This window comes from Acomys minous (genome assembly GCF_964271855.1).
Source record: "Acomys minous genome assembly, chromosome: 18".
NCBI lineage: Eukaryota > Metazoa > Chordata > Mammalia > Rodentia > Muridae > Acomys > Acomys minous.
In genome coordinates, this window is record NC_140501.1 from 56,579,081 (window position 1) to 56,723,259 (window position 144,179).

General features: G+C 46.6%; 2 protein-coding genes across 2 annotated transcripts; one reads left to right on the forward strand and one right to left on the reverse strand.

The window, feature by feature from the left end:
• Nucleotides 1-4,031: 4,031 nt before the first annotated feature.
• Nucleotides 4,032-60,719, reverse strand: FAM124A (family with sequence similarity 124 member A). The gene is given in 6 exon segments (XM_084768147.1): nucleotides 4,032-6,101; nucleotides 6,104-6,135; nucleotides 6,137-6,330; nucleotides 27,423-28,156; nucleotides 52,089-52,120; nucleotides 60,233-60,719. Coding segments are annotated over 6 exon segments (1,575 nt in total). The 5' UTR covers nucleotides 60,295-60,719; the 3' UTR covers nucleotides 4,032-5,580.
• Nucleotides 60,720-120,983: 60,264 nt separating this feature from the next.
• LOC311589199 (uncharacterized protein C13orf42) lies at nucleotides 120,984-140,902 on the forward strand (the record flags this gene model as incomplete). Its single annotated transcript, XM_084767505.1, has 4 exons — nucleotides 120,984-121,382; nucleotides 137,637-137,784; nucleotides 139,612-139,846; nucleotides 140,728-140,902. The coding sequence occupies 4 exons, from the start codon at nucleotides 120,984-120,986 to the stop codon at nucleotides 140,900-140,902; spliced, it is 957 nt and encodes a 318-aa protein (XP_084623631.1).
• Nucleotides 140,903-144,179: the final 3,277 nt, after the last annotated feature.

Below are 144,179 nucleotides of genomic sequence, written 5' to 3' on the forward strand. Positions count from 1 at the left end.
GCTTTATGACCACAGAGACCTCCAGGGCCCTTGGCAGGAGTGAGCAGGCTGGCACTGGGGACAGGAGGTTCATATCGCAGGATGTGGAATGTAACTTTTGGAGAAGAAAAGACAAGGAATCATCTGTACTTTTCAGTTTTCCTAACGACACAAGAGCTTCAAAAACCTGGAGGAAACCAGCCCCTAGGAAACCCCTTGATCTCACAGTGCCCCTGGAGGATGTCCGGACAGGCAGGAGAGGCACATCAATGGGGTTCCCTCTCTGCCAGCTCTTATCAGCTTTACCCCCCAAGAAACTAAACCGGACTACAGTAGTAACTCAGGTGAGAAGGTGATTTTAAGATTCTGTTCTAAAAATTTCTTGGTTTTCTCTGAGAGCCTGCACCGAGATATCACACACACACACACACACACACACACACACACACACACACACACGTATATGCATATGCATGCATATATGTATGTGCACATGTTATTTGTATGTGTATGCATATATTTATGTGTATCTGTTTATGTGTGTGTGTAATCATATCAGTGTGTCGGCATGCATATGTGTGTACATTTATCTGTGTATATACATATATTTATGTGTATCTGTGTATTGTATGTGAGTGTATATGTGTATACATATCTGTATGTGTGTTTATACACATATGTATGTTTATATTTATTGTTCTATAAAGCTGCTTACTTTCTCTTTCGCTGGCTTTCAGGATATTCAATTAGAGCAGTTATATTTTCCTTTGTATTGCCAGATATATTTGTAGATTCCTTCTTTTGGCCCTAACTTTCTACTTCTATTTACATAATTTAAATTGTCTCAGCATTTTGTGAGAAAACCAAAATAGAAAGTGAATCTCAGAATAAGGGACGGAAGAGAAATACCCCCTTTCTGTTCTGACAGGACAGAAGAGTCTTCTTTGAGAGGCGCTCTGGTCTGCTGTGCTTTGTACCAGTGGCCACCAGGCGGGGCCAGAGCTCTCATTTGTCTTCTCCAGGGAGGCCTTTGGCCTGGAAGTGTTTCCCTGCAGGCCACACATACATGTGATGACTCCAGCCCAGAAGCTCTGGAATCAGGCCTGGAGACAGGCACAGCTGACACGGGGGCTTCAGGTTTCTTCAGGGCACTAAGCTTGTATGGTCATTGGCACAGACATTCCTAAAGGAATGAAGTGGTGAGTGGAGGCTAGTCCAGGGCCCTGGAGGTGGGGCTTGGTCCCCGTGCTGGTTACCTGCTTGTCAACTTCACACAGATGATGCCTCCATCAGATTGCCTGTAGGCAAGTCTGAGGAGCATTTTCTTGATTAATGGTTAATGTGGGCAGGCTCGGCTCACAGTGGTGGTATAAGCAAGCAGGCTGGGTAGGCTGTGGAAAGCAAGCCAGTAAGCAGCACCCCTCCCTGGCCTTGGCAGCAGCTCCTGCCTCCAGATTCCTGCCTCCAGTTCCTGCCCTGACTTTCCTTCATGATGGACTGTCATTGGGATGTGTAAGCCAAATAAATCCTTTCCTCCCCAATTTGCTTTTGGTCATGGTGGCTATCACAGCAATAGAAAGCTAACCAAGTTAGTCCTAAATGGGACATTCGGGGAGGGTGCCACGGGGCACAGAAGGAGCATTTTCATCATCACCAAGCATTCTCTGAACATCTATCTGAAAGGAATGCATTAAGTAGTGACATTCTATCTCTCCAAAAGAAAACAACAGGCTGGGGCACTCACTAAAGAGACCCAAGGGACCAAAGCTACTGTTCATCCTTGGTCAAGCTATTTATTAGGAGGGATTATGGCACCTAAATCCATTTAGTAACTAGCCCGCTATGTCCCCAAATTAGAAGAAGCCTTTTATAAAACTTGGAAAAGTGTACTTATGTATAATTTTTATAGTCAGGTTCCTGACCCTTCATAAATTCATTTGTTGCAATAATTAATGGTGACAAAGTATATTTCCCTAGAATCTTTTATTTCCAACACTGACTTCACCTGTCATTCTCTTAAGCCTTTCCAGGGGAATCCAGGAAAGAGCAGCCACATGGAGCAATGGGACCTGCTGTGGGGAAGGAGGCCACTGTCCACTTACACCCAGAGCTCTGGCTCCCCTGACATCCAGGCCTGGAGTTCACCTGCAGGAACTGGTGTTGGCGCTGTTGTCAGGTATGCAGTGGAGGAGGGCTCCACAGTTTGTTTAAATTTTTATTATTTTTCAATTTATCTATTTTATGTGTATGAGTATTTTGCCTGTGTGTATGTATGGATCCCACATGTATGGCTGGTCCCTATGAAGGCCAGGAGAGGGATTCTGAAAGAGGGACAAGCAGTCTTAACTAATGAGCCATCTCTCCAGCCCCACCCCCTTTTAATGCTGGGGTTGAGCCCGGGGCGCCATGCTAGGTGAGTGCTCTATGACTGAACTATGCCCACAGTCCTCCATGGTTAGTTTGATTTACCCTTATTTTTTCCCCTCTGTTTCTCTGAGTCTGCTCAGGTACCTGATAGCTGACAGACTAGAGAATTCATTCATTGCAGAGAGAAGGGGCTAGAAAGACACAGACATTTCTCCTGGTTTTCCGGGGATGAAGACATCAGGCACAGACTTAAACCATTCTTGGCTGAAAGTAGACATCTGGTCTCCCCTGGGGCACCCTAGGTGAAGGAATGCAATCCTCTGCTGTGACGTTCCTGCTCTTTGGGCCTTGACACTCAAGGAACACCAGCCAATTTGTTTAAACAAATACCACCCTTCCTTTGTCACAAAAGGGTCATCCCTGCCCCCATGAGACCCTGTGATACACATTTAACCAACTGATACAGCTCAAGGTGATTTTTGTAGTTTGTCAGCTCAGTTGAGGACACACTGAGAAATATCTGATGTCTAAAGCAGTCACTAGGCTGTGATTAGTGTAGGACAAAGTGACACTTTGAGCACTAATTAAGAATTGAGCCAAATAAGGGACCTAATATAACCTTGACCCAGGCATTCATTAGTCAGCCTTCCAGGCACAGCTTAGGGGGGTGTGGTCTAAGGTTAAGGAGACACTGGCTCTCACTGGCGGACATAAGGCAAGAGATAAAATGGACACTCCCTACGTCACTGAGCACAATTTAGGAGGGGAACTGCTTCTGGGATCATCTCAGGTATTTTTTTCAGTTGGACAAATTTATTTGTCCCCTATTGGGTTCCAGTGTCTATCATAAGGTACAGAATCCGGACCCACTGTGCGCACCAGGAGGAAAGCACTAGTTAGCACAGCGAGGGATGTCACTGTGCCTGTGATGCCTCTTGCTCCACCTCAGTGCCAGCCCAGGGGAGCCTGGGAGTGGTGTGCAGCAGTAGGAGGGCCTTCACAAGCCTTTCTTCTAGGTGGCATCTTTGACATCTTTTTTTGGGGGTCACTCAGTTTGGCAGACAGGACTGTGGGGGCCAGAGTTCATAGAGAGAGGGTGGAAATGCTGAGATGGAGTTGGGTTCCAAAGTAATCCTCATGGGGCAAGTGTGCTAAAGCAGGGGTACCCTGGAGAGCAAAGACAGAAGCCATCACAGGGATGCAGGGCACTCAGTTTTGCCTCCCTGACTGCAGGGGATTATTGGGAATCAACTTTGTAGAAAGCATCCCCTTGCATTCTAAGCCTGTGGTTCTGTAGTGACTGGCTTGGCCTGAGAAGCCAAGTTTCTTGCTGTCACACCACCACCACCACCACCACCATCACCACCAGCACTAGCACCAGCACCACCACCACCATCACTACCAGCATCAGCACCACCACCACCACCATCACTACCAGCAGCACCACCAGCATCAGCATCAGCGGCAGTGGCTTTGGCATCGACATAGGCATCATCACCACCACTACCATCATTGGAGGTAGCAGCAGCAGCAGCAACAACAACATCATAGGCTTGGACAGCCTAAGCTGGAATCTCGAGTCCACCTTCCTCAGAAGTCTATTTTAAGGGCTCCCCAGCCACTACTTGAGCCAATGCAGGCTTCAACCTATTCTTAGAAATAAAGTTTGACTGCGACTCGGCCACTCCCATTCACATATATTTTATTTTTCATGCCGCAATAGAAGCCATAGCAACATATTTGGATAAAGTTTCAAACATGGTCGACAAAGTCTAAACCATTTATTATCTAGCCCTTTTCAGAAGTTGGCTTACTCCTGGTCCAGAATTAGACGAGACCATGCTTCTGTTTATTTACATTGGAGCAGAGCTCCGAGTCCTGGAAAGCCCAAAGTGTTTGAGACAAGGCAGAGTCTCAGGCTCCCCTTCCGAGGCTGGTGAACCTGAGGCTGACTGATAGCAATGGTTAAGAGAGGCTGAAAGGCCCTGCTGGAAAGGGTCTGAGGCTGTGTCTGAGTGGACGTGGGACCTCCCAGAGGGAGAAAACTCAGCCGTGAGTAGTTTAAACAAGCACCACCACACAGGGCAGGGGACAGCACACACTCACACTTTTCTTTCCCACGGATAAACAGAATTTAGGGAGAGTTTGGCACTGCCCCCAAGTGCCAGCACTTGGCGTTGGTGAGGCTGGGGCTGTAAACTTAGCCTCCCAGGAGGTCTAACCACCATTCACACAGTGGCAACAGCAGACAACAGATGCAGAAAGCCAATATGGCTGCAGTGTCTGCTCTCCCCAAGGCTCCTGTGCACTCACTGGGGCCTGGCCTTGTGGGGCAGCACTGCAAGTAGCTTCCTACTTTGGGGAGTGGGGCATTTTCTCACATGGACAATGGAAAGGACAGCCCAAAATGTTCCAAACATTTTAACTGTTTACTGGAGACAGTGCTACAGAAGATGGCTCTGGTCATTTTTGGAGAGATGTAGGCAGCCCTTTAAGAGTGTGCTTTTTAAAGCCAGAGAACTTCACCCTTGTTTCCTGATTACACCTCATAACCCCGTTACTCATAACTGCAGGCAATGCGTTCTCTTACACAAAACAGTCCATAGGGACCGGTCTGCACACTTGCTTACTACCATGAGTCAGCTGTGGAAGAGTGTGCAAAACCAGGATTCACAGCTCAGCTTATTTTCTAAGTGTGCAAGGCATTGGTTACTCATGGTAATTTTTAAGTGTGGCCTGAAAGCAAGGCATTCTGCTGTCTGCTGTGGGTTGACAGCTGGCCTATGAAGCAACCACTGCAAGCAGGCTTTCCTGAGTCTAGGGTCCTGGGTCCCCATGCGGCTGTGAGGAGCCAGGAAGGTGTGCATTCTGTACCGCATGCTAAGCTCTGACACAGTCACTCAGTCTCCTTTTCCCAGTCAACATTTTAGCTTTTTGTTCTTTTGCTTTCACAGTATGAATAACTGTCAAGTCAGCTCCAGCTATGTTTTCTTTTTCATTTCAAATAATTATATGAAGCGCTAAATTGTATTAACTGAGCATTCAAAAATAGATTTTTATGATTTAAGTGCATTGAAAGTTTATTTCCATAAAAAAATGTCAGGTGCTTTTTTTTTCCCCTCTTTTTTTCTGAGCCTCTAGAAATATGCCACCCATCAGTTAAGGATGGCACAAAGAGTAGGGCAGTCGTACCCAAGTTCGCGTGACTGCGTCTGTCTGAAAACTGAGACATGTTCAGATGTAGAACTCCTCCGTGTCGTTATCCTCGGGACCAGACGTTGTTGGAGGCAGTAGCACGTCTTGGCCCTCCTGCATGGCTTTGGGATCATGACTGGGGAGCTGTGTGGATGACTCTGTGAGCAAGGAGGCACCAGAAGCAGAGAGAGCAGCGGTAGCTATCCCTGCAGTGTCTGGGCTCACCTCACGGGCAGCAGGCAGTGGTCCTTCCTTGGGACTCTTGAGTGCTGGCCAGTGGCTGCTGCATCTCTTGGAGGGGAGGGATGCCTCCACTGTGCTGCAAAACCTACTGGGTGCAGAGTATGCAGAGACCACAGACAGGTCTGAGGAGGAGAGCTGCAGGCCCGTGTCCACATCTGTCTCCTGGGCCCCCTCTAAGTCATCAATGGACGTGAGGTGGCTGGGCTTCCACTCTGATGCACTGTGTCTCAGGGACCCAGTGGGTAGGGGCTGTGGTTCAGCTGGGGAGGGGCCTCCGCTGGGCAAACAGAACAAAGACTTGCTTCTCTGGAAAGAGCAGGCAGGGCTGGAGGTACCTGGCTGTGGGGTACACTCCTGCTTGTTCTTGGGGAGCAGGGCCACCTGGCTGGATCCCAGGAATGGGCTGTCGTGCACGCCTGTCTGGCTGCTGCCCTGGGCTGGGCTCGGTGTGTCGATGGTGGCGGGAGGGGTGCGAGGAGGCTTCTTCTCAGAGGAGTGGTGGGGTGCTCTTCTGCACTTGGGGACCTTTTTGTGTGCCTTCTGTGCCTGTGGAGAGAAGGCTCCATTAGTCCCATGATGCACTGGGCCTCGCTGTTAAATTCAGCACATAAAACACTGCCATTCATCGCAAACTTCCAACTCTGTCTAGGAAGCTACCTCCAAGACAGACACAGCCGGCTCCTGGTTGTGACAGGGGATCATATTGTGTAAAGCCCACATGTAAATGTACTGAGGATTGAGGGCCGGGGAGATGAGGGTCCCTTAGACAGTTCCCTGCTCTCAGCGGGGTGTGGTGGCACATGCCTTTAGTCCCAGCGCTCGGGAGGCAGAGGCAGGCGGATCGTTGTGAGTTCAAGGCCAACCTGGTCTACAAAGTGAGTCCAGGGCAGTCAAGGCTACACAGAGAGACCTTGTCTCAAAAAACCAGAAAAAAAAAAGTCTCCCTGCTATCCTCAAAGCTCTGTCGCCTCTGTGTTTGGTCTCCAGTTTGAAGCACACAGCTTTAGGGGAGGGAAGAATAAATGCCGCCCACACTCTTCCACATTTCTAAGGGGTTTTCATTCTTTGTACTCCTCCGCTGGGCACATTAAGTGTTGCCTTTAAGCAATATGATTTCCTGTCACCGGGAGCGACCAGTTGTATCTCCCCAGCCCCCACCCCAGATTAAGATATTCTCAAACAATTTGAGATCATGTCAGCCTGGGACCAGATGACAGCAACTATGGCTTCCCAGGTGTCTTGTGACTCTTCCTGGTGAGACATGAACAAACAGCTAATTAATCCGGATATGGCACCTATGAGAGATTAAGGAAAGGATCCCATCCAAGTCCAGCTTGGTGAGCCAGTGGATTCACTGGGGTTATGTACAGCAGCCAGAGTCACTCGATGGCAGCTGTATCACCAACAAGCCCAGCCCAGCGTGGGTGACAAGTCAGGAAAGCTGCATCTTTTGCAGCCCCCATTCAACTTTGCGGGCAGCTCCACTGAGGAGAGTCTCTCTCCAGCAATGGCTTACACTTTCATAACCTTGGAAATGGCCGAGTCAGTCTTTAACTTTCTCTGGGTGTCCTGAGCCTTTTAACTTTGGTCAACTGGCTGAGGCTCCTTCCCGGCACATTGTTTCTTCAGAGAAAATAGTTTCTCAAAACCAAGATACCATCTGAGAGGGGCCCTACCCTCTCCTGCAGGCAGAATGTCTTCCATGAAAGAAGGGTTGTTGGGGTGTATGTGTCAGCATTTATTTATTTTTTTAAAATATGTATATTTATTCACTTTTATGTATATGAGTGCTTTATCTGTATTATGTACACCTGCATGCCAGAAGATGGCTTCAGATCCCACTATAGATGGTTGTGAGCTACCATGTGGTTGCTGGGCATTGAACTCAGGACCTTTGGAAGAGCAAGCAGTGCTCTTAACCACTGAGCCATCTCTCCAGCCCCCGGGGATCAGTATTTATTCACAGGCTTTCTCTATTTTGCCTTTCAGGAATCAGGTACTAGAAAAGGAATTGTTGATTCCTGATGAATCATGAGGGTGCTTGGTAGGGAAGACAGCCTCACCCTCCAGTGCCTCACTCTGCTCCTGTTGAACATACTAGCCCAGGCTGATGTAGCAGTTCCTTACGACCTGGTGTCCTCTGCATGGAACTGGCCACTCTGCTCATGCACATTTCACCCTCTCTCCTTCTCTCCAATTGTTCCTTTTGGCCCAGATCCAAGGTGACAATTCAAATTTCAGTTAAACAATAGATTTGAGGGCAACGAGTCTGGATTTATTTAGGATTGCTGAAACTGATTTACAAGTCCCTAAAATAAAAAGGGGTTGCCAGAGCCTTATTCATGATAGCCGGAATCTGGAAACAACCTAGATGTCCCTCAGTTGAAGAAATGGAGGTACATTTACACGATGGACTACCACTCAGCTATTAAAAATAAGGAAATCTTAAATTTGCAGGCAAATGGATGGAACTAGAAACGATCATCCTGAGTGAGGTAACCCAGACCCAGAAAGACACACATGGTGTGTACTCAGTTATAATTGAACACTAGCCCAACATGGCTGTCCTCTGAGAGTCTTCACTCAGCAGGGGATTAGGACAGATGCTGGAACTTGCTATTTGGACTCTAGGTGAGAGAGGTATGGGAGAATGGGGAAATAGAAGGACTCAGAGGGTCCTACAAGAAGACCATCAAGGCTGGTGGATCTGGACACAGGGGGGCCTGCACAAACTGCTGTACCAACTAAGGACAATGCATGCAGTAAACCTGGGATCTAGCCAATGGACAGCGCATTCTCCACTACTGTGTGGAGAGCAGGGACTGCCTCTGATATGAACTCTGGTGCCCCCTATTTGACCACTTCCCCTTGGTGGGGAGGCTCAGCAGCACACAGAGGAAGGGGAAGCAGGCTACCTAGATGAGACCTGATAGGCTGTGACCATATGGTGGGGGAGGAGGTCCCCTTCTGTCACAGACCTAGGGGAGGGGAATAGGGTGAAAGAGGGCGGGGGGGGGGATTGGGAAGATACATGTGAGGGGACAACAATCGAGATATAATCTGAATAAATTATTTAAATAAAAAAATTTTAAAAGGGGGGTTTCCAAGGTTTTTCTAGAAGGGGCATTTCCTTAGTCTTCATAACAGACGCTCCCACCTTGTGAGATTTCCACAAGCCACCTAGGAGCTTTTGTTCAGTGTTAATATGTATTCATTGAGTACTTAGGCAAAGGAGGGAGAGCTACAATGGAAAAGATTCTGGCTTGACCACGTGAATTTAAAAACAAACAAAAACAAACAACAAACAAACAAAAACAAAAAACATTGACAGGCTAGAAGGCAAAGTAAGTAGGAGAGACTAGGGAATTCCACGGTTGGCACTTGATGGTACTCAGAGAGAACTCACCTTCACAGTGAGGCAGAGTGGACTTCAGGGGAGCTGGGCCCTAAATCACACACAGTACAGAACATGGGTATGTTAAAACTAGGTGGCCTTCTGGTAGGATGGGGCACGCAGCAGGGCAGATGTGTGGGTAGAGAGCCTGTTTAGAAAACCCTGTAGTAATATTCCAGTTCCTGAGTTTGGGGTGGGGGTGGGGGGACACGTCAGCTCCATCTGCAGGACGCACGCAGCCCCAGCCTTGGAGTCAGAGGCACAGACTCTCCTGGGGTTATCAGCCTGGCACCCCTCTCTGTATTTCTCAGTCTGCATCCTGTTTGGCTTTTGTCCCCATGACCTGCCAATCCTATCCCACCTCTGCATGTCATATTGGCATGCCACGGCTGGTTTTATTACGTGTAGCTTAAAGTCAACCAGCTGCAACAAGACCTGTGTGGGGCTGCAGAGATGGCTCCGGTGCTGAAGTGCTTGCTGCACAAATGAGGGACTCCCCCCCCCCTTGCATCCCTAGCAGCCCTGTAAAAAGACAAGCCTACGAACATGTGCCTACCATCCCAGAGCTGGGGAGGGAGATGGGCAGATCCTTGGCGCTCACTGCCTAGTCAGCCTGGTTGACTGGTGAGCTCACAGGTCAGCGGGAGACTCTTATTTTAAAGAGTAAAAGTGGAGAGAGCTTGAGAAAGGCAACCAATGTTGACCTATGGCCTCCATATGTATGTGCACATGTGCACAGGCGCCCAAATGCACATGTGATTACACACAAAACCACATAACTAACACACACACAGACACACACACACACACACACACACACACACACACACACACACACACACACACACACTATTTTTCTTAGAGCCTTAGTTACCGTTTCAGTGCCCCCAGGATGCCTGCAATCTGGACTGGCTTGAAAAGGGAAGCCAGAGGACACAGCTTCATGAGAAGCTGAAGATATAGGGTCCCGGTCAAGTGACTGCTAAGGGACATACAAACCCATTGCTGTGGTTAGCTGCAAGCATCCTGGGATGAGAGCTGTGGGAAGGAGGCTGCGGAGCCCTATCCTACTGCACCATCCAAAGCCAGGGCTGAGGAACAGGAGGCATCTACCTGGACCAGGCTGGTGGTGCTTGCCTAGTTTCACTCAATGGGGTCTCATCTGACCTAAAGACAGCTCACCTGTGCCAAGGATGGAGCCTGGAGGCGCTGATGTGTTTCCCTGGGGCTGGCTCAATTTCCCGCCTCTCTTGTCTGTTTGATTGAGAACAACAGGGGCTGAGAGTGAATCTAGAAACTCTGCCCTAGCAGGCCTCGCCAGATTAAAACAGGAGCATGTGCCTTCCGGGCTTGGCTGCTGGCTCTCAGGGGGCGGGGGCCCTGCTGAGCCCCAGCAGTGATAGCTGAGAGGGTGTGAAGTCCTCCCTCACTTCTGCAGCAGTGTGGGCCGGATGCCCCACTGGAATTCACAAGCTCCGGTTCCTCACTATTTAAGGAACTCTCTTGAAGAGCAGGACAGTGTGCATAAATTAATCCTCCAAGGGAAACCAGCCAGGGAGGCCTGGTTATGCTCCTCGGGTCACTAGGAAATTTGAATCCAGCTATGAGCTGGTCCTGAGACTGTAGCACAGGCGGTTTTCTGGCGAAGTGAACCACCTTTCTCAAGGGTCTAAAGAGGCCCATCGGGCAGAACCACCGGTTCGGTAATGCTAACGGAGGTGACCAGGTCTCCCTTCCAGAGACCTGGAGTGTCTCCCTGTGTGTTCAAGGTCAGGAGGTCCTGCCTGGTCTCCTTTTTTTGAATAAGGGCACCATCTCTTGTTCTGACCTTGGCAAAACCACCGGGCAGCATAGCACTGTCTGCTGTCTACTAAATCAAAGATGGACCTTTAAACTCGGGGATTAATAACAACGGGGGGTGGGGGGTGGGTGGGGGGGTGGGGGGGGAGGGGCACTCAAGGAAACTGGGTAACTGAGTCATGAGAATCTGGCCCTTTCCTGGAGAGAAGAGCATTGCATCTTGCCTCTTTCTTTGCTTTTCTCTAGGAGATTTCATATTCTTTCTGAGGATCCCAACCATGACCGAAGCCTATGTCCCTTTGTGAATGGCCAGGAGGGGGTCAGAGGGAAGGGACACGTTTACACTTAGGTGGACAGAGCCAGGTACGATTTGTAACCCATAACACTTTGAGGCAGAAGGTTGGAAGATTGTCCAGGGGACTGTTGGCTGTATAAATACTTGGTACTTGGAGGGGGCTGGAGACATAGCTGAGCAGTCAAGAGCACAGGCTGCTCCTGCAGAGGACCCGCCATTGATTCTCAGCACATTCATGGCTGCTCACAACTGTTTGTGAGTCCTGATCCAGAGGATCTGATGCCCTCTTCTGGTCTCTGTGGGGACCAGGCACTCCTGTGGTGCACTGACTTATAAGCAGGCAAAACCACCCATACACATAAAATAAATATGAAAGCAAAAACTTTAGTAGCTTGAGCCAATTTATCAGGCGTGCCATTTCCTACGCTCTTCCCCTTCCACTATTCTGGAACGTGAGGCTTCCTGTACAGCCATCAGTTAGAGCAATGTGCTGGTTCTATGCCTCGGAATTGCTGGTGGCATGGCTCAGGTTGAGAAAGGCATTTACCTTTCCCCCAGCTTTGGTCAAATATCAAAGTGATGATTACTCACCCCTGCTGACCTCCTGACAGGTTATGTCTTCCCTCTGGCTTCACCCCACAGCTGAGTGGTCCTTAACTGAGACCCCTGAGTATGGCCCTAGGCCAACCCCCTCCTTAGCAAGCTCCGTAAGGCCCTGCCTTCTCCTTCCACCGTGCTTTCTGAAGTCCCAGCCTGTGCCCTCTGACCTTTGGGAACCTTCGTCTTCACTCAGATGCTCAGGTGCTTTAGTCAGATCTTTATGAACGTTCCTATGCACGTCTGCTTAGACACCTGGCATCCTCTGAGGCGAAGTACAAGGGGATGTTTATCTCTTCCGCAGAGTTATAAGCGCTCCTTCTCTTGGGCACATTAATAGGAGCAGCACTGCTGGACACTGGGTGAGCACATTTTTAGTTTTAATAGATACTTTCAAACACTCCAGAATTGATGAGATAAATGTACAATTCTGACAGGGTTTAAATGTATTTCAATTACTTCAGACTCTCACCAAGATCTGGTGTTATCATTGTATTTAATTTTAGTCCTTCTGGTGGGCCACAGTATTTCATCAGTGTATTAACTTGTATTTCTCATAACCACCTCACCCCATCTCTAGAGTCTCTCTTTGTCGTCTAGGTCGGCCTCAAGCTCCTGCTGCTGCCCTGGGGGAATTACGGGCCCTTATCACCATGCCTGACAGTGGGGCATCTTCCCTTGCTCATTTCCCGAGACTCTCTGTGTGTGAAGTGCCTGCCTTTTGTCCATAGTCCGGCATTAACACTTTTTTTTTTATGTGCATCAATGTTTTGTCTGTATGTATAGCCATGTGAGGGTGTCAGAAGTCCTGGACCTGGAGATGCAGACAGTCATTAGCTGCCATGTGGATGTTGAGAATTGATCCTGGGTCCTCTGGAAGAGCAGCCAGTGCTCTCAACTATTGAGCCGTCTCTCCAGCCCCTTGAAGCAATGCTGGAGTTAATACTTTTAAGAAGATATAAGTGGGGCTGGGGAGATGGCTCAGAGGTTAAGAGCACAGACTGCTCTTCCGGAGGTCCTGAGTTTGATTCCCAGCAACCACATGGGATTCCTCACAACCATCTATAATGTGATCTGATGCCCTCTTCTGGCCTGCAGGTGTACATGCAGGCAAGAGCACTGTATGCATAATAATAAATAAAAAAATCTTTAAAAAAAAAAAAAAGAAGATGTAAGCAGCACAGATGTTACCAAACCACCTGGAGCTTGTGGTTTTAATTCTCTGCTTGTTTTTATGATTAGACATTTTTATTTTTAATAAAGATATTTACATGTTTTTTTGATACTGCTGCTGGCTATACTATTTTAAGAATGAGTTGCAGGTGCAGGTGAGGTGACTCTGGGTGTTTGATATGCAAGCACGGTGCCTACTATAGTGAAAAGAGACAACTGAGTCTTGAAAGCTGTCCTCTGACCCTCACCCCTACTGTCTGGTATCTGCACACACACACACACACACTCACACACATACACACACACACACTCACACACACATACACACACATACACACTCACACACACACATACACACACACACATACTCACACACATACATACATACACATACATATATACAGACACATACACAAACACATACACACATACATACACATACACACATACATACACACATACACACACACATACTCACACGCACATATACACACATACACATACATACACACACATACATACATACACACATACACACACACACACACACACACACACACACACACACTACAAATGTCTAGTATGTGCATATAGAGAGCCACCAGCCTTTTAATTGCCCCTGGGGAACCTTTTCATTCTCCTTCTGCCATAACCAGTCTAAGGAACCCTACCAGCCGTGGGTTTGAAGCTTGTCAGGGGAGGCAGGAATTCTGGGATCACAAAGATTCCAGAAGTGGCGTGTAAAACAGCACCTTGCCCTTCCAGGCTCAGTGTGGCATTTCCACCCTTACCCCTGTGCTTGTGTTGTCTGCTCTAGTGTGGCTCATCCACCTTTCTAATGAGCTTCTGCCTGCCCCAGACTCTCTGTCTCTGTCTCTCTGTCTGTCTCTCTATGTCTCTCTGTCTCTGTCTCTCTCTGTCTCTCTGTCTGTCTGTCTCTCTGTATTTGAATAAATATTTACAAAAATAGGCACAAGTTTGGTTAGTACAACTGCCTTGTACATGCAACAATAAAACTTTATTATTAAATAAATGACAATATAGAGGTTCCATTGTTTTGTGTGTGTGTGTGTGTGTGTGTGTGTGTGTGTGTGTGTGTGTATTCTAAATAAAAATTTACTTACAAGATTAGATAGTGGGCCATATTTGGCCTATGGTCTTTAACTTGTTGGCTTTGGTCAATTGTTTTTTCTATGAACTTTAAGCCTTTTTTGTTGATCTACTTGAAGTAAGTGCTTGCAACTTGATGGTTCCAAAAGTTGGCCCCTGGGACATGGAGACCCAGAGAGCAGTGGGGAGAGGAGACCTTGGCTTTCCTCTTTGTCTAATCCCCCACCATGGCAGTTCATTTAGTTCTCGAGTCTCTGTTTTTACACAGGTATTTAGGCGAAGGTAGAGTGAACTGTCTTTTTAATTCATCTGTCTGGAAAGCACTACAGCATGGCAAATTCGTTGCCACAATCCTTTGCCATAACTTTTTACCTTGTTCATATCTACAAATCTGTTTTTAGAACAAGAACCATTTCTACAGCTTTAGGAGTTTGCTCTTGTGGTATCATTTGTTCATTCACTTAAAACGGGGAGCTACTGAGTACGTTTGTAATGTGAACGCCAGGAACATCAAGTCTGCTTACAGCAGCCGACTCTTACAGAACTAAAGTCCAGGCTAGACAAAAGCTCCACCCGCCTTCCTCAGAGCACAGAGCTAGTTATGGCCATGGGACACACTGAAGAGTAAAGACAGGTCTAATTTCCCCCATAAACCTGACTGACTGGGAGATAGTGTTGACCTCTGAGTTTGGCCTAACAACAGTGTCCTTACTCCACAGAACTGGGGTCAGCACCCCAAAATTTCTTGTGTTAATGTGAGGCGCCCCTGGAGTGTGTCAGGAACTCCCATCACTGCACTGTAAGGTGCTCTCCTAGCCAGAATGCTGTGTGGGCTTTCCTGTGTGGTAAACTGTAAATAAAAACAGGAAATAATGACTTGAAATCCTCGTCTCTGCAGTGATTAACGTTTAAGATGGAGACACAGAAACAGAAGGCTCTAGAGATGGAAGAACTCCGTTCACAAAGGATGGTAGTTCTCACCAGAGACAAGGTAAGATGCAAGCAGTTCTGTATGGGGTAAATGGCGAAGGCATTTTCAGTGGGGCAAAGATCTGACCAGCGCTAAGTCGGCATTTGTCTGAAAAGACAGCAGCCATTTTTACTCCTGGGAACATGAGCGCTGGAGGACAAATCTGGGCCCTGCTGGGCCTCTGAGTGAAACTGGGCCGATCCTGGAGTTGCAAATGACTTCAAAGGGGTCAGAGGCGGGGAATCCCTGCTCTTGCACTCTTATTTCAGGAGCATGGTGAGTTAGAACCACACCCCAGGACGGTCAATGATTCATATTTCTCCTTGGTTAGTAATTGGGCCCTTAAAACTTCTACAGGGCAGCGAGCAACCTTCGCTCTCCCTGGACCAGTCCTAACTGGAATTAAATCGATCTTTCTTTTTTTTTTTTTTTTTCAGGATGAGGATTGATTTCAGGTCATCAATGCAAGTGCTCTTGAGATCTGTTGTCAGGCATAGAAAAAAACTAACAACATCCAAAGCTCATTTTAATTACGTTTAGTTTATAACGTGTGTGTGTGTGTGTGTGTGTGTGTGTGTGTGTGTGTGTGTGTACACGCATGTACATATTGCCACAGCGCATGTATGGAGGAGAGTGGACAACTTCTCTCTCTCTCCAATGTGGGTCCCCAGCTCATCATACATGGTAGCATGCCTTTATCAGCTGAGCCATCTTGCTAGCCCCACAAGCTATGCTTAAAGCTGAATATCCAGGCCCAGGAGTGCAGCTCAGTGGAAGGACATCTGCCTGACTGGTGTGAAACCCTGGACTTCACTCTCTAGCACCTCAGAATAATGACGATAATGACACCGAGTTAACTAGAATTGTTAGTTTTTGTTGTGTGTGAGGTCTATGTGCCTGTCTGTGCATGTGGTGATCAGAGCGGGGCTTTGCATGTCTTTATCTTCCTCTGTATTGCTGCCTTGAGACAGGGCCCCTCAGTAACCAGAAGCTTGCCCTTTGTGCTAGGTTGACTGGCCAGCAAGCTCCAGGAACACACCCATCTCTATCCGCCAGTACTGGGGTTACAGGTGGATGCAGCCATGCGTGGCCTTTTATGTGCCTCCTGGGGATTCAAACTCCGGTCTTCATGTTTGCACAGCAAGTACTCTAAGCCCCAAGCCGTCTCTCCAGCCCCTGAAGCTATCAATTTCTCTTGTAGTCGATTTCAGTTCAATTTGCAAATCTCATTACATTAGTAACAAACCTGCAAATGTAAGCGATAATTGCTTTAAAGGGGCCTTTTGTGGCTGAAATAATTTCCTTTAACATCTTATAAGTGCATTGGTTGCATTTATGTATTTAGTAGATTGGCTTGTTTTCTCCCGCCGGAGACATTAGGGATGGAACCCAGGGACTCACACATGCTAGGTGGTTCATCCCTTCACAGCAATACAAACCCTAACTAAGATACGCTAACACTCACCAAATTCTTAAAATACCAAAGCAAAAATAATTTTCAACTTACTATGAAAATGCTAATATTAGGGGATTAATTTATCATAGTATTTTCAGTCTTTTTTTTTTAAAAAAAAAAAGATGTATTAATTATGTATACTGTGTTTTGCCTGGATGTGTGCCTGCAGGCCAGAAGAGGGTACCAGATCTCATTATAGACGGTTGAGAGCCACAAGGTAGTTGCTGGGAGTTGAGCTCAGGACCTCTGGAAGAGCAGCCAGTGCTCTTAAGCTCTGAGCCACCTCTCCTCCAGCTTTGTATTTTCAGTCTTAATTCTAAGGTTTTCTGTGATTAGGTAAGTGTTCACCAGGAGTGTTATTGCTTTATTCCAACAGTCTGGGGATGCTTTTCTAGATGACTGAGGCTGGGAGGTGTCCTAACAAGAAGGAACGCAGGTCCCCTTTACGGATGCCGTAACTGGGATTTCCCCAATTTAAAGGGGTTGGCTACATGCCACCTCCTTGCACTTATAATCAGCATCCAATTCCTCAGACTCCGCAACCCCTGCTCAGACCATGGCTGATTCCCGCCTCTTCTTATCAATTCTGTTGGGTCTGTGTTTCTCTTCTGATATGTACACGTGCAACCGAATACTCTCAAAGCTCTATTGCCTCTGCAGCCCTCTGGTAGCTGGGTGTCTGGGGTTCATGGGAGAGAAGCACTGAGCCTAGATGATCCAGCTATTTGAGATGTCCCAGTCAAGTGCAGAATTAAAGACGACAGCAAAGTAGCTCGGCAACTGAAGGGGGGAGTGCCAGAAGTCAGCAGTGGGGATTGTAAGTGGTTGCACGAATGGACCTTTGTGGTGGTTTGACTAAGGAAGGCCCCCATAAGCTAACATACTGGGAATGGTTCCTCTGCAGGGAATAGGACTCTCTGATGAAATCAGAAGGATTAGGAGGCGTGGCCTCGTTAGAGGAAGTGTGTCTCTGGTGGTAGGCTTTGAGGTTTCAAAAGCCCACACCCGGCCCAGCATTTTTCCCTCTGTCTGTCTGTCTGTCTTTGACTCCGTTTCTCCGTTTTTTCACTCTCTCATCCTGTGGATCAGGATGTAGCTCTCAGCTACTGTTCTGGGACCATGTCTGCCTGCAGGCTGCCATGATGATAATGGGCCAAACCTCTGAAACTGTAAGCCAGCACCCAACTAAATGCTCTTTATAGAAATAATAAGACTTGCCTTGGTCATGGTATCTCACAGAACACTGACTAAGACCTCAAAACGCCTTGTAAGGTGTGTAGGTTCCGTCTCTGGCTACCACGGACCTACAGCATCATTCATGGCCCGTAAACCTCCAGTCTCCACATCCACCCAACGTCCTGGTTCTGTGTGTTCATGCCATATAATCCCGTTTCTGCCACCTATGTGACTGTGCCAAGGGTAGACATCTGGTCTAAGGGAATGTGATGACAAGGTTAGCTCCTTGGATTCTCCCACTCCAGCAGACACAGGGGCAGCCCTGTCACACCACAACTTCAGGACGAGTCTGAGACTGTGTCTAAAGAACAGACTGTTAGTTCTGGCTAGACTCCATCTTCTCATGTGATTCAGTAACATTAGGAGGCTATCACATTGTCTCTAATGATGATCACACTCTGGAACCTTCCTTTTTGTCCTTTTTATTAATGTTTCTTCAACTGTCTGCATCCCTCCTCTTTCTGTATGTGTAGGGAGGAGGGTTTGTTTTAGCTTACAGATTATAGCAAACCATGAAGGGAAATCAGGGTAGGAATGTGGAGGCAAACACTGAAACAGGCGCCATGAAAGAGAGCTGCTTACTGGATTTCTCTGTTTTCTTATACACCTCAGGGTCACCTGCTCAGTGACAGCACAGTCTGCAGTGGGCTGAGCTCCTCCACATCAATCATCAATGAAGAAAATGGCCCCCAGGCTTGCCTGCAGGCTACTTTGATGGGAGGACATCTCCTTAATTGAGCTTCCCTTATTTAGAGAACTCTAGTTTCTGTCAAGTTGACAAAAAGATAACGAGTGCATCAGGGAATGAAGACAAACCAGAACACAGGCTATGTCTAAATCCATGTCCATTAGACTCTTGTGATGGGCTCACAAGAGCATCCGTCTACTTGGAATCCTCATTTTCTTTGGTCTCCAAGGCTTCACTCAATGATGGCCAACCCAGAATCTGTTTTTTAGTCACTCTGATGGCTGTTAGATAGCTAGAATCACTTGTGGTGTCCCTCCTGGAAGCTTCTAGAGAGAAAGGGAAGACATCTCATCATGTCATCATGGCTTTTTTTTTTTTTAAAGATTGAAACGGTAGTGGGCTTATCTCTCCTGACTGAAGGTAGTTACTAAAGTACTGAATTGAGCTCAGGTCTGAAGTATTTTGTCTAGGCAACATTTTTTTTCAAATTCTATTCATTATCTATGAGTACTTTATCATCAGATCACATTATGGATGGCTGTGAGCCACCACATGGTTGCTGGGAATTGAACTCAGGACCTCTGGAAGAGTCGACAGCACTTTTAACCACTGAACCATCTCTCCAGCCCCCATTTATTGTTTTTATCAAGAAGAAAACTCATTGGGAAGACAGAGTTGTGTAGAGGATATCTTATATAGACCAATGTATAATATTTGCAGAGTGTAATTCATTGGGCACCAATCATTTTAGTCTTTGATTATAATTTCCTGCCGGATGTTTAAGACTGTGTAGGTGGTCATTAACTAACTATGTTCTGTTTGATTTATGAGACAAAGTCTATGTCCCCTGGCTGTCCTGGAATTTTCTATAGATCAGGGTGACCTTGAATTCGACAAGATCTACCTGCCTCTGCCTTCTGAGTGTTGGGATTAAAGGCGTGTGCCACCACTCCTAGCTAGCCACCTTTTTACTACTGAGGACAGTAGAGAATCTGGTCCTCAGGGGTCACTTGGGTTTGTTAGGGACCTTTGGCTCCTCTGGATTTCCTTTTGCTAATTGTTCCCTTTATTTAAGGATGAGTTAAAGGCCTTGCTTGACCATGGCTTCACTTGGAAGCACTCAGGAAATTTTCCTCTGTGTTGACCCTCTTCTCTGGAGACTTGAATGGATAGAAATCACCAAGTGGGGGTCTCCATGGCCTTCTTGAACAAGAGACGTGGTGCCTTGCCACAGATACACGACACTTGAGATGTCCTACAGTTTCCTGGGACCTCACTGAGCTCCTCCTTTTTGAATTCCTCAGACACAACAGCATAGCCTCCAGACATGGGTTTGGACCATACAGAAGATTATTTATTCCTATCAGGTACTGTAACTTCTGTGCAAATATTTAGATGAAGCTTGGGCAAAAAAGCCATTTCCAACTAAACTTGATTAACTATGCATTTTTATTTAAATCGAGCCAATCAACAGCTCCACTGGTCTAAGCAGAGGTTTGACATCAGTGAGTTAGACTTTGGCTTCAGACATTTTAATATCGTACACATCGTCTGCAAGTCTCATTCTTTACACACTTTAAATAATGCTCTCGCACTTTCGTAACTTGCCTGCCTTTTCTATATATACAAACCCATCTTTGCTAAAATCATTTACTTCCTCGCCCCCCCTTAATACCATGAGGCACAGACATCAACAAATAAATTTACTCTCTGATGTGAATTTTTCCCTCCTTGGGAGTGGAAGAAACTAAGCATTGCCTATACTCTCTCCTCATGAAGTCCCAGTGACAAGCCAGAGCTTGATTTCACCCCAGGAAGCCAACAAGTTTAATGGGCTTTCTTCCAGAACATGGGTAAGGGATTATTACAGAAGTATGAGGGAACTCCCAGCACAGCTGCATTAGAAAGCCTTTGCCCAGTGTGAATGTTGGCTTCTCACAGACACGGAGTCCTCTCTCCCTTGCCTACACTCTCTCACTGGTCCTCCAAACCTTGAGGCCATGTGTAATTAGGATGGAATTACATACAACTGCCTAGGAGGAGTGGCTAGTTCTGAGGTGGTGGTCTAGTGACCCTGCCCAACCTATTGTTTTATGAAGGAGCATCAGTAGACAAACAGCCCAGCTGTGGCGATGGTCTGCAAGTAGACACAGCTGAAGCCAGAAGATGGTGGCTGGCTTAGAGGATAGTGCTTTGTAACATCACCTCAATAAGAAAAAGCCGAGCCAAACTAAACACATAGGATAGTGTAATAAATTAACATTATCTATGTATGTGCCATTAGACTATGAGGCTGTGTAAATTCCCAGCTAAACATTACGGTCTTCATAACTTTATATAATACGTAGAGTCATTTACCATAACTGTGGTTTGGGTTTTGAAGTGAGTCTAAGAGGCAGCTAGAGAGAAGCAGCAGACACATAACAAAAATTATTAAATTGAGGTTTATAACACCCAGAAGAACCCAACCAAGGGAGCACTATGATACCTGTGGCGTGCAGTTACTACTAATGGCTTTAGGAAGAGGAGCCGCTCTCCCCTCCCCATGAGCGAGCATCCCATTAGTTGCTTTTACAATGAGATGAATGGCTTCTGTTGGAAACACTCTCTTCCTTAGGTGTTCTCAAGGGCACACTGTCTTCATTTGTGGGCTGTTTATGGAGGACACTTTGAGGCAAACATGCTGAGGTCTGAGGTGCGAGGGCCAAATCTCATCTCTGCTGACAGCCTCTAAGTAAGTTCGAACAACACATGGCAATTTGCCAGTATAACACACACACACACACACACACACACACACACACACACACACACACACACACATTGTTGCTCTCTGAAACAACCCAGTCCTCACACTGAACAGGAGAATTGTTGAGTTCGATGACAACTGGCTGGACTCAAAGCGCCTGTACTTTATCCAGATGAGTTTTACCATCTATTGAGTACCGCATTGGGAATGGGTATTGACAAGAGACAGAGGCCATTTTTCTTTTAGAATCCTATTAAGTGCCAGAACACTAGGGTGGAGAGATAGCTCAACAGTTAAGACCACTGTCTGCTCTTCCAGAGGCCCTGAATTTAATTTTCAACAACCAGCTGGTAGCTCCCAAGCATTTATAATGGGATTTGATGCCTTCAACTGTCCAGTGCCCTCTTCTGTCATATAGGCATACAGGCAAATATAGCACTCATATACAAAAATAAATAAATCTTTTAAAAAAGAAGCAGAACACTTCATGGGGCTGGAATTATGGCTCAGTGGTTAAGAGCTCTGGGTGCTTCTCCAGGACCCAGGTTCGAGTCCCAGCACCCCCATGGCAGCTCACAACTGTCTGTAACTCTAGACCCAGGAGAGCTGATGCTCTTCCCTGGCATTCCTGGGCACTCACACATGGGGTGTGCAGGCATACATACAGGTGAGGCAGCCAAACACACACAATAAAAGTAAATAAAAAATTTAAAGAACACTTGATTTTGAAGGGTTGTCCTCTGGTATCCTTAGACTTTATAAGGTCACAGGTAAGTGGCAGTCAGCACACATGGCTGAAGAGGGCCAGGCCAACCAAAGTATTTGATTTTCCTGATATCTAACCTGAGACCCTCCCTGCTAGACTGGGTGACCAACTGTTTGGGAGCCTATATGCATAATCACTTTTTAATGTGTCTGCAGTGGAGGAAAACACTTTGTAAAACTTAATGAGAAGTTCATTTCCTCATAAAGAGACCACATTGAATAATTGTGGGTCAATATAATACATTGTTATTTTTCCATAGAGGCCGCCTTTTAACTGCAGTTTATGTCCAGGCCAGGCCTCTTTGTATTTTTTAGTCCCAGGCATCCCTCCTTTCTTATAAATAGTTCTCTAGAAGGATGGAGGTCAGCACTGAGTTTTGTTTACAAAAACTAAATGCATTCCTCCTCTGGTTATCAACAACAAAACCCACCCCGCACTGTGAAGAAGGGAGCACTCATGTATCTGAGGTCGAACCACAGCTGCACTGAGCACCGTGTTTTGAATGTGAAATGTCCCCCGTGGGCTCGGGTGTTTGAACACTTGGTGCCCCGCCCCACCAGCCTGCTGACGACAGTGTTTGTAAAGGTTACAAACACGTCTAGGAGGTGAAGCTTCTTTGGACGAAGGGGGTCACTGGGGGTCAGTTTGGAGGTTACGATAACCCCACTCTCTTTTCTGGTCTATCTCTCCTCCCTGACTTCCGAGGCAATGTCACCAGCTGCTTCTTGCTTTTGCGACCCCACCATGGTGGACTGCAGCCCCTTGAACTATAAGAATAAACCCTTCCTCCCTGACAAGTTGCTTCTTGTCAGGTGTTTTTGTCACAGCCATGACAAAAGTAGCTAATACACTGAGGAGCTACCTGTAGCTGCGAGACTGCACACAAGTTCCAGACTACGTGGAGCTACAGCGCTATGTGAGACCTTTGTCTTACAATTCTCTGGTCTCCTCTCTGCAGGTGAGAACCGTTCCTTCCACCCAAAGTGGGGCAGTTTTCCATCCCTGGTGGAAAATACAAGCTGCTGTCTGATCCCAAGTTTTGCATGTGCAGCTTTCAGTCACCAGAAGGGAGAGTAATTTTTCTTTCCAAATTCTAGTTCCTAGTGTCTATGTGATGCCAGGTGCGCAGACAATCTGAACATACCAGCTACAGCCAGGGAAGGCATCCTGGGCCAGCCCAGCACGGTACACCAGGTACAGCCAAGGAAGATGGGCTGGGTCACTCCAACACAGCACATCAGCTATAGTTAAGGAGGCTGGACTGGGTCACTCCAACACGGTACATCAGCTATAGTTAAGGAGGCTGGACTCCAACACGGTACATCGCTATAGCTGTGAATGTGGTAGAGGGGCTGTCAGCCAAGGTCCGTTGGGGAGGGGAGGTCTTGAGAAAATATGGCACTGACTGGCACCTGCCACAGAAGGGGCAACTTCACCCTGATCCTCAAGCCCCACTTAAGTGCTTCAATAGAAGCAGCTTCTCATAAACAGCTAAGTTATATTTCCATTCCACGAATGCCACCCACTCAGGAAAGGAGAACACTTGCTATTTACGTGGACCTTATGTAACAAGAAGCCGGAGCAACCTAGCGCTTTAGAAAGCTATACGGAATAAGCAGCAACAGGCAATGACTAAGGCGCAGCCTGGCTCTGCAGCCCCAGGCTTTTCCTCTGCTTTTCAGGAGGTCATCCTCCTCTAAGCGGTTACAGACCTACTTGTAATTCTCACCGCAAAGGTTTCAGCTAAGCAATACACTAGGTTCAGACACTAAGAACCTACATTTTGGAATTTTTCAAAAGACTGTTTTTTTTTTTTTGGTATAATATACACTATGCAAAGGAAGAAAACTAAATTAGAAAACAATGGCTTATGGCCATTTTGTCCCAAAGGAGGTTTATACATGTTTCCAAAGTTTTTGGGTTTGTTAACAGGAAATCTTAGCATACACAAGGACAAGACTTGCTTGACTAAAGTGCTGAAAACTCTTAGATGTGATGGATCAATAATCCCCCCATTCTGTACCTCCTAACATGGCATAAGTTTTATTATATTTCTTTGTCTGTTTTCTGTCCCCCTCCGCCCCAGAAATTAATCTTACTAACGCAGGGACTTCTGTCTGGCTGCATTCACAGACTGCAGTGCCTAGCATGGAGAAGGCAGCCTGAATGACCAACTGGTTAAAGTTAGGCACGATGTAATTTCCTTATGACCTAACGATCCCAGCTGTGTATGACGTAAGCCATGCTATGGAAGTTAGTTACAGCTGTGGGTACCGTGGCTGGATTAGTATCCAGGACTGAGTGTCTAGTCATCGTCCAGGCTGAAAGAAAATGACTAAAGCAGCTACTGTGCAGGTGACCGTATCTCACAAGGAAGACATTCTCAGGCCTCTGCCTCGAAGCTCACGTTGACAGGTAGCAACTCTTTGTGGCAGGACGCTTTGCTTTTTATGCCTCAGAAAGATTTCTTTTTATTTATTGTGTGTGTGTGTGTGTGTGTGTGTGTGTGTGTGTGTGTGTGTCAGTGCACAAGTGCGAGGAGGCCCTAAGAGATTTGTTGTTGGACTCACAGGAGCTGAGTGTACAAGTGCTTGTGAACCAGGTGACGTGGATGCTCTGAACCAACTTGGGTCCTTCGGGAAGAACAGCAGAGGCTCATAACCACATCAACATTACTCTTTACTTCAAATTCTTCTGTATCTAGTTGCTATTATTCTTTTTGCTTAGTATGTATATTTGTCAGTCATCTTAAGTCTCTTTAAAAATGTGGTATCTACTTATGAGTACTCAAAAAAGAAGACACCATAGCCATTCCAAACCTTGATTTGACTAGGTACCATCCGTCCTGAGCTCAGGAAGGGGACGAGTTGTTTATAGAAAAAACAAAAGTCAAGTAATCCCTTTCTTTGACAAGAGTTACAGAGGAGGAAGAGGCGCCAATACAGGGTTTGGACAGAGTGGAGTTGGGGAGAAGGTAAGTGTGATCTCAATTTGAGCAAGGCAACAGGAAAACTATCCAAGCAAGATTTTCTACAGGGTATATATAAACACACCCACTGATCAAAAAAATCTTATCTTAAAAAAAAAAAAGAGTTTCAGGGAACTGGAATGGCTAATTTGGACTCTCAAGTTGATTGGTCTGCTCATGCCTGCAGAGGTGTCTGTGAAAGTGTTTCCACACTCTGACTGGGGTCTCACTGGGGAGGGAAGACCCTGTCTGAATGTGGATGGCGCCATTCATTGTCTCGACTGGGGTCCCACGCCAAATGAAACCAAGAACAAGGAGAAAGCCACCTGGGCACACTCACGTCTCTGTGCTCCCTCCTCTGCTGAGATGTGGGTGGGCAGCCTCAACCTTCTCAGGCCACAGCTTCAAGCTTCCTGCGGCCACGCCCTCCCCGACACATGGGCTCTATGCACTCTCACACCGTGAGCCAAAATAAGCCCTTCCTCCCTTAAGTTGCTATCTCAGAAATGAGAAAAGTAACTAATGTAGAAACACTTGGTGCCAGGGCTGGAGAGATGGCTCAGTGGTTAAGAGCACTGACTGCTCTTCCAGAGGTCCTGAGTTCAATTCCCAGCAACCACATGGTGGCTCAAAACCATCTATAATGAGATCTGCTGCCCTCTTTCTGGCATGCAGGCACACATGCTGGCAGAACAGTGTATACATAATGAATAAATAAATCTTTCAAAAAAGAAAGAAATAAAATAAAAGAAAAAAGAAATACTTGCTGCAAAAAAAAAAAAAGCACCTAGTTTTACTGCAACTTGACAGGCCAAGGTAGGCTGATATCCTTGGCAGGGCTCCTCTTCTCTGAGGAAAAAGAGAGGAGGGGGTTGAGGAAAGGGAGGGAAGAAGGAGAGACTGGGAAGAGAGGATGGGGGGAATCTTCAATTGGAATGCAATTAAACTAAATTAATGAATTAATTAAAATTATATAATGCAAGAAATAAAGAAACTTAAACAAAAGGTACACTGTGCATAAAACTACTTTCTTCAGTGCCCTTCCCCTTGTGACTCAACTATCTTAATTTTGTTAAAGACTGAAATATAAATTTTTACTTTGGAAACTAATTAAAAGACATAGGTGTTTGCTTCGGGCTAGAGTGGGAGGCTGGTTTCTATAGGTGAACAGAGACCACTCTAAAAACCTGGGAGGTGCTATTTGCTGCCCTTGCCTGTGGCATTTACCATACTGCTGCTAAACTGGCTGATTTAGTCCCAAAGTAAGAATACTTTTTCTTTCTGTTTCAAATATTTCTTATCTTCAAAAGCCTGCACCTGTATAGACTTTAGAGTCACTGAAATGTGTAGATCACCTTTGACATCTTTCAGTGTTTCATTTGAGTCACAGGCCAGGCCAAGCCTTCTACACTGTTCTTTCATTTCTGTTACTAGAAGGATCTACAGACCATTCATGACTGTGGAAAGAGAGTGCTAACTTCAGCGGCCATCACATCCCTTTGCACACACAGTCCTCAGCAGCCATCACATCCCTTTGCACACACACAGTCCTCAGCAGCCATCACGTCCCTTTGCACACACAGTCCTCAGCAGCCATTACGTCCCTTTGCACACACAGTCCTCAGCAGCCATCACATCCCTTTGCACACACACAGTCCTCAGCAGCCATCACATCCCTTTGCACACACAGTCCTCAGCAGCCATCACATCCATTGGGCCCTTTAGTACAAACACGATCCCTTTAACTTGTACTGGTGTAACGGTCACACTTTGCATAAAACACTGCCAGTATTCAAGTGCAGAATTGTTTTTCTCACATTTGAAAGAGGATCAGAGAGCAAAGGCTAGGGTTCAGTGTATTCAGTGACAAAGCCACACTCTCTGGTTTCTAAAAATCAAAGCGTTCCTATAAACAGCAGTCATCCGAAGGTGACCTTCTTGGGCCACTTTCCAACAGATCACTGATCTTAACAACCCGTGGCAGCAAGTGTGGACAGTGGGTTGGGGGGAGGAGCGTAGAGAAGAAGCAAAAATCTTCCCTTTAGACAAATTTCAAAACCTGGGCTTGTCTTGTAGATCCGGAGAATACAGTTGGGAAAACCTCCCCGGGTGTGAAAGATTGGATTAAGGGCAAGCTACTGGCAAGTTCTCCAGGTGAGAAGCCCTCCAGCGCCCACCTTCAGAGAGCTGCTCAACTTGGGGTGACACCTGGAGTAACTGCTCCCCTGTCTGTGGAGGCCCGAGATCTTCCCACCTCAGCTCTTGCTTGCAGGGTGTGGGACACACTACTGGTCTAGGATGGGCAAAGCCATTGAACTCTCTTTGCCCTAACTTACGGCTCTGTAACTTCTCCGTGGCTTTCCGGTACAACAGACCACAGACAAACAGACGGACGGACAGACAGACAGACAGACAGGCGTCAGATGACCTCTGTACCTGCAGAAGGATTTTGTTGCCGTCATGGTCCTCGGTCTGCCAGCGCCCCTCGCTGATGGGGCTGCAGGGGTTGGGAAGGAGGGGCACCAGGTGCCCGATGTCCTTCACGCGGAACTCCAGCACGGAGGAGTCGGTGGGCACCGGGTTCTGGTCGCAGGGCAGTCTTTTCAGGGAGAACTGGATGTCCACATCCAGGTTGGAGAAGATGGGGAAGATGCAGAAGTCTGCTTTCCGTTGGCTGGGACTCCGGCGCAGGATCAGCTCATAGAAGCGGAGGCTGTCTGCGTAGGTGTCATGGCGACAGTAGATGGTGAAGCGCACGATCTCTTTGCCGTAGTGCACTGGCCGGATGGCCCACAGCGGGGTTCCGGGAGCCAGAGTGAAGAAGTCTTGGCTGCAGGGCAGGTAGGGTAGGAATCGGCCTTGCACACGCTCTGTGTGGTGGTGGCGCCAAGGAGGCCTCTGCAGCACCCGGTGCACCTGTAGGATCTGCTCCTCTCCGTACGCCTCCTGCAGGAACAGCACCACGGCCAGCGCCGGCTGCGCACCCTTGGGGGACTTCCGCCTTCGCCGGCCTGTGCGCCTCTCAGACACTCGGAAGAGTGGGAGGTCAGGGTGAACCCACGCCAAAACCTTGTCGATGGCCTCCTGCAGCGGCTGGGACTGCCCTGGGTCTGCGATGATGTGGATGCTCACCAGGAAAGGGTCCTGTGCTTCCTCCACAGAAAGCTCACCTGGGAGCACACAGGAATGAATGAATGGATGAACGGGTGGTTGAGTAGACCGATGGATGGATGGGTGGATGGATGGATGGATGGGTAGATGGATGGATGGATGGATGGGTAGATGGATGGGTAGATAGGTGGGCCAGTGGTTGAGTGGATAGATGGATGTGTGGGAAAATGGGTATGTGGGTGAGTGAGTGGATGGATGGGTGAGTGTATGACATCATAAGTATTCTGCTAAGGGAAAACAGTAACAATATATATTGCTTTGGCAGGAAGAGCAGCTAAATTCTAACTGAATGGAATCCATGCTCTTAGATTTTTGTGAACCCAAAGTCTAGAGAGGAAAAAAAGGGTTGTTGCTTTGTACGTTGGGCAGTGTTAGGAAAAACCTTGGTTCTGCCCACCAGGCTGTGTAGCTTCTTCTAGATAAGAGAAGCCCTTTCTCTTGACTCCAAAAGACTCCCGGTGTGCTCACGAGCCCCTTTACACATGTGCTTCTTGCCATAGGGATTTAATAATGTTAGATCAAAACTAGCCTGAACTTGTCATCTCAGCTCTGTTATCCGACCTGACAACAGCTGAGTTTATGGCTGCCACACTGTTTGAGCAGCTGACATGTACAAGTCTGTTTAGGAAGACTCCGAATGAAGAGTGCTGTCTTGGACTTACATGTTACACAACCCATGTCGCCACGGGCTGCAGCTTTTCACATGACCACAGCCACGAGTGAGACTTTCATGACTTAGGTGGGGAACACAGACAGATGTAAAAATGCAAATTCAGTGTGACGTGTGTCTATAGTGAATGAAACAGAGCTGCATCTTGGGATGGGGGCCAACAGGAAGTTAGGGCTCCGTAGAAGAAATCTTATCACGGGAACGTTCCTGAACTTCTTTTCAGAGTTTATTGAATTATTTGTGTGGGAGGTGAAGTCTAGAGGACATGTTGGGGTCCCCACTTTCCTCCTACCATATGGGTCCCCGGGTTCAAACTCAGCTGGTCAGGCTTGGCAGCTATCACCTTTACCCACTTAGCCATCTTGTTTATCCTTCTCAAACTTCTAACAAAGAGCAGATGGCGCGGACCTTCACCGGGACCATTCAACTGGATACACACATATGTCTTTGGTTGGACGCCATGCATAACAGACTTGCTTCATTTCTTTAGACACCAGACCCCTACTTGGAGAACCAAGCTTCCTTCTCAACAAGGCTGCAAGAGAAGACGCGGCAGCTTATAGCTAGGTGGTTGTGGGTTTCCTAAAATGACCACAATGCCTGACCCACCAGTGCCTCCTGAAACCCCGCCCCCCCATCTTTCGTTTTGCAAATTTCTTCGGTCTGTTTTGTTTATACATTTAATGGACTTTTAAGGTCTCTGTCCTATGTGCTTGGCACTGAGTAGGGCGAGGAGCACCCAGGCAGAAAGGGGAGTCCACACTAGTCTGCAGCTGAGGCATCCAGCACAAAGCTCACTCTCACTGGAAGAATCTGTTGCAGACATAGGAGGGAACACCCAGAGGATGGGTACAACACACTGGGGCTGCGCTTAGGAGCGAGGTAAAGTGGTGAGGCAGGTACGCTCAGGTAAAGCTACTTGGTACCACCCAGAATTTCACAAATATTGAGTGGAGCAGTCACCTTTCCTGTGTTCCCAGGCAGACAGCCCCGTGGTGGTTTGAATGAGAAGGGCACGTAGGCTTGGTTCCTAGTTGGTGGAACCGTTTGGGAAGGATTAGGTGTGGCCTTGGGAGGAGGTATGAAACTGGGGGTGGGTTTGTTTCAAAAGCTGAAGCCATTCCCAGTTGTCTCTCTCTCTCTCTCTCTCTCTCTCTCTCTCTCTCCCCCCTCTTTCCTCATTTCCCCCCTCCCTCCTTCCCTCCCTTCCTTGCTCCCTCACTCCATGTGTTTGTAATCAGGTGTAAGCTCTCAGCTATTGCTCCAGGGCCATGCCTGCCTGCCTGCCTGCTGGCTGCCATGCTCCCAGCTTTGATGATCACAAACCCTTTAGAACTGTGAGCCCCCATTTTAAATGCTTTCCTTTATAAGCTGCCTCGGCTATGGTGTTTTGTCCTGGCAATGGAAGTAAGTAAGTAAGTAAGACAACCTCCAACTACAGGGCCGAGTGTTTAACCATGAGGATGCTCTCAGCTGGGGTGAGGTGGACTGGTGGCCACAGAGGTGTGTGTGGCCAGTTCAGAAACCATACCTGAGAAAGAGCTTTGGCCATCTAAATGTGTTCCATGTGCTGTAACCTCGACCTGATGGATCCTAGGCGAATGTGCTCTGTGCGCCGTTACCTAAATGTGATGGAGCCCAGGTGAACGTGTTCTGTGCGCTGTAACCTGAACATGACTGATCTTAGGTGGAGCCAGACATTTTTTGGCCAAGTATGAGAGGGATGGGATGGGTGAGTCATATTTACCTGGGATACAGACCAGCCCTCACAATGTTACTGGGGTGAGGCACAGAGCAAGCAACGGCCCATGAGTCCAAGCAGTACAGAGGGCTTTTAGCAACTTTAATCCAAATCAGCCCCAAGATGTCAGGATGTTTTCTGGGAGAAAATACTCCACTGAGTCTGGGCGGGGAATGGGGCAGGAGCACCCTAGCTGAGCCCAGGCTAGATCAGACAAAGACAGATGGTTGGAAACATTTGGCTCACTCAGGTTAGATTGTTGACCCCAAGACTCATGGGAAATAACACATGAGTGAAGGGGCAGGAGATGACGGTTGTTCGGTAGTACTGAAGATGCAGATGGAACTGGGAGGCATAGAAGTGTGTTGTCACAGGCTGCTTTGGAGACATGGCGGATACCCTTGGGGCCCACAGGCCCGGGGCAGTGCACACAAAGTAGGAGTGTGGAGTGCTCTGATGTCTCCGTGACGTGCTGTTTAACTGAGGGGTGAACAGAAGAGAAAGGCAGGTTCTAGGGAGAAGACCAAGAGCTCTGCCAGGCTACCTGGCCTGGCCTGTTAGTTATTTCCTGGAGGCTGCCCCTGGGTTTTGGACTTTGATGCCACTGAGGTGGTGGCTGAATCTAAGGGTGCATCTGCTGCTTTTAGAAGGTGTTTTTGTACTTGTGTGGCTACACCTGATGTGTGTGTTTCCATCCAGATCTGAATTATGAAAACCCACCGCGATTGGTTTAGAGAGCAGTCACAGGGTTGCTCTGGTCATCCCCCCCCCCCCCCCCCCCGACTCTTTCAGTCTACCTGGCTTCTTCCATTTCATCACACACTGACACCAGCTAAAGCGGAAGCAGTGAGGGCGCAGCAGGCCCCTCCCCCAGCTGCAGGCTCCAAAGCTGCCAAACTGTAGCTGGGCCGCCTGGAACTCCCAGCTCCAGATGTATACGACTTTGCAAAACACCAGTCCATTTTCAACCCAAATGGGGGAAAGGACAGAAAGGTTCTGAACAAGACAACGATAAAGAAGTTTGTTCAAGGGATTACAGATGGCTTCTGTCAGGGGAACAAGAGTAGATGGAGCAGAAGGAATGTTGGGAAAACAAGTTGTCAGAGAAGTGAGGTGGCCCCTTTAAGACCCAGACCCCTCACAGGGTGTACACATAGCCAGAGGCCCAGAGTGAAGCAACAGGAGCTCTTTGGTAAAGCTCTGAGAACAGGCGCTCATTTAGTGCCTTGCAATGGCTGAGATCACTGCCCGCCTGCACTTTAGAAAAGCAGAAAACCAAGGCAAGAAACCAGTTACCCGCCAAGAGCACCAAAAGCAGAAACAGAGCCGTCTCTATGGCACAGAAGCCTATGAGCCCCTGTATCCCTCCTCTCTGCTGTACCCACATCCTAGCAGGATGCTCAACTGCCTTTCTCACCCACGTCTGGCCATGCACCCCCACCTTCCTCTCTCCCTCTCAGTGGCCCTTCCCAGCCACCAGCTTCCTGTCTTAGACACTCATTTGCATTTCTTTCCTCTAGCCTTGACGTCTCCTGAGGACAAGCATGCCAGAGGCCACCTCCCTCTTGGCTCACATCTAAGTCTTTACCTCTCAGCAATGGCCTGGAGGGTAATGCAGGCCAGAGCCACAGGTGGTGGTACCCAGGAAATAAAAATCAGACCCGATTTCAAGAAATCCCCCACAGGTGGGTAGGAGAGGCTGGGCATGAAGACACCAGGGGAGTAGGAGCTAAATTTCCCTAAAACTCCTAGAGTTGTTGGCCATCAGCCTTAAGCCACCTCCTGCAGCCACAGAAAGGTTTCCCAGAGAGCAGGAACAAAGGCTAAAGCCTGCAAGGACCATAGAGGGTTTACAGCTTTGCAAAGGGCAGGCTGCCCAGCCTGGGAGAGTGAGCTGGGCTGAAAAGCATTGTACTCCACCGCTGAGGGCTAGAAGTTAGAATGCAGCCTGCACCAAGCAGGAGGAAGCCATGTCCAGAGACTGCAGTGCCTTTGGGCTGCAGGAATCCAGAGCCAGGAGAGGCTGATGTCCTGGTCCTGCCCCGCTCTGGGGAACTGGCAGTGATATGTGTAAGCTTGCTGCTGCTCTCTGCATGTGACCCTGAGACAGCTCTAAACTGCCATCGGGGAACTAGGGTTACATGTACGCGTCTCTATGGCACTGAGCAGGAAACCAAGTATTTGAGGGGAAGGAGAGAAAATGTGAATAATTAATTGCCATGGAAAGCCTCTAGATCTCCCTGGAGAAGCAGAGATGCTGTGCCAGCGTGTGCTCTGCCTTCATCATATCTATTACCGGTCTTTCCCAAGGACCCCACAGAGCACCTGTTCCATCAGGGCAAAACACAGAATTAGTAACACCGCGATGACTGTGGGAGCTGCTGCAGGGACAGGACTGCCTTCCAATTAGTCCAAGTCTCCAAAAAGGAGAAGGAGGTCTCCTCCTGTGACTCTGGGATCAGTGTTTCTCGTGATAGCGTGGAGCAGCTCAAATGATAAAGAAGGGAGAAGTGAGGCCAGCTCTCCCAGGAAAAAGGATGTGCAGCCAGCCCGGCTTCCTACATCCTCCCCAATGCTCTTCTGTCCTCTAGACACTCACCCCCCTCTTTTTTTGTCACCTAAACTCAAGAGAAAAAAAAATAGACAATGGTAAACATTTCTTAAGTGCTTACTATTTGTCAGCCACCGTCCGGAAGCCTTTACCCATGAGATCTCATTTAATCTTTGAACCAGAGTGCTAGAGGCCTATGGGTCCCACTCTGTGGCTAAAATGCTGAGTTGGTTAAGGCCCTTTAGCTAAAGAAGAACAAGGGCTATTGAATGAACCCCAAGCCTGCCCAGTCACTCTGTTGTCACCTCATAAACCTATCCTTGTCCCGAACATGAGTGTCCTCTGCTGGGGCTCCAGACTTGCTCTCCAGCTTCCTTAGCTCATCTGAGTGCGTTATCCTCCTATGATCCAGACGACAGGTTGGGCGGTACTTTTCTGCTACGAAGGAGAAGGCAGGGGACCAGGATCTTTCTGCTTGTTGACAGACCTGGGATGCTAGACCAACGCTTGGCTGTCTCAACGCTACCTGCATAGAGTCTCTCACACCTCTCTCTCCAAACGAGGGCCACACACAAGCCTTACCTGCACTGGTCCGCACCATCTGCTTCTTGATGCATTAACCCACCTTTCAGAATTGACAAACTGGAAGTCCCCAGAGCACCTACTTCCTGGCAGTGGCCATGTCTGGATGAATGTTAGGATCTAGCCTTCCAACGTGACTGTCTGAACTAGTCTTAGCATATGACAAACTCAGATCTGCTTTCCTGGCTTTTTGAACAACTGATGTTCTCACTGTGGTTGCACCCTCAGTTTGTCCCTGGCAAGTGGCAAGTCATTTGCAATCTTTTATTAACTAAGGGATGCCTACTGAGCATCTACTATGTGCTGGGTGCTACATAATGGAGAGTGAGAGAGACTTAGCCTTCAGAGACCTCATGCTCTAGTGGGAGGAAACACGGTGAATAGCGACATAAGCAGCAACAGCTACTGTACTTAGCAAACACGAATTCTATGTGTACACGGGAAGAGGTTGCTACCCACGGGAGCAGCCCGAACCAAGCACTGTCAACTAAACAAATCACTCAGCACCCTTCCAGTGCCAAAATGTCCACCAATAAACACCCCATGCACCCTGGCCACTCAGGAGCCTCACGCTGCCAGCTCTGTGGGCTGTTCGTTTTAGGAAAGGTACAAGAGGGTAAGTGAATCTCTGCTTGCCTCTCTAAAGCCTCCCTCTGTGGCAGTGAACTGTGCCATGTGTGGATGTCACTGCCAACTAGATGCACATGCGCAGGTGAGACATGCAACAGACTCGCCCAGGGCACGGGCTGACCCTGAACCCAGAACAGGCCATACGGTAGGAGGGAAAGGTCCTAGTGATAAGAAACACAAAACCCACAGAGGGCCACGCTCTCCCGTTAGGCAGCATCAGGAAGCAAGCCCCTTCCTGGGAGAGCCACTCCTCCGGAATGTAATGAATAACTCGCCTTCTTTGCTTTTAATGTGTTTTTAAAAGACAATTATTTGCATCTCTAAACTAATGAGAAAATCATGAGCAATCCCCTTAAGCTACCGAGAGTTAAGATAAAAACCTCAGCTTTCCTCAATTGTGGGTAATCTTATCGTTTCAATAATAAAAGTGGCAGGGAAGCAACCATGGGCAATTCCTAGGTGTGCTCAGTCAGAGTGCAGCAGTGTGGCTCCGCCCTTTGTCTCAGCTCCTACAACTTTCTGTAGTTCAGAACTGAACACTGGCTGGAGCGGTTCAGCTGAAACCTCCATTTTCCCTTGGCAGAGAACACTCAGGAATCTTTGTGCTCTCTGGGCCTTTTCAAGCCTTTGTAAGATAGATGCCCTAGCTACAGCTTGGCCCCTTCTCAGTTTTCAGTGTTGGTACAGAGACAATGTCACAGGCCAGGACAATGAGCCCTTCTGAGACCAGGAGATTATTCAGAGCCGGTGAGGCAGACGGACGACAGTACAACACTCCTCCACTTGGAGGAAGGGCTTCCGTTTTACCTTAAATGTGTTTGCAAGCCTTGTTCAAGCCGAGTTCTGAAACATCCCTTGGGAAGGGGAGAAGAGAAAAAAAGGCAGCCACAAAATGCTGAGAAAAGAGACCTGGGATGGGTATAGCCTGACACAGATTCTGAGAGGGCCATTAATTAGTCTGAGGAAATATGAAGACAGCTAGCAACAAACATACAGAGATTTTTTTAAGTCCACACACTGCCATGATTTTGAAAGCTTTTGAGCAGGCACACAGGTCTGTGGCATAGCATGGTACTCTGCCTGGTGACATGCTAAGAGACCCTCTGTATAAAACTTCTGGTTTGAGGCCCTGTGAGACTGTGGCATTGTGCCATCTCTTAGTTAGGGTACATGTTGTAAAAAGACACCATGACCACAGCAACTCTTACAAAGGAAAGCATTTAATTGGAGCTTGCTTATGGCTTCAGTGGTTTAGCCCACTGACATCATGGGGAGGCATGGCTGTATGCAGTCAGACATGGTGCTGGAGAAGGAGCTGAGGGTGCTACATTCATATCAGGAGGCAGCAGGAAAAGAGAGAGTGACATCGGGCCTGGCTTGAGCATTTGAAACCCCAAAGCCCACCCCTGAGTGACACACTTCCTCCAGCAAGACCTAATAGTGCCACTCCCTATGAGTCTAAGTATGGGGCCATTTTCATCCAAACCACCTCATACCCCAGACCTTTCCTTCTGCTCAGAGATTTCAGTTCTTTCTAAAGCACACACGTTCCCCTGTAGCACAGGCATCCTGAGAAAGTTGTGTTCTTAATACAACATTACAGATTTGAGAATGTGGCAGCTGGGTGTCAGAGCAACAAGTCCAGAATTAAAATCCACCCCGTTTCAGGAAATCAAATAAATCTATGTGCAACAAAACAGACAAAGGGAGAGGTAGCCATCACCAAGCTCACAGGCTTGTTAACTTCAGAACTCCAGGCCCCCTAGTATCACAGGGAGCCAGGAATGGGATCTTCACAATTACATTAATAAAGATTTATCTCAAAGGGGATTTTTTTTGGGACAGGCGTTAAACAATAGGTGAGCTTGTTATTTGTTCAAAAACAACTTGCTATTTTATTTGTTCAAAAACAAGACACCATGTGCATGCTAGTACATTGCATCTTGACTGCTCGTGCAGGAAACCAGAGCTGTCACATCGTGTTGGCCTTGCTCCTGGTCAAATTAGAAACATGGGAACGGAACTTGGGGACTTATTTTGGCCTAAAAAGTCAGTGGAGGAGTCAAGCATTTGGTAGCTTTAGGACAGCACCAACAAGTTCTCTGTTCTTGTCCCAAGTGTCCCTGCACATTTAAGAGTCACCTGAAGAGAAAGCTGCCTGGACAAAAATACAAACTACAGGCAGCTGGGGACATTTCATCTGGGCTTGTTGTTAACAGACGAGGTTGGGCTGTTTCCCCAGGTGGACCAGTCAGTGCTGGGTCTAAAGGCCGAGCGAGTGAGTATCTCTCAGCCTGCACTTCTGGGCTGTAACCTTTGCCTCAGTGTCCCTTAGCTCTGCCTGTTAAGGCCCTAAAGATCCAAAGGAAGAGACAAAGCTGCATACTCACTTATCACCATTGTGACAGAATGCCTGACAGAGACAACGTAAGGTAGAAAGGACTTATTTCGGCTCACGAGTTGTTAGGGCAGATTCTCTCATGGCGGGGTTGTTGGTGAGGGCTAGTCTCTCTGTGGTGTGGAAGCTTGAATGGAGTTGCTCACATCTTAGTGGATCATCAGAGAGCTCAGGCTGGATTCGGGCTGGGAATAACCCATAACCAAGGTCCCACAACCGTAGAAAACATTGCCACTAGGTGAGGATCAAGCGTTCAACACTATAACAACAGCTCATCCTTGTCCTTGGAACTCAATACCATGTAATCCAAAAAGACAGACTGACATGCCCACAGGAGATGATTACTTCCTAACTGCGGGGAGGATTAGTGCAAGGATGTAGATTTCCCTTTTCCACAATTTGTCTATTACTACCTGGAGGCCCCAAATCTGCAGATCCCTGGCTCATTGGTTTAAAGACAGAAAAATGCAAGAACCCCATTCTGAAGTTATCTCATTTCACCTTACAGGGAGGAAATGTTCTGAAGGGCAAGGCTTTCTACTCCATAGCACTGCTGGTGGGGATGGTGACCGATGGCAAGCGATGGTGACCCCTCTATGCTGCCATCTCACAGAAGGGCCCCCCACCTCCTCCACTGTGACGTATATTACCTCAATGTCCCCCAGCCTGGGGCCCACAACAGATTAACTATACAAGGGCAGAGAAAGACCCATAGCCGAAAGACTCACAACTGCAAAAAAGAATGCTGCTCTTCCCGCACAGGTTCAAGGACTCAGCTTCTCTTTACGAGATGTGAGTGATGATGCCACAAGGGGTTTAGAGGTAAGATGAAGATAAAAGAGAGGGTGAGGACAGGTGGGCCATTTCTCCCCACCCATAACTACCATGCTACACAAAACAAGTTTAAGAAACATGCAGAAAAAGGAAAGGAAGGAGGAAGGACGCTTACAGACTGAGCCTCCTCCATCAGTTCTGACCTGGGGACTTCGTGAACATTCCTCAAGCCCTTCTGATCTGCTAGCCCATTGTGCATTAAAGGCAGCAGCAGCAGGGATGCAGACCAGAAACTGCCCACTGCAGTGGGAACTACTTTCCATGAAGCCTGTTCATAGCCCTGATGCTCTTGTGGCTGCAGCTGCTGCTTCGTGAAAATGACAGGAGCAGAAAAGACTTCGACTTGAGGAGCTCCACACCACAAGAGTCTCCGCGTTTACCAGCTACTCCGCAGAGCACTTTTGCTCACTGTCTGTATACAGTATGCCTGCGAGCAGGGCCTCTGTGTGTGTCTACCTGTTATGTATAATTTCCTTTTGCATATTAACTCACAATGTTTATGAGGCATCTGCTTACTCTTCGGTGCCACTGGGAGAGTGAAACGGTCCATAGTGATGGAAGAAGGGGTCGTGAGCTTTACAAACAGAGCATCTTTATGCGGTAGGAGTTCACTCTCATAATGGATGTATGTGAACTGAGTAGGGATGTTCCGGGCCATCGTGTTTATAATAGTGAGAATGGAAGGCGACCTGAAGGGTCCTACTTTAGGCGCCAGTGACTGTGACTAAGACACACCCAGAAGCACTATGAGATAAACACTGCACGGGTGCTCAAATTGCATGTGTTCCTCTAGGCTTTGAACAGCATCTTGGGGAAGCTGAAAAATGTGGGACCACAGAGGCTACCCCAACCTGCTAGCAGTGGCTAAGCCTCTGGTGGACTCCTTGCAATACCCAGACCTATCTGGGAGTATTATCTACAAGCCACTAAATGACTCCATTCCTAAAAGGACGGTCTAGGAACGTGCCAGATGTCTCCAAATCGAAGCCGCCATGCTTGCTGCATGAAAGCCTGGGGTGTGGGGTGTGGGAAGAGCTACCCCCAATAGATTCTTTTCCCCCCTCAGTGTTGAGTCAGGCTGTTGTTTCATGGGGGGGTAGTTAAATAAAGACACTGTCATATCTAGGTACAGGGCCAGCAGCTTTAGACGTCCCAGATGGTCACATCAGTATACACAGCAGAGACTTCTAAGTAAAGTCTTTAAACAGACAGCCTCTGTGGAACAAAGAGGAAGTAAGATGGCTTTTTCTGACATCAGCATCTAAGTGGCTTCTTACCGGACTCTGCAGCCATGCCCTCACCCAAGAGGAAGTGTGCTACTGCTAATATCATTACCTAACACCAAGAGCCATGCACAAGAGCCCCGCATAAGGCTGTAGTCATCCATCTATACAGTAACTCACCATGACACTCCCTTGTGAACAGCCTTGCACAAACACACCATCCCTGTGCCAGGGCAAGATCTTAAACATCCGAAAAACTGAGGCACTATGGTGTGGGTTTCATTTGATTAACCTCGTGTCACAGTAGAGTAGAAACTCAAAACCCTAAGCATTCCTGTAGTGGATATGAGCATGTTTTTGTTTTGATCCCAAGTGTGGGATGGGGGAACAGACTTGTGAGAGATTAGGTGATGTTTATCCACTAGAAGATGAATCTTGTGTAGGTGGCTTGGTTTTTGCCAGATGAAACACATCTTAGTACAGACCCTGAGAGATTATATATATGAGCCCAAAACAGAAGGCTGGGGCTTTTTTGGGTCTTGGTATTGTTTGGCTGTTCATCGCTACGCTTTGAGATGCTCCTAGAGAGAACTGCTCCAGAGAACGATTCAGGGCTCCAGGGCTCCGGCTGCTGTTCCAGGTTCCAGCAGCAACTTTGGTGGAACTGCTGGTCTGCTGAAATCCTGCCGACTATGCCAGGGGATTCGCTCCAAGGAACTGACTATTAAAAAAAAAATCTACTTCTCCTGTTCCCACCAACTTCTCTTCTCTTCTATCTAGGGTAGGTGGGTTGGAAAGGAGATGTAAGAATTAAAGAACCCCAAATAAAGTAGATTTGGGAAAAGTCAAAGCCTACACATTCCCTCCATGCAGAAATGAGTGTGTCCTTTCCCTAGTGTTACAACGTGGCTTCCAGCGTTCTGTGAGGCTACAACAGCACATCACACGGTGAGTGCTGCTGACCAGCCTTTAGGAAAGGAGGAAGTAGGAGACTGAGGAAAGCGTGGTGGACCGAATAGAGAGGCACAGAAGTGCCACAGCTAATGTCATCTAAAACTCTGCACCTAGCTGAGCGGACACTGGAGGTTTTCCCTTGAGGGGTTCTCTGTGGCAGGGACGGCCATGTGAGCTTCCATCTAAATCTGTGCGCACTGCCGTTCTTTGCTGATCATGAGGTCAGCAGAGTCAATGGCTGGAAGAATTCTTCGTGAGGATAATGAATAGATTCGAGTTTTTGTTAGCTCTTAGGGAGTAAGACTCTGAAGAAGATTTGTCTCGAGAATTACAATTCTGGGTCAAAACCAGAAGGGGAACGTGACTGTGATGTTTCCAAACAGACCGGAGTTACATTTGATGCCGCTAGGTCTTCCAAAATGCCCATCTTCCTTTTGAGGGAGAAGCGTGATGACAATAGCTCTAAGGTAAGATGAGTCTCACTAAGTGATCCCCTCCTATAAACAGGAAGAATATGCTATCTCTTGTGCTGCAGAGCCTCTGTGGAGCTCCCGCACAGCGTGAGCTGAGGAGGGCAGGAGGCTCTCTGTCTCTGCTGTCCACTCTTGTCAAGGAAACCACAGGGGGCTGGCTCACTTCTCCCCAACAGGGTATGGGGCTTCACGAATGCAGCCGGTGTAAGATGTCAGTCTATGATGCTTGGGACTGCAAGAGGAAGCAGAAACCCCCGGGGGAAATCAAAAGGAGATAACCTGCAGGAAAAGACGCTCTCAGGCCGGGAGGCACACCCGCCCTAGGCCCGGCATCATAGCAGGAATAACAAGCTTGGTTGTGGCTTCTGGCTGGCTTCAGTGCCTTGCAGCCAGCACCAATGCCTAAACTTTCTAATGGGAAAACACCCATGAATCTTGATTCTTCTTTCCTTGTGGTAAGGAGCCAGGAGGAGGAGAGCTGGCAGATGCCTTGAGTTTGGAACTGGGGCCATTTTAGGTCCAAATAGGGAAGGTCCTGAAAAATGACCTTAAATATAGCTGGTTAACTGTTTGCCTGTTTCCTACTCTGGGGCTAGAGATCCTTAAGAGAATGTCATATGTTCCTAAAATATGTAAACTGTAAGTTCCTAGTACCTTCTAAGAGTAATTCTCAAGTGTGATTATAATTTTTATCTGAATGGAAATATCCAATCACACGGGATCAGATCAGCAGCCTTACATGGCACGCTTAATTTTTTTCCTAGCATAATTATTGTTTTCCTTTCACCCTGTTTATAAAATTTGCCCCCTTTATTCAAATCACTTAAGAATGCAAATCATGCCTCATGGCTGGGTGATCTCACCAGAGCTCTGGAAACACGGGCTTAAAATTCTGAGGGTGAATGGAATTCCTTATCCTTTATTTCACTGAAATTCTCCTAGGGCCAAAGTGTGCTGAGCTTTTCAGAAAGCACGAAAGTGGAGCTGGCTTTCTCCAGCAGCCTACAAAGGGGCAAACTGGCTATTTGTAACTAGGGGGTGGGGAGGGGGAATTCACCCTGCAAAAGGAAGCCATGTGTTAAAGAAACCCCTCAGCCACGCACCCTCTCCCGTGGTTGGAGGGTGTCACAAACTATGAGTAAAGTGAGATTTCAGGCCCATGAAGAAGAGGCGCACCCCATGGCTCAGTCTTCCGTGCCCTCAGATCTGGGCAATGAGGGGAATAAAAAGCCGTCTCTGCCTCTGGTCCTGCCCTCTAGCTACCCTTGGCTTGCAGTCAGCCAACAGTATGGAGAAGCTGGGCTTTGTCCAGTCCCAAGAAAATCCTTTTCCCAAAGTCTGGCGTTTAGACAAAAGCCAGCAACACACACACACACACACACACACACACACACACACACACACACACACACACACACACACACACACACCCTGCCCCCAGGACCTGAGAACACAGTCCCTACCTCTCCTTATCTCTGGCAAAAGGGACCTGTGGCTCTTAAATTAACAAATGCCTGTGGTGCCTAGTAGCATAGCAAGGCATATGCTAGTTTCTAGGTTCCTTCAGTCTCTCCTCACAACACTTCAAAGCCCTTCTCCCCAGCTTACCAGCTCTCCTCCTCCTTGGTACCTTCCCTTAAAACCCTGGAAAAGTTGCTCCATTGCTTCTCTCTGCTTTCCCAAGAGACAGCCTTGGCGGTTCTGAATAAACTTTTCCTGTTTCACCCGTTGACCTCTCTGGGCTGGTGGCTCTTCCGTTTGCCTTGGATATATGACTCCTCTCCCTATGGTGATGTCATCACCTGTGGCCGCCAGGTGGGTGCCAGACGCACTTCAGCTGCACACCAGATATGAAAGGGCCAACCTGCCACCTTGCTTCTCTCTTACTCTCTTTTGTTCTCTTTCTTGCCCTCTGTCTGTCTGTCTGTCTGTCTCTCTGGTCCCCCTGGGCACCCCACCCCCACTTCTTTCTCTCCCCACGCTTCTACAACAAACCTCTCCATATCAGATCTGTTGTGTCTCACTCTATTTATTTATAATGATAACAGACCTTGTAGGAACACCCTCTTCAGGAACCAAATCAACTCATTTCCTAACACCGAGCGCTCCAATCCCTTTCCTACCCTGTTCCCTCTCTTCAACCTCTTCCGCTGTCTATTCTATTTCCCGTTCTGAGTGAGCTTTAAGCATCCTCCCTTGGGTCCTCCCTGTTACTCATCTTCTTTGGGGCTGCGAATTGTAGCATGTTTATCCTGTACTATAGGGCTAAAATCTGCCTATAAGTGAGCACATACCATGTGTCTTTCTGGGTCTGGGTTGCCTTCCTCCTGCAGTCTGGTACCTTCTGCTCTCAGCTCCCTCTTAAAGTTTTTTCTCTTCCACTCAGAGCTGCCTGCTCTGCCCCATGCCTCAGCTGCTGCCAGGGCTCTGCCCAAACTGTAGACATGGTTGGGATGAGTGCTAGACTCTGCCTGGTCAAAGTAAGGTCAATTCTCCCAAGTTCCTTCTCTATGTGAAAAATCTCTCTCAGAGCTTCTGGGTCTGGCAGCTGAAGGCTGGATGTTGCTCTGTGTGGCAGCTGATGATTTAATGCTGTCCCGAATGGCAGCGGAAGACCCATGACTGCCTCCAGTCGAGCCATCCAGACCATGGAAGCCTAGGGCGGCCATCCAGGTAGCAGGCAAGCCTGTCACTTCAATTGATACACAGCCCATTCAGATTATACCACCTACTATGATTTATCATTCTCAGATCTCTGGAGGTATTGGTCAACTAACTAGCTTTAACAACAATAATACCCCACCCAGTGTCAGCAAGAAGTAGACATAGAACAGATTACATCACCCTTATCATCCATTATCAACAAAAAGGCTGGGATGTTAGGTCTCAAACCCAAGACAAATAGCTAAGGTGCCTATTTAACATATTAAAGCAGATTCTGGAAGCCAGGTCCTCCCAGCATCCCTCAGTCTCTGTTACAGGGTCCTCTTTGCTGGCATACCCCACCCTCTACCCCAACTCTCCAGTCCAGGGGCTGGGCTGCCCTTCCCTTAGCTGCTCTTCCCTACATAATCCAGCTGTTTGGGCTACATCGGTCCTTTCTACCCTTTGGGCATCTTGCTCTCCTGGCTCTCCCCTTTCTCCTTCCCCATCTCCCCACATGGTCAAGGTTATATTCACTCTGAACTCTCTAAGATGTCTCTCTGCTTCTGCCTCTGTCCATACTCTCCCTTTTATGCACAATAAACTTTCTCCTCCACCATACCTAGAAGCAGTTATGTCCTCCTGTTTTATTTTTATTTTTTTCATTCAGGCTTGACTCCTTCCGCCCTCACATTGGAATAAACACTACAGGCCCCATACATGTTTATTTCCTTTTTTTTTTTATTCTAGGTCAAAGGGAGCAAAAAGCAAAAGGCCCTGGCTCTTCCTGCTTCTTCCTGCAAATGTATAAGGTAGCAATTGAACCTGCTGGTCACACAGAGGGACCACATCCAGTCCTCATGGTGGAGAGAGATGCCCACAACAGAATCTTTAGGGCAATGACACACTTGTCACCCTGTCCCTTCTCTACCCTTTGAGTGTGACTAGGTCATGGGAGAGCATATTGTGTCACGGTGATATCTGTGTTTTCCATGGTACACGTTAGACTTAATATTACGAAATCTTTTCAGAAAGTGCACTCTCTTTCAAGGACCACCCAAGGGGCCTTCTGCATGTGGGTGGGGCCAAGATTCTGTTCCTGGCTAGAAGCAGATCAGGCCAGGTGCTGAGCTAAAGCTGTGGCCCACCAGTATTTCTTTTACTATCAGGAAAGTGTTGCTGACCCCTCGGAACTGGAGATCAACATCTGACGAGATCTGGCTAGAGGCATAGGAAAAGATTATTAGGTAATGTCTTTGAGAAAACTTTAAAGGCAAAGGCTGGGGCCAGAAATGCAGCTCAGTACTCCCCTGGCTATGGGGACTGTTGACCCGTTGATGCTCCATAGACAGAATTCCCCCGTCTTGTCCTGGGGAAAAGGAAGGCCAGAGCCTGGTGCCAGAGGAGGAACTTGATTCCCAGGTAGAAAGGCAGAACAGGAGAGGCTTGCTGGGCTGGGCCGCACACTGGCCCAGGCTGCTTAGCTAGGCTTACTCTGGATTTTACTAACCTAAAACTCACGAAGGACTTGGGCTTCCTCATCCTAGTGTGGCCACAATAGGAAACAACAACTGACCAAGTAAACAAGCGAACCCTCCTCTCTGCTCCTCACTGTGACCTGTGTCTTTTAGTTGGTGTATGAGGGTGGCTGAGCCTGGCTTGTTAGGGCTGCCAGGCTGAGGCCCTAAGTACTCTGGTAACACTCTGACCTTCCTCTTCTCCTTCTCCCCATTGAGAATGAGGATGGGAGGATGGTTGTGGTGGCAGTGGCCATATTGTATCTCTTAGGCAACTCTAAGGTTGAAAGCCAACAGCTAAGCATGGTGTAGCAGAACGACTGAAAACGCTCCCCAGACCCGCACTGCCTCCTCGGCTGCATTCACTTCAATGATAAAGGAGACGAAATCTCTACTTGCTTAGCGATTACTTTTCTTCATCCTTTATAGCCAAACCTACGCCCTGATAGAAGCCCACACTGTGTATGAGGTCTGGTGAGCGAGAAGCGAACACCACAACTTCAGGCGAAGGAAGAACAGTGGCTCAGTACTGATCCCAGCTGCCCCAAAGGATAACCCCGGACTGCAACTAAGACGGGAGAAGACGGAAACATGCAAACCGAACGACAAGGTTCGCTGCCTAGAGAGGTGCTTTGCTGAGAGCACACATCCAGCACTGGCAGTGGGTAGGAAGTGCAATGTCTGGGCCAAACAGGAGTGAAAATGGCAGTCGGGAGAGCCGTTCAGGAGGCTTAGCTGTGCCTCAGCCAGCAGGGAACTCTTCTCGCGATTATAATAGCTTTAATAACCGGGGGGGGGGGGGGGCGATGCTGCGTCTTCAGTCGGCTGGAATGATCAGATATTGCTCACGGTAGTCATTCCTACTAACAAGTAGTGTCTGGCACTAAATTACAGGTCTTAGGTACTACTCAGCTTTTCTCACAGTCCCTATTGCGGAGGAAAACCAAGCTACAACATCAATAAACACAGCGATCAAATTAAGCGTCTCTCCGCTTGGGAGTTACTTCGAGTTGAAAGTTTAACAGGATCACGAGAGAGGGCAGAGGAATCCATCATTCACCAAATCAAAAGAGCCAAGGCTTTCATTGTAAGACAACTGTGTAGGGTAATTGTAAAACAAATGTTCAATCAATATGAACAGCTTTGATGTAATTAATGCTTTTAATCACACTACAAGTCCTGCTACGGCACGAGGCATAGTTCCTCATGTGTATAGTTATCCTTGTGTTTTTATATTGAATATAAGCACCTTTCAGTGTCCAGAGTATTCAAATAAAACATATTTCTATTCATGGTTATTACATTTAATAATCGCTTATAAGCCAGGAATTACAAAAATGGGAAGATGGACAAATAAAAATATCTACAACCTGGGATAGAGGTATAGCTCAGTGAGGTTGCTTGCTTATCAAGGTTCAGACTGAGTACAATTTCTAAAGTCACTCAATGTCTACTCCTTTTAGCTAGATTTGGAGTGCAGAAATGAAAGCTAAGCTGCCTAATTATAGCTTCTGTTGGTACTGGTATTGTTATGACTCACTTCACAGCAGTTTTCAGATAGGGTGTCCCCTCCAAGTTGGGAGGGGATATCTGCCTGCAGAGACAGTAGTATAAGTGAGAAAAGTACTCAGAGGTGTCAGCTGAACCCTATGGAGGCAGCACTGGCTCTGAGTTTTCTCTCATCCTTCATGTAGTAGGGATTGGAGGGTTTGGTGTTAAGAAATGAGTCGATTTGTTTCCTGAAGAGGGCGTTCCTAGAAGGTTTGCCGGCTGACGGTAGAGCGTGGGGCATATCTATTGGGTTGGCTTTCCATAGGGAGGAGGAGTCATATCTCTAAGGTAAAGGAAGAGGCTGCAGCCCAGAGTTAGAGTTTCCCATATCACATTCTTTGCAAAAAAGACTCCGTTGGTGATCCCTACTCACGATAAAAGCATGTGCTACGTAGATGTTCTCTGTGGTGCTGAGCCCCAGACGACTGTTAGGGCAGCCTTCAGGCCTCAATGGAAACATTCAAATCTGGGAGAACCTGGAGCAATGTACTCAAAGTTCTGAAGACCAAGGGTGTCACTCTAGGCTACTGCAACCAGGACTTTACCTATCTGTCAGAGTTAAAGGAGAAAGAAAAATGTCCCATTATACAAACAGGTTAAAATAATTCATACCTACCAAGTCAGTACTAGAGAAAATACTGAACTAGTATTTTGGACTGAAGCGAGGTGTAAGTGTAGCCAAGAGACTCTACAAGGAAAAAAAACCGAAGCTATAATTACTAGAACTAAGAACACAAGCAGCAAAACAACAGCAACAACAAATGCCCAAACACAAACACAATAATAGGGCTGCAGCCAAGATACAATTTTCAATAATAACTTTAAATATTAATGGCTTCAACTCTCTAATTAAAAGACACAGGCTAACTAAATATATTAAGAAACAAATCCCACTTTTCTATTGCCTACAAGACACTCAGCTTTAAAGATAAGTACCACCTTATAGTAAAGGGATAGAAAAAAAGTATTCCAAACAAACAAGAGGAGGAGACAAGCAGGCATTGTCATCCTAACATCTGGCAAAATAGACTTTAAACTAAAACTAACCAGAAAAGATTAAAAAAGGACACTTCGTTCTACTCAAGGGAACAATTAACCAAGAAGACATTACTATCCTACACTCATATGCACCAAACTCGGGTGCACCTAATTTCATTAAAAAGTGCACTATTGGACTTACAGACACAGATAAACATCAGCACATCAATAGTAGGTAGTTTTAATACCTCACTTTCTCTAGTAGGTCATCTGAACAAAAAAGAAAAAAAAAGTGAAAAAAGTGAGAAACCACAGAATTAAACAACATCATATATAAATGGGCCTAATATATTCACAGAATATTCCACCTAAACACCAAATAATATACATTCTACCCAGTAGCTCATCAAAGCTTCTCTAAAACAAATCACATTTTGGGACACAAAGCAAATCTCAACAAATTCAGAATATTGAGATAACTTCCTGTATATGCAGGAATGCAACAATGCAACAAACTTAAAAATTGATAGCAAACAAACAAATAAACAACAACAACAACTCGTTTCATTAAGTACACAGCTCATGGAATTAAACAGGGCATTACTGAATGATGAGTGGGTCAAAGAAAAAAAATCAAGAAAAAATTCCCGGAAGTAGATGGAAATGAAAACACAATGCAACAAAACCCCTGGGACACATTAAAGTACCTTCTAAGACAAATTTAGAGCTCTAAGCACCCCTCCATCAGAAAAAGCACAAATAAGTGACTTAATGATGCAGTTCAAGAATTTGGAAAAACAAGAGCAAACCAAGCCCAAATCCAGTGGACCTCAAGAAAGAATAAAAACCACAGTGGTAATTAATGAAACAGAAATAAACAATACAAAGAAAAGACAAATCTAAGATCTGCTTCTTTGAGAAGATAAATAAGATCTGCAGACCCTTGGCCCAACTAACCAAAGAGAAGATTCAAATTAACAGAATCAGAAATGAACAAGGAAACGTTACAACAGATACCAAACATATTCCGAGTTGTGTGCAGGAATGCTTAAAAATCTGTACTCCATGAAGGTGAAAAACCTAGAGGACATGGGTACATTTGTAGGTTTATCTAAGCCACCCAAGTTAAATTAAGATGAGGCCAACAGCTGAAGCAGACCCAGAACAAATGAAGAGACAGAGACACCTAAGAAAAACACAGGCTTAGATGCGTTCATAGCAGAAAGAGAAGGAATTGAAAATAACCCCTGAAATCTTTCTACAAATCCGGTATCTTCTAATGCCAAAGTCAGGTAAAGATACAACGAAAGAGAAAACCATAGGCCAATAGTATAGATGAAAAAATCCTCAGTAAAATATTTGCAAATCAAGTACAGGTAAATATTAAAAAAAAATCACACACCGTGATCAAGTTGGCTTTATCCCAAAGATGCAGGGATGGTTCATCATACATACATACACAAGTATAATAAATCATGTAAGTGGGCTTAAAGACAAAAATTGAAGGATGATTTTAATAGATACAGAAAAGGCCTTTGACAATATCTAATGCACCTTTTGCCTAGGATGGAGCAGGATTGGAAGGAACATTTCTCAACATAATAAAGGCTTTACGTGGCAAACTGGTAGCTAACATTACTCTAAATGGAGGGGGAAAAAACCTCAAAATAAGCCCATTAAAATCAAGAATGAGGCAGGGCCGCCTCCTTTACAGTGCTTGAAGCTGGAGCTGGAGCAATAAGACCAGAACAGAAAAACAAGCCAAATTACCTCTATTTGAAGATGATATGATACACACAAAAGATCCCAAGGGCTCCATCAAAAATATCTAGAAACGCTCGACAATTCAGGCAAGTGGCAGAGTATGAAATCAACTTAGAAAAAAAAAATCAGAACCTTTTCTATACATCATCAACAAACACACTGGGAAAGAGATGGTTGACACACTCACATTCACAATCTCATCAAAGAAAACAGAATAACTAGGGATGAATCTAAGCAAGGAAACGTTGTATCTCTGAAGAGGGAGATCAAGGAAATGGAAGGACAACTTGTGACCATGGATCAGTAGAATTAACATTGTGATAATGACAATGCTACCAAAAGTAATTTGTAGATTCAATCCAATCCTAATCAAAATCCCAGAATCCTACTCAATCTTCACAGAAATAGAAAAAAAATTCTAAAATTTATATGGAACAACAACAACAACAACAACAAAAAGTCCCCCAAAACAATCCCAAGCAAAAAGAACAATACTGAACGGATTGTTGTTCTAGGTTTCAAGATATATTACAGAGCCACAGTAACAAAACATTTGCTATTTCCACAAAAGCAGACATATAAACTAATGGAGCAAAACAGAAGACACAAATATGAGTACATATAACTACAGCTGACTGACATTTTACAAGCATGCCAAAAACATACACTGGGGAAAGAACAGCATCTTCAACAAGTGTTGCCGGGGAAACTGGATGTACACATGTAAAAGTAACAAATAGATAAGATCTATCTATCACCCTGCACAAAAAGTAACTCCAGACATAGCAAAGGCCTTAACCCGAAACCCGAAACCCTGAAACTGCTAGAAGAAAACAGTTCGCACCTTACATGATACAGATGCAGGAGAAGACTTTCTGAATAGGACTCCATTTGCCCAGGAGTTAAGGCAACCGTTGGTAAGTGGGACTTCATAAAACTAAAACCTTCTGCACAGCTAAGGAAACAAAAATCAACTGAGTGAAGAAGGAGCCCATAGAATGGGAGAGAATCTTTCCCAGCCATACTTCTGACAGAGGATTAGTATCCAGTATATATAAAGAACTCAAAGCAAAAAACTCAAGAAAACAAATGATCCAGCTTGAAAATGGGTTTTTGATATAAACAGGGGGTCTCAAAAGATGAAATAAAAGTGAACAAGAAACATTTCAAAAAAAGTATTCATTATCCTTAGCAATTAGGGAATGGCAAATCAAAACAGCTGAGATTTCATCTCGCCTCAGGATCAACAAAACAACTGACAACAAATGCTGGTGAGGATGTGGGGAAAAGGGACTCTCATTCGCTGTTGGTGGGATTGCAAGATCAGTGTAGAAAACTCTCAAAAGGTTAAAAATAGACCTACCATATGGCAAAGATACCCCACTCTTTGGCATATGCCCAGAGGACTCTACAGTTTATTCCACAGACACTTGATCAGCCATTTCTTTGCTGCTTTTATTCACAATAGCTAGGAAACGGATACCACTAAAATATCATCCAATCAATGAATGGATAATAGAAATGTGGTACACGTACGCACCGAAATACTACTCAGACGTAGAGAAAAATTGGCAGGTAAATAGATGGATCTAGAAACTACTATACTGAGTGATGTAACCCAGACCCAGAGAGACAAATGCCACATGCTCTCTCTTATCTGTGCTTCCTAGCTCCAAACATTCAGATAAGAGTATATAATCGGGAGTAACTGCAGAAACCAGGAAAGTAAAAGGATCACGGTGCGTGTGGGAAGGAGCTCTAAAGATAGCAGCATGTGAGGGAGATGAAGGGGGAAATGGGAAAAACAGAGGAGGGGTCCTATAACTGTGTGTGTGTGTGTGTGTGTGTGTGTGTGTGTGTGTGTGTGTGTATGTGTGTGTGTGTATGTGTGTGTATGTGTGTGTGTGTGTTGTGTGTGTGTGTATGTGTGTGTGTATGTGTGTGTATGTGTGTGTGTGTGTGTGTGTGTGTGTGTGTGTCAATCCAGGAGGAAAGGGAGGGAGGAGGGATACATAACATGAAGGATGTTTGAAAGAGGCATATGGAATTTATCTAAAATTACATATAAAATATAAGTATATGTACACACACATATGCACATTTAAATGAAGTTACACCACTTTGGGCTGGCTACAGTACCCCACCCAAGAGCCACAGACTGTCTAACAAGAAGCCTAGTACCAGATATGGGAAACTCCCTCTGAGTTATTGGGCAGGGGAGTTCAAGATGCTCCCCAAACAATGTATGCTATTGGTATTGCCCTTGGTTGCCTCCCAGAGGCTGAGGGTAAGTCCTTGTTGCTGTAGACACCACACATTTTGGACATAGGACCAGGAGAACTTGACATGAAATTGACCTGAACACCCCCTCCCTGGGAACTAGCTTTTATAGTACTAGAAGGGACGATGGAAGGTGCTGAGGGGAGCAAGGATAATAGTCCTACTCAGCTGTGACACCTATCAACCACAGCAATGACCAGCATGACAAGGTATCCCTACAGGTGCAATAGTGGCACTTAATCTTAGCAGTAACCAACAGCTGTTTAATTAATTGGCTGCAAGGCCCACTGAACAGGAGGGAAATCATATCTGGTACCGTAAACCTAGCCAACCACAAGCAGAGGTCATGGATCTTAGAGGAGAACCTACCACTGATATTTTCCAAACAAGCATAGTTCCTAACTATACCCTAAATACCTACCTTCATATACACAGTTAAGTGTAGATCTTACCCTAACCAAAAAAGGTTCCTTTTGCAGGAGGAGACCATTACAGAAAGCACAGCTAGTCAAAATGCAGAGAACAATGTACTACTATGGGGTGCCCAGCCCCAACTTATACATCTGCAACACAATTCCTGCCTCCAAGGCCCCAGGAACATCGTGGATTAGGGGGTGGAGAGACTGTAAGAGGCAGGAGAGCTTGCGGTGACAACACCGTACCTTCTAGCTATGACACATGAAATCTCAACAAATGGCTGCCCCCCAAGACCTGAACAATTCTAACACCAGCTGACATCCCAACATAGATGGGGGAACTCTCATGGGGGCCCCACCCCTCCCTGAGGAGCTACATGCAATTAACAACTCCCGAGAGATGGAGAATTAGTCTTCTCCAGGGATGAAGCACCTCATTAGCTTGCCCGAACTTAATAGTCAGCCCTAACAACGTATACGTGCCTCAAGAGCGCATGGACCGAGCAGGCTGTATTTATATTTCTTGTTTTTATGTATATGTCACAACTTGTTTATGTGTATATATAACAACAATGCGTGAAGAAGAGGGTGTGAATTTGGAAGGGAGTTGGGGGGTACATGGGAGGGGCAGGAAGGAGGAGAGCAAGCAGGAAATGATGTAATTATATTTTAATTAAGAAAAAATTTTAAAAAGACAACCTTGAAGGACAGTCAGAGAATACTTACTGCTGGTGGAGGACAGATGGCTGTAGTCGGACCTGAAACACAAGGAGTAAGAAGTATTAGACGTCACTTCCCTTTATCCAAATGAACCATTTGAGTGAGCTAAGGGCTTCGTTAGCAATGGCGACTTGGTAGTTGTTAGTCGTACCATTTGCCTGCTGAAGCTGTCATGGGTAAAAAGGTGTTGAGGCTTCTTTTTGGGCAAATCAGTGCCATGTTTGAACTTTGAAAGAAAAACTAGGGCCTTCATATACGGCTCTTTTGGTGACCCGATTCTCGGGCCCTCTAAATTTGCTGTAGAGTTTTTGAATGTTTCTTTTTCTCATGAGAAAGCCTCCAACAGATTCACAACTCCCCAAAAGGTGACACTTCCTAACAAGGAGCACTTTTCCAGCACTTTTTCATGCAGCACCACTGCGGTGCCTCTTTGCTGACAGGAAGCTCTGAGGAAGGAGGACCAAACTTGGCTGGGGAGGAGGGGAGTGCCCACGCGTGTCCACACTACAGCAGGGACCTTCAGCACAGGGCACTTTAGTTGGTTCCATTCCTAAGCACGGTGAACAGGAGAGTCACGGGGTGCGGGCTGGGATGGGGAGGGAGGGTTGAGCAGGAGCGATCAGTGTGGGGTTTATGCTGGTAACTCTGTGGCTATATGGAACGCTGGCAAGGACCTGCCCTGCCTCGGCATGTTCCTACCTCACGGGCAGGACTGTAGGGACTTTCCTCTTCAGCAAGGACTTTGGTGTAGACACTTTTTATGCTCTTGCACCCCAAAGTCATTCTCAGTAGGCAATTAATCCCTTGAGGGCCGGGGTGCATGGATTCATGGTGCCTGTGGCTAGGGGATGTAGTTACACAAAGAAACTGCAACCTTGTGTTCATTTTTATAGGCATGTATTCCTTTTATCAACGTGGTCTCCGATTGCCTTTCTTGAATTATCCAATTTTCACTCCATTTACCACATTTTACAATCGCGTGTAAAACTTTTTCTAAGCTTTTATGTGTTAAAATCACTACAGTGCTCAGACCAGATGTTGCCCCGATTCACGGCTAAGAAACAAAAGGGAAGGGGAAGGACCCTGGTTTTCCGTTTTCAAATGAAATGTTTCAATAGTCAAAGTGTCAGTAATGTTTCAAATTGGAAAGAATACAAACTGCTAAAGGGATTTGTATCCCTCTTTATAAATTGCACTCACATGCCCACCAAATTCTATCTTACTAATTGTCTTATTAGCTGCAAGGCAACTGGCCAAATTGTGTACAAACAGGAAGTGGAGAGAGAGGAATGCTGGCGCTCAGCTCACTTCCTCCCGTTTCCCTTTCTATTCAGCCCAGGACCTCAGCCTGTAGGATGGTGCCACCTATCATCCCTGGCAGCATCACCACTGATATGTCCGGCTTGTGGCTCCCTAGGCAATTCTAAGTCAGGTCAGTTGACCTAATCCTTCCAACTCGGAAGTGAAAGAGACGCTATCTGTAAGGAGACCAGGAAGTGAGGAAGGACAAGGGTTTGGACTCACTGGGCAGAGTGGATGATGGGTAATGAGCAAGTAGGATGGGTTGGGCTAGGGCATAGTGCCATATCGGCTGAGGGAAATGAAAGCATCAAGGATTGGTGACATCCTGAATCCCAGGGTTTCCGCACCCGGCATTGGCACCTTCAATTCCTTCTGGTGCCAGACAGAACAGAAGCAGCACTGAAGACACTGAAAAGTCTAATTATAATAAAGTACAGTGAGGGCCCAGCATGCATTCAGTGCATATATTTGGTAGCAAAGCTCTTCCACCACACCATGATCATCTTAGGCTGGCCAGACTTCCCAGAAATTGCATGACTATTCAAATATGACATGGAAAGTGTAACATTACTATGCCTACCATAGCAAAAATGTGTCAGTTTTCTCAGCTAGGGTTTGCCAAAGATGAGCTTCCGAGAGGCAGGCATGTAAAGCTCTGCATGCAGACAGATATAGATGCAGAATGAATATTACATTGAAACCACAATTAAGAATCTTGAAGTGCACTGGTAATATTTTAGGATAAGTGCTAGCGAAAAAGGACACCCTTCCACGAAGTCCCCCAAATCTCTGGAGACTCACAGAAATGTTGGGGTTAGGCTTGCCAACTGGCCAGCCTGTGACAGACTTGGAACTCCAATTCCTTCACACACACAGCAGCCGATCAGCACAGCGCCATTCCGATCACGTCTGACTTTCAATGACATCTACGCTCACCAGTTAAAACACAAAACCCTGTTACTGCACAGGAAGGTCTCTGACCAGTCTGCAGCCTTCACTCCATTAAAACCAGTCAAACCAAAGGGGCATCTAAAATTTCACCTCGCTCTCCAGCCTCTGGCTCTAATTTGCGTAGTTTAGATGAAGTGAGGCAATTTGCTCAACTCCTTTTTGTTCCTGGTTGTCCACACTTACAAAACACAGGGCAATGAGATTATTTATGAATGATGCTTTCTATTTACTTTCCTGTCCTTAGAAAAGTTGCCATGATTGAGAACATAGACTGAGTCAAGGTATTTCCACGTCTTAGCTCATATTCTAAATGAGATTATTTAATGGCACTGCCAGTGAGCGACAAACTGTAAAGCTTAAGACAACGTCATGAAGAAATAGATTAAGATAATTTTAGAAAACAGTCAGGTACTTGACCAGACTGCTTGAAGGACTTAGTGCTCCTCAAATTTATTTAGGGTCGGGAGGGACAGAATGAGATTTCTGTTTGTTGGTCTCATATCAGAAGGCGTTTCCCTGCTAGCTCTGCACTTGAGACGCAAGCCTTCCAGAGTGGAGCATGAAAGGAGAACTTAGGAATTTTAACATGTAAATTCTTGAACCTATACTGTAGATGGCATATAATAATACAAGGCTTATTCTCTTATACCTGATATATATGCATATATATATACATATGCATACATATAAAACAAAACATTTAAGATATATTTCCAAATATTGTTTTTATTTAATATCTGTGCTAATAATAAAAAGTTACTTATATCTAGACTGTATATTAATTGCATGACTTGGGATTCTATGGAAGGCATTCTGCAGTTCAGATAGTTCACCATTGCTGGAGGTCTACTAGGCAATTTGCATGTATGCCCATTTTATATAAATGAGTATCGTTCTAAATTCTCCTTTCCAGGAAGATTATGGCGTAATTAACTGATCTCGGCCTTCCTGTAATACTGACCTTCCTGTTGATGCAAACGCACGGCTCCCTGTGTCATGTCCATGGACTTCCCCTGCTTATTCTCGGTGCACTAACTTGAACGCCACAGTGACAAAGCCAACTAGCCTTGGACACAAATTATACACAGGGCACAACTACAAGGTCATTTTGCCCTCTATATAAAATTTCCTTTAAAAAAATGTGGTCCTGTTTAATATGCTATTGTACCTATTCTCTTCCATCTGTCTACTTCACTTCTCAGTCCTTGCTTCTTTTCTTAGGCCAAAGAGGAGTACTGGATGTAGTTTCCTTAAAGGTGTGCCGCTGCCATGGGCCAAAAGATCAGTGACAGATGACACAGAGGCAGAAGTCCCCTGATGCCAGACCAAACTACTGAAGGAAAACAATTCACTAGACACGGCTTGGTAGAGGCTGTCTTGGAGACTCACTAATGAAACTGCCGTTGCTGGCACTGGCTTTTATTTGTATTTTCAAGGAACTGCCTGTCCCTCTGTTAAGAAATTCTGTGTCATAAGCTGCTTTGCCAATGTCAGCAGTGGCTTGCTAGTCTCTCCTAACAGCAGACAGAATCACAGGCCAGTTTTCCAGTGGAGTTTCCAAACGACGCGGGTTGCACAGAACACCAGTGTGCTTTAGTCTTGGCCTGCGCTAGGTAGGCAAGTCAGAAAAGGCAGCATTTCCTCCTACAGAAAGCAAGGACGGACTCTAGGTGAAATTTGAGAGTTGCTAGAAGTTGAAGACTTGGGCTGCAGACCAATAAGCCATATGCCCGTTGCATTGCTGCAACCTGTTTGTAAAATAATAATAATGACAATACCAAGGTTGGCATGGACATTCTCAATGATGAGCAGCTTCCATAAGGTGTGTAAAGGCATCTGGGTGTCTACTGTGTAGGATACAGAATGCATGGAGCTTGGTGTAGGGGGCGGCGCATGCCTGTAGTCCCAGCACTTGGGAGGCTGAGGCAAGGACATTCTAAATCGGAGGCCACCTACGTTACATAATATGAATCTGTCCGAAAACAAAAGGAGAAGCTGTGACCATGATGTCACCATTGCTATTCTGCTAAGCTCTAACTTTGGTATTTGGAGAGTTCTTTGTCCTAACAGTATGATGAGAAATCCTCCTGGGCTCACGCTGACTGATGCCAGGGACCACTCCAGGGGTTTTAAATGAATACACCCATTTGATCTTTACAATGACTCTTTCAAAAAAGATATTACTGTCTCCATCATATAGAGGGGGAAACTGAAGGCAGAGAGGGTAAGCAAGTGGCTCGTGGTCTCACACTTCCTAAGTGGGGCCAGGGCTTGAGTATAAGAGGTTGACTCTAACTTCCAAAATGACCAGCCCAGCCTGCCTGCTGCCAGCAGGACCCGTAGAATTTCTTAGAACCATCTCTCTGATCACACAGAGGCACAATGGACCTAAAGCAACAACCGACAGTCCTTTGCTTTGTGCGCTGGTCTGCACCTACACATAGCAATGATCACCCTTTTCCCAGGCTATGGGGAGCTTAAGTAGTCAGGGACTCTGTCTGACCTCAGGCTGCAGGGAAAGATGCAGCCTTCCACTGAGCTCCCATGCAACACTGCCCATCCAAATCCATTTCAGACCTCCACTGGGTGCACTGTATTTACATAGCGTGGAAGCTTTATCTTCCCTTCCCTCTGTCCCTCTCCTACCCAAAGCTGACCCACCCATATGGGGTCTGGAGTCTGCCTCGTCAGAACGTGGTTGGGATGTCTGGTCAAAGTGTTCCCTGGCAGGAGAATTCTTTCTGTGGACACTGATTGTTGAGCCAGAGCCCCGCCCAGGGAATTCACCTCCGCTCCCCGTCTGGCTACTGTTTTTTTCACTCCTCACTTTTCAGGGTAATCTTTTAGACAAATGGCTCAGCTCACACGCTTTCCTCAGCTTCTGCTTCTTTCTGGAGCCCACCTCATCTGCTTCCCACAATCACCGCTCTTCGGTATCTCCATTAATAAAATGATATTCACAGTCCCTATCATAATGAGATTCTCAGTCAGACAATATTGACCTTTGTTCCTACAAAACTTAGCCATCTCTTGGCTCTAGGACAGCCCGTCCCCTCCTTCATGGGCCCTGCCCTCAGTTTCCCTGCCTTTGCTTGACATTTCAGTGCAGTGGCTTCTCAAGGCTGAGCTGGTTACGAACTCAGTGAGCTTAGAAAGACATAAAGAGGCTTAGAAAGACAGGCGGCATCCAGAGGATGCTGGGTAAATGCTCTCTGTGACCTTCAGCTGAGTTCATCTCTTGCAGGGCTCCAAGGGGCAGTTTCAAAGCTATCACTTTAGACCTCCACACTAAACCCCAAAGATACCCACTGGCTGGCTGCCCACCTTCAGACTGACACCGAAACATCCCACATTCTCCCCTAACTTGGTTTAGAAGAGATCGATGGGCTACTTTGAGAATTCAATTAAATTTTTTTTTCTTCTCGTCCAACTTTACCAGGTCTATTATTTTGTATACTCCTTGAAGCCATTTGTGAACCCCAAATTAAGGACAGACATCCCAGTGGATAGGTCACTTGAGCTGGGTTTTGAGAGAGGGAGTAGAATTTCACCGGATAGATAGGCATGCCAGGCAGAAAGGGCAGAGCTGGCAGAAAGGCCAGTTTGGCAAAAATGTGGCATCAGAAAAACCTGCCAGCATGGCCAGGTCAGATAGCAAGGAAACACCCGAGGAGAAGTGGCTAGCACAGAGGAGCTAACAATCCAAGGCCACACTCAATTCTTGCCCTTGATGGATAGAAGTGCTGTAAACATTTGGAAGGGACAATACTGAGGAAATCCTGGCATGGGGTAAGCGCCTGAAATCCCAGTCCTTGGGAAGGGAGGCTGGAAGATGGGGCCTTACAGTTATCATCGATGTCCTTAGTGATGTCAAGTTCAACCGGGACTACACGAGACCATGTTTCAAACAACAGCAAAACCAACAACAAAAGACGCAGCAAACAATTAATGTGTGGGCGCTGTGTGCTTTGTGTTCAGCTAAGGTAGAAGAGAAAGGGAAGACTCCAGAAAAAAAGAAATGAGCCAACTATTAACAGAGCTTTTGACAGCTAAAGTCAAGTTCAAAGTATAGACGGGTCAATAGCAAATACAAGGCTAATGGTCACAAGTTCAGACTTCTGTACAAAATAAAATCGTTTTACATTTTAAATTTGCTAGTGATGCAATGAGAATTCTTTGAACAATTCCGTCCTGGTACAGCAGCACTCTTTAACGAGAAGCAGGAAACAGAAGCTTGGGTGTCTCTGTATTAGCCAGACCTTCCCATGAGTCCTGGTAGCTCTCTTACTAGCCTGGCTGGGGTTGGGGTGGGGTGAAGATACCCCTCAGAGACAGCGCTCACATCCTTTTCTCCCAGGCAAGGCCCATTGGCAAACATGTGCTTTAGGGGAGCCCTGCAAGTTGGAAATTAGTGGAAAAGTAGTTGCTGCACAGCAGTTATAAAGAGCTGGCAAATCTTGCTTTGTTTCTTCTAGTCATGGCTCAGCTAACCATGGGGGAACTGAAGTTGATAAAAACACAAATAACAAACAAAACAGCGGTGTGAGTTAGTGAAAGACATAGTGGGCACACAGAGGAAGGAGATGCAGGCTATCTTGATGAGACCTAATAGGCTGTCGCCAGACAGTTGAGGTAGAAGCCCCTCCCCCATCAGAGGTCTAGGGGCGAGGAATAGGCAGAAGAGGGAGGGAGGGTGGGAATGGGAAGGTAAGAGGGAGGGGATAATAATTGGGATGTAATGTGAATAAATTAGAATAAATAAAATATACATTAAAAAAGAATTATTTTCCATGGTGCCTGAAGGCTTAGGTTGGAACCCCAGCACCACAAAAAGGAGAGAAACAAAGTTGACAAGTGTCACATCAACAAAACTGAAGCAAAAGCAAGGGTGTGCCATGGATACCATGGCTGGGTGACAGAGAGAGCCCACTGTGGGGAAGAGTGCAGGTCCAGAGTTAGAGTAGAGGTGTAGGTGGTAGCCGAGGCTGCAAGGAATAGGTGGGGTTGGGAGGCAGGAAGAGGTTGGGGACAATTTCTTGGGCTAGGTCACAACCCCAAGGTCCACTCTGGCACAGGCCTCTCTCCTTGTTCTCAGTAGTTTGCCAAATCCTAAAATTAGCTTGAAATCTCTCCACCTTCCAGGAATTCCGAGGTCTTCTGTAGTTGGGGGTAGCCTCTGACCTCTAGCTGGATTTCTCTAGATAGGAAAAGACAGGCTTTCCTACCGGGGTAGCACTTGTATCCTGGATGTGGTCCTGACTGTGCACAGGAAAAATCCTTTAGATAGGAGCTGGGTGGAAACCATTATGGGACATTCGTTTCTGAAAATGCATTTGTCTTTTGTCCTAGTCAGGAAAACTGCTGTTGGGAGAGGACTAATTACGCCTCCAAAGGTTTGAGCTAATTACTTGAGTCCGTTGAAGCACACAAGACCCCACTGCAGCTTCCTGCTGGTACCAGGGGCTGGCAGGATGGAGAGGCCGCTCAGCAGCACGGTATAAGTGTGAGTGAGACATAGTCCTCTTAGCAGGCTTCGGTTTTGGGGGAGTGTTTTCCGTGTGCCAGGCGTCCCACCCTCTCCACCTGCTTTCCTCGTCTTCAGGACAGGACTCCCTGGGGCTCCCTGGGGTTCCCAGCTGGTGGAAACAGGTGCAGCCGCATCTCTAGCGTACAGGGGCTGAACCGGGCACCGAGGGCCATAGGGCTGCTAGGAATGTAGCTGAGCCTCGGGTCCCACCACCTTCCAGCAGCGGGTGGGGGCTCTTCCCGCCCCTCCCCACCTTGCCCCAGGCAGCCACAGACCACGCCGCTGGCCCAAAGATACTGAACCCCAACCCAGGGACTGCTCTGGGGGCTCGGGCTCCGGAGCGCAAGTCCTGGGCGCCCGCCTGGCTCACCCTCCGGTCTCGGCGCCAGAGTCCACGCAGTCCTCCTCCTCCTCGGCCGCCTTCGGGTTCATGGCGCGCGTGCCCGCCGCGCTCCCTCCACTCCGGGTCCCTCCGAGCGCCTCGTACCCGGGACCGGCCAGGACCCGGCCCCCGGAGCCAGCCGCTCGCTCGCCGCGCCCTCTCGCGGCCGCGCCCTCCCCGCCCTCCGCTCTGCTCTGCGCGGGCGCGCCCGGGTGCCACCAGGCGAGGACCCGAGCGTGTGCACGGGATGCGCGCGTGTGCACGAGCGCGAGCGTGAGCGTGAGCGGGGGAGGCGTGTAAGATGGCCTATGTCCATGAGCTTGGGGTGCAGTAGGCGTACAGTGTTTACCTTGCACCCCCTGGCTAAAGTGCCCGGTGGCCGTGCGTTCTGTATAGTAAATGGTGCCGGCAGTTTGTGAGTGTATCCAGCAAAGCTGCCCTCCCCTGGGCCCACAGCGAAGAGTCCGGAGTCCCCGGGGTTGCCCAGAGATTTTCCAGCGCCAGTCTGTGAACAACACCAGGAAAACACCCACCAGCACAACCAGGGCAGGGTGCAAAGTCTTTCTATTTGGGGACCAGTTAAAACAGCTGGGAGTTTTCTTCCTGGTTCCTTAGAACTGTACACACTGAATTCATTATCACTTTGTTCAAGGCACAGACCTGGCTTCTCACTGACCCAACTTGCTAGCGCATGCATTCTTTTGTTATCTGTCTTTAAAAAAACAAAAAACAAAAAACAAAAAACCACCAAGAGGGCTGGATGTGCCTGCATTCAAGGGATCTAACAGCAAAAGGATGGTGGAAATTGTTAAACTCCACCATCCCTGAGGGTGAGTTAATGATTGAGGTAGCATGAGGTCATTTTCACTTCAGTAGGCTGAGGTGAGGCTACTTGGTCCTGGTGGTGAGGTTAAGAACAACGTAGACTTAATTCCCCACATTTATTTGGAGGTGTGTGTGTGTGTGTGTGTGTGTGTTTGTTGTATAAGGTTGCTTTCAGACGGTACTTGTCAGATTTCTCTTATGGAACAGAACTAGTAGATTGAATATGTGTATTTAAACCGAGGATTCATTAAGGTGGCTTAAGGGTAGCGACTGTCTCCTGATAGAAACGCCAAGAACGCAGTGGGCAGTTGAGTACGTGAGACTGTCTCAGCAGTCCCAATCTGGGGCTGGAGTCCCAGATGATCCCTAGACAGCTGCTGGTGACAGCTGCTGGTCTTCAGTCTACATCGGAATCCCCAAGAAGCTGGTTCTAATACCAGGGATGAAGGAATGCCTCGCAGCAGGGTAGATGGACTTGCTGGTAAGAATAAGGGCACACAGGCAAAAAGCAAACGCGTCCCTCTTCCTTGTTCCTTGATGTGGGCTACCATCAGAAGGTGTGGCCCACATTTAGGGTGGGTCTTTCCATCTCCACAGATGTGAGCCAGGTGCTCCCTCAGAGTCGTGCCCTGCTGCCTAGGTTTCCGTTTAGAGTTTAGCCACGACACAATCTGTTGGCTGCTTTCAGCAAATGGTTCCCACAACACACACACACACACACACACACACACACACACACACACACACACACATTACTCCGGGTCAGGGTATTATGATGGAATAAGGCATAACATGAAATTAAAACTATGTATTGGCCCAAGTTGTGAAAGCTGATTCAATGGGAAACCCAAGGCAGGTGAAGTTCGTCACATTGATCTCTTAAACACAAGTTAAATTAAGTAGGCTGACCACACAATAGGACAGTGGATTGAGTCCTTAGTCTTAAATGATCTCAGGGGCGGGGGGGGGGGGGGAACCAGTCATTTAAAAATAAAAAAAAGATGATCTCAGGGTTTTATTTTTAACTTTGCTGTGAGGTCTGCCAAAAGTTCAGCCTCTTTGGATTCAAGGGATAATTTTAAAATGTATCACTGTATTGAAGTAATTTTATTTTATTTTTACATTTATTTATTAGTTAGTGTGTGTGTGTGTGTGTGTGTGTGTGTGTGTGTGTGTGTGTGTGTACATGTGTGGAGATTTGAGGACAACTTCCAGAAGTTGTTTTCCTTCTTTTATCATGTGTGTGTTTTGGCTCAAACTCAAGTTGTCAGGTGTTGTGGCAAGAGTCTTCACCCTCTGATGCGTATTTATCACAGCAACATGAAGTGATCAACACAGAAGACTGATACCCGGGTGTGGGGTAGCTTTGCATGGGGACTTATCCTCACATGTAGCAAGCTCAAAGGTATAACGGCAAAAACTCACTTGAAAGGGAAATTCTAGGGTGCCTTGCAGGCACACAATCTCTTAAGGAAGTGTTCCCCCTGATTCTAGCCATCCAGGGTTTCAGAGGAACTGCAGCTGTGGCCTGAGGTGGCCCAGCTCCTGTTAGGGTGATAGCAGACCATAATATTGTCTGCAAGGTGCTGGTTTCTCAGGCATGCAGCAGAAAGCAGGAATTATAGCAACAGGGCACCTTCTGTGTCCATTTCAAAAGAAGGCCCCGGAGGGCAGAGAGCATATGACAGGATTGCAGTTCTTATATGGAGCTGCTGAGAAGGCATTGTGTAAAGTAGAGAGTGAAGCCAAAGCTGTAATCTATGCCACAGAATATTAGTGATGTCAGGGGACATAGGTAGAACTGGCATAGAAAGCTATAGGCAGCAAACAGAGCCAGCTGAGGGCCAGCTGAGGGCTGCAGCCAGCAAGGTCACAGAGGCAGGGCTGTATGTTACACCATGCGCTGTGAATGCTAGACATGGACTCAGGAGAGCTAATGTTTATCCTGCTGGGCACGTGGCTGCTCTGCCCCATTCCTCCTTTTTATTTTTCTAGTTCTCCTTGTGGTGATGGGAATATACGGGGCTTCTTTTGAATTCTATGGGGCTCACAGTTAAGACTTTGCCTCTGGTCTCAAGGGACTCTTTGGATTTGGGTGTAATCCTGGAACTGTTGAGATTTGGGGGCCCTTGGGGATGGACACAATGCCTTCTGTGTCATGAGACAGACACGGACCTTTGAGGCTGAGGGACAGAATGTTCCAATTTAGATATGAAGTGTTCCTGCAAAGATTCATGTTGAAGGCTCAGCCTAGAGCGCGTTGGACCATGAGGGTCAGTATTTCATCAACACATTAATCCCTTGAGGAATTCAAAGCTCAATGGTCTCCTGGGGGTGGGAGCTGCCTGGGGGAAGTAGGCCACTTGCAGACCCATGGCGTGTGTAACTTGTCCTCAGACCCATCTTTGCTGTTTCCTGGCCACCATAAGGTGAGACATCTGCCTCACACCACAACCACTTAGCTTTAGCACAGCCCAGAAGCCATGGAGCTAGCTAACCACAGATGGGAAGACCTCAAACTGTGACTTTTCTATTATTTATCTTGGATGCATTTTTCAAAGCCACAGAAAGATGACTAACACACCCAGCGTCCTAAAGAAAATTCTCAAATGCACAGTGAGGAGCTCCATGGAGGACGTTTGATGTTGTCATTTAGTGTTGTCATTTGAGGGCCTACCAATGGAATAGATCCCCATCATCCTGGGGATTATAATCCAGACAGAGTAGCTAATTAAACACGTAAACCAAGTGTGTGTGTGTGTGTGTGTGTGTGTGTGTGTGTGTGTGTGTGTGTGAGAGAGAGAGAGAGAGAGAGAGAGAGAGAGAGAGAGAGAGAGAGAGACTGAGACTCTTACCATCTCAACATGAAGTAAAGAAATAATGCATTGAAGCCAGGTGTGGTGGCACACACTTTTAATCTCAGCATTTGGGAGGAAGAGGTAGGCAGATGCTGAGAGTTTGAGGCCAGCCTGGTCTACAAAGTGAGTCCAGGACAGCCAAGGCTACACAAAGAAACCCTGTTTCAAAAATCAAAACAAAAAAGAAAGAAAGAAAAGAAAAAGGAAATAATGCATTGAAAAGAAAGATCAAAATAAAAATTAGAGTTCCTGGGAAAGCCCTCTCAGGAAGGGACTTGGAGCCCTGCTCTGTCTCAGGACCTTGGCAGTCCTGTCCCTTCTCCCAGGTTCCCTGCCAGAACCTCTGTACAATTCAGGAGTCAGGACATTTCCCTGGTGACTAAGCCTCTGTGACAGTCTCCTGTTTTGCTGTTCTAAGCCACTGACAGCTGGTGGATGACAGGGTCACTGCCCTTCCTTCCCCATCCCTGTCCTGGCCCCACAAGAGAAGGGCCACACTGTTTTTGGTATCCTGCTGTGTCTCCACTACCTGAAACCATCCTCATACGGGAGTGGGAGCAGTTGGAAACAGCCCTTGCGCACATGGGGGGGGGGGGAAGCCACGGCTTCTAGCAGGGGTGACCACAGTGTGGCACAGCAAGCAGTTAAGTCAGTGAGAAGTGGCCAGAGCTGCGCAAAAGGGCAAAAGGCAGCAGTGAGATGCTGAAGTTCATGAATTCACCAGTAGGTGGCAACAGCCCAGAAAGCAGAAGAACAAACTAAACACTCAGGACTCCAGGTCAAAAAGGATGATGAAAGTGCCAAAGCAGGAAGACATGACACTGTCTCAGCCTCGCAGCCACAAGGAATGTGCTTTTCTAGATGTAGGTACACGTCAAGCCTGCCTGTCTTTTAACCCCAGGGAAGCTCCATGTGGTAAGGATGGGGCCAGTATGGTGTCCATTAAAGCTACCTGGAGGGACAGTAGTGAGGGAGGTTGCAACCTCTGTGGCACCAAGGAACAGATAGGCAAGAAGACCTGGAACATGAGATGGCGCCTCAATGACGTCAGCTTTTCCCCATGTCCAGCATAAGGCTAGACAGGACCCAGGCTCTGGACCATATTGCATGGTAATGTGTTGGACTCAGATTCCCTTGCAGAGGTTGATGAAAGTGTTCTCGTGGGTGGCAACTGGAAGAGGCCATTCTATTTCGGGGGAGAAGCTGGAATAGAGTCACAGTCGCCAGTCATTTCCCGGCTGCTTCAGTCCCTGGGGGGCTTAGAAGCCTCATTGGTCGTTATTTTGGATAAGAGCCATAGGTGAGTAATTGTTACAAGGGCCGCGCGTTCACTAGCACTGAGAGTTTAGCCTCGTGGGGCTCCCACACTCCACTTCTAAGCCGCTTGATGTTTATCACTCTAATCATGGCATTCAAAGCGGTCTCCCTTCATCCTGAGGATGAAGTCAGGAGAACAAGGAAGAAGTCAGGAGAACGCTATTGGTCAGCTTTGGTTGCGTTCCCTGCTGTCCAAGCCTGAGGACAGTGTGGAGGGAGACTGAGGTGTGGCAGGAAGTATAGCAAGCCAGCACACACGGCCCCGGCTCTGGTCCTGAGCCACTGTTTAAGCTTGGACAGTGTGATAGGGATCTTTCGTATAGCATCCCATGAATTCCTATAAATATCTGTGGCGTCCACTGCCCTTATAGTGGGGTCATTGATCTGAAAATCAAAAGAAGCTCCAGATCCTTTAAAAATACAAAAACTGATGAATACAAAATGTCACTCAGTTTCCCCTTGCCTTTTCTCACAATGGTTTGAATCACTCAGGTCTTGAGTTACTTGCACTGCTCCTGCCCTGATCTAGCTCTGCTGATGTCACACGGTTAAGGAAACAATGCCATTTACACACATAGTAGTGTACACGCGGTGTGCCAGGAAGTGACTGGCACCATGGGCCCATTGGGAAGCAGCCAAACTTGGTTTCTCGCTTTGTAAAGTTGGAGTTGGGAGAGGGCATTTATCAGGCGTCAGAGCCTGCTGGAAGGCAAGGCTGCCATTCTCAACAAGTCTAGCCTTCCTGACTTTCCAGCCATGTGACAGATGCACAATGCGCCTGCCCAGGAGAGCAGGTCTAGAGAGTAAAGCCCCTTACTATAGGAAGAAGCCCCGCATGATCTCACAGTATGTAACGTCCATCAGCTTCTGATAAAAGAGACCGACGAGAGGTCGGGAGGGCAGAGGGCGATGAGAAAGGATGGAAATCCTAATGAGAGAACTTCAAATCCATAGACTGCAGACAAGCTTTCCTAGCACTTGAGGGGCAGTGGCAGGAAGAGTGTGTTGTCTCAGGCCCACTTAGGCTATGTCTCAACACAAACAAACAAACAAACAAACAAACAAAATGGAAAGAAGATGATCCAGTCCAGCAGGTGAAAGCACTTGCCACTTAAGGCGACAGCCTGAGTTTTATCCCTGGAACGCATACCTACGTCCGAAGGAGAGCACGGACTCCTAAAATTTGTCCTCTGGCTTCTACATGTGTGCTATGACATGTATACACCCTCCCACACCCCCCCACACTACTTTGCAAACACACTATAATAAATAAAAAAGAAAGGGAGGGGACAGAGAGAGAGAGAGAGAGAGAGAGAGAGAGAGAGAGAGAGAGGAGATCCAAGATTCAAAACATGGGACTTCCTCAATTTGGGCCTCAAGGGAGGCGGTCACTTTCATTTCCTGTCCCTGTATCACCTGCATGAAAGCTAGTCTGATCTGATGCAGAAGTTTAAATAAAGTATGTTTTTAGATTATCCAGCATCCAATAGAACTGTGTGATTATATTGCTTTAGGAAGTTTTGGTCATTTATTTTAACTAATTGATTTTTAGAAATCCACACATATCAGAATTTCAGGTTAAAGAGAGACATGGGGGGTGGGGGGGGTGGGAGTGGGGGAGTCATTTTCTTCCAAGTTTCCCAGAAGTTTGTCTACCGTGACAAGTAAATGTGAAAGTAAATATTGTGATCATGACAAGAGAAATTATAGACTATTGACAAATGTACTTAGACAAAGAAGCCACTAGCCCTCCATAGAAGCATAAGGGGACCAGATGGCAGAGGCAGGATGAAGGGAGGGTAACTGCGAGCTGTAACACAATCCCACCGAGATACAAATGACTGCTCTGACAGGGACAGCAGAGATGGTGGCCCCACTTCAGCGTCTTCCGAGGACTCCCTGCCGGCAGTTTGCACATCCCTGCCTGCCCATTGTACCCCTCACCCGATGCCTGACAGCCTGATGAGGACACAAAGAAACAAGAACATGTCACTGACTGTCAGAATGCAAGGAATGTCCAGTTCAGGGAGCTGGCCTCTGGCTCCTTCAAGGATAGAGAGGTCCTCTGGGAATTGCGGTGGGGTCATCTTTTCACTGTGATAGCAAGACCCTGACCCTGGAAGGTGCTGGCCTGGTCCCCTCCTCAGACTCACTCTTCCCTCGGTGATCCAGTCTATTATGGCTTGGGTACCACTCTGCTCGGGCCACTATAGTGTAACTGCACAGCCTGTGGGGTCATACAACCATCTCTCAGGTTAGGAGGTCAGACATTGAAGGCCAAGGTGTGGGCAAGCTTGGCTTCTGCTGAGGCCACATCTTGTCTGGAAGATGTCTGTCTTCTGTCATCGCATGGTATTTCTTCTGCACGCATACCTCTGTCTCTTTGTGTGCCTAAATTTCATATCCCAGAGTCCCATTGAGATTGTTTGGAATTTTCTAGTTATCCCATTCTAAGACAACCATTTCTTCAGATGGTATCTGCAAACACAGTTGCCTTCTCAGGCACTGAGGTCTTTGGATTCAAGATTCAGCCCTGAACACTGTCCTTCAAACTGCTTCACGTAGACGCCAAGAGTTCACCATAGGTAGGACAGCCCAAGTTCAAATCCTCCCTCCATCGTCTTTTAGGTTTGCTTTGTGGGAGAATCGACTTACCCCGTTTGGCACTGTTTCCTTGTTCATATCACATGGATACTGAGATCTTTCTAAAGGCTGCTCAGTTCCTACATATAGAGAGCTGAGATCATGCCTGCCACATGGGAATTACTTGGCACTGGCCTTGTGCTCTTCGGTTCGCTTCCAAGTCCCATTCTTTCTTTGTGACCTTTGTTGGGTTCTGTGTCCCAGAGTTCCTCTTCACACAGTGCATGCATTCCTGCCCAACATACCAATGTGTATGCTATTCTGCTGGATCTGATATAGATAAGAGAGAGAGAGAGAGAGAGACAGAGAGAGACAGAGAGAGACAGAGAGAGAGAGAGACAGACACAGAGACACAGAGACAGAGACACAGAGACAGAGACAGAGACAGAGACACAGAGACAGAGACAGAGACAGAGAGACCTTGCCCTTGAGTCCTGACTGTCAGTGGGAGGCAGTCAGGCAAGACACCCCCCTCCCATGCCCTAGTGTACTTACTGTGTTTGGCTTGCTTTGGCTGAAAGATTGTGTACTAAAGTTTGGTCACAAGCTGATGGAGAGGAAATGAGCCTATCTGAGGAAAATGGGTGCTCAGGGGCATGCCCTTGAGGGATATATTTTGTCCTTAGCCTCTTCCTATTTTGGTTTGCTTCCCGGAAGCTTGAGGTGGGTATTTGCGTTCTGCCCTGTTCTCTGCCATGGCGTCCTTCCACCTTAGCTGACCAAGGAACCCACGATTGCTGACACACTGTCGTGCTACGTGAAACTCAGGTCAGAAACTTGTCAGAGATGCGGTGAGAGCCAGAAACATCTGATGGTGGGGGAGGGGTGATAAAGGCAGGAGGAAGTGCGGGGAGAAACTTCAGCCAAATAAATAATTTGAGTTGGGTTTTAATGAGTGGCAGGAGGCCAGCAAAGAGAAATGGAGGGCAAGGGAGACACTGTCTTATTAGACCCCCCCCCCCCAGTATTGCTCCTCACTGCGGCTGGCCAGCCCATTCTGGTTCTTTCACCATGCCCTGGGAGGACCTTGGCGTTTGGTACAGGTGCATGGCAGTCACCTGCAGTCCCACCTCTGTTCACCTCCGTCTCCCCACTTGCTCGTAAAAGGATGCTCTTCAAAATAAACTCTGTCCACCTAAGGTGCCTATGTCTTCCCTCTCAGAGAACCCAATACAATCCCTCCCTTCTATGTGTCTTCAGTCTTCTATGGTTCTCCTGAAAATATTATCAGCCACTCTGCGCAAAGCAATTTTTTTTTGTTAAGACACACACACACACACACACACACACAACACCACACAAAACCACATATAGACAGAGGCAGAGAGGGAAACAGAAAGAGAGAGACAGAGACAGAGGCAGAGAGAGACTCATTTAGCCTACGCTGACCTTAAACTTGGTGAATAGCAGAAGATGATCTCGAACTCGTAACCCCCTACTTCCACCTCCCAAGTGCTGAGACTACAGCCACCATGCCCATCAAGTGAATACTATATTCGTGCCCTCCACGTCCTCGCTACTGGAGTAGATTGCTGTTTTCTTAGACCCTGTTGGCACGCCTTTTCTTGTGGAGTAGTAGTCTCTTGCTAGTTTCCCGGGTAACGGGTCCCTGTCTTCTTCCCACCCTTGGGTACTATCCTCTTTGTCTCCCATGTTTCTGTGTCCTCACTGTGTCCTTGGGTCTGCTATTCTGGCTGGGCTGCCACCTCCCAGGGCCTTCATTTCAGGTGTATTCATGTGGCTCCCAGCCCTCAGTATCTCCTTAAGCCTGTTGACCTGACTGGATTCTTGACCTCTTTCCTTCCACAGTCACCCAAAGCAGAACCCTCTGTGGTCCTTGCCTGCCCTCCCCCAACTCCTGTCCTGTATAGTATATACTTGTCTTAGTGAGTGGCCTGGTCACCCGTCCTCACACACAAGCCCGCGCTCTAGCCAATTAGCTTACCCACCCTTTTCTTTTAGTCACAGATCAGTTTACTGTCAAGTCCAGGAATCCCTGGTTGCTAGACGTGTCCTGAGATTTCCCTAATCTCAACTCCCTCTTCCTTCATATTATCACCTCTTCCCTCCCCTCCAGGAAAATCCTCTGCACTCACCTAGCAATGACTTCTCACTCCCACTTACGCACCTACCACACTGCCAGCCACCATACCGCAGCCAGAGGGAAGGAAGACTAATCCGGCCATGTCACCTCCTCCACAGGGCACAGGAGCGCAGTGGCTTCCCCTTGTTCCAATCTCAACCTCCACCAATGTGTCACCAGAGTGTCCTCTTCTGCCACCCAAGTAGTCTTCTTTAGTTCTTCTAAAGCCTTCCTCCACACACCTTCTTATTGTCACAATAAAATGCTCTGTCCGACCCACTGTCACCTGGCACACTCTTACTTAGCCATTGCTCCCGTCTCAACTAGATCAGCTCTCCTATGTAAGACATTCAGAGGACTTTCATGAAGTCCTGGTTTATTATTTGCCTCTGAGATTCTTCGGTTAGTCTCCTTCCCATTCTGAAATGATACGTTTCACAGAGATGAGGCTATGTGCTGCCTGTTGAACCTTCACTGTCAACTTAGCGGCTGTCCACACAATGGGCGGCATGAAAGGTTTTGCTACTAGGCTTCCTTGCCTAGTATTTATCCTTCAACATAGCGCACAGTAGGTCATTGATAAATGCTGATGGAAAGTTGGCTGACTAGATTGGGTTTGAACAGTATTGCCTCTCTTATAACCCCGGCAGGAAGCTATGAACATTTAAAAAGCCACTCTCTCTTTTTAAAAGGCAATTTTATTCAAGTGCTCACTGTGGCGAGGAAGACTGTGGAGCAAAGCAGACACGGTTCAAATCATTACATTTTCTCCCTCTGGGAGTTTAACTGAAAAAGACATGGGGGGAAAAAAGAGTACAGGGAGTGACAATTCTAACTCCCACAACTCCCCGAAGCTGACCCAAGTGGACACAGTATGACCTCTGGACTCTTAGGCATGAGTAATCTAATTTGGAAAACATTAATTTTGTGTACTCGCTGAGCTCTTCTGTTTTACATTTTTTACCCAATATTTTCCAGAATTCTGAGTGTTCTGTCTGAGTCATCCCTAGGTATGCTAGGTCGTTTTCTTCCACATCTATCTGTTAATGCTCATCTCCAAATGCTTGGATGTTGATGCTGGGTCACCAGGGATCCGTCAGGGTGGAAGTCAGCAAGCACTGGGAAGTGTGTGTTAGGAGGTGTAGAATCTTCTCTGCTGGGGGTAAGGGGTCTCTTTTCAATACAGAGAGTACTCAGTTACTTGGGGTTAGGTTAATCATTTTGTGTCAGGGAATAGATTGGTTCCATGAGTTGCCTCAGCCCCCTACATCATGATACCATGATCCTGTTAGTGTTTGACAGACGGGCAAGTGCACAACTCTGTGTAATTCCTGAGTTTTCTCCTGGGGCTGCGAGTAAACAGAAAATGGAATAGATCATAGTGATGGAAGTCTGGCTGTGGGCTTTGGAATAGTAACTAGTTCCAGGGTTTTTGTTACCTTGGCAACAGGAAAAACCCGATTTGGGGAACTTGGAGTGCTTATGCTACTAGCTAAAAATTAATCTGGATTCAGCTTTGTGGTAGGAGGGAGTGCATGTGGCATTTTATCTGTAAGTCTCAGAACATTCTCAGATGCCGAGAGACTTAGAAAACCAACAGTACACCAAAGGAGGAGGTCCAGGGAAAACCATCACTTCTAGTGAAAAAGGTGTCAGTGTGGTTCAGCAAGATTGGAAAGTTCTAGATTGTTTTGCACATGAAATTAAATTCCAGGATGATTTGTGGGAGAAATAGACTGCTAAACATCTGTCTATTTGGTTTTTATGATGCCAAAAATGCTGAGATATTTGAAAACACTCAAACGTTTGCCATTGGAAGGACATTTCTGGATGAACAATTATGTGCTTTGAAAAAAAAATCCCTATTTTGGTAATTTTTGAAAATTTTCTTTATTGAACGTAACTGGAATTTACATTGTGTATCCACAGAGCCCTTAAAAATAGACATTCCAATTCTGTAGTAGACTTTCCCCCAAGAGTAGGCTAGCAGAAACAGCAACTTGACCGTTAGCAGCAGCTCTAATAGGTAACGCCCTCCTCTCTAGAGCACTCCTGCCCTTGACATCCATGATGTCATCCATATAGGCTGCTTTCTGCTTTTCTGGGTTCTGTTCTCAGTTTCCTTTGCTAGATGCTGTATCTCAAAGGATTTCCAATATGGGGGGCTATCTCTGTGCCAGACCAGGCCCCTGCTGTGCTCACTCTCCATCCCAACCCCCACTGATGGTCCTATGGATTTTTTACAAGTATCTTTCACTTCTTTACCTCAGCTGAGCTTCAGTACTAAGCCCCTGCTTAGTGACTGTTGTGTTGTGAAGAGACACCATACTGACCTTATAGAAGAAAGAAAGCATTTAGTTGGGGACTTGATTACAGTTTCAGAGGGTTTAGTCCAGGAATCATCATGGCCAGAAGCAAGGTGGTAGTTAGACAGGAAGGCAGGCAGACGCAGGGCTAGAGCATTAGCTTACATTCTGATCCACAAGCAGCAGGCAGAAAGAGGGACTAGACCTGGCATAGGCTTTTGAAAGCTTCAGAGTCCATCCCTAGTGATACACCTCCCCCAAGAAGGCCACACCCCCTACACCTTTCCAAACAGTTCCACCAATGAGAACTAACCATTCAAACATATGAGCCTGTGGGGACCCGTCTCATTCAAACTTGATATTCCTCTCTCTGGCCCCCATAGGATTTTATTCATATCATAATGCGAAATGTATTCAGTACAACTTCAACAGTCCCCATAGTCTTTCACATTCTCAGCATTGTTTAAAAGATCAAAGTCTCTGCTGAGACTCAAAGCAATCCCTTAACTTTAGTCCCTTGTAAAAATCAAAATTTAAATAAGAAGTACAGATCATGTACTTTCAATGAACAATGGCACAGAATATACATTAGCATTTCAAAAGGGAGGAAATAGGGCATAAGTGAGGAAATACTGGGCCAAAGAAAGACAGAAACTCAGCAGGGGGAAACTCCAGATTCTGTATCTCTATGCCTGCTGTCAAAGGGCTTATATTAGATGGCCCATCATCTCTCCCCCTCCATCCAGCTGTGTTGGCTGCGATGCCCCTCTCTCCCTCGGGCTGGCTCCACACCATCTCTGTAGTTCTTCTTGGCATGTGTCCCGTGGCGTTAGCATCCCCAGTATCTTGGAGTTTCCAGTGCAGCCAGACTTTACTTTCACATCTTCACACAATGGCTTCTCTAGGCCTCCTAGTAGGGGCTCCCCTGCCGTACAGCATACCTGGTTTTAGCAGCACCCCTTAACCACAGAGGAAGGTTTCACAGCTTTTTTACCCCCGTACCCTTCTTGATAAAGCTAGAACCACTTGGTCAAAGCTGCCGTGTTCTACTGCTTGCTGGGGCTAGGCCCTGGCCTCCTCCATGGTTTACACTTGCATAGGCTTTGACTCGATGGTTTCCTTTGCTGCATAAGCTTTAAGTTAACTCCTTTTTTCACCAGTTGGAAGCTTAGGTGGGTGTGGTCTTGCCTTAAGGGTACCACGCCCTTTCTTTAAACTTCTAAACTCCTCACCCCCTTAAGCACAGGACTTAGCTCCCACATTACATTCCCCTGGGACTATATACATTTTTGTATTTCTTTTTTTGGCCATATTTGCTCTTTTTCACTTTAGACTTCCATAAGAGTGGTCACTAATAATCATGTGACATAGTCAATACTAGGTTACCTTGAGATCTCTTTTGCTAATGCTATTAATCCAAAACTCTAATTTATCCTCAGGCAGGGTTTATTTTATTTTATTTTTTTTTGACAAGCAGCCATATTCTTTGTCAAAATGTCTCTCCTCTGAAACCTCTTTAGCTGGGCCTCCATAGTTCACATTGCTCTCAGCGCTACTGTCTTTCAAGATCCTACTTGTTGGCCCACTAAGCTCCTCTTACACCACTCAACCTCTTTCCTAGTGCAAAGTCCCTGAGTCTTGCATATTTCTCCAAAGAACAGAATGCTCAGGCCTATCGCTGCAGTACCCCAGTCCCTGGTACCAACTTCTGTGTTTATGACTGTTCTATTGATGTATAGAAACACCATGACCAAGGTAACTTAATAGGGTAGGGGCTAGCTTACAGTTTCAGGGGGTTAGTTCAGAACCGTCATGGCAGGGATCATGGTGGTAGCCAGGCAGCCAGGCACAACATGGCACTGGAGCAGTAGTTGAAAGCTTACATTATGACTCACAGGCGGGATGTAGAAAAAGAGTGAGACTGGGCCTGGTGTGGGCCTTTGAAATCTGAGAGCCCAGCCCAGTGAGCTCCTCCTCCAACAAGGCCAGACTTCCTAATCCTTTCCCCACTAACTGGGGACCAAGTATTCAAATGCATGAGCCTATGGGGGTCACTCCCATTCAAACCACCACATTTCCATTTACAGCATTTTCACTGAGGTATCCAGAGATATCCGGACCTAGTACATCTCCAATGGTACTTGTTAGCCTGCCTTCCTGATTGGATAGGAGGGTGTCCAGGAAATGGGGGGTTAGCCTGAGACACTGGAGCGCAGGAACCACACTGCTCTGGGGTGGGACAATGTCCCAAGGGTATTCTGGGAGGAGGCCTCCTCAGCAGAGACGTTGCAGCTCCCAGGGCAGGATTACCCCAACCCCTGAGGAGCTGAGGCACTTAAGAGCCTAAACTCCACTCCTTCTTTGTTTCTTCTTTTCTCTCTTCTTCTTCATTGCTTCTTCTGTTGAGAGTCACACCAGGCAGTAAGTCTCTTAACAGAGATTTGTTGGAGAGGACAAATCCAGGAGCGGCTATCTCTGCTCCCAGGAAGAGACAGAGAACTGGACAAACACAACCTTTATATAGGTTGTTTGTTTGTTTGTTTGTTTTTGTTTGTTTTAGGGGTGGAGCTTTCTATGGCAGAGATTTCCAGAATGAGGATTGGTGGGATTTCAAATCCTGAGCTTGGAGGAAGCTTAGGGATTGGTGGGCTTTTGTTCAGTTTTTTTTTTTTTTGCCAAAATCAGTATAAATTTGGGAGGGGTCCCACTGAGGGGATGTGGATGGCTGTTGTGACAGAGACTGGAATTGTCAGTTTGACAGTGCTCTAAAGGGTTTACCCAGACTCGAACTCTAAACTAAACAAAACAACTTTGCTTAACTAAGCTATGAACTTACACTAAGGATCTGATTTCTAGTTCTGGTCCCTTGCTGGCAGTGTCAGACCTTGTAAAGCTCCCTGCCTTGGGCGAATGGCTAGTTTATACAATGGTGCCACAAAGTCAGTTCCAACAGAGCTCACAGACTAGCTCCAGTGGGACACGCCTCCCTCCCCCTGAGTTCCCTGTCTGTAGAAGCTGTAACTGAGGCCACAGGTGTTGCTGCTTTCTCCGAGGCTTCAGCTCCTCGGTTTCTCCAGGCGTCTGCTCTCAGGTCTCAGGGCTGTAGAGACTGAACCTCAGCCCCTGTGGAGTTCTGAGGTGTTGCTGTCTAGAGGTGTGGAGAGGCCAGCAGCACAGCCTGAAGATCCCAGCACCCCTTTCAGGGACCACAGGGTCTGGTATCCAGGGAGATGAAGAGCTGAGAAGGGGTACCCAGACCCAGGGGGAGCCCAGAGGCAAAACTTGAAGCTGTCCAGCCTGGCTGCTGGAGCTCCTCAGCAGGGGCCCGGACACTTTCCTGCAAAGTCTACAAAGTTAGAAAGTAAACAAAGGGAATAGCCAACAGTAGTTATAATCTTCATTTCAAAATCTACTGCTTCTTCTGCCCTGCCCCCCACCTACCCCATTTCTGAGTCAATAACCAATACTTTATGAGTAATCTTTGACAACTCCATCTCTTCTACCTCATAAATTTTTTTTTTTTTGAGTTGTCTCTTCTTTCATCTCCAGTTCCACTAGGCTGGCTTTATTTCTGACCTAGATGACGTATGATGGACCTCTCAACCAGAACTTACACCAAATGAAAAGCAGGTATAGAAATACAAACGGGGGGGGGGGGGGAGGGAGCAAGCAAGTGGGCTCAATAGGGAAAGTACACGCCACACAAGCCTGACAATCTGACTTTGATTCCTAGAGCCCATGTAAAGGTGAGCTTAGAGAACTGAGTCCACAGCATTGTTCTCTGACCTTTACACACGTGTGTGTGTGGTATGATTGTGTGCACACATACACATCCTAGGCACCTGAACTAGTAATAATAATAATATTTAAAATGAAATGCGAATGGCGCCATTCAATATAGTCTTTCTTCAGTCTCTTTACACTCCCACAAGCAGCAGAAGAAGCGGATAGGCAGGCAGAATCCTGAGTCACGCTGTGGAAATGTCTGGCTTGAAGCGCCTGAGCACTATTATCTATTTGGTCGATGCAGATGATGGAGATTCCTACAACAGGTGCTCTTGGTTTAGGTTGCTATAAAAAAAAAATGAGAAATTGAAATGCTAATGATACCACTTCAGCCCAGAACCTCAGCATGTTTACTGTGTACAGCGTTAGGGGTAGCTAGCTGGTCTTGGTAGGGGATATCTGTAGAAGAGCAGTCCCAGGCTCTAAACATTAGCAGGAGGAAGCGTCAGCTGCTAGCTTTTACACACACCAATCCATCATTCATAAAAGCTCACACTCAGACTCTCAAGGAAAGCTTTGCCGTGCCTTCTGAGCCTCACCAAGTAAGGCTTTGTATCTCCCTTGTGGCTGAGGCCTTTGTTTCCTGAACGTGATCCTACCCATGTTAATGTACACCTTCACTCATAATTTCACTCACTTAGGGATTCCTCTCATCCCTATGGGCCAAAAAAACGAACATTACAGACAAGGAAGTCCTTATATTTACAACAGGCTACGACGAGTGGGTGAAGTAGCTACACAAATGATAACAACGATGAGGAGAAATTGCTATGGAGGAAACAGTTCTGACCCCAAAGAATAGTCCCGATAGGCTCCTCAAATATAATACAGTCTGTCACAGCATTTGCTCTTGTTGACTTAGGAAGGCACACAACTAAACCGTGCATTATCACCTTATCTCTAGGTTGAGGGAGATAACACCTCTAATGTATAGGGTACAGTGACCGTCACTTTCCTCCTTCTCATGGACCCTCTTAGATTCCCCTTCTAGTCCATGCTCGTTCCTTTGTGTCCACATCCTCATACCCAGAAACGCTTTCTACATGAGGACCCCTTCCCACTGACCATTTCTGTCAGAGACTTGGATAGACAATTCATACTATCCTTTCTGTCTTCTTTTAGGATTTTTCCATTCTCACCCTCAGCCCCATGACAACCAACTTACAGCTGTCCCTCCTCCTGCCTCAGATCCGCCCACTGGAGACCCCAGCACTTGGTTCAGACCCAAATCTGAATCTTCATCATCTCCCCAGATAACTTGCTTACTGCGATCTGCTTGAGGATTCCCTCTTCCTACAACTCCAAATCCCTGTGGATCCAATCTCTCGGTGTGAAGAAGACCCCTTTATCTCTACCCCCGAAACCCCATCAGCCTTTCTCCTAGCTCACTTCTATTTCTCTCTGCCACCAACTGACCTGCAGAAGCACTTTCTACCAGGTAACACTGTATTTTTCCTAACGTCCAGAGACGCCAACCCAGGAACAACCCAGAAACCAAGGAACAAAAACCTCACCCAACAAATACAAGACCAGATATCAACACTTAGAATTGCAATTATCCCAACCCCAGGTGCCTAGACACCAGCTCAAAAGCACAATCTGTAACAGCTGAGACAATATAGACTCAATAACTCTACTGCAGAAGGCCATGGGAAATACACTATAGCCGAAGTAAAAGACAAAGATTTCAAAAGAGCTATTACAAATATATTCAAGGACCATAATAAGGATATGAATAAACCCCTTAATGAAGTCTTTGAAACACAAAGAGTGGAATGAAAGAATTGAAACCATTTACAACATGAAAGTACAATTTAACAACAACAACAACAAAATAGAATCACCTTTAGTGATGAAATTACAAATGGAAAAAAAGTTTAAAGGAAAAAAGCCCTTAGAGGTAAGCCTCACCAAAATGCAAGAGAGAATCTTGGGCATCTAAGAGAAAATAGAAGAAATGGGCACTACAGGTCAAAGAAAATGTAAAATTTAAAAAACTCCAAGTACAAATTTTCCAAGAAATCTGGGACACCAGATTAAACCTAAGACTAATATGAATAAAGGAAGGAGAAGAAACCCAGGTCAAAGACACAGAAAATATTTCAACAAAATTATAGAAGAACTTTTCCCTAAACTAAAGGAGATGTCTTTCAAGATATAAGAAACATACAAAACACCAAATAGACTGTACCAGAAAAGAAATTTCCTATAACACATAATCAAAACATATAATATACAGAACAAAGAAAGAATATTAAAGTTGCAAGGGAAAAAGACCAAGTAACATATAAAGGCAGACCTATTAAAATTATACCTCCACTTCTCAATGGAGACTCTAAAATACAGGAGGGCCTGGACAGATGTTCTACAAATTTTAAGAGATCATGGCTATTATACCCAGAAAAACTATTGATTGAAATAGATAGAGAAGGAAAAACTCTCCATAGAAAACAAAATTTAATTAACATTTATCTGCAAATTCAGCTCTAAATAAGGCATTAGAAGGAAAATTTTATTTTGAAGAGGTTAACCACACCCAAGAAATCACAAGGAAGAAATAATCCCAGGCCAGCAAATGAAAAGAAGAGGGGACGACATAAACTTTAGTGACAAAATAACAGGAATCAATAAACATTTCTCATAGATAACTCAATATTAATGGTTTCAATTCCCTAATACAAAGACATAGACTAAAGCAATGGATTAGAAAATGGCATGCATATTTCTGCTATGTCCAAGAAACACACCTTACAATCAAGGATCACCCCAAGGTAAAAAGGTAAGAATAGATATTCTCAGCAAGTGGGTGTAAAAAACGAGCTGGTGTAGCCATTTCAATATCTAAGAACTTCAAACAAAATCTAATCAAAAGACATAGGGAAGGACACTACATACTCATCAAAGGAAAAATCCACTATGAGAATGTTGTTACAAACACTTATGCACCAAACACAAGGGGAATACAAGTTCATAAAAGAAACACTATGACAGCTAAAATCACATGTTGTCCACAGTGATAATTGATGACTTCAATCCCCCAGACAAGTTATTCAGCCAAAAATTAAACAGAAAAATGCTGCAGCTAAATAACATCATAAATCAAATTAATGTATCAAGTATTTACAGAACATTAAAACAAAACAATGAAGAACATGCTGTATCTCAGTAGCTCCAAAATGACCACTTACTTGAACACAAATCAGGTCTCAACAGATATAAGGGACTTGAGTAACATCCTGTATCCTACCTGACTACCATGAATTAAATTTTTTAAAAAAAAGTCATGGAAACGAAACCAATTTACTACTGAATGAAAAATTGGTAATGGGAAATGAAAACGGAAATTAAAAACTTCTTAGAATTGAATAAAAATGAAAACACAACATACCTACGCCTATGGGACACAATGAAGGTGATTCTAAGAGGCAAGTTCATAGGAATAAGTGCCTACATAAAATTAGAGAGATCTCAAATTAGTAACTTAATAATATACCTGAAATCTTTGCAGCAGCAGCAGCAGCAACAACAACAACAACAACACTCAGAAGAGTAGATGGCAAGAATAAATTCAGAGCTGAAATCAATAAAATAGAAATGACAACAAATGCAACACAAAGAGTCAACATTTGGCTCTATGAATGATTCTATAAGATTTACAAACTCTTAGCCAAATTAACTAAGGAAGGAGAGAGAAGACCAAAATTAATAACATTAACAATGAAAAGGGGACATCATAACAGACACTAAGGAACTCCAGAGAATCATGAACACATACTTTAAAAATTCTGTACTCTACCAAACCGAAAAAACCTAAACAAAATGGATAAATTTCTTGATCATCGATATGACCTTTCAAGGTCAAATCAAGATAAAATAAGCAATTTAAACAGAGCTGTAACATATAGTGAAATAGAAGCAGAAATGAAAAGTCTTTTGAGTAAAAAACCAAAAAAGCCAGATGGATTCAACTTAGAATTCTACTTGACTTTTAAAAAAGAATGAACACTAATACTTTTTCACTTTTTCTTTTTAATTTGTTCGCTTTATATCATGATTATAGTTCCCTCCCTCATTACCTCCCAGTCTCACTCTCCTCTCATCCTCTCTTCCCTTCCCATAGTCCTCAGAAATGGGGAGCCCTCCTTCCCTACCATCTGACCTCAGCTTATCAAGTCTTCTCTGGACTGCCTGCATCCTCTTCCTCTGTGCCCTGGCAAGGCTGCCCCGCCAGGGGGAAGTGATCAATAAGTGGGCACCGGAGTCCATGTCAGAGGTTGTCCTTACTCCACATATTATGGGACCCACAAGAAGACTGTGCTGCCTATCTACCATCTCTGAGCAGAGGGTCTAGGTCCTCACCATGCATGGTCCTTGGTTGGTGCATCAGTCTCTGCAGAGCCCCTATCCTCTGCCTGGATTTGTTGGCTCCAGTGATCTCCTTGTGGAGCTCCTGTCCCTTGCAAGTCCTTCTATTCCCCATCTCTTCCATAACACTCCCGGTGCTCCAGGCCAAAGTTTTGCTGTGAGTCTCAGCATCTGCTAAAATCCTCTGCTGGGTAGAATCTTTCAGAGGATCTCTATGGTAGGCTGCTGTCCTGTTCCTTCTCTTCACCTGCTTCTGGTTTCTATTCTATTTGTCCTGAATGAGAATTAAGAATTCTCCCTAGTGTTCTTCTTGTTATTTTGCTTCTTTAGGTCTGTGTGGTTATTCTATATTATGGGGCTAGTATCTGCTTATAAGTGAGTATATACCATGCATGTCTCTTTCTGGGTCTGGGTTACCTCACTCAGGATGATTGTTTCTAGTTTCATCCATTTGTCTGCAAAGTTCATTATTTCCCTGTTTTTGATAGCTGAGCAGCATTCCATTGTGTAAATGTACAACGTTTCTTTATCCACTCTTCAGTTGAGGGACATCTAGGTTATTTCCAGATCCTGGCTATTACAAAGCTGCTATGAACAAAGTTGAGCAAATGTCCTTGTTGTGTGGTGGAACATCTTTCCTATATATGGCCAGGGATGGTATTGCTGGGACTTGAGGTAATACTATTCCCAATTTTCTGAGAAAGGGCCAGATTGATTTCCAAAGTGGTTGTAAGTTTGCACTCCCACCATCGTTAGAGGAGTGTTCCTCTTTCTCCACACCCTCACCAGCATGTGTTGTCACTTGAGTTTTTTATTTTAGCCATTCTGATAGATATAAGATGGAATCTCATTGTCATTTTGATTTGCATTTCCCTGATAGCTAAGGACATTGAGCATTTAAGTGTTTCTCGGCCAATCGATAGTTGTTTGTTGAGAATTCTCTTTAGTTATGTACTCCATTTTTAAAAATTGGATTATTTGGTTTGATGGTGTTTAATTTCTTGAGTTCTTTATATATTTTGGATATTAGCCCTTTGTCAGTTGTAGGGTTGGTGAAAATCTTTTCCCAGTATGTAGGCTGTTACTTTGTTCTGTTAACAGTATCCTTTACCTTATAGAAGCTTTTAATGAAGTCTCGTTTATTAATTGTTGATCTTAGAGCCTGAGCTGTTGGATTCTGTTCAGGAAGTTGTCTCCTGTGCCAATGAGCTCAAGGCTCTTGAACACTAATACTTCTTAAATTATTCTGCAAAGTAGGAACTGAAGGATTATTGCCTAACTTTTAAAAAATGAAGTCATAATTACCCTGATACCTAGACAATACAATGACTCAACAAATAAAAAAAATTACAGACTAATTTATCTTATGAACATAAATGAAAAAAATTTTAATAAAATACTTGTAAATCAAATTTAAAAAATACATCAAAGGATTATCTAGCATGATCAAGTAGATTCCATGCCAGAGATTCAGAGATGGCTCAACATATATAAATAAATAAATGTAAATCTCCACATAAGTAGACTAATGAACAAGAACCACATGATCATCTCATTAGATGCAGAAAAGGCCTTTGACCAAACCTAATACTGTACATGATAAAAGTCCTGTAGAGACTAATGGTACAAGGGACACACCTCAACATAATAATGGTGATTTATAGCAAGCCCATGGTCAACATCATCTTAAACAGAGAGAAACTCAAATCAGTTCCACTAAAATCATGAACAAGACAAGGTTGTTGATGCTTTCCATACCTATTCAATATAGTACTTGAAATCTTAGCTAGAGAAATAAGACACCTGAAGGAAACCAAGGGGTACAAATAGGAAAAGAAGAATCTTTATTTGTAGATTATTTTATTGTTTATGTAAATAAACACTGTCAGCAAAGTATGAGGATATAAACTTAGCATAAAAATCTAAGTAGCTTTCCAACCTAGAAGTTATGGACACAAAACCTTTCACAGTAGCCTATATATATGTATATATATATATTTCTTATGATTTATCAGAAGCACTCAGAATTCTCCTCACATGACTTCCATTTTGGACCATGTTCCACACCTGGGGATCTGGCCATTTAAGGGAGGCACATGGAAGGAGGACAGTCAAGATAGTGGGAAACCATGTCATGGTGGTTCAGAAGAGTGGAAGTTTGGGAAAGAGGTTGGTCAGCTAGTGTCAGATATAAGGTAGGGGTCAAGCACCATGCCACCTTGGAAGAACCCCCCACTGCTAGGGAGACAAGGGGTCATCACAGCGGCTGCTGAGGTGTGGGCCTATGGCTGGAGAACCCATCCAAGGCTGTTGCTTCCTGCTTAAGGGTTAGCCGACTTAGATCCAACGGTGATGAGGAATATACCAGGCAGGAGTGAATGGGATGTTTGCTTTTGTTTCGTTTCTGTCACTGTGATACCCTGACAAAAAAGCAACTTAAGGGAGAAAGAGTTGCTTCAGCCTCCAGTCCAGGTTACAGCCTGTATGAATGAGGAAGTCAAAGCAGGACCTTCAAACAGCTAGTCACATGACATTTGTAGTCAAAAGCAGAGAGGAATGGATGCTGTGTTCCTGCTTGTTTGCACTTAGCTCAAATTCTCCACTTGGATACATTTCAGAACCCCCTGCCTAGGAATAATGCCTCTCTATTAGCCTAGGTCTTCACATATCAATTAGCTTAATTAAGATAAGCCCCCCCACAAACATCCCATAGGTGACCCCAACATAGACAATCCCGCACTGAGACTCTTCTTGTGTCAAGTAGACAATTAAAACTAGCCATCTCAGTGTCTTTCTTGGGATGGTGTCTACAAAGAGAGGGTCAAGTCTTGTTGCTCAGGGTCATAGGCAAAATCACCCTGAGCATTAGAAAGCAGTTGATAAGCAACATCAGTCCCCATGACTTTGCTCTGTTGCACCAAGTCACCCCAGTGCTGTCAGGCTACCAATGTAAGTCTTCTCTGGCTTCCTTAGTACAGTGATCCTTATTGGCTTTGGAGAATAAAGGGGGTTATCATGGTCAATATCATTTAACCCTAGGAATGAAAGAAACAGGAAGTAGGTAAAATCTATTATACTGATGTATGTGTCAAGTCTGTGAATGATTTGTGTACACTTGAAGTGAAAGTTTTAAAGGAATTCATCATATTGTTTGGTTAAGCAACCTCTAACCCAGGAGTCCACACTTACAACTCATCTGTTTGGACATTACCACAACTGGATGGCCTCATGACGATTTACTAAGTCTTTTCAGGCTTCACTCAAATATCTATTCAGCAAGCCTTTCCCTAATAACCTCTTAAAAACTGCACCTTGGGCTGGAGAGACGGCTCAGTGGTTAAGAGCACTGTCTGCTTGCTCTTCCAGAGGTCCTGAGTTCAATTCCCAGCAGCCACATGGTGGCTCGCAACCATCTATAATGAGATCTGGTGCCCTTTTCTGGTGTGCAGGCACACGTGCAGGCAAAACATTGTATGGAATAAATAAATAAATAAATAAAAATTAAAAATTGTACCTCATTCTAGCCCCGCCCTGCTGCATTTTATTTATAGGTCAGCTACCATCTGACACAGTTGGTTTTTGTTTGTTTGTTTGTTTACCCACTGTGCACCCGGAACTGTTCAGTCCTAACCTTTTTGGGAAATGCCTCTGTGAGCAGTGAGGGGTGGGTTGGGAGTGAGTCTCCAAATTTTGGATCAGGTGTAACCAGGGATCTTGCTAGGTACAAGCTAGGTGAAAAAAATGAAACAGCCTGGAGAGCTTCGTGCATTTCAACACATTATCAACTGTTCTTTTATCGTGTTATATTGAATTGTGAGTGAGTTAGCATTGTGACTTGTTAAGTTTGAAATATAAACACAGGATAAAGAAGATCTGATTTTATTATATTGACAAAATATAACTATATACTCATGGAGTGCAATGTGAGGTGTGTGTGTGCATGTGTGTGACAAATTAAATAAAATTAATTGATTTATTTATCACAATAAATACTTGCTTTGTGGTGGTAATATTTAGAATTCATTTTGCCTCTTTCTGTAAAAAGCTCTCTTTTAAGGATTTCATCATGTGTACATCTGGATTTATCCAGTACTCTGTTGAGGGACCCCAGTAATCCCTGGTGAACACTCTCACAAAATTGCTTGTTAATTGGACCATGTGAAATACAACTGTTGGATAAATTGAAGCGGAGCTGCTGTTGTGAGGCTGAAATATTTCTTCCTCGAGCACAAAGTGAATAGAGCTGGCTTCACTTCTGGCATTCCCACTACACTAGACTAACACACGGCTTGAGCCTTTAGCCCTTACTTCCCAATTTCCTACCCTCATAATAAGGATATTTAACAGCTATGCAAATAACACACTGAGGATGTAATTTATTAAAGTAGGCATCAGAAAGTGGCACTTACACTCCAGGAGACTGACTTGATGATTCAATTCCACCTGCTTTTATGGGAGGCTTAATCTGCAGGCCTGACTCATCCTTTGGTGTATGTCTCAGTCTCACATACGGCTTTCAGCCACCACAGAGAGGGACATGAGGTGCCTGCTGTGCCTCCCCTTGAAACCCACAACAGGGCTGAGTGTGTGGACCAGCTGTGGCCAGCAGGAGCTTCCCAAAACACACATTATGTGGTGAAAAGGAAATCTCTTTCCCCTGGGACTCTTGGGACACTTAGCTTCCTCAGAACACCTGGGCCTGGTACAGTCCCCATGATAAACAGTGTCAGGACACATGGGGGTTGGATTAGCCCCTGGAGAGCTCCTTTCAGAGAATTCTAGAGCAGAGGGAGCCAAAGTAGTGTTCTTAGGCTTATTTGCAACCTTGAAATACCCGTTAAAGTAGCCTAGAATTAAAAAAATGCTAATAAAAACAGCTCTACTTCCTTTTTTTTCTTTTCAATAAGGCAAAATATAATTGAAACATGGAAATACAGATTTTCAACGTCAGTATTCTCTAGAGAAAAAGCTGATAGAATTAATATACATAATATTTTATGCACACACATATGGGATTTATTATAGTGGTGTGGTTCATGGATTGTAGTTTTGGCAGAAACATTACATAAAAGAAAGGCAAATTTATAGATAGAGTTAGTATCTACTCCAATAAGGACCAACTGTTGTCCTTTCTACAAATGAAGACATCCAATGTAGCCAACCAGCCACCAGGTCAATTGCTAGTCTTCCCAGGGAATGGTGCCATATTGGGGCCTCAGTCTTGGTCTCAGTGCCAGCTATAGCCAGGTAAGCTTTAGTGAATGGAATTCCATGATGTCAAGCCCACTTATAATCAATTCACTCCAACCACTTTGTTCATGAGCCCATTGGGCAATGACTGGGATAGCTGGGGGAAAAGGCCGGCTGACCACAGAATGGGCCATTATATCTACTTGATTATCAATCTACCAACGTCATTTTTATGAACATTTACATGGGACCCAAGTGTGTTCACATCCTCCATCCATTTGGAGAGAGATATGTGTGTATTTCCCCCCCAGATGTCTTTTTCTCCAGTTTTCCAATCATGCTCTTTTGAAGTCCCTTACCATCTATCCAGTCCATTGGCTATAGCCCACAAACAATCACACATCTGGCTATTTCCCTTCCAAACAAAATGTATGGCCATGTGTTCCATCTGGAGTTCTGCCCACTGTGAAGATTTCCCTTTGACAGTTTCTTTCAAGGTTGTTCTAGAAAGAGGTTGTACTACTGTGGTTGTCCACTTCTGGGTGGTGTCTGCATACCATACAGAGCCATCAGTAAACCAGGCCCTGGCCCTCTCTTCCTCACTCAGTAGATCGTAGGTTTTACCCCAAGAGGCTATAGGGACGTTCTTGGGTGTAGACAGCATTGTAATAAGAATAGGTGTAGGTATTTGGGCAACTTCTTCATGTAACATGCTTGTGCCTTCAGGACCTGTTTGGGCCTATCATGTATAATACATTTCCATTCGATAATAGATTGCTGCTGTGCATATTTTACTTAGTGGCTTGGTGGGTCAATAATAGCCAGCTCATGATGGGCAGCTCAGGTCACATGGTAGCTTGGTGTCCTATGTCAAATGTTCAGTTTCCACTGAGGCCCAATAGCAGACCAGGAGCTATCTCTCAAAGGGAGACCAGTTGTCTACAGATAATGGCAAAGCCTTGCTTCAAAATCTCATAGCTCTCCTTTTGGGATTCATCTATAAGAACCCACTTGCCAAAGGCTCCAAACAACATCCCTATCTGCCACTGATACCTCAAGTAACATCCAGTCTGTTGGATCATATGGTCCAAGTGGTAGAGCAGCCTGGACCTGTTGAAGAGCCCTTTCCTGTTCCAGGCTCCACGCAAAACCAGTAGCTTTCTGAGCCCCTTGGTATATAGGCCGGAATAACACACCCAAGTTAAGAATGAATTGTCAATATAATCCCAATAAGCCCACTAAACATTGTGTTTCTCTCTTGGTGATAGAGGGACCAAATGTAATAACCCATTCTTCTCTTTGGAAAACATATCTCTGTAAGCCCTAGACCACTGGCTTCCTAAAAATTTCATCAAGGAAGAAGGCCCTTGAGTTTTGATTGGATTTATTCTCCATCCTCTGATCTGCATATGTGTTACCAACAAGTCCAAAGCTGTAGCTACCTCCTGCTAACTTGGTCCAATCAGCATAATGCCATTTGTGGGAGACAGAGATGATCAAGGTCACTTTGAACTAAATTATGACCCAAGGATGGAGAGTTAATCTATTCCTGAGGTAAAACTACAAAGGTGTGCTGCTGGCTGTGCCAACTGAAAGCTAATTGCTTCTGGTAGTCATTATGAACATGTACAGAGAAAAAGTCATTTGCCAGATTGACAGCTGTATACTATGTACCAGATGATGGGTTAATCTTCTCAAGGAAGGGCACCATATCAGGTACATCAGATATCAAATCCAAGTCACTACCTAATCAGGTTTTTGATAATCAACTGTCATTCTAGTTGAGATATTAGATTTTTCAATTCCATTTTTATGCAGCTTGAATCCTCTTCAATGTTTCTATCTCCAGAACATTGAATTCTGTTCTCAAGTCTTTGATATAAATATGGAAGACAGTTGTTTCTGACATTGTTCGCATCAGCCACATGTTTGTGTTTTCCTGAGCATCACTCAGGTACTTATTCTCCTTAAACTCATTGGGCTATCTCTCTGTATGTGTGTTCTTTCAACTCCTTGAATTCTTTGTTTATCATTATACTTTCTAATTCTGTGTCCCGGAGTTCATCTAAGTCATTCTCATTAGAAAATCTTTCTACAGAACAGGTAGAGATAGGTTTTGGAGTAAAGATAATGGCTTGATCTTTCATATTGTTTGTATTTTTTTTTTTTAAGTGAGATCTGAGCATGCGAATTTCCTTTGCTGGTTTTAAGTCTGATATGAACAGAGCAGGTTGAGACAGAAGAGATATGTGCAGGTAGATTGGGTCTAGAGATTAGAAATGACTTGAGTGCAATGAAATCAGGGCAAAAGAGGGAGCTGGGCTGGTATACAGGATATGATTTTGTTATAAGCTTAGAGTGTGGAGGTTGATATAGCTGGGTAGAAAAGTTGGAAACAGCATGGAAGGATCCTGTGGGTTGGGCCATAGGTAGGATGGATCCTGGCAGAAGCCTAGAGCTCCTTTGTGTACAGGCAGGAAAGGAGAATGTGGGAAGTTTAGGTATTCTGTGGGGTGGTTGGAAGCTGCTCAAAGGGGCCCATTGATGGCTGCAGGTGAGGTAGGTCCTGGTGGAAGCCTAGAGGTTGGCTACTATGCAGGCTGTGGGACCTGGGCTATATCTGGTGGATTGAAGAAAAGGATGGGGAGTTCAAGGTGACTCACAGGCTAGACTCTGCAAGGGTGGGGGATGTCTGAGTACCTAGCATGGTGGTTGGAGATGGTAAAGACAAATTTAATTATTAATATCAGTCCTTAAACATACCAATTCTCCATCTCCAATGGTAGAGAAAGCTGTAACTTGGGCTTTAAATAGAAGCAATCTGGAGACAGAGGATTGTAGTGTGTTTTCATTTGCACTGCCTTGCTAGCTGAAGCACTTGAAAAATGCCTATACATGTATTGGTCACCTGTGTTCCTGTCACTGCCAATCTTGTTCATGCCTTTTGCTCCTAGTACCATCCATACTGCTTTATTTCCTGGCTTTTCTATATTAAAGAAATCAATTTGCCTGCCATATTAGCTGTCAGTATAATTTCTTGCTGTTTGTCATTTAACCTAATTTTTTTGTACCAGGTTTTAACTTTTTTATATGGACAAGCTTATTATGTTTCATATTTTAGGATTCTTTTCAGCTTGGAAAAATAACTTTCTCCTCTCAAATAAAGTCTGTGTTCACATATTAACATCTCATTTTTTTCTGTAAACTTCCTTTTGACTGCTGTTTTTTTCTAGCACTAATTTGATGTAGTTTGTGATAATCTGTTACCAACTGTGGAGGAACCAGAGGAGAGGCACTCAACGGCTTCAGACGTAAGAAAGCAAGAAGGAGGTAGAAAGACGGTGACTGTCCTAACTGCATCATTGCATGTTTTATGCATGAACTGAAATATCACAGTTTCTTATAAGTATGCACAGTTATTATGTGCAAATTAAAGAGAAAAACATTAATTAAAAAGACATGTAAATAAACTCGAGTCAAAGAGGGTAAAATAGACATGCCAAGGCAGCTATGGGAGAAGAAGATATTTTCATAATACACTGCCTTCCCCAGCAAGTAACCAAAGAGCTCAAACTCCATGGCTATGCTTTTATTACTTACTGTTCAACAGCGGGCATACTCACGACCAGAGAGATCAGCTATCTCTAAACTTGTCACTTGGACATTAATTAAGAAGTTTGGGAAGTGTCATTTTGTGGAAGTCTGAAAGGCTGAAGGTGTAAAGGGGCAGACTCTGCTTAAATTTCAGAATGTGAGTAGCAAAGAGATGGAGACGGGTAGTCTAATTGTGAGGATTGGAGTCCTTGGTTTAATGATGCTGTTTTTGATTAGGGTATCTGCACAGTGGATGTGGTGGCTCACGCCTTTAATCCCAGCACTCGGGAGGCAGAGGCAGGCGGATCGCTGCGAGTTCGAGGCCAGCCTGGTCTACAAAGCGAGTCTAGTTCATCCAAGGCTACACAGGGAAACCCTGTCTCAAAAAAACAACCAACCAAACAAAGAAAAGAAACCATTCATTCAGCTGAGTGAGAAGGTGAGTGGCTGCTGAGCTGAGGTGCAGCCAGTCAGCCAGCCGGCCAGCAGGAGATGCTCATCTGCACTCAGCCATTGAAACTGAATCTTGCCTTGATCACCTGTAATTCGAGCTTCCCTTGGGTACATTTTGTCATCTAAGACATAGACACGGGTAAATGGGGAGGGATATTTTCTAGAAAGAGGAAGAACGAATGTCCCATTAGGCTGTGCTGGGTAAGTAGTGGAAGGCTTAGAGCCAGGATTGCTCGTGGGAGTTTGGCCTTCTGTGTGGATGGATATGCTCCTAGGTTGTGGCATCTGCCAAGTCTCTCCCTGATCTCATGGGGCTAGTAGAGACCAAAGATATAAGCCACAGGCAGTGGGAGCTGCAGTCTCAGCCAAAACCTGGTCATCGGGTTAAAAGTGAGTGTTTTCTAACAGCACACCTGACAGAGTCAGAAACCCCTGGGCATCCAAGCTACAGGGGTTTCGCACCTTTATAAACGGGGTGTCTGCACAGGTGGTGGAAAATAATAAGGACGCACAGTGACTTTTGAACAACGAAAACAGAATTTAAAGGCTATTTGCCACTTCCCTGCCGTTTTGCTTTACAACGAGGCTCACAGACCCCACGTTTTCCCTCCTGTGCAGCCAGCTGCTCCCTGTATCTTCTGGAAAGGAGCCCTAGGTCTTCACGGTCCCTTTGTAGGGACGAATCTAGACACGCCTGTTCTCATGAGCTGTGTTAGTTACTTCTGCATTTTTTTTTTTTGACCAAAACCCTGACAGAAACAACTGATGGCAGGGAGGTTTGCTTTGGCTCACGGTGCAGAGGGCTTGTGGGTCCTCGGGGCATAGCTCATGATGGCAGGACTGTCTGGTGGAAACTCCTCACATGGTGGCTGAGAGCTGGAGGGATGGACACAGGTTTAACCTTTAAAGTGAATTACTTCTGAGCTGGAGAGATGGCTCAGAGGTTAAGAGCACTGACTGCTCTTCCAGAGGTCCTGAGTTCAATTCCCAGCAACCACATGGTGGCTCACAACCATCTGTAATGAAATCTGGTGCCCTCTTCTGGTGTGTATATGCAATAAATAAATAAATTAAATATATTAAAAAAATTCTAAAGTGAATTACTTCTATCAGCCTAGCTCTTTTTTTTTTTTTTTTTTTTTTGTAAAACTGTACACACTTCAAAACGTAGCGCCACAGGCACGAGGCTGGTGGAGCACTTTTCAGATTCAGACCACCATAGGGGCATTATGATGATGCTTCTGGGATAGATACCCACAAAGGCCATTATCAAATTGAGCTGGTGCACTGTGTACTGTTGCCTAGAAACCCACTCCCTCCTATGATGTTCATAGGCCTCTCCCTCTAACCCTCCCTAGAAAGGTATATAAAAAAGTGTGTGTGTCTGCCTGTGTATGCGTGTGGTGCATGTGTGTGTGTGTGTGTGCGCGAGTGCGCGTGCGCGTGTGCGTGTGTTGAGTGAGTTCTTTGCCTTGGTCTTTGGCAGATACTTGCATGTGAAGTTAAGGTTGGCTGAGACAAGTGTACTTGTTCTACTGAAAGTTTCAAGTGATGTCTGACTTTTAAAACCTTTACGTGGTAAATTCATTAGTGTGCTAGTTCAAAGTCAACCCCACCCCACCCCCACCCCCAACAGAAGAACAGTGATTTGTTTGAAGTCCAGCACCCCTGCTTCTTAGCTTTCTGAATTTGGAAAAAAAACGGTGTAACTTCTCTCGGTGCTGTCGGTTCCGTGTTTGCGTGTTACTCCCAGAATGTACGTTCTTTGAAGTGGACAATACTTCTTTTTACCGCCCAACCCCTATAAATAGAAGGCACTTTGCTCACAACATTCAATAAACAGCAGTTGAATGCACCAATCAAGTGGAACCAGTAATTCTGTCTTGTGGGGGCAATTACAGAGACACTGCCAAATCCCCAGGGCTGCGGCCCTTGGGATGTTTGCTTCATGTGACTCAACATGTCACGGTTCTCACATGTTTATAGTGTTAGGTGACGAAAAATATGGATTAAATATAGTCTTACATCCAGTATTTTATGTTTTGGGGCTCAAAGCTAGGGTTTTGGACATGGTGCACAAGGGTTCTGTCACAGAGCCTCAGCCCCAAGGCCTTTATAGCCAGTTTCCCAGAAGCCGCAGCTCTGTACCATCATCACTAGGGTCCCTTCTTACTTTGTTCCTGTGACCTCTGTACATGGAAGGTTCCATCCTCCACTAATGCCCACCAAAACCGGACTTGTCAAGGTCATCGGTGATTACCCCGCTGCTGAGCTACGGTGCTTCCCCATTATCCCGTCTCCTAGGCCCTGTGTTGGAAATCTATCCTGAGGCTTTTTGCCTTGCTTGGTGTGCAGGATGCTCACACTTTGTTGAGCTGTCTGCTTCCTCCCTGGAGCCTCCTTTTGAGCCCCCATCACCTTCCCCTGTGCTTTTCAGCCTCTCAGGTTGGTGGCCACAGGCCCCTGTTCTTGAAGCTGTGTCTGTTTTCACTCTGTAGAAGTTAATGTCCTGATAGGATATAACTGAGGAGTCTCAGGAGAGTTTCCTAATGCAATTGCCCCAAGTGTCATTTAGAGCATTAGCGGTAGATAATGAACGCAGAGCATTAGGCCTCACGGGAAGGTTGTGTCCCAATGAACCCATTGCTGAGAATGGTGTAGGCAGAACGTGCATTGACTATGTCTGCCATGAAGGCATTTCCCTGCACAGCATCACAGCACGATCACAGAGAGATCAACAGCACAGCACTCAGAGTGCAGGCTCGCCCCTCTTCTGCCCACAGAGATTTCTGCCGCTTCCCAGTGCACCAAGAGATGTCCACCATGCCATTCCAGCACCAGAAAAAGATCAAAAGTCAAGATGCACGTTGTTTTGTATACCACTTTCACAACAATATAACATCAAAAAAAAATCTAATATATTGTTGAATCGCCTTTAAGTTAGGGACCATCTGTTCTGGTGTTGGAAACAGTGGGTGGGTACTGGAACCCAGAGAGGGCAGCAGATCCTGTGAGCTAGTAGTGGCTGGGAGCTGTAGACAGACTCAACACACAAGCGCATCAGGGCGGATCTCCGCAGAGCCACGCTGGATGGTCTCTCCTCTTGCTTGTTCATATCTTGACGATGCACCCATCAGAGCACAAAGTAAAGTCAGAAATCTTAATTTCAATAAAATCCAATGGGCCATTCTCCTGGGGTTTTGGTGGGGGGGACACTTATGTTTTGTCAGCAAGCCAGAGTCTCCTGGAGGCTGAAGGAAACACCAGGACACAGTGGTTTAAAGAGAGACTTCAGAGCCATTTTCTTTTCTGGCCCCTGAGTCCTCCTTCCCCTAGCTCTGTCATGGCTTCTGATTGTTCATCACTGTCAGTGAAGGCAAGTGTGGCGCTCTCCAGAATCCACAAAAGCAACGTGCATGGGGTTGTGAGGCGCCTCGAGTTGGCGCTCTGTTGGCTTGGCCATCTGCATTTTCATTTGATGCTGGTGGTGAGCTCTGATGCATTTGATTGCAGGTGGCAATGGGGGCCACATAGAACATGCCAGTTTCAGTGACTCAGAACCAGACAATGTCTTTGTGGGCAGGAAGAGAGACTGGGTGAACTGGCCTTGGTATTCTCCAAGCTCTCCAGTTCTGTCAGGAAGCTGAAAGGCAATCACACTAGCAGCATATTGACCTGCAGTGAAATGGGTCTAAATGCTTTCCAATGCCTATGCACGAGTGGTGACGGGAAAAGAGTGTTATCAGAAAAAAATACCTGCCATGCCTCTCTCTAATGAGCAGCTTCACTCTAATGGGGGCACACTGTCGTGTTGCCTCTACCACACTGAAGGAACTGGCTGGTGCAATCGATTCCACAGAGCACCCATCAATTCAGTTAAACAGCCAGTGGGGAGGGAAAACCCAGAGATCAATAACCGCTGCTTCCCTGAGTGGATGAGTCTATTGGCTGACTTTGTGTTCACTTGCTGCCAAGCCTGGGAAGTGCTGTGTGGACCTATAGGCCAAAGACGGGCCCTGGGGAAAGCTTCCTGTCTGAAAATCGACATAGCAGGCTTCCCAAGGACAGCACTACTGCTTGGGGTTGGTTGGCAGGGGCAGGATGTAGGGCTTACTCTGTGGGAAAGGCATTGTCCTTGTGGCCTGCAATGGCCTCTGGAGAGCCCTGGGTGGCTGCTGTCACCAACTGCCCTGAGCTGAGCATCAAGCAGGGTAGACACAGTATACGTTATTGTCACTTCTCAGTAAGCCAGCAAGGTAGCCGTTGCTTTTCCTGCCTCCTCTTACTGCTTGAGGAAAGAAGAGACACTGAGCAGACCATTAGCCAGTAATGAGAGGCAGAGGCAGGAGCCCTCTGATCATTGCTGTGATGGCTGCTTTCAGTCGCCCGAGTGTCTGCGTCTGGACACACCCGTTAAGGGGCTTCTTGACCACGTTATTTGATGTGGGAAGACTCACTCTGGTGGCAGGAAGATAAAAGAGGGTTAGAGGGGAAGCTGTGCCCTTTGCCTGCTCGCACTCCCAGCGTGCTGTTGCGTTCATCTGCTCCTCTGCTGACAGCCCTTCGCTGACACCAGGCTTCTGATGTGAACGGAAGACCGGTGGATTATCTGCAAATCCTCTGTGCTTTCGATGCCACGTTGAGATTACTAAGAGCCCCGACCTTGTGCACTGAACACAACTGTGCTTTCAGCCTCTGTGGCCTGAAGATAGACATTGCTGGACTACCCAGACACTATCCTGTGAGCCAAACTAAGCAAGTCCCTTTAGCACACTCTCAGCCCATCATTAGTTCTGTTCATCCAGAGAACCAAAATACAATTGCCAAGGCCCAAATCCTCCTGACGACGTCTGGTCCTCCATCCCCTTGCAGTGACTCAAAGGGACAGTCTGAATATTGGCACATCTACCCACTGTGGGACCTTGGGCAAGTCATCCAGCTGCTCCTGGTTTCCCATCCACTCCCATCTGTAGAGTGGCCCTAATTTCTCTTCGTTGGGAGAGTCTGTACAAAGTCAACTGTTCTGGGCCCGTGGCAGTGTAAATGTGTAAAAGCCAGATTTTTTAAAAAAAATTTTTGGATTTTTAATTTTTATTTATTTTTATAGCTGTCTTGCTTGCACGTATGCCTGTGTGCTGCCTGTGTGCCATGCCTACGGAAGTCAAGTTATAGATGGTTGTGCCGTGTGGGTGCTGGGAATCAAACTCAGGTCTTCTGGAAGAGCAGCTAGTGCTCTTAATCATTAAAAAAAAAAAAAGCAGTGGTTTTTATAATGTAGGGATATTTTGTTTTATTTTACCATTGAATCTGTAAAGTAAAGTGATTTTGCAAGTGTGTGGTGAGCAAGATCATAACTCTGGTCCTTTGGAGCCCTGGGCTGAGGATACAGGCTCTGGGCTCAAGTTACAGCCTCTCATTTTCTTGCTGGGTAAATGCAGGGGAATTTCTTGACTCTCTGAACTGTAGTTTCCTCCTGTTCAGAAATGGGGAGAATGGCAGCCATCCCACAGACGCATTCTGAACTAATCTGTGTAGAATACTAGCCACACAGGTGTATGGGCCTTTGAAAAGGGTTGTTAACTTATGAGGGATTATGCCACCGAATGACACTCATAGGCTCTCAGGTGTCCTCTTTTGAGATATAAAGAGACATTGCCTGGCCCAGTCAAGCCACCTCTGTCTTGGACTATAGATAAGGGAGACCAAATTCCCAAGAGCCTGGAAGGCTCATGGGTCTGGTTTGCTTCTCTGTGGAGAAGCTTTATTCTGGGCTCCAGACCAGGGGGGAGGGGCTGAGACCCATTACCACTTCAGATCTTGAGTCGCGCCACCATTGTCCTCAAGTGAGCAAAGAGTAAGTCGATTTGAACACGTTAATGACAAACCTGGAGTCGCCAATAATGAGCCTGTGTCACATTAAGGAAAAGAAATTATAAAGCACACTTTCCCCTGGTCCCATTTGACTAAGAGTGAATCCATATTTGGATTTCCTATTTCTTTCTCTCCTTGTCTTCCGTCTTCCCTGTCTGTCTGTCTGTCTAATAAGTCTGGTCTGTGACTGTCTGACTTCTGTCTTTCGGATCTGTCCCCATGTCTGTATCTGTATGCACACCCCTGACCAAGAGCTTTGCTCTCTCTTTTACTGAACAACCCAGAAAGCATCCCACAGGGGAGTAATGAGAGATAGTGCACAGAAGTCTTTAACAGAGGTTTACCAAGGATTAAGTCACTGACCCCAACTGAGCAGATAACAAAGCAACATTGCCACGCAACACATGAGTTCTGCCCCCAGCAGTTATGGTGGGTATTCATTGTATAAAGCCTCTTTTAGCCTGTTTGCTATTTTCAGCATTCATTGCCACAACACACTAACACACACACACACACACACACACACACACACACACACACACACACCTCTTATTTGTGAGTTTGTGAGTCAGGGCAAGGGTTGGAGTATAACTATGCATTAGCTTGTGTTGTAAAGTTGATTACATGGGAAATCCAAAGCAAGAAAGGTTGGTTGTTTCATTTTTAACTAACTAACTAATTAGTTAATTTATCCACTTTGTGTCCTGGTCTTAGCCCCGCCCCTCCTCACTTCCCAGTACCATCTTCCCTCCCTCCCCCCCCCATTCCTCAGAAAAGGGGAGCCCCACTTCCAATCCACCCCAGCTCATCAGGACTGAGAGTGTCATCTTCCCCTGTGGCCTGACAAGGCAGTCCCACCAGGGGGAAGTAATTGAAAAACTGGCAACAGAGTTCATGTCAGAGACAGCCCTGCTCTCCTTACTAGCGGACCCACCTGAAGCCTGAGCTGCCCATCAGCTACATCTGTGTAGGAGGCCTAGTTACTGTCAATGCAGGGTCCTTGGGTGATGCTTCAATTTCAGCAAGCCCCTCTGGGGCCTGGTTAGTTGGCTCTGTTGGTCTTCTTGTGGAGCCCCTGTCTCTTCCAGGTCCTTTTTTCCTTCCCCCACTTTTACACAACACTCCCCACTCCCCCACATATTTCCCAATGTTTGGCTGTGAGTCTCAGCATCTGTTTCAAAGCGCTGCTGGGTGGAGCCTGTCAAAGAACAACTCTGCTAGGCTCTTGTCTGCAAGCATAGCAGAATATCCTTAAAAGTATCAGGGATTGGCTCTCTCCCTTGGGGCGGGTCTTGGGTTGGGCCAGGCATTGGTTGGGCATTCCCTCAATCTCTTCCCTACCTGCTCTATCTTTATCCCTGCACATCTTGTATGCAGAGTGAGTTTGGGGTTGAAGTTTTCTGGGTGGGTTGGTGTTCCCCTCCCTCTACTAGGAGACTTGTTTAGTTAGAGGGTGTCCTCTTTAGTCTCCATGTAAGAGCAGATGAGGAGGAGATGCATGGTGAAAAGAAGTCTTCTGGACATGACGTAATCTTTGCACCCAGAAACTCACTGCAGCTGTGGTTATCTGCACAAGACTGGGCCCCTCAACATTTCATTGTAGATGAGAGAGAGCCTCACAAAGCCTCACTCCTCCCAGAGGGACCACGGGCAGTTAGCTATTGCTGGTGAAGACGTACCACTTTGTTCAGCGGTGTATACGTTGCCCGTGCTCCACTGAACAGTTTCTCATCTATACTTGGACAACTGTAACTGAACTCAGTGGGCCACACGCAAAAGAAGGCATGAAGATAGAGAGTGGCTTGTTGAGTAGAAGGGTGACAGAGAGAAAGGAAGAGGTATGAAGGAGAGGAAGGGGGAGATGTAAAAATGACTAAAGTTCATGACTAAGCTGTCAAGCAATTGAAAAAAAAAAAACAGGGTGAAAACAGGATCAGAGTTTTAGTTTTGAGAAATGAAGACAGCTGTGCAGATTGGCTACACAGAGGGAGTAGGTGTCCTACTCTCAGACGCTTAGACGGCTTAGAGAGTGGCTGTCTGCTCTGTGGACTTTTACTATAAATAAAAGAAGGCCAAAGAGAAGCTTCTCCTCCTTCCTATGGTCCTATCTGGCCTTTGAGGGCAGAGTGACCCATCACCTATGGGGGCCTGGTCTTATCTCATGAGTATCCTCACAGGTCCAGACCCCGCATCCCCGTTGTGTGGAGTCTCTCACAGGACATCTATGTTGGGCTAATATCTACTTATAACTGAATATATACCACATGTGTGTCTCTCTGGGATTGGGTTACCTCACTCAGGATGATCATTTCTAGTTCCACCCATTTGCCTGCAAATTTTAGGATTTCCTTGTTTTTAGTAGCTGAATAGTATTCCATTGTGTAAATGTACCACGGTTTCTTTATTCATTCTTTGGTTGAGAGACATCTAGGTTGTTTCCAGATTCTGCCTATTATGAATAAAGCTGCTATGAATATAATTGAGCAAATGTCCTTTTTGTTTGGTGGAGCATCTTTCGGGTATATGCCCAGGAGTTATATCTGGGTCTTGAGGTGGCAGTGTTCCCACCAGCAATGGAGGAGTGTTCCCCTTTCTCCACATCCTTGCCAGCAGGTGCTGTCACTTGAGTTTTTGATCTTATCCATTTTGATCCCATTTAGGTGTAAGATGGAATCTCAGAGTCGTTGGGATTTTCATTTCCCTGATAACTAGGGATGTTGAACATTTCTTTAGCTGAAACCAGGCACTTTAAGGATGCTTATTTTATATTGACAGCACATTCCTGTCATATGAACAGGAACACAGTACCTAATTATACTATAGGCACGGGGGGGGGGGGAGAGCTAGCAGGGAGCTGTGTTAAGGACCATATATCAAATATGGTTAGAGGTATTTATATCTAAAGGCACTCTACCGATGGAGTCAGGCAGAGAGCCGGAGGCCCTGCTGGGGAGAGCGAGTCCTGCACCTAACGCCGAGCTCAGAGTGGCTATCTAGACTGGGAGAACTGCAACCTCAACACACGTGTACCTGATGGCACATGTGATGCTCATGCAGGTGCTGAGAACAGCGTGGAGCCAGCTCATTCTAGGCATTGCTACACGATTAGTGGCCTAATGCGGGGCTTCTGTCCCTGGGGGTGACAGTGGCAGGACGGCTGCTTTCTCTACCCCTAAACAGGGATGATGATGATATGATTATTGAAGTGAGTGATTTCCAAGCTGAAACATGAATCCAGGCCCCTTGAAGAGTTTACTGGAGTGAAGCTTCAGTTACCAAGCTTGGGCAGTATCTGGAATTTTATATATATATATATTTTATATATATATATATTTTTTCATATATATATTTTTCATATATATATATATAAATATATATATATATTTTTTAATTCTCAGGGATGATGGTGGTATTGCGGTCCTTGTATTACTTAGTGGATCAGGGGTCTAGACCAGTCTGAAAGTAAAGCGATGCCTCCCACTTCGACAGCCAGTTCCCCAAAGGAAAGGCCCTGCTTCCACCTTGTACGGAGCTGTATGGGCCACCCTCTTGTTCTCAGCTTCCTTGAACCTGCTGAGATGTCCCTGTCCAGGAAGCCTTCCTGGACTTCCCTGGGACAGAGAGGAGGGCACTTTCATCTGTGTGCTAGCTCAGTGTCCATGTAGGTCTTAGAGCCGAGCCATCACTTTAAGAACAGTGTGCATTTTTCTTCAGGCAGTGTCTGAGGGGCTCTAGTGTGCTAAGCCCATCTGTGTTCTCACTGTCGGCCCAGCGCTTGGCTGTAAAGGTGTTGGGATTAGAACAAATAACTATGGCCCCAGTGGCTCAAAACGTCATGGTTTCATGGGTTGAATGACTAATGGGATGTGTCTTGAGGGTTAAAATTTGGGGAGTCAGCAAACTACACTCCTTTTGGGGGTTCTGGGGGAGGATCTGGTGCTCCCTGCCTTGTTTTGCACATGTAGAGTCTGCATTGCTTGCTGAGCGGGGGCTATGTGGTCTTCCTACGGTGACCATGACCTTTGCTTTCCTTCCCCATTAAGGAAGATGATCCAAGTGCTCTCCTTGTCTGAAGCTGATTGGAACTTACTTCTCCTTGGCCACGAGCTTGGCTCCCACAGCTCCTGGGAACTAGGAGACAGCCACTCTGGGGGGTCACTAGTCTGTCTGTCACCGTGGCTGGCTAGTATCTAGACTTCACGCCTGTGCTTGTCTTTGGAACACAGCTCATGTAGCTCAGAGTTCAGTGGGAAGAACTGAAGATTCCATAGCTCTGGGCCTCCTGTGACCAACTCTGTAATATTTCAGGATTTTCGAATTCTGTATGACTCCTGAAAGCTCAGAAGATCTTGGCATACCCGCACGAGACGAGTCAAAGTTCCATTGTTAACCGAGGAGGAACATACTTAGCCAAGGAGCTGTGGGCTACTGGTGGCTGCTGGGCAAGAGGAAGTCATTTCTCTTTAAGGGTGTAGCTGTTGGTAGGTTGCCCATGGTCACATAAGCAGCGGTAGCTAGACCCAGTGGATTTTTTTTTTTTTTTGAAGAAGACATGAAAGTGGAAAGGGCATGTGTTGATGGGATGGGAGAGTGGGGGATGGTAGGGGTGGTTGTGGCCAAACGGAGGCCAGAGCCTTTTCCACCCAGCTTTCTCTACGAGTGATGTTTATGGCTGAAAAAAATTTGTTTGTTTTTCAAAACAGGGTTTCTCTCTGTAGCCTTGTCTGTCCTGGACTCGCTTTGTAGACCAGGCTGGCCTCGAACTCACAGAGATCCGCCTGCCTCTGCCTCCCGAGTGCTGGGATTAAAGGCGTGCGCCACCACCAGCTTTATGGCTGGAAATTTGAGTGACAGCTGCCAAGTACAATAACCAGGTACCTAAAGACTGTCCAGAAAGTCTCCAATTCTGAAGAACTATGGGGTGGCGGCGGGAGGCAGGGTCTCTGCCAAAGGACGTTGTTCACAGGGAGTAATAATGTGGTTAGTAAAAGTTTGCCAAGCGGTCTTGATTTAGAACCATCCTGCAAGCGTTCAGGCGACTCCCTTGTGGAATTCCTTTATAACATTCCAATTTCAAAAAATGTAATGGGTTGCCTGGCCTGGTGGTACAGGTCTATAATCACAGCTTCTAGGGGAACCGAGGCAGGAGGGTCACAGATTGAAAGCCAACCTGAGCTAAACAGCAAGTTCAAGGCTATCTCAGCAACTTGGTAAGGTCCTGTCTTAAAATAAAAAGTAAAAAAGGTCTGTGGTGTGGCTCAGTGGTGCCGCACCTGCCTAGGATATGCACCGGTCCCATGGCCAACCCCCACCAGGGCTCTCCCACTCAGAAACGGAGTGTGCTTGCTTGCCAAAGATACCACTTATGTGAGCAGAGTTCTAAAGCGGTATTAAAATGAATACCTTGCTACTGTTTTCTGTTAAGAATTGTGTTTCTTGGGCTAAATGTAGACTCACCTAGGCAGAGCCAGCATCTTCTTGACGTTTCCTTGCCCTACTACAAACCTCAGCTCTGCCTAAAAAATATCTGAGGTCAGAGAAACAGGAGCAGGGTGCCCTGAGCATTTTTGTTTTGTTTTGTTTTTGTTGCTGATGAAACTTTACTGAAACTCTGCAAAGAAGACTGGATGAGGTACTGTAACTGAGGATTTGAAAATCCTAATTGCTGGGGGTGGCCTCTCCACGGCCTCACTGTGCTTGGGTGCGCATGTCAGCAGCCTGGGGGGATGGATGACAGTGATGAACACTGGGCGAAGGGTTCTTTGTTTGTTTGTTTTTCTTTCTTTCTTTTTTCTTTTCAGCCTGATCGCAGAGAGCTGAGGCCTCCGGCCAGCTTCAGAAGCCAACTGGAGCCCTTTCCACATGGCTCTTCATGAGAATTATTCTCTTGCTGATCTCAATTGTGTCCATATTTCAGATTCACTCACTCGGTTTCGTTTCCTGCGCAGACGCCTTTTCTCACTCTTCACTTTGCAAATGATGAAACACAAAGGAGATTCCCAAGGGTTTGCTGTTTTTACTTATGTATTGCTTTAAATGTGGGAGTGCTCTGTCCGCATGAACGCTTACACAGGTACACGTGCCAACATCAGATCTTACTATAGATGATCGTGAGCTGCCGTATGGTTGCTGCTGGGAATTGAACTTAGGATCTCCGGAAGAGAAGCCAGTGTTCTTAACAGCTTGAACCATCCCAGCAGCCCAAGGGTTGGTTGCTTTTTAGGACATTCAGCCTATGGTCACTTGCTGTAAAAGATTTCCTGTTGGCTTCCAATAAAATTCCTGAGCGAGCTCCCGAGTTAAGCGGATCAAGGCGCCTTAGAGACCAAGGGCGCCACCTAGTGGGGAAATAGTGGGCTGCCACTGCGGTTCCAGCTTGCAATTAACTAGGAGGGGTGGCCAAGAATTCCAGCCCTTCCAGTAGGCAGAGGGTCTCCTTCAACATCTCCAAGAAGATTCGGGGACTTTTTTCCATGACTGTAGGCGGCAGACATAGGCAGGCAAAAGGATGCTTCTGCTCTCAGGGGAAGAAGACAGGCTTCCTCTGTCCATCAGGGGACTTTCTCCTGAGAAAGAAAGGGATACCTGATCTAGCCTGAGAAGCCGTCAGCTTGTGACGCTGGGGGAACAAAGCAGCTCTTTCACCAGTCAGGCCTGACTGCTGAGGCCCAGAGCGACATAAATGTCTTCCACCGGCTAAGAGGCTTGGTTCTTTCATCTCCTACATCTAGTACCTTGTCCAGTGGGAGTGGACATAGACTAACCACATTTCTTTCCTTACCCAGTCCCTAGGTGCCATGCCAGTCTTTGGAAGTTCAGTGCTGGGCTGCCTCCTCCTTAGCTTACCACATTTCGCCTTGGTGTCACAGCCCTGTAGGGCTTACCCTTAGTCTCAGCAGGGGCCTGGAGGCTTTACTCAAATGTATCTGCAGCTTGCTAGTGCATCATGGTTTGTCCAAGTTATTGGGCAGGGGCTGTGAGAGCAGGGGCTGTGACTGCATGTGTCCCTGGCACACATTGGGGTACATAATGACTGCTCCTTGCACTGGTGTGGAGGCTGGCCCTCCTCTGGTAACTGTAAAGAGGAAACTAGACAGCTGGCCCACTACTGGAAGCTGTCCCTGGGGAAAGCCGGATATCACAGGGGTATGGCCCACTGGGCAAAGCATTTTCACGGCTGCTTGATTCCATTGACCTGGGGGGTCATCTGCTTTCCCGCATCTCTTTATTGGTGGTAAGAGAGATGATGTGGAGGAGGGTCCACATCATCAGAGCCCCAAACAGAATAACAAAGGTTCTACCAGGGCCTTGGAGAGTCATGGCTCCTCAGCCTGCCACAGTGTTAGACTCACAAGGGCAGATCTGGTCCAGGCCTGAGTGCGGGCACAGGGATGTCAGGTGCTCCACACTGAAGGCCAGGATCAAACTCACCTATTGCTCCTGACTAAACAGAACCCAGGAGATTAACAGTCACAACTGCCCCCAGGTCAGCAGCTTCTAGGCCTTGAAGGGAGCCAGGCCCCAGACATTGAAGGGAGATCTGTCCCCCAGGAGGACAGTGGCAGACTGTTGTCATTCATTTAAGATAAACAGGAGTCCCACATCATACACAATGGGAGGCTCAGGAACATCTCAGAGAGGGCAGGAGCTGGGACCCTGGAAGACACCTGGGAGGTAGTTCCCTGGGGGATGGCCCCTTCCCAGGCTTGCAGAGGCCCCTGACAGGTGCAGCAGCTGCCACATTGCTTCCAGAAAGGACTAGTGAGGCTAAGTTCCACAGAAGCCCAGGCAAGTGCTGCAAGCTTAGACACAAGCTGTAGTGTCGAAGTGGGGTGCTGTAGGTTAAAGAACATTGTCAGGAGCTGCATGCAGATGACTCTAAGATTGGGGATCCCAGAGTCCAGCAGACACAGACACTGAGATGGTGGGAGTGCAGGGGGGCAAAATCCAACAAAGGCTGTTTTGTCTGCATTTGAGGGGACACATGTGTGACAAATGGGACACACCACACAGTTGTAGAAGGGGCAAGAAGACACTTTGATGCACCAGCCAGTGAGGCAGGACCTTAGAGGCCACAGATGCAGGTGGTAGCTTGGGAGAGGATTCTGGGCTTCCAGAATTGTACAGTCCTCACAGCTCAGACTGCACGGGCTTGAGCTTCATGCCAGAGCATCCAAACTTCAGCTGTTACTAATAGAGCCTTGTTTGGAGAAGTCTATCACAATGTGTAATTTTTGTTAAATAATCTGTATAAGTTCATCAACTAAAGTGGTTTATATAATGGATTTGCTTAGTTGTTTAATTTAATTTAATTTTATTTTTTTATTTTTTATTTTTTGAGACAGGGTTTCTCTAGCCCTGGCTGTCCTGGAACTCATTTTATAGACCAGGCTGGCCTCGAACTCACAGAGAGCCACCTGCCTCTGGCTCTGCCTTTCAAGTGCTGGGATTAAAGATGGTGTTTTATCACAGCAACAGATAGTAACTAATACAGAAATTGGTCCTGAGAATGGGGCTTATTGTGAAGAACTGACTCTGTTTTGGTTTTGCTGCTATTGGTTTTGTTGTTTGTTTGTTTGGATTAGAAAAGCTGTTGAATTCTGTGTTGACTTTTGCATATTACTTAACGGCCTGTTGTGGTTGTGACATAGAGGACACACTTCTAAGAGCGACGTGAACACTGGAGGCCTGGCTCCCGAGCTTTCGAGAACAAGGACTCTATCAGCCATATGGCTAGAGGCAATTCCTGTGGTGTTTTTGGCATAAAACCTTTCTGTGTTCTAGTCAAGTACTAAGAACTTGCTGGAGGCTAAATTTGAAAGTAAGAGGCCAGTTTCTTTAGCAGAGGAGACCTCAGGACAGCACTGCATTGATTCTGTGCACTGACTTTACTGATCTGTCACTCTTAAACAAGTCTACAGTGGGGGAAAAAAAACCAGGCGATTCAGAAAAAAAAAAAAATCAAAGTGTGCAGTTTCCAACAGAAAAGAACACTAGTTTAAAATTGTGGTAAATCACGTGGCAGAAAAAGAGGCCATAATTGTTACAGACATTAACAGCATTGAAGAGGAGCTTCTTGCTCTGCCCGGCAGCAATCAAAAAGGTTCTCTGATGGCATGGTCAGCCCAGGCAAGCCTCCAGCTTGGGAAACAGACCCTAAGGGGTTTCTTGCCCTTCAAAAACAACTGTAGCACACAAAAGTTGCTACAACTGTAGTTCAGGGGGCCAGGGGCTGGCCCGTGCAGTGTTGTCCATGTGGTAATGGCTTTTGGAGCTAAGAAGGACAGGAAACTGAGAATGTCTTGGGCTCCCCCTCCATGGCTCCAGGAAGACAATAAAGTCAGGCAATATGTGGCGTGATTTGAGTCCTTGTGAGGAGGCCAGGGAAGACCACTAGATGAAGCTCAGATGACGAAGCCTGGGCTGTGGCAGAGTTCCCAAGACATCAGCAATACCAGAGCCGTGCAAGGAGAGCTGTGTACAGTGAGTGGAACCAGGCCAAGAGATAAACATTACGAGTAGCCTGGAGGGGTGGAGCCATCCAAGCTCTTTGATGCCGGAGCCCCAAGAAACTGGACGTGGAACTACAGGATTTGATGTTTGTCCTATCATGCTTTGATCTTGCTTTGATTCAGTGTTTCCCACAACGTATCCCTGTTCCCATCTTTTAAAAAATGAGAATGTCTGTTCTGCACTGTTGCGTGCTGTAAGGACGTCAGTATGTAAGTACATATGTAGATGTTTCATTTTTTTATTTTGTAGAGAGTCACAGTTAAGAGATCACTAAATCTGAGGGTGTGAGAATAAATAAAACCGTTAATGTTTTTTAGTTCACGGCTTAGTCAACTGTGGTGATACCCCATGTATGGGTCATATAGATAACTGTGAAAGTCTGGAAAAATTTGGATCCAATAGAAGGTTCCTGAGTGTGCAAGGACCAAAACTTAGTTTAAAATGAAATATGTAATATGGAATTGTCACCCATACTGTGTTGAGTGTTTTCAACACATAGCATGGTTCTGAACACACAACGCACACACTTCACACTGCCCACACTGTCACACTACACAACGCCAAGGAGCAAGCCTGAAATATTTTGGACCGTGTGCTAGAGTGTCTATGATATGGATTGCAGTGCTGTTTTGTTTTGTTTTGTTTTGTTTTCACTGTGCATGCAGTGCTTTCTGCTTCAGTGGAAACATCATGGTTTAATTATTAAAATCCAGGGCCGAGAACTCATCTGCTGTGATTTCTCATCATGTAAGCATTGAGTTAGTAATCTTTGGATCATATTGAGTTAGAATGTTTGGTTTTAAAAGTTGCTGACGGAGTTGCTAATTTGAGTTTCAGAAAAACACGATAGTTAAATGAATGTTGTCTTGGGACTGGGAAAGAATTTTTCAACAATTGGGAAGAGGGACAAAGTAAAAGGCTCTCATGGTTTCTTACTGTGGGGTCGGTGGGGTGGCTCTCTGTCCTCACACCAGGAACATGAGAATAGTGTATTCGTGGTGGTCACAGTTCACTGGGATAACTTGACAAATGCCTAGAATGTTCTAGAAAGCTCAGAATTGGAAGTCTGGCTTGCAAGTGGAGGTCTGGGGACTCATGGGGGAAGAAGGGTGGGAGAGTGGGGCAAGGGAGAAGGAAGTGTGCCGGTGGGTGCATCTCCTCTGGATGGCATCTCCACATCTGGTGGCCCAGCCTTAGGCTTTGCCACTCCCCACGGGGGAGCGGTGGCTCCCTGAAAATGCAACCTCTGACTTGTTTTGTCACATGCTTGTCTTCTGGGTTCTTCTATCACTTGTGTGACCAATCCCCTGTGTTATAAAGTCTTTTTGTTGTGTGGAGGAGGGCTGCTGTTGTTGATCCTAACTAATACTGACAGAGTGAGAAGTAATCTGTGACTGGAGGCGGGAAGGGGAGTGAAGATGCCACCGGGAATCACGCCCAGCTGGGGAGAGGGGCACACGCTAGGAAAAAGGAAGGAGATAATGAGTCAAGCAAAGGAGGGTTCTAAGGCAAGCCTTTAGGGATTTGTAGATTCTGAGGTGCCAGCGGTGCTGCCGGAGGCTCAGCTCCCTCTCAGCCACTTCCAGTCTTTCCAGAGCTTCCTACGTCTATGTTGGCCTCCATGGCTACAGTGGCTACACCTAAGGCCATCTTTGTACTGGCTCCTGAGGCAGGGCCGACAGCCAGGAGCAGATGGCTTCTGTCACTGTTGATGTCCAGGTCAAAGGTCAGCAGGAGTCTGATGTTGACAAGGCAGAGGAGGACAGTGTGTCACCTCAATGACTGTGGGGATTCTGCTCTCAACCTTCATCTTCAAAATGACCTCTACTCACTTGTGGGTCCCATCCTTGTTTGCTGTCTATTGCTCCCCCCCCCCCCCCCCCCGAGGATGTGAGCCAAGATATGTCTTCTCAAACTGTAGTATCTACTTAGTAGCATTGAAGGAGCTTATGCATTGGACTTGAAACTCAAAAACTGCCCCAGGTTAAGTACATCCACCTGTCGTCTATAAACCAATTAATAAAAGCCAAATTAAAAGAAGAAAGTAGAAAGTAGAAAAAGGAGATTTATCTAATGAGGCCACATTGGGAAGAGGAACAAAGAGATTCCAAGGAACGCCTCAATATTGTTTTAGGGTTAAAGTTGAGAGGGCCTGTTAATTCCACAGATGCAAAGAGAAAGCTCACCAGCCCAAATCATGGCCAAGTTAATTAAAGCAACCAATTAATGAAAGCATACTTTTAAATTCAGGTACAAAGGTTGTTTCTCCCTAATTGCAGGATTCAAAAGATCAGTCTTAGACATGGGTAAGATAAGGGCTTTTATAGGTCAGAAGTAGAGAGTTTCCAAATGGGGAATATAGCAGGCAAGTAGGCAGGGTTTTAGAAGCAGAACATAAGCATAACAACTCAGTCATAACAACCTCCTGAAACAAAGACATGACCACAAGGCAGTCATAACAATGTGGTCATTACAACCTTTTGAAACAAAGACATGGTTGCCATTTCCTGGGTCAGGCAGTGTGGAACCATTTATAGATAAGGTCACAGGTGGGGCACAGCCCAGTGCTTTAAAAAAACCAGAGATTTAACAATAAACAGCAATGACTCTAGTTTGTCTTTACTATAAGATGACTTTCAAGCCTAAGATGGAGGTGAGGTGGTTTATCAGCCAAGAATATGCACATCTAAGCAGTCCTGGTTAAAATACGGTCACACTCACCACTGACCCATCATTATTTGGATTTTAGTCTCATCCTGTAAGGTGGTCTGACAAGTTATTAGAAATGTGTGAAATCTCTTTAATGGAGAAAAGCTCCTCCTCTGGTGCTTTGTTTTTCTCCAAGCATGAGGTTCCTGAGGAAATCCTCTCTTAAGGTCCATTGTTTCAACAGTTTGATAGATAGACGAGAAACAGTAACTAAGAACCGCCCCAAAAGGCTCACATATTTGAATAACTTTGGCTCCCTTTGGGGAAGGATTAGGAGGTGTGTCATTGGGGGCAGGCTTTCAGGTTTCAAAATGCACTCCACTTTGCTCCCCACCTCCTGCTATGAGTTTGAGATGTCGGCTCTCAGCTGTTTCTGGTTCTGTGCCTTTGTACCACCATCTTGGACTCTGGCCTTCTGCAGCCACGAGCTCAACCAAACATCTTCCTTTGTAAATTGACTTGGTCGTGGTGTTTTATCACAGCAATAGAAATGTAACTAGTTCTTGCCACTTTACAATGTATCTTCATTGTATCTTCATTTCTGGCAGTCTGGTTACAATTAGGCTCTATCTGAGGGAGGTGACCAGGTTCCTGGACACAAGATGCTTAGTGAGCTCAAGGTGGGTACCAGCACTCGGGGTCCTCTGCTGGGGGTTCAGTGGGGTCAACTGAGTTGGAGGATGCAGGACAGGCCACAGTTTAATTTCTGAGGCTTTGCATTTGCACAGAATCTTCTGGAAGAAATGGAGCTCAGGAAGGTCACACCATGGACCTTGGGCCTTGGCTGTGTGAACCCTTCCCAGGCCATATAAACACCTCTTCTAGTCTCACCCCTTGAACACCCTTCTAGCCACCCAGCAATGGTGACTAGGTAGCGGAACTCTATTAGTAATAAGGACACCACTGATGGCAGACCTCAGAATCACTCCACCAAGTCTAAGATCCGCCAGACAGCTGACTCGAAGGAGTTTTGCTGATTTGTTCAAGGTCACACAGCTCGCTGCTGACCTTAGGTAGGAACAGCCACTGGCTTCCAGATTCCACCAAATTCTGTTGGTAGGTCCACCCTTAACCTAACTAACTCTGAGATTCTAGACAGTTCTCTACCATTTTGGCTCTTTGTTCACTCGTGGTTAAAACGCTGAGGGTGACAAGAAGAGTATGAAGAACACAGTGGGTGACTGACAATGTACAGACATTTTTTACACAGGTTATGAGTTACTTATGAGCCACATACATGGAGAAGCAGGAGCATATAAAAAGTCAGGTGCCCACGACTACCACACACATGCCCGTTGAAATCAGCTCCACATCAGACACGAGGCTGAAGACAAGTCATGTAATCTCTCTGTGAGCCAGCTTCCTTTCCATAGCTCTTTGATACTGCTGGGCAGGAATGAGTTAATAAATGACCCCCACCAGTGCCAGTAACGGTCATGCTGTCCAGACATTGTGGTAGCTTCTTTGCAGGCCCTTTTCATTTTCCCCTCCCACCAACTTTAAGAATTGAGCAGACATCTGGTTGACCACTACTGAAGTTTTCACTTATCAAAATAATCAGGCCTGACATAGGCTTTTGTCAATCAAATAGAGCTAGAAACCACTTCCTCCATTCCTGGGGAGAAGTCTCTGCTTTGGGCCTGTTGGCAGGTCCTTTCTGTGCACAGCACCTTCCATTTGCAAGCACTGTCTCCCAAAACAGCACCACAGAACTCTGGGTACAGAAAATTTAATATGTCAGTAGAGAAATAATTATTTTTTAAATGTGTATCTCAATTCTGGAACACTTCAACAGGTGAAAAATTCTAATGTGCTCTGCTGAATCCCTCCCTCATTCTCAGCTCCTTGAAACAGAGTATAGGAAGCCAGAGAAAGGCCTGTATGCAAGCCTGAGGACCCAAGTTCAAAGCCTCACTGGGCATGGTGACAGGTAGTTTCCCCAGAACTGGCTGGCCAGCTATCAAAGGCAAGCATCAAATCCAGTGAGAGATTTTGTCTTGAGGGAATACTGCGCAAAGCAGTAGAGGAAAGTATTACATGTCCTCCTCTGGTCTCCATCTGTATGAGCACAAGTGCAAACACCTGTACACACACAGCATATACTCCCCAGCACACACACGACACATTAAAAAAATAGAATTTTGTCCCAAGGTAGTTATTTTTAATGTTATCATTAACAGTAAAAATGCTTTATAAGCCAGCTATGTGCTACCAGCAGGATCAGAGGGAAACGCTTGCTTCAGTGAGTGTTAAGGCAAATGCGCTTTGGGTTGTAAGATGCTCACAGCCAACAATAACTTGCTAAGGGGAGACCATAGCTAGCAGCACAGTCTCTGATGTATGGTGGATGTTTAGTAACTGTTGCACAAAGCAGTGGCAATGTCTTTGCAACAGCTTAGATGTGAACACACTCTGGTAGGTCCAGCCATCCACACACAGAGGTACTCGGGGTGAGGGGGCGCACTGACGTGAAATTAGAACCCATTCATTCAATTGATTTTCCTCACTGGAGTCCGAGCACTGCACACCCTTGAGGGCAGTGGCAGGATTGTCCTTGCTGTCTGCTCAGCTCAAGAGCAATGGTGACTGTGGAAGGGCTGCCCTCTGGTGACAGTCAGAAAACACACATGCTCTGCAAAATGCAGGACATTAGCCAGCCCCAGGTAAGCGTGCAGCTTTAACGGAGTGAGGGAGCCAGGAAACCCCCAGGTCAGCAGTGATTATAGACTACCTCCCAGGGAATATTTGCTGATTGATTAAGCAGACAAGCCTGGGGACTGTACAAACACGGGGTGTGACAGGATGCTGGCAGCTAGCCAGAGTGACCAGGGCAGTTCTTCATGAGCTGTGGGAATCCTGTTGAGCCTTAAAAATTTTTCAATATTCTTTTCCCATAACCCCTTAATCCACCTACCCCTGTAAATGAGCTGCAAGGTTCCTCCCCCTCAGCTTCCTGAGTTATAGTATTGGGCTGGCCAGCCGTTCCCTGCTGAAAGGCATTAGAGCGGTTTAGGCATGAAATATGTATGCTTGGCAGGTGCGATCCACACCACAGAAGCACACCTCAGCCAGGCGTCTATACTCAGATGTGGCCGTGGTCTGGCAGTTTCACTAGACCCTTCAAGAACAAATAAAGAAGAAGCTTTTCTGGAAGGGGCGCACGCCTGGAGCTGCGGAGTTAGCAGGGAGGCGATGTAATTATAGGTAGGGGTTACACAGGTGCCTGGCACGTTTGCCAGTCTTGTCATCTTCAGAGACTTGCTGACTCCAGATACAACTGTTCCACAAATAAGTCGGGGCCCTGCGCTCGGGGGAGAGATGGTAAGTCGCTGCGGACAGACACCCAGAGCCTGAGCACTGGAGAACTCTTCAGGCCTCTTTCCCAGGCAGAACTCAAGGAGGAAAACAGCCATGTTTTTGTGGGGTTTCACTGCAGAGAAAAAGCAGGATGCTTCTTTGGAGGCTGACTAAGAGGAGACATCATATTCAACCCCTGGAAAGATGAAGGGAGACCCCCAAATGAAAACCTCTTGCTTATTATGAGGGCAAAGAAAGAAAGAAAGAAAAAAAACTAGGTCAAACTGAGCTCCTAATTGGATGGTTCCTGAAGCTCTGTGAGAGGCCGCTTCAAATCTTGAGAGACATGGCAAAACATCTTACCAACCGTGGTGGGTGCCAAGAAGTCAGAGCTGCTCTGAGTGTGTGTGCTGTGACCACCGTCCCCTGCCAGTGACAGTCACGTCTCCTCACTTGCCCTTTCCAACGCTCAGGCAAGTCCTCATCCCAAAACCAAATTCAAACCATTTGAGGAAGCAGGTAGTGTGGCCAAGAGAGTTCCGGAGTAGACTGGATGGTGTGGGGATGCGGAAATCTCTAGCGTCCCCTTCGTACTGTCTGCCAAACAGTTCACTCATCCCACAAGTGTCAAGTACTTTCTGCGTGTCATGGCTGCTCCAGAGAGGGCCAGAGAGAACGGGTTAGCTAAGGAGACTCAGCCGGAGAAGAATAGACCCTTTTCTACGGCTTACAGTCACCTCTCTCTTCCTCCTACGTACACAAACCTGCCTGTGGGATTGACGCCACGTGAGATTAAATGAACAGAATAAAGATCCACATGGTGCCAAGGCCTTGAAGGAACCCACGGGGTGGGGGGAGGGGGAGAGTATCGGGACAGATGCCCAAAGGGTTTTGGGTACTGAGGTTTCTGCCCTAGGCAAAGAGCTCACACCAGCCAGTTACAGAACTCTTCCACACGGCTGCCGGCAGAGGAACCGAGCCTCTTCACACTCAGTTGGACTCAGGATGGACAGTCTTGCCTGCAGCTGGTTCTGAGAGTACAGGTTCCAGATGTCTGACCCACAGCTTTGGAGGGCCATGGCTCTGGGCTCCAGACCTGCTGGGGACCGCCCCTCAATTGCGCTGCAAGGGATAGCCCTGGGCTAGCATCCTGCTGCTACTTAAGAGTTCAAACTTGTTGCATTTAAACCCTTAAGTAGCAATCTGCCTTAAATTGTTCTATCCCATTTGAAGGTTGTTAATCTCAACTTGACAAATGAAAGACTCTTTTCTGTGTGCTCACTCTATTCTTAGAGGAGGGTGGAGGAAGAACCCAGTTATTTAGCAATAAGTTAGAGCTTATTGCTTCAATACCTCCTTTTTTCTCTCATAATGCGGGCAGTCGTGTGCTTTGACTAAACTGGAGAATGAGTGGGAAAGAGCATGGTTCCAGCTCCCCCATGAGCTAAAGGCTTTTGGTTATTGTGCTGTCTGGGGCCACAGTGCTCACAATCCCTCTGGGAGTAGACATACTGAGAGGCCCAGCTCTCCGCTGAAACAGCCCCTGCCAATCATCGCTGAGCGATTTCAGCAGTGTCACTGCAGCCCAGAAAGCTCCATGGACGATTTGTGACTCAAGATAATGAAGTTCTTTTAAGCCAGTAGGTCTTGGGGTGCTTGTCACATAGGATAAAGGAAGCATAGAGCTCTTGAGTCTTACAGAGCTCCCACGTAAGCATTCTAGATACGATTTCACACTCACTTGCTTAATTCACATTGTTTGTGTGGGCATGTGCGTGTGTGTGTGTGTGTACGTGTGTGTGTGTGTGTGTACCTGTGTGTGTGTGTGTGTGTACCTGTGTGTGTGTGTGTGTGTGTACCTGTGTGTGTGTGTGTGTGTGGGTGGGTGGTGACACAGTACACCTGTGGAGGTTAGAGGACAACTTTGGGCAGTTGATTCAGTCTTTCTACCACGTCAGTCCCAGGACTGAAGTCAGGCTGTAGGCTGTCAGCCTCGGTGGCGAGCACCTTTCATAGCTGAGCCATCTCACATAAGGTTTCTAGATGGAATTTTCTCACAACTCTGTTGACACATTATCTTCTGCTCTACAGTTTCAACCTAGTGGCATTGCCATTGTGACAGGGCAAAGGTTATGCCATCTTGCCTCAGAAACAGCCATCTTTGGTTTAACCTGAAACTGATCCCCACCCCTACCCGCCCCCTACACACTTTGAGAATGTGCTCAGCCCTGTTCTAGAAAATCAGGGTCAAAATGCCTCAGCTAACTGCATGTTTTTGGCTTCTGTTAAACTGCTTGCTTGCTTGCTTTATTGTGACTGCCAACCTAGATGTAGTGTGTGTGTGTGTGTGTGTGTGTGTGTGTGTGTGTGTGTGTTTTCTTTACTTTTCAAAGATCCCTGTAAAATGTATTTGAGGTTGCTCTGTGAGAAGCACCTCTCTCCAGGCAGTTGCTGGTGGGCTTAATACAGACTATCAATTCAGACTTGGGTTGTGCGGCATGACCTTTGAGTCTCTACCCTGCAACTCCATGTATACAGGTGTAGGTTGTATACTGCACAGAGCAGTCTATCTATGGAGCCAATGTGGATCCCTCACCTGGCCTTTGCCTGCAGGAGAGCATGTTTTCCAAAAGCAATGATGATGTTTCATAGGCCCTGGCAAAGAGTTTTGTGCTGCCTAATTTTCTCGTTGTTGTGATTAAATACCTGATATTAACAGCTTAAGGGGAGGAGCTAAGTTTTTTTTCTTGTTTGTTTGTTTGTTTTTGTTTTTTGTTTTTGGCTCATGGTCTCAAGAGCACCTGGTCACTTGGTACCATAATCTTAGGCCACTAGAGCATCATGAATCTGGGACTGTGTGGCGGGGCTGGTCCTAGTGGTCTTACGCAGAGCATCTTGGTGTGTAGTAAAGGCTGATTTTTACTTTGTGGCAAGACAGGAGGAAGCTGAGAGAAGGAATACAGAGAGAGAGAGAGAAAGAGAGAGAGAGAGAGAGAGAGAGAGAGAGAGAGAGAGAGAGAGAAAGAGAGAAAGAGAGAGAGAGAGAGACCAAGGCAAGCATGCCTTTTATATCTACTTTGTTCAACTAGGCCTTTGGACAGCCCCCACAGTACCATCAAATTACAGATCTATCGGCACAGTAGGCCAGCCCCCCTCAGGATCTAATCTTTGGCAGTGCTTCACACACATGCAGAGGAGTGTTTACTAATCTGCCAGGCACTGGCATCCAGCCAAGTAGACTATCAAGGTTAGCCCCACAGGTAACTTGTGCCAGAAAGGTTTCTCAGGGTTAGGACGCTTGCCTAACACGAGGAAGCCCCAGGCCACAAGCAAAGGTCAACTACCAATTGAAGTTGCCAGCCTGACCTCACAGCCATTCTGAGCTGTGATCAATCAGCCTCCTCCCCGAGCTGTGATCAATCAGCCTCCTCCCTGAGCTGTGATCAATCACCCTCCCCCCCACCTCCCCGTTCACACCAGCCTCGCATCACTCCTATGCAATCCTCTTTTCAATATTTTACTTTCTTTAGTCCCTCACACGCATTTAAAACCCAGCACAGGAAACAATAGGTTCCATCACGCTGTCACATATGTTTGTGCCATTGTGCTTTGCTCACGTCCACACCCCTGTCACTCCGTCATCATCCTGTCCCATGAGCTAGTCCTCTTCCCATCACAGACGCCTTCTATTTCCACATTACTTAAAACTAGATTCTGAACCTTTAATGCCAACACTCAGGAGGCAGAGGCAGGAAGATCTCTGTGTGTTCTAGAATAGCCTAGACTATAGAGCTACCTCCAAGACAGTCAGGACTGCATAAGGAAACCTTGTCTCAAAAAAAAAAAAATCCAAAACCAAGCCAACACTAGATTCTGCATGTGAGAGAAAGCATAGGGTTCTTGCCTTTTGGAGTGACTCCTTTTGGTTAAATATTAGTGGTGTCCAGCTCCACGCAGTGTTCTTCTTTCTGGATGAAGAGAGCTCGCTCATATAGAGTGGGGACCTACTCTTCATCAATTCACTCACAGGTAGATTCTCTTGAGTCTACTGCACCCACACTCTATTTTGGGTGTCCACAGTATCCTCATGTGGGGGCTATGTCTTCCTGGTATCAGCCCCCTGGGTCCTTTGGGCACAGAGCTGTGTTGTTTTGTGAGCCTCAGAGAGCCAACGCCTGCTCATGTGCATGTATTCCGTCCGGGGTGTCCAAGCACACCAGGAAGCAGGATGATGAAGCCACCTGCCGCCCCTGTGGATGGAGGAGGTGCCCGGGGAGACTAATATGTGCTCTGTCTTGCGGGGGTGGGGGTGGGGAGCAGGCTGCATCAGATAAGGATGATTTTCACTTTATTAGGTCAAAGAAAATTCAAGCAAAGGCAGCATTGATCTGTGAGCCGGGGAGGCTGTCTACTACAGGGAGAATTCTTTTCCTTGCCACTCACGGCAATCAGAAAGCGGAACGTTCCAGTAAGCCGTGCAAATGGACCACCATGACATGGGATCCATGCTGTCGAACTCTGTAATCTTAGCCTTCATTAACTATTCAGTAGAGGAATTGGATCATTTCCTTCTCTCTGCGTCCCCTTCTTCCGCCACGATCTTTCTTCAGCCCGCGACTGCTCGGCTCTAACATTTTACACCTCTGGGAAGCACTGGGATGGATGATTCGAAGGCACCTTTTCATCAGGAACAGGGGGACAGGGATTTCCAGACTTGCTCCCAGGGGACAAAAACATTTGGCAGTTTGTTGTAGTTGTTGTTGTTTCAGTCATCACTTTTTTTTTTTTAAAGAAGTTCGGGTAACTGGCCAGTGGGGTTGTAAGAGCCACGCCTTCGGGATGGGTATCTCTCTGAGGTTTCAGGCTATTCCAGAATGGCAGCTGTGTGCCTGGCTGTTGTGGGGGTGGGATGGGGTTGAGGTGCTCGCTGGAATCCTGCCAGAAAGGGAAAGGTGCTGGGCAGGTGGCCTGTGAGCAGCTGGGGACAGGGCAACCAACTGGCATCTGGGAAATAGACCCTTCTCAGAGTGCTGGCAGAGCCCAGCAGCACCTCATCTGATAGTTAGGGGCCTGTCTAAGGCTGTGGGCCTTTGTAAATACCGAAGCATGACAGGTCCCTGGAAATTGACTGAATCCAAAACATTTGCCCGGGAGCCCAGCTTGGCAACCGTAGGGCAGGGCTGTGAAATAGAAACCATGGTGATATTTTATACTATTATAACGGTACTTTTGATGAAGGAATAGGACAATTAGTGCTCTCTCTACATCATCTAATTTTTTTGCTTTTTGTTTATTTTCTTATTGAGTATATTTGAGATGCACAACATACTTCTAATCTAATAGGACCATCCCCTCTTTCTGGGCAAAAGCACCCAAACCCTATTTCTTTGTCTATTTCTTATAGGTGGCTCATAAAACACAGTATTATTAACTACATTTTTCATGGGGTATACTTGATCTTTGGACTTACCTTATATATTTGCATACTGTCATAGCAACCTGGATGCAGAAACAGCCCAAGTGTCTGCTGACTGATGAATAGAGTAAGCAACTGCCCCAGGTATACACTGGGGTATCACTATTCTCTCTCAGAAAAGATCCTGCCATTTGCCATACATGCCCAGCCCTGGGGGCACATAATGCTAAGACAGTGAAAACCACCTCACAATCACACTTATATGTGGAATCTTAAAGTTGAATGTACAGAGATGGACCACAGAAATAGAACCCGTTGACCACCGGCCTTACTGACTGTGAGCCAAAATAAATGTTTTTCCTCCTTATCTTAGTTGTTTTGTCATGTCAGTGAAATAGTGACCATGATGGTTAGTTTTGTCAGAGTATCTGAACGTGGGGTTGTTTAGGTTAGGTTGTCTGTGGGGGTTGTCTCGATTGCTCCAACTGACATGGGGAGAGGCAGACGTACAGTGGATGGCACTGGTCCCTAGTTTGTGGTCCTGGACAGTGTAAGCTAGCTGACTACTAAGCATATACGTGTTCATTCCTCATGACTCTCAACTGTGAGTGTGGTGTGACCAGCTGTTTTAAACTCCTACCTTGTATCCGAAGGCCCCGGCTGTTTGAGGTTGCAGCCCTCCCAGTGCTGAGAGCCACTCTGAGCTGGGTGTTAGGTGCAGAACTCCCTCTCCTCAGCAGGACCTGCAGCTCTCTGCCTGACTCCATCTGGAGAGTGTCTTTAGACATAAATGCCCCTAACCACATTTGATATATGGCCCTGGACACGGGCCCTGCTAGCTCTCCTCTCCCTGCGCCGATAGGATAATTAGGTGCTGTGTTCCTGCTCATATGATAGGAGCGTGCTGCCAAGTGCAAAACAAGCATCCTTAAAGTGCCTGGTTCCAACCAATTATGCACGCCTATCCTGGAAACGCCCCATCCACTCCCCAAGGGCTATAGCGCCTTTGTCTCTCTGAGGAAAGTTGAATTAGCTCCTGGAGAGCTTGATCTCTGTTGTGCTAACAGTCTTCCAAGCTCTGCACCTTGTCCTCTGCTCCTTCTTGGGGGGCTGATGTAAACAGCACCCCCTGTCCCCGCCAGTGGAGGACTAGAACTACAGCCTTGGCTTTCCTGCTATGACAGACTGGACCGTGGAACTGTGAGCAAAACTGAACTGCGTCTCTCCTAAGCTGCCTTATGTCAGGGTATCACAGCAACAGACACCGCACTAGAACACTGGAGCTGGTTAACTGCCTAATTTCAACATTCCAAGAAACTGCTTAGAAGAGGGTGTGTGTGTGTGTGTGTGTGTGTGTGTGTGTGTGTGTGTGTGTGTGTGTGTGTGTACTTTTTGTCTGTTTTCAAGATAGGGTTTCTCTGTGTAGCTCTGGCTGGCCCGGACTCGATTTGTAGATCTCAAATGCAGAGATCTGGCCGCTCTGCCTCCCGAGTGCTGGGATTAAGATGTGTGCCTGGCCTGAGGGGGTGTGTGCACTTTCGATAACACACATTCATCATGCTGAGCAACTTTTTGCAGAGGAGGAATCCGAAGCTCGGCAAGTTTAAGTCATTTTCTTAAGCTGGTAAGCAGCCAAGATCTGAATGGGTGCGTTCTTCCCGGCCACTCAGCCTGGCCCACTGGGCTCTGAGCAAGACAAGACTCACTTGGAGTGGGTAGATCTTAGCATCACCCTGTTTTACTTGGGCTGCCCTTCGGTTCCCCTGGCATCACTGGTGCCTGCGCTGGTGGTGATCCCACTGTGCAAAGAGCTCATTATTGTGAACTAGTGCAAAGCTCCTCACACAGACTAACTGTAGGCAGGTTCTCTGCTCCAGTCTCAAGGCTTGGACACCTCCACAAACAGCAGGTGTGTTGGAACACGGAGCCCAGCCTAGCTGGAAAGCAGCGGATAGGTCCGAGAGGGCAGAGCTGCCTTGTGTTCCCTTCTCAGGTGGTACCTGTTGAGAGCTCTTCAGGAATCAAGAGAAGATGGAGCCTGGAGGGTCAGGCTTGAAGTTTGAAGGCATTTGCAGAGTTTTCAAAATTCACTTTTTTTTTGTTTTGTTTTGTTTTGTTTTTTTTGAGATGGGGTCTCTCTGTGTAGCCTTGGCTGTCCTGGACTCACTTTGTAGTCCAGGCTGGCCTTGAACTCACAGTGATCCGCCTGCCTCTGCCTCCCGAGTGCTGGGATTAAAGGCGTGCGCCACCACTGCCCGACTTCAAAATTCATTTTGTAAAACCACAGGGTGATCCGCACCATTTCTTACACATCATCAGAAAATCTAAGTAAGTCAAGGGTGAAGAATCACCTGTCTGGATTCACTTCCTTTGTCCTGCAGAGGGGACAGCCTTCTCGCTTCCTAGGCAGCCTAGAGGTCAGTGGGGGACATAGCTTTGGGGGCAGGACTGGCACAGCAGGCATGAAAGCCTCCTGTTGGGTTGGGTCTATTGTTGATGTTTTGTCTTTTGGTGTGAAGTGATCTGCAAATGGACAGCCATATATATATATTTTCCTGGATGTTCTACTTTCTATTCTGAAACTACTTATTGCATTTATTTATATGTGCGCACATGCACGTTTGAATGTGTCTGAGTCTGTGTGTCTTTCTCTGTGTGCCTATTGTGTATACCTGTTGTTTGTGGGTGTACATAGGCATAATTGAATGTGCCTGTGTGTGTGTCTGTCTATGTGCATGCATGAGCATGCTTGAACATGCCTCTGTGTGTGTGTGTCTGTCTGTGTATGTGAGCATGCTTAAACATGCCTGTGTGTGTGTGCACATGTGCTCACGTGTGTGTGCATGTGTGTGTTTGCATGTATGTGTGCATATGCTTGTGTGTCTGTGTGTGTGTATACCATGGGGGCACATGTGCAGTCGGAGGCATGTGGGAGTTAGTCTCAGTGAACTCAGGTCATCAGACATCAGTATAAGAGCCACCCCCCTCCCAAGCCTGGCCCCTGAAAAGAACCTGGCAGGAAGGAGGAGCAAGTATGAGCAAAGTAGTTTTTATACCCTTTGTGAGCAGGAGGTGAATCTGCGGGTGACATTCTGGTAAGGAGATACCATGTTAAAAATCTCTCTACACATCTTCAAGATCTACGCAGCATAAACATGGCCACAAGTCAGCTCTGCTGAGAAAGGCTGAATGTCCCTTTCATGGGCACTTCTGACAGAGATGACACCCACCTGCCCTCTGTGGGCTCCTCCACACTGCGTCCCAGTGAAGGCAGAGACAGAGCATCTTGGTGACTTTTTAAGTGGGAGGACGGGGCTTGCAGCTGGTCTGTTTTGTTTTGTTTTGTTGTTGTTTTGTTTGTTTTTGTATCCGATAAAGCTACATATGCTTTCTATTTCAAGGATAAAATAAAGCAAACCCAGCAAACAGCAGCAGGAGAGTGTGCGGCACTTGCAACAACGCTTTCCACGTGCTATCTGGCCCACTGCTCCCCTAACAGCCTCACCTATACCTGCACTAGAGACACTCAGGGCTCAGGGCTCAGATCCAAACGTGGGTGCAAGTAAAGAGAGAGAGAAAGGAATGTGGCAGCGAAAGTTCTGACTGGAACTGTGGAAACTGCAGGAAGGCCTCTGGGGTGCTAAGAATGCGGTGCTCTTAAAAAGTAATGTGCTTGGTTTGGGGCTGTTCTGAGTTAAAAAACGCACCCAGGAGAAGGGAGCCTTCCCTGGTGTATGTGATCTCCCAACCACTCACTGACATATTTGTGCTAAAAGTCGTGGTCCAGATACCTGAATCCTCCAGCCCTCAAAGGCCGCTATCAGGTGACCACCGAGAGGTCCTCTTACTCAGGGCCAGCCTCCTCCAGGATGCTCAGATGCCTACTCAGAGCCCTGTTTATCAGGGCATCTGCGGGCTCTTGCCAAGGGCCCTGGTCATGTCCACCCTAGCATAAGAGGGGGGGCTGGAACTCACCCAGAGCAACACCTGGGTTTTCACTGAGGGTGTTGCAGCCGAGTTAAGATTTTATTTCGGATGTACAGAATTCAGCACCAGGGCCAGCTCATCTTATAGACAGAGTCTTAAAAGCTTCGTGAAGATTAAGTAAAATGGAACCAGACCACTCTTGTGAACGGAAACCGTGAAGGAAAGACAGTGGCTGAACAGGTAAAGCATCGCCCCCCCACTACCCCCACCATCCCCTCCACCTGAGCCTTCCCATGGAAAAGCATAGGACATATTTGCAACAACTGGTTCGAAAGGCCCGCCTGAGCACTGTCTCCTGGGGTGGCGTTCATATGTCATTTTGGTTGTCCCATGTAAGTGTCCTTCCGTGAGAGAGGTGCATGTTGTCCACCTGACGCAGCTCTTCCTCACTGGGATTGTGAGAGCTGAGCCTCCTGGGAGGCCGGTGGCCCAGGGCCTGCATATGGGCTCCCCTGCCTGCTGCAGCTGGATCAAGTGACACCGGTGCGGGGCGGCAGGCAGTTCCCACGGTGGGAAACCGAGCACCATGCTCAGAAAGATCCACTCCATCCTCCACCACGGTCCACAGGGGAAGGCGGCGGCAGAGGGCTCCTACTATCCGGGAGCCAGCCCTACTGTCAGGCTGATTCGCAGCACCTCCATGTATGTGGTTGGGGACCACTTCGAGAGGTCCAGCGTGTCCTTAAAGAAGTACAGAAGCACCCACAGCATGGATAGCAGCCTGCACTATCTGCAGCAGGAGGACCGGGCCTGGATGTACTCGCGCACCCAGGACTGCCTACAATACCTTCAGGAGCTGCTAGCCCTGCGCAAGAAGTATCTCAGCAGCCTGGGTGACCTGAGGCCCAGGCGCACGAAGGGCCCTGGGTCCACCTCCTCCAAGTCCTCTAAGGGAGCAGCGCCAAAGACCCCAGGAGAAGGCAAGGTGAGTGTGGACGCTGAGTGGCTGCAAGTTGTGGTTCGTCCCAGAGCCTCGGGACACTTGCTGGGAGTCGTCCCCGCCCCCCTCTGCCTCTCCCAAGTGGGCACCACTGAGTGGGTCTGACAGTTTCCAGGGTGGGCCGCCGTCCTCAGACTTCCTGGGATCCTGGGCTTGCGGAGAGCTGCTTTTCAGTGCTGAGGAGATTGGGTACCAGATCTAACGGGCAAGGGCCTAGGCTCCACCGGGTTCTGCACCTGCGTCTGGCTTAGTGCCGGATTTGATAGAGACGGCTTTTGGGGAACAGCAACAAATCTCTCCACAAATGATTGCTCTTCTTTGTGCTGTTACCACATCTGAAAAGTCTCCAGCCAGACACACGCATGACACCCGGGAAAGAAACCTTATGTGCTTGCCTTGCTGTTGATGCTTGCTGTGGGGATTTACAAATCTTACCTTCTTCCTTTATAGCATCCAAATATGCCAGTGCTTCTATGTCTCTGAAGGGCAAACTGAGGCTCAGAAACCCATCTCTCTCTGCTGGCCCAGTTACTCCTTTACTCACTTCCTTGGCACAATTCATTGCGTTTTATTTCCGAGACTGGGGTGTCTCTACATAGCGTAGGCTGGCCCTAAACTTGCAATCTTCTCACCTGGGCCCCCTGAATGGTGGGGCTGGAAGTCTGTGCACCGTGCTACCATTTCGTGCTGGTCTGTTTATTTATAGTGCCTCTGGTTTGAGTGTCATCTGTTGCATATTTCTAACAAAAATTTTCCTGATGGCTAGACCAGGTATTCAGAGCTAGGCCTCACTGTCTTCCCAGAGTGCCCTGCAGGCTCTACAAGGCTTATTAATGTTGAATGGCTCATTGGACTGTTATCAAATCTCTGGGGCTTGGCTTAACCCAACAGGCTTCAACTATTTGCACTTAATACCACGCGGAAGTGGGTTAAATGATCATTTTAACTGTAAAAGTGTGTTAAGTGTTGAGCCCCATAAAAGGGAGGGCCTCCTAGTCTGGGGTCAAGATGCTGAGGCCTGGGCCAGTTGGTATGAATTTTAAGCCAGTTTCTTCTACTAGAACAGGCAATGGTGACAAAGGAGGCTGCGAGGCTCTGGGCTTTATTCCAGTTCGACTCTCTTGGGATTCTGGGCCTTGCTTACTGAGGACCGCTCTGCAGATGGAGCTTTCCTTGCTAGGACATGGCTGGCTTCTTACGCTGCTGCGGAGTAAGGGGGGGGGGCGTGGGCACGCAAAGGCTCGCCCAGTGGAGCAGCTGTGCAGCATATGGCCACCTGCCATGTGTGACCTCCCAGCTTACCTGGTGCCTCTGTTCATCAACTATTCCTCCCTTAGTCTCCCTGCATTTCAAAAAAAAAAAAAAAAAAAGGGAACAGACCTTACTTGATAAAGGAAGATGGATTTATTTACAGTTTGACCAGAACCATAGGTAGAAAATTCCTATATTCTCTCCCCCCCCCCCCACTTTCCCGGAAACAGAAGCCCAAGAAAGAAATGTGTATGCTGATTTAGCGATGAGAGGCTGTCTGAATGGTGTGAAATCTCTTCCCAGGAGGCTAGCTCCTCTTCTTCCCCTTGGGCCAAGCTTTCAGTTTATTTTCTCTGTCGCACTGGACAATTTTTTTTTTACTCTTTGAGCCATTGTTTTTACGGCTCCTTACACAAGCAGAGCAGAGTATTGAAGAGATGCTGAAGGGAAGCAGACCGAATAAGTTTGAGCTTTACTCTTCTGACTTCTCTGGACCTGCCTTAGTGGCAAAAGCTATGGGTGTGATGCCGCACCCTGCGAGGAGGAGGAGGAGGAGGAGGAGGAGGAGGAGGAAGAGGAGGAGGAAGAGGAGCACCTTTCCCACAGGTGCTGGTACCTAGCCCATCCTGCTGGACCAGTATTTATTACCTCAGAAATGCCAGGGGCTTCCACCCAGCAGTTGCAGACCAACTGCTGGCCCCTCTGCCTTTAGCCTATGGAAAGCCATATGCTGGGCTTGCCCTTGAGAGAATACAATAAGGCTCCAGGGATGACAGGACGGCCACCAAGAGGGCTCTTTCCTTCTGAAATGCCATGGTCCTACCAAGAGTCTAGATTTAGGCCCCTGCTGTTCTTTTTCCTGCTCTCTGTTATAGGCTGTTTGTCCCCGCCCGTCCCCCCCCCCCCCAGTACACCAATTAAAAAGACAAGCACTAGTGAAAAGGGGAGGGAGGGGAGGTACTCAATGTGGCCGCAGTGAGAAGAGGACAAAAAGCTACCCATCTTCAGAACACTGACATGAGGTTATGTTTAATACCGGACAAGGAGGACGAATAGAGGAACAGTCCTGGTCATGGTGTGCCCTGACTTATCCCTGACCCATCACTGCCTTGTGTCTGGTCTGTCCTGCAGGGTGGCCTGGTACGTTGTTAGCACCATGTGACATCTCTTCCTTGGAGGCAAGTTCTTTCTCTGGAAGCATGTGTGAATGGGGTTGGAGTATGTGTGAGTCCTTGTGTTGTACGGAGGTCAGAGGTCAACTTCAGACATTATTTCTCATAAGCATCTACCTTGGGTTTTGGGACAACATCTCTCTGAAATCTGAGAATCACCCATTAGGCCAGACTGGCCCGCCAGCAAATCCCGGGGACCCACCTCCCTGGCACTGGGATTGGAAGTGCAGTTTTTATGCGGGTGGTGGGATTTGAACTCAAGTCCTCATGCTTGTGTGGCAAGTCCTCAGCCTTGAGGTTTTTCAGTTCTTTGGGAAGCATCATTTTACCAGCCAGATAGCACAAATCTTTCTTAAAACCTCTCCTCTGCTGTCAGGACAGTTCTCTCCTTCGTTTTCAGACTTCAATGTTGAGGGATTTGGGGTGATATGCTGGGCTTGTGAAAACCTCTGAAATACTTTTATTCTTGGAACAAGTATCACAGGCAGTATTGGAGGGGCTGAGGTCCAAGCACATCATCAGTGCCAGGTGACCATGCATAAGAGCCACATCTTTGTGGCTTACCTGAATCACTGTTGGAAGGAATGACACAAGTGATTCCATCTTTGTTGCTGCTTTTGAGGCATGGTTTTGAGGCATGGTTTTTCTACGAAGCTCAGGCTGACCTCAAACGCAAGACCTCCCTGCTTGCAATTCGACGCAAGCACCCCCTGTTCAAGTGTAACCTCACCTTGAGTCTGATAACTCCCTCCTTGCTTCTGGGTGATTTTCACTGAAGACATTATGGTTAGCCATCTGGTTTGAGATGAACTTTCCTTTAATACTAAGATAAGATCTGTCCCAGCTGGGTTGATATAGTCCCACATCACGAGGGGCAAGTAACAGATGTTAAGGAGTTAGTGCCAATAAAACCCTTTAGAGACAAATTTTAAGGGACTAAGAGGTATAAAAAAAGTGTTAGATGTTAGGTCAAGCCCACTTGGAATCCATCCTTTTTCTTTCTCTTTCTTTCTTCCTTCCTTCCTTCCTTCCTTCCTTCCTTCCTTCCTTCCTTCCTTCCTTTCTCCTTTACTTTTTTAGAGACAGTGTTTTCTATGTAGACTTGGCTGTCCTAGAACCCACAGAGACCCGTCTGCCTCTGCCTCCCAAATGCTGGGATTACAGATGTGTGCCGCCACCGCCCGGCTTGACTTTCACTCTGTCTGTCCCATGGGGTGGTATCCTGGTATCTTAGGGAAAATTTTTGTCTGGGGCTCTAGCTTAGAAACTGTGCTTCTGCAGGGTATTGACAAGCAACTGCCACAAAATTATGCAGGATGAATATAAACCCTTCCAGCAAAAGCACATACTTAAAGAAAACTAGTTTGTGGCTCTGAAAGATGGCGGAGGGCTTGAGAATGCTTGCTGCTCTTCCAGAAAGACCCAAACAAACTTCCCAGCGCCCACATCAGGTAGTTTACAACTACCTGTAAACTCTGTCTCCAAGGGCTCCAAGGACTTCTCTGGCTTCCGTGAGCACACACATAGTGCACACTCACACATACATGCTCATGTGTACACAATATAAAAATAATACAAACAAGTCCTAAAACAAAATTATAAAAGAAAAGTCTGAAAATCAAGCCCATGCTTACAGATCTATTAGCTGATGGCCATGGCCTTTTAATTATTAAACACGCCCAGCATTACAGCTTTATCCAGCTTCCATTGCTTAATGGGTTAGTTAATGGTACAATTAGAAACTGCCCCTGGAAAAATTGGCCCTACTAACAATTCTAGTTCACGAGAAACCAGCGTGGGAAAATGTTCTCTGAGCTGGTTTGATTGAAAATGGTCCTCACAGGCTTATATATTGCAATGCTTTGTCCCCAGTTTGGAAAAGGTTAGGAGATGTGGCCTTTTGGAGGAGGTGTGTCACTGTTGGGGTGGGCTTTGAAGTTGAAAAACCCATGCCATTCTTTCACTGTGTCCTCTGCTTGTGGAAAAGAATGTGACCTCTCAGCTGCTACTCCAGCACCATGTCTGCCTGCTGCCATGCTCCCTGCTGGGATGGTCGCAGCTTCTAACCCTCTGACACTGTAAGCCAGCCCCCAATAAACTCTTTCTTTGGTAAGTTGCCATGGTCATGGTGTCTTCTCACTACAAAAAGAAAGTAACTATGGCATTCTCCTAAGCATTGCATTTTAGAGGCTTATATAACACTGGAGCGGCATGCATTTAACCTGTGCTTTGTTACTTAAGACAGGGAGTTAAGCTCTAGCTTTATACTAGTGCATTAAAGTGTGTGTGTGTGTGTGTGTGTGTCCTCAGCTAGGGCAGGATAATGGGTAGCTTTCTCTAGTGCGCTCTACATTGCCGCCTTAAGACAGGGTCTCCCACTGACCTGTTTTGGCTAGGCTTGCTGGCCAGCATCTCCTGGGATCTGCCTGATACCCCAATTAGGAGTAGATGTAAGAGATGCAAACTCAGGCTGTCATGCTTGTACAGGAAGCACTTTACCCACCGAGCCATTGCCCCAGTCCTGGTGCATTAAATTTGATCCTAGAAAACCCTTTAGGTAAAAAGATATTTTGAAATATCTTTTATAACTTCTATAAAAATAGTATCAATTGTAAGAATCCAAAAATTGTTGAAGGAAGACCCCAGACTCAAATAGTATGAAAAAACAAAAAGTGTTTATCTTGCAGAAAGAGCCTGCACTCAGGGGTCAACCATCCATACAAAATGGCAGTGACCCTGAGGAGGAGCTCACAGGCTCTTTTAAAGGCTTCTAGAGGAATCCAGCTGGCATTGGCTGGTGCCTGTGGGTGTGCTAGAGAAACAGTTACACAAGATGGAGTAATCTCCCACTACAGGCCTCAAATGCTGTCTGATGACATGCTAGCTTTGGGTTTATGGGAGCTAGAGAGTCTACTAAGTTAATAGATTCCAAATATCTATTATTCACAGGATGTTAGTACTGACACAGACTCTCTCTCTCTCTCTCTCTCTCTCTCTCTCTCTCTCTCTCTATATATATATATATATATATATATATATATATATGTGTGTGTGTGTGTGTGTGTGTGTGTGTGTGTGTACACACACATGTATATATACATATATAAAATATATATGTACACATATGTGTGTGTGCACATGCCAGTACATAGAGTGTTTAATCGTAGTAGACAACAGCAACAGTTAGCTGTTCTAGGGATCTTTCCTCGTTTTTTATCTCCTTGTATCGATCACCTCAGCTCTGCTGTCTACTTCCCTGAGTTTTCATTCAGCCTGGGCAAGTTTACACTGCTAGCTTACCTGTGGACAAGGAATATGTGGATATGTGCATGCCTGCATTCAAGCCCCAATGACTGTATTTTCTGTTTTCCTATAGATAGACCTTGTTTCATGAACTCTCATTATTTTTTTTAAATAAAATCCCATTCAATTATGAGCACCTCTCTCTTTAAACGCTATAGTGTTAAAATAATAGATGCATATTGGTGTTGGGCATTTGGCTACACATCTTTAATCCTAGCATTCAAGGGGCAGAGGCAGGTAGCTCTCTGTGAGTTTGAGGCCAGCCAGGGCATATAACAAGATCCTGTCTAAAACAGAGGAAGAAAAGGAAGAGGATTGCTTTTGGCGTGGTCCTGGGGCTCCTTGTCAAGGACGATGCCCGAGGGCAAGATGCTGTAGTTGGAGTTCTTGAGGCTTATCTTTTTCCCCCCATTTTTATTATGCTTCTTTTTTAGACATATACATTTATATTGTCACACATGAATAAAATAAACTACATACAATCAGGAGTTATATAAATGTTACATTCATAGTGATCTGGCTTTTTGTATTTGATAAACTTGAAGTAAACATCTTTCCAATCTTGTTGGGTCTAAATTTCTGAATGAAAATCAATAGCTGTCATATCTCATCTCTATTAACTTAAAACATCTGCCTTGATCTAAAAACATCTTAGCCCCTAACCAGCTAAGCCTAATTGTAAAATTAAACTTCAACCCCATTAGAGACTTGAGGAGGAATAAAACTGAAACACCAAAGTGAACTGGAAGTGTAAGTTAGCAGCTTCCAAAAAAAAAATGACAGACAATTTGCTGCCTGAACAGTCACCCATAACTCTCTGTAATGTTGGAGCATCATCTTCAGCCTCTAGCCCAATATCTCTGACAGACATATTTGCAAAACAGGAACTATTGAGGACTTGCTTATCTTGTCTTGGCAGAGTTCAACTGTCAACTCTGCCTGCATCTAAGCTTGCCCATTTTTTAGGCAGAATTCTGTCTGTGGCAGAAGAGCTTTATCTTAAAGTGGTTTTATTAGATCACATTTTGTAAGTGGTGCCCTATACCCTGTGTGACTGGCCAACAGCATCTCATGGAAGACGTGAAGATTTAGTGTAGAACAGCAGTGAGTGTGGCTCGGTGCACACAAGGAAGAACCCGTGCATGGAAGAGCATGGCTAGCTCTGTCTGTGGTGACCACTGTGAAGACTTCAAGGAGGGAACCCAGGAAATGACTCTCACCAATGGGGTCGGGGTGGGATGGGAGGACATGGACCAGTCTGAAAGGATGCAGGGGGCTAGAAGCGCGTGAGGGTTTCCTTTGCACTGGGTGCAGGTAGAGCATCTTCTTTCCTTCCCTTCTGGTTGCCATTTACAGGGGAAGTTCATTTAGCAGGTCCCCTGGAAAGCCCAGAAGAAAAGAAACAGCCTAGGTACCAATAGGGCAGATGAGGCCAGGCAGGATGGTAGATTGAAAGGTAATGTGGAAAAACATTGGGAATTGCCTTCAGGGAGTCAGAAACTAAAGTGGGAAAGGTGATGGGGTTTGGGTTGGAAAAATGCAAATGATTCCACATAGGAAAAGTAATTCTAGCCTCCTGCTTGACAAAGCAGCAGAGACAGGGGAGCTGGACACTGATAACCTTACGGACCTGTGAAAGCAGGTGCGTGTCCTCCATTCTCTGGGAGAGATGCCCTTAGTGGGTGAGTCGTCTCCTGAGTGGAGAAGGGCAGATGGCAAAGGGACCAGTGAGTCTCAGGGGTAGTCAGCCTGCCCCAGAAAGCAGGCTACATCACAGCAGGCCTTTCTAAGTAGTTAAGGCAGAGAGGAAGCAATGGAGTTGGCCTGGAGTTCTGAGCTCACTTGCAGGATTCTTGGGCTCACGCAGCTTGTTGGTAACAAACACCTGAACCTGCGGACCTCCTCTTTGTAAAGTAGGTTTTCCTGTGATTCAGCCATGTCCCTGAATCCTCAGCCTCTGATCCTGTGACAGGAGGATTGCCATGAGTGTGGGTCAGAGAGCTCATGGAAGGCAGGAAAGTCCAGAATCAAGCCTCTGCGTTGACATGTGAGAATAACACACACTGCACTCGGAGGCATTTCAAAGTGTATCTCATGAAGGAAACTCCAAGCTGCTGTTCACTGGCCACCACCTTTTAAAAACTCATGCACAGTAAACTGGGCACTCGCACAACTCCACCTCAAGCTAGGCTCCTACTGGCAAAGTTCAAAACGACACAGACATGAGAGTCTTCCATGCCTCTCTAATTGCTGGAGTTGAAGCTTACAAATAACCCAAAGACCTTTATGTCCACGGAGCATGGGTACAGTGGAAAACTACGCAGCTGTTAAGAGGGATGCAGAGACTCTGTGTATACCACTGAGCCACATTCTGGATGCAGAGTGAAGAGGCAGGTCCACAGGTGTGTGTGTTCACCCACATGGGTACAAACTGACTGTTACTTTTGAAACTCTTGTGTGTGTATGTGTTTGTGCCCGTTCATGTGTGTGAATGGGGATGTGTGTATGTGATGATCAGAAGGCACCCTTGGGTGTCTGTGCTTGACTTTCACTATATTTCAGACAGGGTCTCCTGTTCATTGCTGGGTCCACCAGGCAAGGCATCATGGGGATTCTCCACCTCTATCTTACCACAGGAGAGCTGGGAGTACAGGTGTGTGCCACCCTGTCTAGCTTTATGTAGACTGTGGGGATCCGAACTCAGGGATCCATGCTCACACAGCAAGGAGCTGAGCCATGCCTCAGATGCCAGAGAGATGGCTCACTGGCTAAGAGCACTGGCCGCTCTTCCAAAGGACTCAGGTTGCAATCCCAGCACCCGTGGCATAGCTCACAACCACCTGTAGCTACAGTTCCAGGGATCCAGGGCTTTCTTCTGGCCTCTAAGGGCACTGCGCACACATGCTGCACAGACATATATGCAGCAAAAACACCCATAAAACAAAAATATAAAAAAATAAGGAAGAAAAATGATATGTGCGTGAGCAAGATGCATGCATGGGTTGTGTCCTGGCATACATGCAGAGGCCGGAGGTCCTTCCTTCCTCTGTTTACGTGGGTTCCAGGGATTGAATTCAGGGTTGTTAGGCTTTTGCAGCAAGTGCCTTTATCTCCTGGACCATCTTTCTGGCTCCTTTGGGTTTTTTTTGGGGGGGGAGGGGGCTTAAAGATTTAATTTATTATGTATAGTGTTCTGCCTGCATGTAATGCCTGCAGGCCAGAAGAAGGCATTAGATCACATTAGAGATGCTTGTGAGCCACCATGTAGTCGCTGAGAATTGAACTCAGGACCTTTAGAAGAGCAGCCAGTGCTCTTAATCTTTGAGCCATGTCTACAGCCACACCCTTTTTTTCTTGATAAGACACATTTCACTATGTAGCCCAGGCTAGCCTTTAAACTCACCAACCTCCTGTTTCAGCATCCTGGATGCCGGGTTATAGGTTTGCACCATCATGTGTGCTCTATACGTTTGCTTATGTTTTCAGGAAGGAATGATGGGAAGACAGACGTAGACTAGTGAAAGGATCCAGGATGCCAGGAGAAGATGCTATCACAGAAACAGTCTCCCTCTCCAGTGATGGTTCTAATTGCATGGAACCTTGAATGCTGTTGTGGCTTTTAACACATTAAACAAAAGTGTGTGTGTGTGTGTGTGTGTGTGTGTGTGTGTGTGTGTGTGTGTGTGTGTGATGGGGGGGGAAGCAAATGAAAGTGAGTGTTCACCAAGTCAACGGCATACTCACACAGGAGAAAGTCCTCGCAACAGGCCTCAGGCGGGACAAGGCTCAGGACAGAGGGTTCTCATTCCCATTCAAGGCTGATGTTGGGGATGCTCTGAGTGATCATGCACACTAAGGTACAGGAAGTGGTTTTGTTTATGTCATATGGAACCCAGATTTTCAACGTAAAAGAGCAAAAAATAAAAAGGAAAAGATGACAAATATAGTATTAACTTGAGAGACGCTCATGATGGAGAGAACTAGGAAGAGTAAAATTCCCACTTTAACTAATTTAATTAATCAATTAATTGATTAACACACTTTGAGGATACTGGGAATTGAACCATAGAACCAGTTGGTTTAGGCAAGTACTCTCCCACCGAGCTATATCCCTACTCTACTTTTTAAACATTTTATGTTGTTACGTAGGGTGCCATATACCCTCAGATGGCCATAAAACCCTGACCCAATGCCTTTCCTTCCCAGCTGCTGAGATTTCAAGCATGAGCCATCTCTTCTTGCCCACACCCATTTCTAAAACAACAGCAACCCAAATAGGCAGCAAGTTATGTATATGTATATGTATATGTATATGCATATGTATATGTATATGTGTGTATTCACCCACATAAATGTGGGTGTATAACTGTGTATATATATTGGCACCACCAGATAGCTGAGGTCCCTGGGAAACCAGCTAAACTAAAATCCAAGGGGAGAATTAGCTGCAGCTGCAGTAAGTGATGGTTGTTACAGCTGGGGAGCGAGGAGGCAGAGGCAGAGGCAGAGGCAGAGGCAGAGGCAGAGGAGAGGCAGAGGCAGAGGCAGAGGCAGAGGCACAGCCCCTTCTTGTCACCACCCAAAGCCTGGGGGTGTTGGCCTAGACTTTTAGGCCAGGACCTCGGGCCAAGTTGGATCTTTAGCTTTGATGCCAAGAAGAATTGCAGGGCTGGCCATTTAAAGCAGAGTTGGAGTTTATTAATGATATTTTCATGCAGGCTTAAGTAAGCGCAAGGCTTGAGAAAAGGAGAACCACTCAGAAGACAGCAAGACACACCCAGGAGAGCAGGTGTGGGTTTCTCGGAGAAGAGTCCCGGCAGGTGTGGGTTTGGGTTCCGCAAGGGAGAGCCATTGTATTTGCACAAAACTCATGATTCAGATTTTCTTTAAAGAGTGACTGAGAAGCCTAAAGGAGCTCACAGGGCAGTTCCTGGGGGCAGCAGACAGGACTACAGTTGGCAAGGTCCCCGAGACTCAAGGAAATTGGACATCTTTCCTGCAGACGAAGTTAATGGTCTTTTTTGGAAACTTTCAGGCGATGTGTGGGGAAAGGGATTGAGGCCTTAACCCTGACACACGGTTACCTGAACATGAGGTATCACTACACGAGAAGGACATTAGCTGTATGTCTTCAGCCTTTGTAGCAAGTGTTAAGTGGGTTGAGATAGTGTTTCTGGGCTAGTGAAGAATTCAGTCTGACTCTGGAGCAGGAGGTGCTTTTCCATGCCCGTGTTTTTATCATGTCCCCCTCTTTCTCGGTTGCCTCATCAAGACAGCTGCTCCTGCTCTAGTGAGGCAGCCATATATGTGGAAAGCCTCCCGGAGCTGGAGCTCCTTCACAAATATAGGAAGCCGTCTCTCTGTTATCCTAAGTGGATGCTCACAAAAGGCAGGCAGACCCTAAGCCAGTATCCCTTACAGTGCAGGCATACAGGAGGGACCAGCTGCTGAGGGAAGTTCATAAGCCAGTCCAGATGATTCCCAAACATAGGGTACTGCCTAAGACTGGGACTGGGTTATAAAAACAGGCTGTCGCCCCTGCCTCCCACCACCATGCAAACAAGCATCTAGAAGTGAGCAGTAGTGGAACTCTGCCAGGAGACAGCCACAGTGTGAGGAAGGATGCTCTGGCAAGTGTATCATGGTGGGGACCTATGCTGAGGAGAAAGGAGCTCATTGGAAATTAGCCTCCACTTTTAACATGGTGTTTCAAGGGAAATGAAAAAGTGGTCCATGCTTGGTAGCCATAGCAACATCAGCAGACTGACTAAGCCTGACAAAAAGCCAAATGGAAGGCCGGGCGAGGCAAAGACAGTTTTCAGATACCAAAACCCCCAGTGCCTATTGGCAACACAGAATGTACAGATTTTAACAAAATGTCGTATGAAGAAGGGAGATGGAAGCAGTGTCCAGAAATGAGAAACTTAACAGACAAGACTCAGAGCAACAGATGTTGGGACCATCTGAAGGGAATTGTTTTAAAACAATGATTGTTGCTTAAAAGCCAAGCAAGCAGTGTCTGATGGAGAATTCCAGTAAAAAGACAGAAAATTTTCCGAAAGAATCCAATGGCCAGACTAGAAAGGACACAGCTACATCACGAAGAGGGCCTTTGGTGAGGGTGCTAGCTCGTTTTATGTCTACATGATACAAGCTAGAGTGATTTGGAAAGAGGGAACTTCAACAGAGCAAAGTCACCCCCCCACACACCAGATTGGCTCATGGGCAAGCCTGTGGGTATTTTCTTGGTTGGTGATTGATCTGTGAAGGCCCAGATCATTGCAGGTGGCACCCTTGGGTTGGTGGTCCTGGGCTCTATAAGAAAGCAGTCTGAACAAGCCACAAGGAGCAAGGCAGTAAGCAGCACCCCTCCGTGGTTTCTGTTTCGGTGCCTGTCTCTAGTTCCTGCCTTGGGTTTCCTGTCTTGACTCTGCTGGATGGTGAACTATAAGATAAAACCACCCCTTCCCTCCCTAGCTTGCTTTTGGTCATGATGTTTTATTGCAGCAATAGAAACCCTAAGACAGAAATTGGCACTAGATAGTGAGCTGTGACCGTGACAGACCTGATGAGAATTGTGGGAGGGACTTTGGGACTTTGGGCTAGAAAAGCCATTGAGTGTTCAGAGTTTAATGAGCTGTCGTGGGAACGTGGAGGATAATGCTGAGAGCAGATAATGCAGGAACGGCTAGTGAAGTCTCTCAGAGGGAACTCCGGAAGACTTAAAGAATCTTAGGCTGTTCAATATTTCGAACTACAAATATATGGTTTGGTCAGTTGAAGCTAAAGAGTCAGCTGGGATAAGAAGAAATGAGAAAAGGAAATCTTCAGGGAAGTGTTATTTCTCAAGGCCAGCACACAGGAGCTGTGGGACAGAAGGGCCACACTGTATCCATGCTGGCAGCTGAACTTGATGTCTAGAAGAATCCCTCTGGTGGTCCTGGATTTGAAGGTGTGAAGGGGTCCTGGAGAGCATCTTGGCACCAGGAGACCACACAGCGGAAGCCGCAAATCTGAGGTAGTGAAGGCTTGGTACCATGTGCCAGGGTCTAAGTTCCCGAAGAGGTCCCAAGGGCAGCTACCGGTAAAGGTGCAGCCCTGCTGCAGAGACTTGAGAATTTTGGAAGTGCCAGCATGGGTGATGACCACTGAGAACAAACACCAGGGGTGGCGTGCAGATAATGGAAGGCTGTGAGACCAGCTGAGTGGGCTGTGAGTGGCAGAGCTAGAGAGGTGCAACCGCCTGAGCCCTATGGAGCCCAGAAGATAGTGAATAAATCCCAGACACTGGACACCATCGGAGTTTGGTTTTGCATTGTTCTTGTTGTGAGCGTGCCTTCGTTCTTCCTTCTTGAAATAAAAAAAATTATTTAACTTTTAAAAACAACTTATAGGAACCCATAATTATAAGATCTTGGATATATTAGAGAAATTTTGAATTTTTACAGAGATTTTAGAAATTTAGAGAGACTGAATATTTCAGAGCGACTGGGTATTTTAAGAGACTTTGGGAATTTCAGAGAGACTGGGTGTTTTAGAGAAACTTTGAACTTTGAACGAGACTTTGGGCATTTTAGAGAGGCTAAATTTAAAAAAAAAGTCTTTAAATTTATGTGTATGTGGGATTTTTAAAGGTTGGAATGTGGGTTTTTTTTTTAATATTGAGATACTATTAACGTCTCAGTATAATACTTCTAGTACTAATGTGTCAATGAGGTTTTGGGGGAAAAATAAGTAAGAAAATGTTATAGTTGAAGAGTGATATGTTTAGGTGTCAAGCTGACAAAGGATCAATTGTGCTGGCTAGTTTTTATGTCAACTTGACACGAGCTAGAGTTATTTTGAAAAAGAAACATAATTGGGAAAAAACTCACCCACGTGATTGGCCTGCGGGCAAGCTTATGAGTATTTTTTTGATTGATGATTGATGTGGGCGAGCCTAGGTCGCTGTGGGCGGTGGCATCCCTGGGCTGGTGGCCCCAGGTACTGCAAGAAAGCACTGAGCAAGCCATGGCAGCAGGTCAATAAGCAGTAGCCCCTCCATGGCCTCCGCATCAGCTCTTGCCTCTGGTTTTTGCCTTGAGTTTCTAGCCTGATGTTGCCAGGTGGTGGGCTAAAAGCAGTAAGATGAAATAAACTTTTTCCTCCCCCAGTTGCTTTTAGTCGTGATGTTTTCTCAGGGTGATTGAGACCCAACTGTGGCAAGTGGGTTCACTAGCAGATATCACACGGCCAAGGAAGGAATCAGCAAAGGTGAAGACAGAATGGAAGACGGGAAGCAATCAAAACCAACACAACAAGAAAAGTTAGCACCTCCCCCCCCAAATGGCTGCAGACATGGCGGGCACTGGGAGGTGTGGGATGCCAGCAGTCACAGCAGGAGCATGCGGAAACAATAGCTCCGGACTTTCCAAAGTTGACTGTGCACAATAAACCACAGGATTTAGATCTCTAGAAAACAACGGGAAAGATAAATCACAGCAGTAAAATCTAGGCGTTTTATAACAAAACTGCTGGAGAGGTAAGATGAAAAAGGACATATATCACACCACAGAATAAAGATTAAAAGTGGTAGATTTCTCATCAGAGACAACACAAACCAGAAGACAATGCAGCGTTGTCATTAAAATGCTGGGAATACAATCGTTTTTTTGTTTTTAAATCACCTAAATGTAAAACTTGTTGTCTTGGGATAATTTCAGTTAATGTTACTGAGTAATTTACAAAGACGATAGACACATTCTTAGAGTCCAGGATGCTGGGAAGCCCAAGGTCATGGTGAGGACCTTCTTGTGTCCTCTGGTACACACTGCTCTAAGTTAGGAGTGTGAAAGAGTTCCCGAGGAGAATAAGCGACACAGATGGCACAATCAGGCTGAACTTGAAGAAGTCCCGAATCCACTCCCAGCCCTTGGCGCCCTGGGACACCACATTTGCAACATCTCTACTTTCTGTTGGTCAAATTGTGCTCCACCTCCACTTCTACCCCTGCTGTCCTTGGAGCTGCTCTCTCAGCCCCATCATCTGCCGGAGGAAAGACAGGCAGGTCAGCCTACTGTCCTGTCAGCGTGTGTCCCGCTCTCATCTCTTTGCTCTCAAGTTAGTGGCTCATTTGAAGGTGGTTCACTGAGCACCTGAGGCCATTTTTCTGTTTGTAAGAGAAAATATTCAGGTGGGTACTGTGCTCCTTCAGCAGTTTCTCCTATAAGAAAGTTCTTTGCAGTTGCGAAAAAGAAAAAAGAAAATGGGAAAGAGAGAGATTGTGTGACTAGTGTGTCCCGGCCATACAAGAAGCACACCACAGTGTGCACCTGGAGATGCCACTCGACTTTCTAATCCGTGACTCAGTTCTGCTCACGTCTAATGCCATGCTCACACAACCACTCTCAAAGTATCACAGAGCAGGGCTCGCCCACATTGACCACCGTGTCCTGTTTCTCTGGAAACCCTCATGGAGCTTTCGTCGGCTGTTCATATCTCCATCCTCCTCACGCATCTCACTTGGTGTTCTCTGTGGAGCCCCTCACGGTGCCCCGGCTTCCAAGAGATGGCGGCCTATGTGTCTGCTGGTCCCCTTCTCCCTATAAAGCAGTGTGTCAGCTACTGTGCAGGCAAAAGAAGGGCAGATTCTTTTCTTGAATGTCTGATGATCAATCTATGACCAGGGAAGAAACAGAGGTGCTGCCTTCCTTTTCCTAATCCATCATTGAGACGGGAACCCTGCAGTGGCTGAGGATCTCCCTTCCACTGGACGCTCTGACAAACACACCCCTAACATTTTTTTAATTGACACATAATAGTTATATGCATATGTGCATATGTGCATATGTACACAGTAGCATGTGATGCTTTGATACGTGTATGCAGTACCTATTGATGATGTCGTGATGATGAGCATTTCCAACCTCTTCAACATCCTTCATTCTTCCTGTTGAAAGTCTCCGAGCCCGTCTTCTAGTTCTTCACAGAGCATACAGTAAATCGTTGTGACTACAGCCACTGCTATGCTGCAGAACTCTAGAACTTCCCCTCTTGTCCAACTATTTTGACCCGCATTCACCTCTTTGCGTTTCTCCTCTTCTCTTCCCTCCCCCTCTCTCCGGGGAGCCGCTGTTTACCCTTTATTTCCATCAGATCCAGTTGTTTAACTTCTGGATATGAATGATTATATGAGGTATTTGCCTTTCATCATATGATTTATTTTGCTTAACATAATGGCTCCCAGTTGCATCTATGTTGCAACAAATGACCAGATTCCATCTTTTTCATGGATGCATAATATCTCATCCTTTAAAAAATTCCATTTATCCAGTGTTAAATTCTATAACAAAACCTATATCTTGGCCATCAAAATTTCCACAGAAACTTCAATATGAAACCTCACATGCATTTAGTTTTGGGAATGTTGATTCTTTTCAACATTTCTGGCTTTTGTACATGAGGACTCCCATGTACACCAAGAAACTCCCAGGCAATTCTCTCTCACCGCCTCACCTCCATTATTCTGTGACAGAAAGCAGCCTCAAAGAAATACTCGCAGTTCAGCACTGACGTCGCCGAGGCCATCGCTTTCTTTGACTCCATCATTGCAGAGCTCGAGACAGAAAAGCGGCCGAGGACTGCTGAGGCTGACCCGCCTAATGAAGACGTGGACTTCGATGGTGAGTGCTGGGAAAGGTACCCTGATGTGGGGAGGGGAGGTGGGGCTGTGGGTGGGTGCCCTCACTGCCGTGTCAGGCTTGCTCCCTCTACCTTGGCCCCGTCGCCGTTGCTGTCAACGCCCTAGCCTACACCTATGGTTCATCTACTGACAGGGGGACTTGCTGAAGACTCCATGAGAGGAGGCAAGGGATTAGTGTATAAAGCAGGCATGAAGGCGATGCATAGAACCCCAGCCCTCTGGAGAAGAAGCCGGAGGCTCAGACGTCTCAAAGAGAGTTCAAGGCCAGCCTGGGCTACATGACGCCTTACTTTGAAACAAAACAAAACAAAACAAACAAACAAACAAAACACTGCAGAAAAATAAGAAAAGTCATTGTTTCAGGCATGGGGGTGGTGCACATCTTTAATCCCAGCACCTGAGAGGCAGAGGCAGAAGTTTCTGTGTGGGTTCACATAGTGAGTTCCAGACCAACCAAGACTACATAGTGAGACCCTGTCTCAAAAGGAAAAAAGAAAAACGAAGGCCAAGAAAGAAAAACAAAAGCCCGTGTGACACACTTTTCCTGGGGGAGACGTAAGATAAGCATGTCTACTTAAATATGTCTAGGTCCTAGACAGATAACTCGTGGCAGAGCAAAGTTAACGATTGCGCTGATGTCCAAACTGGTGAAGCAGGGAGTTTTTACTGAGGTTATGGACAGGAGTGTGGGTGAGGGGTTACTTATAAAGAACAGGGCTAACTCAGAAGCAGCCGCAGGGACAGATAGCCCACGCCAGCACGGGTGCGCACTCCTGAGCCTTCACAGCCAGCCGACAGGCCACCCTATAGTCCTTTATCTTTCTCTCTGCAGTTTGCCTGCTCAGAGTGTCCATCCAGGAACTGTCTACTCCTGTCTAGAGAGTGGGTGGGAGCCTCCATTGTCTTCCAAGTGTTTGTTCTGGTACATGTGACCTTTAGGTGACCTGTTGTTCACCATTGTCACTGGTGAACCCCCCCCTTTCTCCTGAAAGAAAGGTTTTCAGTGTTTTGGGGGCTATGGGGGAGGCAGCGCTGCAGCAGGAAGAATGAGCCAGGAAGAGTGCTCTGTGGCAAAAATGTGTGAGCCCAAAAAACTGAATGAAGTCCCCAGAGAAAGCTGACTCCTGAAGGTTGTCTTCTGATACATCCCCTTTGCCACACCCCTCTGCTGTCAATAATCTACCTTCATTGTAAATCAAATCAACCAAACAGCACATGGTGTTAAGAAAGTAAAGGTGCTAGGAGAGCCGGGGCTCAGGAGTTACAAAGTCACATTGCTTTTCGGGAGGACGGGAGTTCAGTCCCCAGCACCCACACTGGGCCCCTGTACCTCCAGCTTCAGGGAATTCAACACTGTCTTCTGTCCTCTGAGAGCACCCACACTCGACTTGCATGCGCATAATTAAGACTGAAAATTAATTTTAAAAAGAAACTAAAAACAAATGCCATCTGTAAGTCACTACCACTGTTGACACGTGGGCATACGACTTTTCACAAAGGACTTTCAACACACTCAAATTTTATTTACATTTGACTTTTAACAAAAATAGAATTGCTTTGAACAATGTGCAATACGCTGTGGCATCTTTCCAAGTCAATGAGTACAAATCTGGGCTCTGTCCCAGCCCCGTGCTTGCTGAACCAGACTCCACCGGGGCCCTGGCTGCTGCAGCGTTCCTGCAGCGACAGCCCATCTTTCCTTCACTGTGGATTCCCTGCCTGTACATGCTCTTCTTTACTTTCTGCTCTCCTGACAGTGGCCACCTGCCCAGGCCACCTGCCCAGGCCACTTGCTTCTCTCTTCTAGTGGCCACCAGCTCACGGGAGCACAGCTTGCACTCCAACTGGATTCTGAGGGCACCACGAAGACATTCTGAGGCCATTGCCGCTCACGCCACCGCAGACAGCCGATTTCGGAGGAGCACAGAGCACAGGGTCACTGGGACCCAGAGGAGGCTTGAGAGACACCCCATTTACCTGCCCAAGGCCGTGGAAGGGGCATTCAACACCCTGAAATTTAAGCCCAAAGCCCACAAAAAAGAGTAAGTGCCCGGACTTAACAGACCAAGACCATCTCACGTGCTTCAGACTTGTGGGATACTTGCTTCTTACAGTGTGTCTTGGTCCCTTATCTCAAGTGCTAAATTTGTTGATTTTACAGGCTGGCAGGGGTGGGGGGGTGGGGGAGCTTGAGTGAGATGTTTTTCCACAGGCTGTACTCTGGCAGCCTGGCTCACTGCTGTCCTCTGTCCTCCGTTCTTGTTCCCGTCCTGTCTGCCCGCCTTCCTCTCTGCCTTGCTGCTTACACACGCTGTATATCTCTAACGTCAGCTTGGGTTGTGCACAGCAGAGCAGGCGGCAGTGGACAGCTTTACATGGAGATTTTGTTGCCTTGGAAGGCACTGACCAACCTCTGCTCTGTAGAGCAGGATTTCCTGCTGGCTTTGCCCCTGGGGGGACATACTGACCCTGGCTCCTGTGGCCTCTGTCCTGACAGATCCTTTTCTCCCAAGACTGGTTCCCATGACCAAGTTCCACATGCCCTGTGCCTTGTGTAGGGCATCCACATAGGCCATGTCACAGGACATAAGGGTCTGTTCCATAGCTGTCCCTTTACCTCATCATAAGCCACTGAACTCTGGTGAATCTGGAAGCAATTTACTTCCAGGGTAATAAGAAATGTGCTTGACATATAAAGCCATGGTCCAGCACTCACCCTTGACCTTTCCCCTTCAAGGCCAGGTCAATGTCCCCCTGAAGCCTAGCCACACCCCACCCTGTATGACTATAAGGTTCTCCCTGAGGCCCAGAACTGGGGGAACAACATGATATTCTCTGAAGGAACTGTGGTAATTTGGGTGTCACTCCCTTCTGTGCCATGGCCAGCTTGAACCGGACCTTCTCCCTCTCCCTCCCCTTGCAGACTGGGGAGCTCCAGACAGATCCTCCATAGCTTCTCCAGAGAAGACACGGAGTGGGATGAGGAGCTCTTCACACAGGAGTCCCCGGTGTCCATGGAGGCGGATCATTATGGGACAGAGAATCCCAAAGGGCAATGGCTGATTCGAGAAAGACTCTGGGAGAGGACAGTGCCCTGACTCGACTTGTCTTAGCCTGGGTCTGTGACAGGAGATCTGCTTTCAAGGCAGTGTGAAGTGTTCAGTAGAGTTAAAAATGAAGTATAAAGCTGTAACACAACCAGATTCCTCAACACGCTACCTCTCGGTGCCCAGCTAGTGCCAAAAAGACCCCAGCCTTCCTGGGGGGACATGTTCTGGAGGAGTCCGAGCCTGGGCTTCCCACAGGAGTTGACAAGAAGAAAGGAAAGCAGAGCCGAGCTGTGGGTGTCCCAGAACAGAGGCGCAGAGGACGAGAACGAGTGTCCTTGACACCTTTCTTGGCCTGCCACATATAGTAGGCTGTGCAAATGGCTGCGTGTAATGTGCTCAGAACTGCAAAGGAACCCATCCGCAGTTCTGGCCCAAAGTCTCCAAGGCTGTGTCTCAGAAGCCCAGTGGTGAAGTCCTGAGGGCCCCCCTTTCATGCAGAACACAGCCAAGGAAACAGCCCCACTGCTCTCAGTCTTCTTTGGGTTTCCAAGTCTTATGTGGCTAGGTCAGGCTAAAAATGAAGCCAGTGGCCTCATGGTAGGATAGAGAAAGGTTGTGTCAGAGCTTGTCTTGTGATCACACTGTCCAGCTCCTCCACACAGCCAGCTGGCTCAAGGAGGTGGCAGTAGGTGGGCCATTCCCTTTTCTAATTCTCACACAAATGAAGCTGTATCCATGTAACCAGCTTGCGGCAGGCTCTGCACTGACAGGCTCGGCATCTCCCAGTCTCAGGTAGCTAGAAGCATAACGTTCTCCTTGTCTGGGAGGAATTTTTGTAGTTCAGCCATTGTATGACGCACAGTTCCACTTTCAGTGTGTGCTTTATATATAATCCAGCACACAGTCTTTATTTGCCATAGAATTATATCCCATCAAGCTAAAGAGTCACCGATTACAGACGACATTCCATGTTGACCCTCCTCCGGCTTTTTCTCTCATCCAAATACTAACCAAATGTTTTAGTCACTTTTTTTATTGCTGTGATATGACACCATGACCAAGATGGCTTATAGAGGAGTTTATTTGGAGCTTGCAGTTCCATAGGCTGAGCCCATAGCCAACCTGGTGGGGAGCAATGGCAGCAGGCAGGCAGGCAGGCAGGCAGGCATGACACTGGAGCAGTAGCAGAGCACTCACATCTAGAGACAATAACTACAAGGGAGGGAAAAGGAGAGGGAGAGAGAGAGAGAGAAAGAGAGAGAAACAGGCAGAGACAGAAAGACAGAAAGACACAACACACACGTGTGCACTAGTTTCCGATTTTGAAACCTAAAAAGTCACTCTCAATGACACACCTCCCCCAACAAGGCCACACCTCTTAATTTTTCCCAAGCAGTTCCACCAACTGGGATCCAGGAATTAAAATTCACGTGCCTATGGGGGACAATTCTCACTTAAACCACCATACCAGGCCTATATCAAGCTAGCTTCTGAGAGATTCTAAAATCAGGTGTATGGAGGGCAATAGACCTTTCTCACTGATTTCTGGCACCTTTCTTGTGCAGCAGTGACCTTTCAGGGAGCATGCCCATGGGTGTGACATTCTTGGGCCAGGGAAGGAAACACAGGAAGAAAAGCATTGTCTAAATCAAGCCAGGGACATTCTAGGCTTAGTGTCCGTGACAATTGTACAAAGGCCTGTGTGATGTTCTTCAAGTTAAGTAGTATAATTTTTAAAAACCCTTAATTATGTGATCTTGACTCTCTGGAGTGGAGATTTTTTAATCCTGAGGAGAGAGAAGTGACAGTAACTGTGTGGCGGCCCTAAGAGCACCAAGCCAACACATTCCCCAGGTGAACACACACCTGTCCTTTTTGTCCTCCTCTTCAATGTTTTTCAAGTGCCAATGTCAACGTTCAAGAGGTTTCCTTCCTTTGTTTCTTGACCAAAACCCAGCAATTTCTGCAGAGTTGTTTTACGGACAGCTTTAATGCTATGGCCCATCTGCACAGATTCCTTCCCTGCATGTGGCTTTCTTTAAGCATTTGTGTTTGAAAGTTCTTTGCTGTGAACAAACTTGGGGTGGGGTTGGGGGGAGTGGGGTGGGGTGGGGGAGAAGTCTATGCAGCCTCGCCGGGCAACAGTTTATGATAGGCCACTCTGATGTACTGTGGGGGAAGGCACTGTGTAAGCCTTGTGTTTACAGATAGGAAAAAGGCAGCAGGATGGACAAGATGCTCGGAGCCCGGTGCGCTTTCTTCTCCCTGGGGATGCGAAGCCGTGCTGGTCCACCTTGCTTGGGACTTTGAATGCTTTTGTCTTTACTAAAACACAGCCTGCTTGAAAAGTTCTACAAGCTGAACTCATGTCTTATGGGACAACTTTTCTGACTTTGAAGTTGTTGGCAAATGCCAGGATCTGGGCTTAGGCTCACGAATCTTGGATAGTAGGCACAAGGATCTGAGATACATTAAATTGGAAACAATAAAAAGCAATTGGAAAACCAAGATGCTTTGACTGATTCTTGTCCTTCAGTGAGGTCAGCTGGTCAAGACTTTCTTAGTCTGGGTCTGTGAAAACCTGCAAAGATGGAATTTTGAGGGCTTGGGGGGGGGTGTGGATGAGGTGAGGGGATATGATGCTGCCTCAGTCAATAAAATTCTTCCCTTACAAGCATGAAGACCTAAGTTTAATGCCTACAACCCATGTCAAATTTCTTTAAGTAAAACAGAAATTCTGAAATCCAAGTTTGATGGCACACACTTGTGATCCCAGCAGTGGGAAACCAGAGATGGGTGGATCTTTGGGACTCCCATAGTCTGCTCGTGTATCCTAACTGATGAGATCCAGACCTGTGAGAGACCTTGGTTGAGAGAGAAAGCAAGGTAGATGGTACCTGAGGACAGACACCTGAAGTTATCTGCTGGCCCTCACACACACATATGTGCACACACATGGGCACACAGGTGCATGCCTGCACATAGTAAACACACGTGCATACAAACACACAAGAAACAGGAATGGAAGGAAAGGAAGGAAAAATGAAAAAAATGAAGGGAAGAAAGACGCAAATTTAAAAGAGAACAAGACCCCCCCTGGTCTTTAGCCACTGGCTTTGTGTCCCCTCACCCTGGCCCTCTCAGCACCATGTAAGCTTCCATCAGGGTTGCTAGGCGACAACTGAGAATACAGCAGAGTAGCTCCAACAGAAGGCTGTGTTCCCTAGTCACTGGTTGCCTTTCATGGTGATTTGTCTCTTGCCATTATTAAGAATGGATTGCATGAATTCTGGTGCCCCATATTTGACCACCTCCCCTTGGTGGG